This window comes from Arachis ipaensis, chromosome B10 (assembly GCF_059453495.1).
Source record: "Arachis ipaensis isolate K30076 ecotype BB chromosome B10, ASM5945349v1, whole genome shotgun sequence".
Classification (NCBI taxonomy): Eukaryota; Viridiplantae; Streptophyta; class Magnoliopsida; order Fabales; family Fabaceae; genus Arachis; species Arachis ipaensis.
In genome coordinates this window covers 12,950,157-13,057,196 of record NC_142435.1, presented here as the reverse complement: position 1 = coordinate 13,057,196, position 107,040 = coordinate 12,950,157, and the positions used below count along the sequence as shown (strand labels likewise).

The 107,040-nt window shown below is 39.4% G+C and overlaps 1 protein-coding gene, 1 non-coding gene and 2 pseudogenes across 2 annotated transcripts; 3 read left to right on the top strand and 1 right to left on the bottom strand.

Moving 5' to 3' along the window:
* The first annotated feature begins 29,692 nt into the window (after window positions 1–29,692).
* LOC107620146 (U11/U12 small nuclear ribonucleoprotein 59 kDa protein-like) lies at window positions 29,693–72,775 on the top strand (annotated as a pseudogene).
* LOC148579188 (small nucleolar RNA R71) lies at window positions 35,332–35,439 on the bottom strand. Its single transcript, XR_015895767.1, has one exon. It is a non-coding gene; the product is annotated as a small nucleolar RNA R71 (small nucleolar RNA).
* A 14,185-nt stretch (window positions 72,776–86,960) lies between the features above and the next one.
* Window positions 86,961–88,958, top strand: LOC107621895 (U11/U12 small nuclear ribonucleoprotein 59 kDa protein-like). The gene is made up of 5 exons (XM_016323871.3): window positions 86,961–87,127; window positions 87,262–87,604; window positions 87,724–87,807; window positions 88,417–88,482; window positions 88,911–88,958. Exons 1-5 carry the CDS (start codon window positions 86,961–86,963, stop codon window positions 88,956–88,958), a joined length of 708 nt encoding a protein of 235 aa, XP_016179357.2.
* An 11,043-nt stretch (window positions 88,959–100,001) lies between these two features.
* LOC107623242 (dehydrodolichyl diphosphate synthase 6 pseudogene) lies at window positions 100,002–101,534 on the top strand (annotated as a pseudogene).
* Window positions 101,535–107,040: the final 5,506 nt, after the last annotated feature.

The window sequence follows — 107,040 nt, the reverse complement described above, 5'->3', positions numbered from 1 at the left end:
TGGCATGACAGAAAGCTATCTTCTAGAATCTTTGAATCAGGACAAAAGGTTCTGTTGTTTAACTCTAGGCTCAGGCTATTCCCCGGGAAACTGAAGTCCCGATGGAGGGGACCATATGTGATTACAAGTGTATCACCATATGGTTATGTGGAGCTTCAAGACATTGACTCTGATAAGAAGTTCATTGTTAATGGACAGAGAATCAAGCACTATCTTGAAGGCAATGTTGAGCAAGAGTGCTCTAGGCTGAAGCTAGATTAAAAGCTCAGCAAGGTCCAGCTAAAGACAATAAAGAAGCACTTGCTGGGAGGCAACCCAGCCATTGGCATCACTTCCTCTAAGAATTTTGCCCTATTCTTGATTTTATTTGTTTATATAAAGTACATTGATACTAAGGTAAAGAATCAATTGTATAAGTTTACAGGTTTACGGAAGGATTCAGCACACAAAACAGAGAAAAAGAGCTCACTGGCAAAAAAACGCCAGTAAAAGTCTGTTTTGGGCGTTCAACGCCCAAAAGAAGCATCCACTGGGCGTTGAACGCCAGTAAGGATAGCCATCTGGGCGTTAAACGCCAGAAAGAAGCATCTTCTGGGCGTTGAACGCCAGAAAGAAGCTCCTTCTGGGCGTTTAACGCCAGATTTACAGCGTCCTGGGCGTTCAGAAAAACGCCCAGTGACAAAGGAGTTCCTGGCGTTCAACGCCAGAAAGAAGCAACAGCTGGGCGTTGAACGCCCAGGAGAAGCAGCATTTGGGCGTTCAAACGCCAGGATGGTGGGAAGGAGGTAAATTCGTTTTTACTCCATATTTTTCATTTTAATTTTAAATTTTCATGTTTCCATTCATGATTTCTTGCATAAACATGTTACAAACCCTGATTTCTAAAATCCCTAATTTCTAAAAACTCTACTTTAAAAATATCAAATGTATCTTAATCCATAAACACAAATCCCCCTTTTTCAATCCAATTCAACTCTTTTTCAAATTTTCAAAACAAATCTATCTCTTTTCATTCTAAAATCTTTTCAACTAATCAATATCTTTTTCAAATCTCCACATTATCTTTTTCAAAATCCAGATTTATCTTTTTCAAATATCTTTCATACCTTTTCAATTTTAAATTATATCTTTTCTTATCATACTTATTTCTTTTTAAATCATATCTTCTATCTTATCTTTCTCTTTATTTTCGAAAAAAAACACCCCCTCCCTTTTAAAAACACATTCGGCCTCCCTCCTCTCATCCACCATTCGACACTAGCTCTCCTTCTATCCCTCCCCTTTCTTTTCTTTTGCTTGAGGACAAACAAACCTCTAAGTTTGGTGTGGTTATCCGTGATCACTAAACCATACCCACTAAGATCATGGCTCCTAAAGGAAAACAATCCACTCCAAGAGGCAAGAAAGAGAGTGTTCCAAAACCACTTTGGAATCAAGGGAGGTTCTTAACCAAAGAACATTCAGACCATTACTACAAAATAATGGGTCTAAGATCAGTGATCCCGGAAGTCAAGTTCGATCTGAAAGAAGATGAATATCCGGAGATCCAAGAGCAGATTCGAAACAGGAACTGGGAAGTCCTAGCTAATCCTGAAATAAAAGTGGGAAGGAATATGGTTCAAGAATTCTACACTAATCTGTGGCAAACAGACAGGCAAAGAATATCTGGAACTGCCCTCTATGACTATCGAACTTTGGTCAGAGGAAAGATTGTTCACATTCACCCTGACAAAATCAGGGAGATCTTTAAGCTACCTCAGCTGAAAGATGATCCAGACTCCTTCAATAGGAGAATGATGAGAACAAACAAGGGCCTGGATAAGATTCTAGAGGATATATGCATCCCTGGAGCCAGGTGGACCACCAGCAGCAAGGGTGTTCCAAATCAACTCAAGAGAGAAGATCTCAAACCAGTCGCCAGAGGTTGGCTGGACTTCATTGGGCATTCTATATTACCCACAAGCAACCATTCTGAAGTCACTGTTAAAAGAGCAGTAATGATCCATTGCATTATGTTGGGAAAAGAAGTAGAAGTTCATCAACTGATCCCATCTGAATTTTACATACTTGCTAACAAGAACTCCAAGGATGCCAGGTTGGCTTATCCAAGCTTAATCTCTATGCTCTACAAAGATGCTGGAGTAAAGATGGGAATAACAGAGTATATCTCAGTGGAGCAACCAATCACTAAAATCACAATGAAAAAACAACAAATGCAGGATGACCACACCAAGAGGAGGGCGCAAGAATTCCTCCCAGAAGTCCCTTAATTTGAATATTGGGAACAGCTTGAAGCATCTGTTACCAAGTTGCAAGAATCTATGGACCAAATAAAGGAAGAACAGCAAAATCAAAACAGTATGCTCTGCAAACTGCTCAGGGAACAAGAAGAGCAAGGGCGTGACTTAAAGGAACTGAAGCGTCAGAAGTTATCTCTTGAAGGACCAAGCATTCCATAGACTAGAGGAACATCCACATCCCAAACTCAAGGTTGTTGAGCCCTAATCTTAGCCTTAACTCTGTGATAATTGTTCTTATTTGAGTTCTACCTTAGTAGTTATAGTGGTAATTAGTAGTTATTTTATCTCCAATTAAGCTATAATTTATTTTTCTCATCATCACTAAATATGAATAAAATAAAAGATTTTCTTTAGGATAAGGAGGCAATATTTTTCGAGTTTTTAATACAAGAAATTCTGATTAATTACATGTGGTGGCAATGCTTTCTGCCTTCTGAATGAATGCTTGAACAGTGCATATGTCTTTGGAATTTGATGTTCTTGAATGTTAAATATGTTGGCTCTTGAAAGAATGATAAACATGAGACATGTTATTGGTAATCTGAAAAATCATAAAAATGATTCTTGAAGCAAGAAAAAGTAGTGAATACAAAGCTTGCAAAAAAAAAAAAGCAAGCAGAAAAAGCCAATAACCCTTAAAACCAAAAGGCAAGGGTAATAAAAAGGATCCAAGGCTTTAAGCATCAGTAGATAGGAGGGCCTAAGGGAATCAAATCCTGGTCTAAGCGGCTAAACCAAGTTGTCCCTAACCATGTGCTTGTGGCGTGAAGGTGTCAAGTGAAAACTTGAGACTGAGCGGTTAAAGTCAAGGTCCAAAGCAAAAAGAAGAGTGTGCTTAAGAACCCTGGACACCTCTAATTGGGGACTTTAGCAAAGCTGAGTCACAATCTGAAAAGGTTCACCCAATTATGTGTCTGTGGCATTTATGTATCCGGTGGTAATACTGGAAAACAAAGTGCTTAGGGCCACGGCCAAGACTCATAAAAGTAGCTGTGTTCAAGAATCAACATACTGAACTAGGAGAATCAATAACACTATCTGAATTCTAAGTTCCTATAGATGCCAATCATTCTGAGCTTCAATGGATGAAGTGAGATGCCAAAACTGTTCGGAAACAAAAAGCTACTAGTCCCGCTCATTTAATTAGAATCTGAGCTTCACTCAAAAAAACTCTGAGATATTATTGCTTCTTGACTCATTTGTATTCTATTTTATTTTTCTAGTTGCTTGGGGACAAGCAACAGTTTAAGTTTGGTGTTGTGATGAGTGGATATTTTATACGCTTTTTGGGGTTAATTTCATATAGTTTTTAGTATGTTTTAGTTAGTTTTTAGTTTATTTTCATTAGTTTCTAGGCAAAATTCATATTTCTGGACTTTACTATGAGTTTGTGTGTTTTTCTGTAATTTCAGGTATTCTCTGGCTGAAATTGAGGGAGCTGAGCAAAAATCTAATCCAGGCTGAAAAAGAACTGCTGATGCTGTTGGATCCTGACCTCTCTGCACTCGGAATGGAATTTCTGGAGTTACAGAAGTCCAATTGACGCGCGTCCAATTGCGTTGGAAAGTAGACATCCAGGGCTTTCCAACAATATATAATAGTCCATACTTTGCTCAAGGATAGACGACGTAAACTGGCGTTCAACGCCAGTTTCATGTTGCAGTCTGGCGTCCAGCGCCAGAAACACGTTACAAGTTGGAGTTCAACGTCAGAAACAGGTTACAGCCTGGCGTTTAACACCCAAAACAGCCCAGACACGTGAGAAGCTTTAGTCTCAGCCCCAGCACACATCAAGTGGGCCCCAAAAGTGGATTTCTGCACTATCTATCATAGTTTAATCATTTTCTGTAAACCTAGGTTACTAGTTTAGTATTTAAACAACTTTTAGAGATTTATTTTTTATCTAATGACATTCTAGATCTGAACTTTGTACTCTCTGACGGCATGAGTCTCTAAACTCCATTATTGGGGGTGAGGAGCTCTGCTGTGTCTCGATGAATTAATGCAAGTATTTCTATTTTCTATTCAATCACGCTTGTTCCTATCTAAGATGTTCATTCGCGCCTTATTATGATGAATGTGATGATCCGTGACACTCATCACCATTCTCAACTTATGAATGTGTGCCTAACAACCACTTCCGTTCTACATTAGATTGAATGAGTATCTCTTGGATTCCCTAATCAGAATCTCTGTGGTATAACCTAGAATTCATTGGCAGCATCCTTGAGAATCCGGAAAGTCTAAACCTTGTCTGTGGTATTCCGAGTAGGATTCTGGGATTGGATGACTGTGACGAGCTTCAAACTCGCGAGTGTTGGGCATAGTGACAAACGCAAAAGGATAGCAAATCCTATTCCAGTATGATCGAGAACCTACAGATGATTAGCCATGCGGTGACAGCGTATCTGGACCATTTTCACTGAGAGGAAGGATGGTAGCCATTGACAACGGTGATCCACCAACACACAGCTTGCCATAGGAGGGACGTGCGTGCGTGAAGAAGAGGATAGGGAGAAAGCAGAGATTCAAAGGACAAAGCATCTCCAAAACTCCAACATATTCTCCATTACTGCATAACAAGTATTATTTGTGTTCTGCCCTTTTACTTTTTACAATTCAAACTAAAAATTATTATTGATATTATATCCTGACTAAGAGTTACAAGATAACCATAGCTTGCTTCAAGCCAACAATCTCTGTGGGATCGACCCTTACTCACTAAGGTATTACTTGGACGACCCAGTGCACTTGCTGGTTAGTTGTGCGAATTTGTGAAGAATTGTGATTTCCAATTTCGTGCACCAGTCCACATCCGTCCACATGTCGCGCTGCAACTTTTCCACTCTGACCCGATGACACGCGCATTGACCCGACCCGGTCCGCTTGGCTGACCCGCGAGCTTCCTCCTCCAGTTATCCGCTGCCACGTGTTGCTGACGTATTTCCTTCCGACGCTGCCAGGTGTCCCTCTTAGCTGATGTGGCTGCTGACGTGGCCGCTGACGTGGCTACTGACGTGGCAGACAGTGGGACCCTCCATAAGATTTTTTGGTGAGCTCTTTCCGATTCTGCACTCCGATTTTTCCTTTTCTGCTCCGAAATTGCTATTTTTTCTCCTCTCTTTGATCTTTGTGACTACTATCATAGAAAAGCCAGATGTTTTTGCTGCCACAGACAGAAAGGGTAAATTCTGTCGAAATTGTAATCATTTTGGGCACCTCTTCTCTGACTATCCTTCTGTTGAATGTCGCACATGCTACCAGAAAGATCATATTAGCTACCATTGTTCACAGCTGTTCTGCCATTACTGGAAGCTCTCGGGACATTTAATTATTGCCTGTCCTACTCATCCACCACGTCCTGATCCACTCAACCCGTCTCCTGTCTCTCTATCTTATATTACATCTCTTCTTCAGCGTCTTCTCTCTGTTTCTGGTAATACCCCTGCTACTTTTTCGACCCCTTCAGGTAATTCTAAATGGTACTTTGACTCGAGTTGCTTTAATCACATGTCTCCGTTGTGTAATATTTTCTCGTCCTTATCTACCACTACAAATGGACCTTCTGTTAATACTGCAAATGGCTCCCTCCTGCACGCAACACACAAGGGTTCTATATCCCAGTCAACTCTTAATCTTCCTAATACTTATTATATTCCCAAATTAAACTTTAATCTTATTTCTGTTGGTCAACTTGTTGATCTGGGTTTTGAAGTCACTTTTTCCGTTTCTGATTGTCGTGTACAGGATCCTCGAACGGGACAAATCATCGGGACTGGACGTAAGGTCAGAAGGTTGTTTAAACTCGAGAATCTTCATATTCCTCCTGTACCAAATCTCTGTGCTGCTTCTTCTCCCTCCACCCTTCACTTATGGCATCAACGTCTTGCCCACACCTCCTTAGGAAAACTGTGTCCTCTTGTGTCTCAGGGTGTTTTAGGTCAGGTTCCAAATGAGTCTTTTGATTGCATTTCTTGCCAAACTGGCAAACAACCTGCTTTATCTTTTCACAATAATTCATCTTTTGCTTGCTCTCCTTTTAATCTCATTCACTCTGATGTTTGGGGCCCCGCTCCCACTGCCTCTATGGGCTCGATACTTTGTCGTTTTTATTGATGATTATTCTCGTTTTACTTGGGTTTATTTGATGACTAATCGCCATGAGTTACCTCAGATCTATATCAACTTTGCTACTATGATTAAAACTCAGTTTTCCAAGGTAATTAAGGTTTTTCGACGTGATAATGCTATAGAATACCGTGATTCCAAACTTTTAACCTTTCTTGCAGAACAGGGTACTTTGTCTAAGTTTTCTTGTCCTGGTACGTCTCAACAAAATGGTAGAGCTGAACGCAAAAACCGTCACATTCTTGACTTTGTCCGTGCAATACTTCTTTCTTCTTCGTGTCCTAAGCGTACTTGGGGTGAAGCTGTTCTTACTGCTGTTCATGTTATCAATAGACTCCCTTCTTCTGTTCTTGGTAATGTTACTCCCTTTGAGCGTCTTTATCATACCTCCTCAGATTATAGTTCTCTTCGAGTTTTCGGTTGTGTATGTTTTGTTCATCTTCAGCCTCATGAACATAGTAAACTTGAACCTCGGGCTCGTATGTGTTGTTTCCTTGGTTATGGCACTGAACACATGGGTTATCATTGTTGGGATCCTCTCTCTAAACGTATTCGTATATCTCGTCATGTTGTCTTCTAGGAGCATCACATGTTTTCTCGGTTCTCATCCTTTGAGTCCATTCCAACTACTCAGTCACCTTTGTTTACTAACCCCAATGTTGATCTTTTTCCTAGTGATGATTCTACAGATTCTATCTCGAGTGACCCTCCATAGCCTTCTGTTTTTCCGCCTTCTCCATCTCTCGATGATTCCAGACCGAACGATGATCCTGCTCCTACCGTCATGCCTCCTCCTCCCACTCGTTCTTCTAGGGTAAGGAATCCACCTCCTCATCTTCTTGATTATCATTGTTTTTCTACCATCCTTCATCAACATGAACCTAAGTCATTCAGAGAAGCCTCCACAAATCCAAATTGGCAACAAGCAATGCGAGAGGAAATACAGGCACTTGAAAAAGCACACACTTGGGATTTGGTTAATCCTCTTTCTGATCAGAAAGTTGTGGGCAGTAGATGAGTATAAAAGATCAAGACTCGCTCTAATGGCTCTATTGACTATTATAAGGCCCACTTGGTTGCTCAAGGTTGTATGCAAGAGTATGGTATTGATTATGAAGAGACTTTTGCTCCTGTCGCTCGTCTTACGTCTGTTAGAGCTCTTCCTTCCATTGCCGCGGTTAAAAAATGGTCTCTCAGTCAGATGAATATGAAGAATACATTTCTTAATGGGGATTTAAAAAAGAAAGTCTATATGAAACCACCTCCGGGATATCCTTGTCCTTCTAGTAAGGTTTGTCTCCTTTGCAAGGCACTTTATGGACTTAAGCAAGCTCCCCGTAAATGGTTTGACAAGTTCAGCACTACCATATGCAGTCTTGGTTTTACTTCTAGCCCTCATGAGAATGCCCTCTTCATTCGTAAAAGCGAACGTGGAGTTGTTCTTCTACTTTTATATGTTGATGACATGATCATTACTGGAGATGATGTTGATGGTATCTCTGATCTCAAGGCCTCACTTCACCGTACCTTTGAGATGAAAGATCTTGGTTTTCTCAGCTATTTTCTTGGTCTTGAGGTTATTTCCACCGATGATGGCATCTATCTCTCTCAGGCTAAGTATGCTTCAGATCTTCTTGCTCGTGCTGAAATTACAGATAGTCGTACTGAGTCTACTCCTCTTGAGCCTAATGTTCAATTTACCCCTATGGATGGCATTATTTTGGATAATCCGACTCTCTATCGATAGTTAGTTGGAGGTCTCGTCTACTTGACTGTCACCCGACCAGACATCGCCTATCCGGTTCATGTACTTAGCCAGTTCTTGTCAGCTCCTCGTACTACTCACTATGCGGCAGTTCTAAGCATTCTTCGCTACGTCAAAGGCACTCTATTTCATGGCCTTTATTTTTCTGCCCATTCCTCTTTGTCTCTTCAGGCTTACTCCGATGCTGATTGGGCTGGTGATCCCACTGATCGTTGTTCTACTACTGGTTACTGTTTGTTTCTTGGCGACACTCTCATTTCTTGGCATGCTAAGAAGCAAACATTCGCTGCTCGCTCAAGCACAGAAGCTAAATATCGTGCCCTCGCTGACACCACTGCTGAGGTTATCTCGGTTCGTTGGCTTCTCGAAGATCTGGGTGCTCCTCAGTTGTCTCCTACTGATGTTTTTTGTGATAACCGCAGTGCTATTCAGATTGGACATAATGATGTATTTCATGAACGCACCAAACACATTGAAATTGATTGTCATTTTGTTCGGAAACGTATCCTTATTGATGTTGTTCGTCTCATTGCTGTTGGAACACTGGATTAGACTGCTGATATCTTCACGAAAGCTCATCACCCGACTCGTTTCTGGACTTTGTTATCCAAACTCAAGCTGATGTCCTTAGCTCCCACTTGAGTTTGAGGAGGGATGTTAGAGAATCATTAGAATCAATTTAGATCAATTAGTATCGTTTATATTTATATAGCATATCTGTATATTAATTGTAGGATTCTATGCCTTTATTACTTTGATTCATTTAGCACCTATAAATACCCCTTGTATATTGTACTTTTGATCAGACTTAATAACACACAAAATACTTTCTTTAGTTTGGTCTCTTATTTCTAACATTTCAAAGGTTCATCTGTTAGAGTTATTTGTATTTTTGGTTAATTTATATAGGAAGATTGTTTCAAAAGTTGGTGAAGAAAACTCCTCAATTGGCAGTTAGAACAAATATCATATTGATTTGAACATGCCACATAAGGGGATTTAAGCAGAGTCAAATCCTCATGATAATAATGATGGGATGTTGGAAGCGAATTTTGAAAGCCATAATAGTTCTGCGATCAAAGACTCAATGATGGATCCTTACAAACTAAAATTATAATACCTTATAATTTAATTTAGACAAGTAATAAAAAAATTATAAAATTTTCAAAGATGTTAACAAGATAAAAAATTTCTTTCTCTATGGAAATGTGCATATCAAAGATTACGCCACAATCGACAAGACTGTCACCAAAGTTTCATTTCTTTATTTAATTTAGAGAAAGATGTTTTTTGTACTAATATTTATATTTCACTTTCATTAATCTTTAAATAAGCTTTTCATTTATATGAAATATATTTTTCTAGACTTTTATTTTATAATTTATTTGTTTATATGGATATAAGTAAAATTTAAAAGTTATATATTTTTATTTTTGTCGTTTACATATTATATTACCTGTGTTAGATAAAATATTGACGTAACAAAAGTAAATACTAACATGGCAAAACAAATTACATCAACAATTAACCTATTACTTTAATTTAGACGAGTAATAAAAAATTATAAAATTTTTAAGGATGTTGTTCGGACACGAATCTCTTTCTCTATGGGAATGTGCACATCAAAGATTACACCACAGTTGGCAAGGTTATCACTAAAGCTTCATTTTTTTCATTTTTAATTTACGACTATGACCCTATCAACCGCAAAGACAGCCTATCCGAGAACAACGCATTTTCAGCGAGTCCATTTTATTCAGGTAGTGGGTTGATTTGGGATGAACTTTTGACATTTACCTCCGGGTAGGATTAGCGACCATCATCGGACCCGGGTAAGCATGCCATGCTGCTAGATTGCCTAATGCGAATCTCTAACATCTTATGCACGTCATTGATATACACCTGCTAATCGAAGCACGGGTTAGCGTAGCATAGCAAGATCAACTGCTAACACTTTTTCGCTAGGCATTTCGCACACCTCAAACACTGCATTTCTTCTATCAAATCGATGCACAACTATAATTCCTACATGTTGCATATTTGCTTCTATCCGCTGAGTGGCAAATTCAGAGTAAGTAAGTTCAACATGCTTGTGCTGGTGAGGCTCAACACTCCTCCGCGTAAAAAAGCTCATTCAACCGAAAATTTTGGGCACCCTTCAACACTGAATTTATGCTGCACTCGAGTAGGTTCGTCGTCATGTGATCCATCGATGTCCCTCATCAAATGCCAATACCCACTGGGGACGTTTGATGTTGTCACACTACCGGCCATATGTCTCACCTCACTCTTGCAACCTCTTGTAATTGATGATGTACTCCTCCATTGTCCTTAAATAGCCTATGTTGACAACAGGCTTATGCAAGTATGGGACCTTGAATGCCCTTAAAAAATTGCTACCGATGTGCCTAATGTATGTACATCCACCATGCTCTTGGAGGGTACCAATCACTGTTGTATGATTTACTACTGCCCGGATTAACTCATGTCGATCAGAGATTTTTCCCACACCGTCTCATCTAACAATATGCCTTCGTAAATTACTGAGAAAAAAGTACCACACATTATCAGTCTCTCTCTATGATGGCAAAAGCAATCGGCATAATGTTTTGGTTCCTATCTTGTGCAGCTGCAACCAAAAGACAACCTTTGTATTTTTTATAAACGTGTGCACTATCAACCTGAACCAGTGGCTTGCAATGCTAGAAAGCTCTAATGCATGGATTAAAACTCCAGAATATCCGGTGAAGTATGTTGACACCGTCCACCTCTTCACTCCCATTATACAAGGATTGTGTTTCTATTTGTATCATTGAACCAGGCATCTTCTGAACCATTACCGAGAACCACAATGGCAAAGCTTGGTAAGATTCTTCTCAACCACAAAAAATTTTGGCTATCGACTTTTGCTTTGCTAACCAACCTTTCAGTAACTAATAGTGTAGTTGAACTTTGACTGTACTTCCGTAATTATAGATTTCACTTTTATGGATATGTCAGATTCAACTAATGGCCTCATAGCCTTAGCAACCGAGTCCAAGTCCAACTTAGAGTGATCTTGTGAAATCATTCCCATGGAGCACGTGTGCCTCCCATTGTATCTCTCTATCTCCCAACAACCTTTCTTCTGTATCAAGTTGGCTCGGATAAGCCAATCGCATCCATGGCCATACTTCTTGCATTTTGCATATAACGCCTGTGGCTCGGATTGATAAACAACACAATCGACTCCTTTTGAGATAGTATAACTTCAAATTGCTGCAACGATCGACTTTCTAGAACTGTATTCCAATTCGAACCTGAACTTCCTATCCTCAAGATCAACATCCCCTACAGAAAAAACAAATTGTCACTCATCGATCCATCCAAAATATAATATTAAGGAAATGATATTACTCACTTCTCACGTACCTATGTTCGCATATTCGAATAATTTCGGTGCATGCATGGTGTCAAGATCCAAGCTACGCATAAAATGTAGAACGTCCATAGGTTGACTGACTGCGAGTGGAACCACTACGTTTTTTATGACTGCCTCACCTCCTCCATCACCATCGTTGTCCTCGTCACCGGCATTGTAGGTAGCTTCAAAGTCCTCTTCGATATCATAGTTCATTCCTTCGTACACTTCAACTCTATCATCTTCCACATGTGGGTCATGTTGAATCCCATCCGTAGTTATATGTTCAAATTCAACGTACAACTTAATCTTTGAGTGTTGCACCAGAGTTTGCTGGTGAATATAAAACATACGCTAAATACTTGTTTAGGCAAAAATAGACATAATATCTAACTGTATAAGCCGCCAAATACGATAACCGGACTTGTTCATACCCTGGGTCGAGCTATCCGACCTGGGATGATTGGCGACAAAGCGACCGACCTCTTCAGGTCAGGCTACCCGACCTCTTCTCAAAGAGGTCGGCCAAATCGACAGGAAAGCCCAATAAAGGGCCCAAATAGAGGAACACGACCCAAATCCAAAGGCAATCCAAGCCTACAGAGATAAAGGCGGTTCCCTTGAAGATAAGCTGACTTCACTTAAAGTAAGATAAGATAAGATAAGATAACTAACTTATCTTATCAGAAAGGTCAGCCCACACTACTATAAATACACTGGAGCACCCAGGTATAACTCATACTCTGATTCTACATAAAACCTGCTTAATACCCGTGCTAACTTAAGCATCGGAGTCTCTTGCAGGTACACCCCACCTTCCGGTGGCCAAGGATCAGCAGTGCAGCAAGTCCAACAAGTCGAATACAACAGCTCCGGCAGTCATCAGCCAGCCGGACACGTTATCTCCGACCAGTACGGAAGATCTCGTCCGAGATCAACCTCCAGTTTTAGGTAACCCTCGGAACATTGGCGCCGTTGCCGGGGAACCTGGAAGTCATCCCATTACCATGGCGGACAACCATAACAATGACCACGATTCAGGTCTGGAAGAGAGAACGCCGCACAAGAACGCGGATGTCACACTACAAGACACTCCGGAAATCAACAAAGACAACGACTCACTAAATTCAGGGGCAATAGAAGCACTCCTAGATCGCCTAAAACAACTAGAAAAAGAAACTCAACAACAACGGGAAATCGGAAGGGATCTACAAAGAGAGATGCGGTGACGTCAGGAGTTGGAAGAAAAACTACAGCAATTAGAAGCCGATCTCAAATTAAAGGCCCCCCGGGCCAATCTGGAAGAAAATTCACGCAAAGAGCAAGACCCGTTCACCAGGGAAATCATGAAAACCAAAATTCCAAAAGACTTCAAACTCCCGGATATGACCCTCTATGATGGCACCAGGGATCCCAACCACCACCTCAGTAACTTCAGAAGCAGAATGTACCTCACCGACGCCCTAGATGCTGTTCGCTGCAAAGCTTTCCCAACAACTCTCACAAAGACAGCCATTCGATGGTTCGACAACCTACCCCCAAAGTCCATCTCAAGCTTTGATGACCTAGCTAAAAAATTCCTAGCCAGATTCTCCATTCAGAAAGATAAAGCCAAGCACGCCCCCAGTTTACTAGGGATCAAACAAGGAGATCGGGAGAGCCTCCGCAACTATATGGAGAGATTCAACAAAACATGCATGGACATACAAAGTTTACCCACAGAGGCTGCCATCATGGGACTCATCAACGACCTACGAGAAGGACCCTTCAGCCAATCTATATCAAAAAAATACCCGACCTCCTTGGATGAAGTGCAGGAACGAGCCGAAAAATACATCAATATAGAAGAAAATGCTCGGTTAGGAGAGACCTCAAAATCCGGGGCCTCTTACCGAGACAGAGACAAGGAATCCAAGAGGAAAGAAGATCGACAAGGGGAGAAAATCAAAAAGTACCATAATTACACTCCTCTCAAGGCATCCTTGGTCGAGATATACAAAGAAGTGTGCCATACAGAAAAAATCCCCCCAGCACGGCCACTCAAAGGCAAAAAGGGAGGAGGAAACCGGAAAGAATATTGCGAATACCACCGAGTCCGAGGACACTCCACAAACGAATGTTTCGACTTAAAAAATATCATAGAAAAATTAGTGAGAGAAGGAAAGTTAGATCGATTCCTGGCCACCCGAGATGATGATCAAAGAAAGAGACGAAGAGATGAGGATACTGAACGAACAGAACGATCACCTCGGACACCAGAAAGACATGTCCACATGATACATGGCGGATTCACAGTAGGTGGGATCTCCAAATTCTCTCGCAAAAGATATCTCAAAGAAGTATATCATGTCGAAGGAGAGGAAGAAGCACTCAACATCCCAGCAATAACATTCACTAAAGAGGACGCATCCGGCGTCATCGCAGGACACGACGATCCCATGGTCATCACCATCATATTAGCAAACGCCAACCTACACCGCACCTTAATAGACCAAGGGAGTTCTGCCGACATCTTATTCAAAATAGCCTTTGATAAACTCAGCTTGGAAGAAAAAGAACTTCAAGCATATCCAAACAGTCTGTTTGGACTAGGAGATACCCCGGTTCGACCACTAGGATACATACCACTACATACAACCTTCGGAAGAGGGAACCAATCCAGGACCCTCAAAATAGATTACATCGTGATCGACGTAAGTTCAGCTTACAATGCTCTCATAGGTCGGACAACACTCAACGAACTCGGCGTGATAGTTTCGACCCCACACCTATGTATGAAATTCCCAACACCAAAGGGGATAGCCACGATAAAAGCAGATCAAAAAATGGCACGTCGCTGTTACAACGAAAGCCTAAACCTCAGAGGCAAAGGAGAAGAGTTCCGCACAATCGAGCTAGGTGGAGTTCAACGACGAGAAGAACTTCGTCCCCAGCCAGAGGGCGAGATAGAAAAGATTCAGATCGGGGACACCTCGGAAAAAATAACCAATATCGGCACAATCCTAAAAGGAGACTCAAAGGAATTACTAATACAGTTCCTGCGAGATAATGTCGATCTCTTTGCATGGAAAGCCGCAGATATGCCAGGCATAGACCCTAAGCTGATGTGTCATAAGTTGGTGGTCTATCCAGGATCCCGACCGGTACAGCAGAGATGAAGAAAACTTGGGCCAGAATGATCCCAGGCTGTGGAAGAACAAGTACAGGCACTACTGGAAGCAGGATTCATAAGAGAAGTCAAATACCCACTATGGCTAGCCAACGTTGTCTTGGCGAAAAAATCAAATGGGAAGTGGCGAATGTGCACCGATTACACCGATCTCAACAAGGCTTGTCCAAAGGACCCTTATCCACTCCCAAATATCGACGCTCTGGTAGACGCTTCCTCCGGATATAAATATCTCTCGTTTATGGATGCATACTCGGGATACAACCAGATCTCCATGTATCCATCAGATCAAGAAAAGACCTCGTTCCTAACACCGAAAGCAAACTACTGTTACATTGTGATGCCTTTCGGTCTCAAGAACGCAGGAGCTACTTATCAAAGGCTAATGAATAAAGTCTTCTCGGATCACATCGGAAAGATCATGGAAGTCTACGTCAACGACATGTTAATAAAAATACAAAGTGAAGAGACATTATTGTCCGACCTGGCCCAAGTATTCGACACCATAAGGAAGCATGACATGCGACTCAATCCAGCAAAATGCACCTTTGCGGTAGAAGCAGGCAAATTCTTAGGTTTCATGCTCACACAAAGAGGAATTGAAGCAAATCCGGACAAATGTCAGGCCATACTCAATATGAAGAGCCCAACCTGTGTCAAAGAAGTACAGCAACTCAACGGGAGATTGGCAGCCCTATCCCGATTCTTAGCAGGAGCCGCGATAAGATCTCTCCCCTTCTATGCTACTTTAAGAAAGGGAAGGCAGTTCGAGTGGACGACAGAATGTGAGCAAGCCTTCCAAGACTTTAAAAAGTTCTTAGGACAGCCACCTATCCTCTCCCGACCACAAAAAGGAGAACCACTCATATTATATCTCGCAGTAGGAAGCCGGGCAGTAGCGTCAGCACTAGTCAGAGAAGACGAAAACGGACAATAACCCGTCTACTTCATTAGTAAAGCACTACAGGGATCCGAAGCTGAACTACCAGAAAATAGAAAAAATTGCATATACTCTCATTCTAACATCTAGACGACTCCGTCCTTACTTCTAGGCCCACACCATCAAAGTTCGCACCAACCAGCCCTTGAAAGGAATATTGCAGAAAACAGATTTAGCAGGTAGAATTCTACAATGGGCAGTCGAGTTGTCAGAGTTCGACCTCCAATATGAAGCTCAGACGGCCATTAAGTCACAATATCTGGCCGATTTTATCGCAGAATTCACAGATGTCCTGGAAACCCTCACAGAGTGGAATCTCTATGTGGACAGTTCTTCAAATAAAACTGGAAGCGGCGCAGGAGTGATAATAGAAAGCAACCAGGGAACCCAAGTTGAGCTCTCCCTCAAGTTCGGGTTCCCGGCTTCGAATAACCAAGCAGAATACGAAGCACTGCTAGCTGGTTTGAAGCTGGCTGAAGAGGTTGGAGCTCGAAAACTCAACATCTACAGTGATTCGTAAGTTGTCACATCACAAATAACAGGGAGCTACCAAGCCAAAGATCCCACCATGAAAAGGTATTTAGGTAAGACCAAGCAATAGCTCGGACAAATCGGGGAATATAAGATATACCACATACCCCGAGAACAAAATGCCCGAGCTGACGCACTCTCGAAACTAGCCAGCACCAAACCAAGGGGCAACAATAGAAGCCTCATCCAGGAAATGTTACAAAACCCGTCAATCTCGGAAGAGGAAAAAGTCCTAGCCATAACAAGCCAGGACTAAGGATGGATGACTCCCATAATTAACTACCTCAGAGCAGGAACACTCTCCACAGAAGAAAAAGAGGCAAAAAGGCTAAAAAGGGAGGCACAATACTACACCATTATAAACAACATCATGTACAAAAGAGGGATCTCAGTACCATTACTGAAATGCGTACCGACCTCCCACACAAAGGAAGTGTTAGAAGAAGTACACGGCGGCATTTGTGGCAATCATCTCGGAGCACGAGCTCTATCCAAAAAAGTGCTCCGGGCGGGGTTTTATTGGCCAACTCTACAGAAAGAAGCTACAGAATTTGTAAAGACATGCCCACCATGTCAGAAACATGCCAACTTTCACATCGCCCCACCAGAAGAGCTCATCAGCGTAACTTCCCCTTGGCCGTTTGCAAGGTGGGGGCTCGACCTTCTTGGCCCCTTCCCCCAGGGGTCAGGACAAGTTAAATTTCTCATAGTAGGGGTAGACTATTTCACAAAATGGATTTAGGCAGAGCCCCTAGCCAACGCCACCGCTCAAAGAAGCCAGAAATTCCTATATAGAAACATTGTCACAAGGTTTGGGGTTCCACACTCCATCACCACGGACAATGGCACTCAATTCACAGACGCAGGCTTCAGGAGACTAGTAGCCGACTTAAATATAAAGCACCAGTTCACCTCCGTCAAACACCCTCAAGCCAATGGACAGGCCGAAGCCGCCAACAAAGTCATATTGGCTGGGTTGAAACGGAGACTACAAGATGCAAAGGGAGCTTGGGCCGAAGAACTTCCACAAGTCCTATAGGCATATCGAACAACGCCACACTCCACCACAAATGAATCACCATTTCGACTAGCATATGGAGTGGAGGCAATGATCCCAATAGAGATCGAGGAAGGGTCATCCAGAGTAGTCCACTACAATGAAGAAGCCAACTCCCAAATTCAGAGGGAAGAACTCGACCTACTACCTGAAATCCAAGAAAGAGCTCGGATCAGGGAAGAAGCACTAAAACGACGGATGGCTTCCAGATATAATCAAAAGGTAGTGTCGAGAAGTTTTGCAGAGAATGATCTCATCTTAATCCGAAATGATATCGGAACAACTCGACCAGGAGAAGGAAAGTTGGAAGCAAACTGGAAAGGACCCTACCGAGTTGTAGAAGTACTCGGGAAGGGCTATTACAGACTGTCCGAACTCAACGGACGAGAGCTTCCCAGATCATGGCACACTTGCAACCTAAGAAGGTACTACAGTTAGGAAGGTAACAGATCTCATTATTGGATGCACTCTTTTTCCTGAAAAGGTTTTTTAATGAGGCACCAAGTTGAGACCCAGACACTATCCGACTTGAAGGGATGAAAAAATTCCCACATGTATATATTTGCACTTTTACTTTGAATAAAGTTTATTTAGATATTTCTACAAGAATTCAAGATGCATTAATCTGAAGAATTCATCATCCGATTATAAAGCGACAGGTCGACAGAAAGTGAAAAACAATTTCACTGCACGACCACGATAAAGACAAACCGTCCGATAAAGGTGAAAGCGCGATTCACCCAAAGGACGATCTAAAGATGCCAACCACTTTCTACAAATCGGCAAAAATAAACACAGAATAATGTAAGAAGTTATCGAAAGCAATCCAAAAAAGAACCTGACGAGGTCTTACGGATAGCTAAAATAATAACTTAAAGACTGGCCGACGTCCAGAAGTCGGACCAAGTCAACCCAAGTTATAAGTAAACCCTGGAAAGAGGTCTGGCCAACCCTATTAAAGAGGATTACTTTAACTTAGAAGGGCTCTACCTAACAAAGTCAGCCGAAAATAAAAAGGGTTATAAAAGTAATCCCTGAAAGAGACCTGACAAAGGTCCAAGAAAGAGGATTACAAAAATAACCTGGAAAGAGACCGACCTAACGAAGTCGGTCTCCTACAACGAAAAGTTATAAAAGTAATCCCTGAAAGAGAACTGACCAAGGTCCAAGAAAGAGGATTGCGAAATAACTTAGAAGAGATCGACACAAAGAAGTCGGTCTCCTACAACGAAAAGTTATAAAAGTAATCCCTGAAAGAGACCTGACCAAGGTCCAAGAAAGAGGATTGCGAAATAACTTAGGAGAGATCAACACAAAGAAGTCGGTCTCCTACAACAAAAAGTTATAAAAGTAATCCCTGAAAGAGACCTGACCAAGGTCCAAGAAAGAGGATTGCGAAATAACTTAGGAGAGATCGACACAAAGAAGTCGGTCTCCTACAACGAAAAGTTATAAAAGTAATCCCTGAAAGAGACTTGAACAAGGTCCAAGAAAGAGGATTACGAAGTAACTTAGAAGAGATCGACACAAAGAAGTCGGTCTCCTACAACGGAAAGTTATAAAAGTAATCCCTGAAAGAGACCAGACAAAGGTCCAAGAAAGAGAATTACGAAGTAACTTAGAAGAGAACGACATAAAGAAGTCGGTCTCCCACAAATCGGTTATAAAAGTAATCTCTAAAAGAGACCTGACCAAGGTCCAAAAAAGAAGATTACTTTAAATACTTGAAAAAGATTGACACCGGTCAACTACTTGGAAAAAAACAAAGAAGTCGGGCAGGGATTGTTAAATTGGATCCACACATCGACAACAAACCGGTTCAAAGAAGCTAAGCAAACAAGCCCTCAAAGAAGCCAAGACAGGCGCAAGCAAATGTGATGTAAAAGCCTCAGGGTCAGACCCAAAAGCTTAGAAGCTATTCATTGTGTTTTTAAATAATGTTGCTAAACAAGCAACCAGAAAGAGTGTCAACAAAATAAACCAAAGAGTTTTAAAGCCCACAAGCCGGGCCAACTGCAAAAATATCCAACATAAATCAGCTAAAGGTTAGAAGGCTTCTTAGCAGCATCAGTCTGAGGAGAAGGAGGGCGAGCCTGGAGAGGAACAGCATCCACAGTACCATCGTCCCGGTTTAAAATCTGACAGTCAGGATCAAAAGCGGGAGGATCGACCTTGGCAGGAGGAACCGTAGGCACTGACACCTTGGCAGAAGACACAGGGAGGGGATCGACCTCATCATCATCATCAGGGACAATCTTGCCATCCCTGACAATGTTGTCCAAGCTAAAGGGAGTGAGATCGGCCTCGAGAGCAATAACCCGAACTTGCTCCTTCAAGTTCTCGTAAGCAGCAGTCACGCTGCCAACGAGATGACTTTGGAGCTCAGAATAATCTTCCCGGACATTGTCGAGCTCCCCCCTCAGACGCAACATCTCCCGATAGGATGTAACGTAACTATCCTTGTGCATCAGGGTTATGTCCTCAGCCAACCTCAAAGAAGCTGCCAGTGATTGAGAACTCGCCTTCTCGTTCTCTAAGTCCTTCTCCAGCTTGGCTACCTTTATCTCAAGTTCCTCCTTCAACTCCCTCATCCGATCAAACTCTTGTTTTGCCTCCTCCATAAACGCTTTAGTGGCATGGAGAGGGAGATTCTGAGCAGTCCGATATATGGCGGCCGCCATATACGCCATCTTTACGTGATTTCGGGCCATAAATTCCAAGTGATGGAGGATGGACACATCATCCGTAGAGAGGGAGCCGTAGGGACCGATTTGTTGATCCACAAACTCAATGGCATTGAAATCAGGAGCATCGAGGTCAAAGGGCTCGGCTGTTTTTTGTTTTTTATTGGGAGGAGCAACAGATGGAGGGCAGAAGTGGGGTGAGGATCCACCAAATGAACTCGGGGTGTAGGGACCACCTTCTTCACCCCAGGAGAACTCGGCACTGATGGCTTCTCGCGCATTTGGGAGGACCCCTCCCCAGCCGCCTTGGCCGCAATATTCCTGGCAGCGGTCGCCCTCTGCGCCCTCTTAAAAGCTTTCATAGCTTCATTATTCTTCATTGCCTCTGCAAATAAAACAGAAGTTAAGCTACAAGTCGGATAAGTCGGAAAGGCAGCTACAAGCAACATAAACAGATAAACACAAGATACCCAGTTCAGTTTAAAGAAGAGAAAGATTGGTTAGAAATTTCTTTGTGTCGAGATGGGGAGGATGACCCCAGCGATCTTCCAAGACAGTCACGAAGGCTCGTTCAGCCTCATCCAGCATTTTTCACGCATATCTAGAGACCCTCATATCTTTTTGCCATTCCAAGGGAAAAGCAGGTTCGTCATTTTCATCCAGAAAAAAGGGCCGAGCTCCTTCAACAGTTCGGACTTTGAAAAAGTAGTTTTTAAAATCACGGAACGACTCGTCAAACATAGAAAAGACCTTCTTTCCCTGGGTGGAATGGAAGGAGACCCAAGCTGACTTCTTTTTTACCACACCGGGCTTAGTCAAGACAAACAGATAGAAAAAGAGAGATTAGGAAGCAGGAATACCAAAACCATTGCACAACAATTGGAAAATTTTTATGAAACCCCAGGAATTTGGGTGAAGTTGAGAGGGGGCAACATTACAGGACCATAACAGATCGGTTTCAAATGGAGTAAAAGGAAGGGTGATACCCAGCGGACTGAAGAAAAAATCATAAACATAAAAGAAGGGGCGATCATCAACAACCCGAGTAGAAAAGCAGACTCTTTCATCAGAAGAGGGAGGGACAAGCTCATAGTTCTTCTCATCACTAGAATTACTACAAACACTATGAAACTGTCTAAGCTGTGCACAAAATTCAGAATCAACCAGAGAGACACACATAAGAACCATCGAGTCCACCCAATCGGCTATACCCTCAGGAACCCGGGAAGGCATCTATACAACGTTATTTCGGGAAAACATGAGGCCAACTAAACCCTACAAAAGAAAAGAAGAATGTATTACTCAAAAACATCTCGGCGGGCGAATACACAGAAAAAGGAAGCCCCAAGACTCAAACTAAAACTTCTGGGGCATCCTTTGGAGGCAGTAACAAAGCGAGGTATCAAGGAAAATCTACTTACGTCCCGGCATCCCGCAAACAAGAATAGAAGACCTCAAACAGCAAGCATTTTTCATAGGAGAAAGACAAAACACAAACAAAACAGAAAATCATCTTCCTACAGTCTATCAGCAAGAAACAACAGCAAACATACCAAGCAAAAATCACCAAAGATGCAACCTTTTTTTCAGAATCAGACAAAATTATCATTCCAAAGCTTCAAAATCAAAAGCATTTCACAACATGCAAAAACCCTAAAGGTATCAAGCAACAGGAAAAGCAAAAAAGACCATGCAAAAGACGAAGAAATTACGAAACGCACAGTGATCAGGCACAGCAGAAAGTAGAAAGATCCAAACTTTTCCCAACTAAGATAAAAACTTTCTCAAAATAGGCATAAAAATGACATAGGAGGAAAAATCGAACCTGGAAAATAGAAGAAAACCTCGAAAGAAAGCTGAAGAGCAAGAAGCGACAGAGCCACCCTTCGAACGGAAAAAATTCGCCGGAAGAAGACAGAAGGAGAAACCCAAAATCACTCCTTTTCCACAGAAAGCAGTAGAAGAGCAGGCGTCGCAGGAAGAAACTGTGAAACTCTAAGGAAAAACAGAAAATGAGAGAGTAAAGGGAGAAGTTACGAAGAGGAACGAAGAAGAGAAACCGTTTCTGATGGCAAAATTCAAAATAAAACCAAGGGAAACGGGACATTTAAAGTCAATTAATGAGGGTATTAAACCCTCGCACGTTTCCAAAGCGCCGATATAAAAGCGCGCGCTTTTAAAGGAAAACGTTCCACATTCAAAAAGACTCTACAAAGAAAGGAATCGACAAAATGCTTGAGTTCGGCTTCGCCAAAGAAGGACTGAAGTCAAAGACTCGACCTCAGCAAAAAGACCGAGCTCAAGCAGGGGCACTGTTCATACCCTGGGTCGAGCTATCCGACCTGGGATGATTGGCGACAAAGCGACCGACCTCTTCAGGTCAGGCTACTTGACCTCTTCTCAAAGAGGTCGGCTAAATCGACAGAAAAGCCCAATAAAGGGCCCAAATAGAGGAACACGACCCAAATCCAAAGGCAATCCAAGCCTATAGAGATAAAGGCGGTTCCCTTGAAGATAAGCTGACTTCACTTAAAGTAAGATAAGATAAGATAAGATAACTAACTTATCTTATTAGAAAGGTCAACCCACACTACTATAAATACACTGAAGCACCCAGGTATAACTCATACTTTGATTCTATGTAAAACCTGCTTAATACCCGTGCTAACTTAAGCATCGAAGTCTCTTGCAGGTACCCCCCACCTTCCGGTGGCCAAGGATCAGCAGTGCAGCAAGTCCAACAAGTCGAATACAACAGCTCCGGCATTCATCAGCCAGCCGGACACGTTATCTCCGACCAGTACGGAAGATCTCGTCCGAGATCGACCTCCAGTTTCAGGTAACCCTCGGAACAGGACTCCTATAGAGAATATTGCCAACTCTCTTTAAAACATCACTATGCTTTGATAGAGATTGTACTATAGTTCAGCGAACATCACAGTGCATGGAACCACAAACTGTAACACCCTAACTACCAAAGCTCACGCTTCCGGCTGCGCGACTCTGATAGCTCGGACATTACGACGACTTTTATATTATTTAATACTAAAATATGAGCCTGTTTGAAACTTTAAACCGCAATACCGCTCCCAAAAATACTTTCATCCGATAACATACATCCATAGATACCATACAACTTACAAAACTCATAAAGAGTACATCCATATATATATATATATATATCCTATCCCTCTTACAGAATATCTCAAGATAAAGGCGAGGGTACAAATAATAGTCTAAAGCAATACAGAGCATTTCAACAACAACTAAATAAACTCTTCGTGACTTCTGCGCCCATATCCTGAAAGGGGAAAAATGTAGGGGGGTGAGAACATCATCCTCGAAAGGGTTCTCAGTAGAGGGTTTTTGGGAATTACTGTAATAGGATACGTGAAGATAAACCGTACCAGTGATTAATAACCGTTTATGCCTCTTTTCAAAAATCACGGTTTACAATAAAAGAGAAAATCTGAAATCCTTTCTGAAAGAGGAAATTGTTCATTTAAAACAATATTTCGAAAGCCTTTCAAAAGGTTTATCTATGCTAAACCAAAAATAGCCTTTCATACTATTCCAAATCAGAAACACAAAATCGAAACCAACCATCGGTCCGTCTCATTTCAACCACGGCCCTAGGCCCAACAATCCAACAACAACCAATCACCACAATCCAACAGAGTCCCAGTTGCAAACACATATAGGAGGTTCAAGCACAAACAAACAGTTACAGCAAGTAGAGCAAGTAGCAGATAATCTCAAATAGTCACAAAGGCAAACCAAGTACAATATGCACACCCAAATAATGTCACATAAATGCATATGATGCATGCCTGTTCCTAGTGGCTGATGATATCATCTGTCGGTTATAGAGCCAACCCGACAAGTCCTGGTAGCTAACCATTGGACTGTCCCTCTGTCGTGTCTCCCCAACTCAAGTTATACTTAATATAAACTTGATCATAATCATGATCCACATCCATTACCCTCACTGGTGAATATTTATGGGGGTGAGCTCATCCGGGGCTTTCACAGTGCCCGGCCACCCTGACGACATAGGGTAAAAAGAGCTTTGAGCCTCAACCTGGAGCACGTGGTGGCTAGCCACTGCTTTCTCCCAGGGAAACTCTTATCTCTGATAGTGGAAGTGCAACATTCACATTTATCAATGATTCAGCATATACATGCATTCAATCTCATCCATGGATCAACATCCATCTCAGCCATCCGGCTCACGGTTCAGTCCAGAACCAGCCAATATTCATATCGTACACAGCCATTCCGGCTCACGGTTCAATCCAGAACCAACCAATATTTATAATCATACACAGCCATTCCGGCTCACAACAAAACATTACTTCCACATTCAACATCATCAATTCATAAAACCGGCATTTAAGCCATAAATCACTTTTTCCCAAATCATTTCACTTTGAAATCAAGTTTCAACTCTTTTCAGCCTTGGCTTTAAAGATCTCATTTCTCAAATCATCTCAGGCTCATAAGCCACTTTTACTCAAGGTAAATTCCCCTTTTAAAACCATGCCACTCTCGGCATCCTCTTTTCAAAACTTCCATAACCATGGAAAGTTAAAGATTCATTTTGAAACATTCAGAATCATCCATCCAACAATGGGATTTTATAACAAAGTTTCTCGGCAGAGTCCCAAGTCTTTAGGGAAAATTAATATAACTCATTTTCTCAAATTCACTTAAAATCATTAAAACATTGGCTTCCTGATTTGAGTAACAAAATAGGATCTAAGCCATACAGAGTCATAAAGTCAATTACTCTTTTCAAAGCCGTTTCTTTTACTTAAACAAAAATCAACTTCAACCACATGAGGAAATTCTAAAGCGTTTCAACTGCTCAGAAATTGTTTTAGTCTTATAAAAATTCAGAACTCAAGGAGTACTTAAAACCTTTCCCAAAACACTTTAAAATGAGACTTGTCAATAGACGCTCGGGTTCTTTCAAAGCCATTGAAACTTCTTTAATTGAAACCCCCAAGTCAAATCCAAATGCATAAACCCTTTTCACATTCAAGCAGCCTTAAAGCTTAAGTTTCATTTAAATAACTTGTTCACAAGGGAAATGTAATACTTTGCTTAAGAAATAAGACTAAATCACAATTTCCTTTCTAATAATTCATTTCAAAAGCATAAGTCACCCCTTTCTTAATAATTCAGATAAAATAGTAGAAATCTTTAACTCATCATTTTTCCAGAAAATATTTCAATAAATACTCGGATTTCATAGAAATTTCGGCAGCATCTCCCCTAAAACTTGGACTTTGCCACCCAGTTCGGGTCCCAACTAAACCGTTCCACAATCCTTTTCAACAGTCCAGAATCCAAAATCAATTCAAAATCAAACTAAATCCAACAGTCGCCTCATTGGCATATCTCAAAGAAACCGTTTCAAAATCACACCAATATCAACCAAATTAACTCATTACCAAAGCTTTAAAGAAACTGTTCAGCAACAATCATTTATCAAACCAAATCATTTAAAGCAAGCCAGGCTGAATTCAAGAGTGGATTCTATTTTTCACATTCTCAATAAAATTAACTAAAATCAATTCTCAACAGGTTAAACTCGATCTCAAAGCTTTAAAAGAATCAACTTGAAAAGCATTTCGTTTCACAAAACCACACAACAATTCAACCAACAGACGTTCATAACCAACCAAGGCAAATCAAGCCATACATAAGGCCGATACAATCACCAAATACACATTCACTCACATCAGTATCCATATGTAATAATTCCAATATATAAAATATAGTTTTGGAAAGCGCCCCTACCACAAAACGCAATTCCATAACCCAAACGCCTCACAGAGTCCTTTCCGCCTCAACCTGAACTGACAGCAACCAAAACCTCAGCTCCCAGTCACGTTCGCAATAACCATAGCAACACTAATCGCAACATACAATAATCAGGACTCGACCCTACGTTATCAAAACTCATATTCATTAACCGAACATAACAGAATACTAACGCGAGGCTTTTCGAAATACAAATACTTACTGAACTAACAAAACAGCCGCAGCTCCATATCAACCTGGCAACGGCTCCGTCAACCACCTCAAGCGGCAGCGGCAAATGAAAGACTCCGACAACCGCGACTGCACAACAACGTCATGACGATAAAGACCCATGAATAGAAAGGAATGAAGACCAAATGCAAGGACCCTTACCGGCAGGGCTTTTCCGGTGACTAAGCTGCATTCTCCGGCGGCAGAGACGGCGGAGCAGCTCGAAACGTCCAGCAGCAGTGGCGGCGCTAACCCAGCCCCAACATCCACCACCGTTTTCCGGCAACCAGAGGCGCTGTGGGGTTTCATGGCGGCGGAAGCGGCGGTGGCTGGGTGCGGTTCTGCCTCCTCTCCTCTGTACGACCCGGTGGCTTCCCTCTCGACAGCACAACGGCGACATTGCAGCAATTACCCACGACTGCCGCACCTTCACACTCTCTCCGCGGGTCCCTTGGCAGCATCGTTCCCTAGTAATGGTGGCGGTCTCGCACAGCAGTGAGAGACCCAGCGTTGGCGGCGCTATGGCTCGGCAATGGTGGCGCGAACAGCTCGCCTCCTCCCTGGTGTCGCACCACCTATGTCTCTCTCAAACCCAACGTCGTTTCCCCCTGCTCCTTCGAGCTCGACGGCAAGGGATCGACGACGGCGCAGTGGGTCGTGCTCCTCGTGTCTCTGGCCGATGTGCCCTTCCTTCATTGTCGCGCAGTCTCTCTTTCTCGGTGCCAGCAATGACGATGGCTTCAACCCACGTCCTTCTCACTCACAAGTCATACCACTTCTTTGACGTTGGTGGCGAACGGCGAGCAGCTTGGAGGCGATGGCAAGGCCCACCGACGCTGGCTCGCCCCTCCCTCTTCTCTTCCCCTGGCATGACTTAGACTCCCTCTCCCTTTTCTGTTTCTGTTTTCCTTTTCCATCATGGAAAAGAAATGCTGCTGCTGAGTTAGGAAGAAGGGGGTTTTGGCTGCAGCTGGGGCATGGGGAAACAATGGGTTACCGGGTCATAGGTTAGGGTTTTAGGGTTAGGGCTTCATTTTCAAAAATTAGGGTTAAGGGCATGGGCATTTTAGTAATTTCACTTAAAATAGGGATAATATAGTAATGAGAAATAAATTCTAATCCAACAATAATAATGTATAAAAATACCATTTGATCATCAATTTTACACTTTATTTTCAATAAAATGTCCCAACCAAATAATTAGAAATAATATACTTAATTTATTTAATTTCCAAAATAGCAGTATTAATATTCAAAATATTACTTATCTAATCCAAATCATATAAAATATTCATTATTTCACAGCTACCAACTTTATAATTCAAATATAGAAAATAATCCAATAATTATGAAATTGGATAATAATCATAACTCATCTCAAATTCAATAAATCAAAACTTGCCTTAATTATCTTTAATAAAATGATTTCTGAAATTAAGACTATAAATAACTATATGATTTGAGACTTGATCATAATAAGACTTTTCAAAGATTTTGGGTCTTACACAAACAAAAACAGATTCTTATATGCGAATCTTTCTTTCTCATGTGTATTTCGTATAATCTCCCCATTGTGGTACACCAATATATTTGCAAGACCCTCCATCACACCAATAATACACTAAAATACTTTTCTCGTAATAAAGTAAAATAGTAACAAATTTCGATTTTTATAGGCAGAGCACCCACTACGCATGTCACATGTTGGAATCACATCGAATCAATAGCTAACACGTGTCCAACACACCCTTGTGTGTTGGCCCCAATCTGAATACATATCCAGCATGTGCTCTGCGTGCTAACTCAACACGTGACCTGCGTGTTGGGTCTGCTCTACCTACAGCATGCATCGACATGCAATTATACCAAAAAGGCCAATTTCCAACCAAAACACTCAAATTATCTCCATATAGAAAAAATAGTCGTTTTCTACACTAATATTTATGTTCACTTCCATTAATTTTTAAATAAGCTTTTTATTTTATTTTTATAATTTATTTGTTTATATTGATATAAGTAAAATTTAAAAATTATCTATTTTTATTTTTATCATTTATATATTATATTACCTAACATTGTGTTAAATTAAATATTGACGTAACAAATGTAAATACTAGCAACGGAAAACGACTTACATCAACATTTAACATATTACTTTAATTTAGATGAGTAATAAAAAATTATAGAATTCAAAAATGTTGTTAGAGAGGACACGAATCTCTTTCTTTGTAGAAATGTGTCCATAAAAGATTATGCTACAGTCGACAAGATTGTCACCAAAACTTCTCGTTTTCATTTAATTTAGAGAAATGCGCTTTTCTATACTAATGTTTATATTCACTTCCATCAATCTTTAAATAAGTTTTTTATTTATATGAAATATTTTTTTAGATTTTTATTTTTGTAATTTATTTCTTTGTATTGGTCTAAGTAAAATTTAAAAATTATCTATTTTTATATTTGTCATTTATATATTATATTGCCTAACATTGTGTTAGATTAAATATTAACGTAACAAAAATAAATACTAACATGGCAAAAGAAACTACGTCAACATTTAATCTATTACTTTTATTTAGACAAGTAATAAACAAATTTTAGAATTTTCAAGGATGTTGCTAAAAAGGATACAAATTTCTTTCTCTACGAGAATGTGCACGAAAGATTATGCCAAAATCGACAAAGCGGTCAAAAATCTTCATTTTCTTCATTTAATTTATAAAAAAAAAGCTTTTTTATACTAACATTTATATTCATTTCCGTCAATCTTCAAAGAAGTTTATTATTTATATGAAATATATTCTTTTAGATTTTTATTTTATAATTTAATTTTTTATATTATTCTAGGTAAAATTTAAAAATGATCTATTTTTGTTTTTAGCGTTTATATATTATATTACCTAAAGTTGTGTTAGATTAAACATTGACATAAAAAAAGTAAATACTTACATGGCAAAACAAATTACATCAATATTTAACCTACTACTTTAGTTGCTGATAGAGTAAGATAGGCAAGTTTAAAAATTTATATAACCAAATTTTTTTTTTGTAGAAATTATTAAAAAAGTATTTTATAAGAAATTAAATTTTATTTAAACTTACTTTTGGTTATTAACTTAGACTTTATTTGCTTAGACTGTGATTAAAAGTCCAAAGCGTTCATCTTATTATAGTGCGTAGACCCAAATAAAAAAGTCGTTAAAAAGAAAATAAGTCCAATTCGTCTAAAAACACCCCACTACTGCGCAGAAGGCGATCAGCAAACCAGAGAGCTGCCTTAGAACAGCATTGAAGTTAGTTTCCTACTTTGTTCTGCCATTTTTCATTTACAAAACTAGTTCTTCAATATTTATTAGTAATATCCATGCCACATAGATTTACTCAGGTGATTTTAGAATGAACTTATTAGTGTTACACCTATGATTTCATTGTTTTACATGCTTGACGCTGAACCTCTTTATGTGTAACCTGGGAGAAGGAATTTACACTGTTATGAATCTTTGTATTTTGGTAATTTTATGTTTCTATCACTTTGGAATGAAGTTGTTTCAATATTTTATAATTTGATTATGAATATCATGGTTTTTTTTGTTTTATTTGTTGATTTTGTTTCTTCTTTTGGTTATTTATTTATTTAGAGTTAGTCTCTGAATTACAGAGTACGGTATTCTTAAAAGAAATGAATCCATTTCATTTTCAGTTTGTACCATCACCTCATCCTCTTGGATCTCCTCAGTTTCCAATGTTACCTCTTGAACCACCAAATTCAATTCATTTTGGCAAAATCGAAATGTTTGTAAACACCTCAGAGAATTGCAGGATACTCTTAATCTTGCAAAGGCAATATATCTTTTTTTGGCTTTATATATTATTTCACTTTTTTAAACTTAATGTTTCTACAAAATTAATAGCTTTTATGTTGTAAGCTAGTCAATTACATTCTTATCAAAATAATAAACTTGTTGTTTTTCTTACGCAGAAGGAGCTAGAGATGTTAATGATGATCAAAGATGGTAAAGTGTCGTTAGAAGATGTGAAACATGGATCTAACGAAACTTATCTGCCTGGTTTTCAAGAATATTTGCAAGACATAAGGGTTAATATAGAATCCCAATAATCGTTGGCAGTTGAAGCAGAAAATTATTTGATGTCAAAGTTAAGATCTGCGTTGGAGCCATTCAGATATGTTGCGCATGAAGCAAGTCCATGGGAGGAGAAATCTGCGACTACAAGGTTTGCGAATAAAGTGTACAAGTCCAAAAGAAATAAGCACTGGCAGAAGAAGAAAAGGAAGCGTATTGCAGAAATGCTAGCAAAGGTTACTTTCCCTTTGTTTTTGTGAGATGTTTTCATTGCCCTTTATTATAGCCGTTTCTTGAAACTCGTTCTATGTTTGGTTCCATAATCCTTTCTCTGTCAAAAAATAAAAAATATAGGAGCGAGAGGAATTTCATTGCATTGGCCGAGAAGCTGATGAATGGAGAGCAATGTAGATTTCTAAGGATGCTGCAAATTGCAAGGTATTGATGTTTTTGCTTGCTTACTGTTTACTTTGACTGAATTTGCTAGTAAGCTTTTGTTGTTGCTAGGTCAAAGAGGAAAAGCATGTTTGCTGTCTACATGATTAATTTATGTCCAAAATATGAAGTACATGATTCTCAAAATTAGATATACGATTGTAGTCTTTGGTAAATGATGATCGGTTTCTTTGTATGGTTTAGGATTTCACAAATGAAATCTCGTTGCAAGTATAGTTCTAAACCGACAAAGAATCCTCACATGCAAAAATATTGGTTGTCACAAGTACAAATCCCAATAAGAATTAACCGAAGTATTTAAACCTCGAGTCGTCTCACAAGAAATTGCAATGAAGTGGTTAATTATTGGCTATGAAGGTGCAAGGGGGTTTGATTGATAAAAGGGGCAAGAAATTAAATGACAAGAAAAGTAAATCAAGCAAGTAAAGAAAGCAAGTAATGAAGAGAGACATTCATGGCAAGGGTTGAGAATGTAGGCTTTCTATCCTAGTCACTAATAACAATAATTAATAAGAATTTATCTTATTACGTCATCCCTGACGATGGAAGAATGTAACTGATGAGCGGATAATTTATACGCTTTTTGGCATTGTTTTTAGTATGTTTTTAGTAGAATCTAGTTACTTTTAGGGATGTTTTCATTAGTTTTTATGTTAAATTCACATTTCTGGACTTTACTATGATTTTGTGTGTTTTTCTGTGATTTCAGGTATTTTCTGGCTGAAATTGAGGGACTTGAGCAGAAATCAGATTCAGAGGTTGAAGAAGGACTGCTGATGCTGTTGGATTCTGACCTCCCTGCACTCAAAGTGGATTTTCTGGAGCTACATATCTCGAAATGGCGCGCTTCCAATTGCGTTGGAAAGTAGACATCCAGGGCTTTCCAGCAATATATAATAGTCCATACTTTGACCAAGAATTGATGACGTAAACTGGCGTTCAACGCCAGCCTTCTGCCCAAATCTGGCGTCCAGCGCCAGAAAAGGATCCAAAACCAGAGTTGAACGCCCATACTGGCACAGAAACTGGCGTTCAACTCCACAAATGGCCTCTGTACGTGCAACACTCAGGCTCAGCCCAAACACACACCAAGTGGGCCCCGGAAGTGGATTTATGCATCAATTACTTACTCATGTAAACCCTAGTAGCTAGTTTATTATAAATAGGACCTTTTACTATTGTATTAGGCATCTTTTGATCATCTTAGGATCTTAGGATCATCTTTGTACGTCTGGTTCTTAGATCAGAGGGGCTGGCCATCTCGGCCATGCCTGGACCTTTCACTTATGTATTTTCAACGGTAGAGTTTCTACACTCCATAGATTAAGGTGTGGAGCTCTGCTGTTCCTCAAAGATTAATGCAAAGTACTACTGTTTTCTATTCAATTCTTTTTATTTCTCTTCTAAGATATCCATTCGCACTCAAGAACATGATGAAGGTGATGATTATGTGTGACGCTCATCATCCTTCTCCTTTATGAACGCGTGCCTGACAAACACCTCCGTTCTACATGAAATAAAGCTAGAATGAGTATCTCTTAGATCTCCTAACCAGAATCTTCGTGGCGTAAGCTAGAATGATGGCGGCATTCAAGAGAATCCGGAAGGTCTAAACCTTGTTTGTGGTATTCCGAGTAGGATTCAATGATTGAATGACTGTGACGAGCTCCGAACTCGCGATTGCAGGGCGTTAGTGACAGACGCAAAAGGATAGTAAATCCTATTCCAGCATGATCGAGAACCGACAGATGAATAGCCGTGCCGTGACAGGGTGCGTAAGCATATTATTCACTGAGAGGATAAGATGAAGCCATTGACAAGGGTGATGCCTCCAGACGATTAGCCGTGCCGTGACAGGGCATTGGATCATTTTCCCGTGAGATGACCGAAAGTAGCCATTGACAGTGGTGATGTATCACATAAAGCCAGCCATGGAAAGGAGTAAGACTGATTAGATGAAGATAGCAGGAAAGCAGAGGTTCAGAGGAACGAAAAGCATCTCCATTCGCTTATCTGAAATTCCTACCTATGATTTACATAAGTATTTCTATCCTTACTTTATGTTTTAATTACATAATATATTGTAGCCCATATGAGTCAACTTAACTGAGATTTACAAGGTGACCATAGCTTGCTTCATACCAACAATCTCCGTGGGATTCGACCCTTACTCACGTAAGGTATTACTTGGACGACCCAGTGCACTTGCTGGTTAGTTGTACGGAGTTGTGTCCACACATAGTAAAGAGCCATAATAATGATTCCATACAATAACAAAGAGTACTACATTAATGGGATCACAATTTCGTGCACCAAGTTTTTGGCGCCGTTGCCGGGGATTGTTTGAGTTTGGACAACTGACGGTTCATCTTGTTGCTCAGATTAGGTAATTTTCTTTTCGTTTTGTTTTCTTTTCAAAAATTTTTCAAAAATATTTTCAAAAAAATTTTTCATCTGTTTTCGAAAAAAATAAAAATGTTTTCAAAATTTTATTCAAAATTTTTAAGAATGAATTCTAGTGTTTCATGAAGCATGTGAAGCCTGGCCGGCTGTAAAGCCATGTCTAAATTTATTTGGACTGAGGCTTGCAATTTGTTATCAAGAGCAAGCTAGTTATTGCTAATCAACCTGCTGCTGATCCTCAATCACCTGCTGAAGCTTGGCTGGCCATTGGCCATGTCTAGTGTTTTGGACCGGAGCTTTCATTGAAAGCTTGGCTGGCTAGGAGCCATGTCTAATTCCTGGACTGAAGCTTTAGACTAAGAATGCAGGATTCCTGGAATTCATATTAAAAATTTTAGAATCCTTATTTTCCCTTTTCTATTAATTTTCGAAAAATCCAAAAAAAAAAAAATTTAGAAAATCATAAAAATCAAAAATATTTTCTGTTTCTTGTTTGAGTCTTGAGTCACATTATAAGTTTGGTGTCACTTGCATATGCATCTTGCATATTTCGAAAATTCATGCATTCATAGTGTTCTTCATGATCTTCAAGTTGTTCTTGGTAAGTCTTCTTGTTTGATCTTGATGATTTTTTGTTTTGTGTCTTTTCATGTTTATCATATGCATTCTTGAATTCTTAGTGTCTAAGCATTAAAGAATTCTAAGTTTGGTGTCTTGCATGTTTTCTTTGCATTAAAAAATTTTTCAAAAATATGTTCTTGATGTTCTTCATAGTGTTCTTGGTGTTCATCTTGACATTCATAGCATTCATGCATGCATTCATCGTTTTGATCTAAAAATTTCATGCATTGCATCCTTTTAGTATTTTTCTCTTGCATCATAAAAATTCAAAAATCAAAAAATATCTTTCCCTTTTTCTCTCATCAAATTCGAAAATTGAGTTGACTTTTTCAAAAAATTTTAAAAATCAAAGTTGTTCCTTATGAGTCAAATCAAATTTTCAATTTGAAAATCTTATCTTTTTCAAAATCTTTTTCAAAAATCAAATCTTTTTCAAAATTCTTAGTTATTTTCGAAAATTAAAAAAATATTTTTCAAAAATCTTTTTCTTATTTTTATATCAAATTTTCGAAAATAACATAATCAATTAATGTTTTGATTCAAAAATTTGAAGTTTGTTACTTGCTTGTTAAGAAAGATTCAAACTTTAAGTTCTAGAATCATATCTTGTGATTTCTTATGAATCAAGTCATTAATTGTGATTTTAAAAATCAAATCTTTTTCAAAACTAATTTCAATCAAATCTTTTCAAAAATATCTTCTTATCTTATCTTTTTCAAAAATATCTTTTCAAAATATCTTTTCTAACTTCCTAACTTCTTATCTTTTCAAAATTGGTTTTCAAAATTTGTTTCAACTAACTAACTAACTTTTTGTTTGTTTCTTAACTTTTTCAAAACCACCTAACTAACTCTCTCTCTCTCATTTTCGAAAATATCTTCCCCCTTTTTCAAAATTTCTTTTTAATTTATTAATTATTTTATTTTTTTAAATCTTAATTTTCGAAAATCACTAACATTTTTCAAAAACTATTTTCAAAAATCACTAACTCCTTTTCAAAATTAATTTTCGAAAATTCCCTCCTTCTCTCTCATCTCATTCTATTTATTCATTCATATCCTAACATCTCATCTCACCTCTCTTCCATCCTCACAGCTGTGTTTCTTCCATTATATTACATTCTTTGTCTCCCCCTCTTCTTCCACTCACACAGGGATCCCTATACTGGGGTATAAAGGATCTCCATTATTATTATTATTTTTCTGTGCCTTCTTCTTTGTCATATGAGCAGGAGCAAGGATAAGAACATTCTTGTGGAAGCAGATCCAGAACCTGAAAGGACTCTGAAGAGAAAATTAAGAGAAGCTAAAATACAACAATCCAGAGATAACCTTTCAGAAATTTTCGAACAGGAAGAGGAGATGGCAGCCGAAAATAATAATAATGTAAGGAAGATGCTTGGTGACTTTACTGCACCTAATTCTAATTTACATGGAAGAAGCATCTCCATTCCTGCCATTGGAGCAAACAACTTTGAGCTGAAACCTCAGTTAGTTTCTCTGATGCAGCAGAACTGCAAGTTTCATGGACTTCCATCTGAAGATCCTTTTCAGTTCTTAACTGAATTCTTGCAGATATGTGATACTGTTAAGACTAATGGAGTAGATCCTGAAGTCTACAGGCTCATGCTTTTCCCTTTTGCTGTAAGAGACAGAGCTAGATTATGGTTGGATTCTCAACCCAAAGACAGCCTGAACTCTTGGATAAGCTGGTCACGGCTTTCTTAGCCAAGTACTTTCCTCCTCAAAAGCTGAGCAAGCTTAGAGCTGATGTTCAAACCTTCAGACAGAAAGAAGGTGAATCCCTCTATGAAGCTTGGGAAAGATACAAACAGTTGACCAAAAAGTGTCCTTCTGACATGCTTTCAGAATGGACCATCCTGGATATATTCTATGATGGTTTATCTGAGTTATCAAAGATGTCATTGGACACTTCTACAGGTGGATCCATTCACCTAAAGAAAACGCCTGCAGAAGCTCAAGAACTCATTGACATGGTTGCTAATAACCAGTTCATGTACACTTCTGAAAGGAATCCTGTGAGTAATGGGACGCCTATGAAGAAGGGAGTTCTTGAGGTTGATACTCTGAATGCCATATTGGCTCAGAATAAAATATTGACTCAGCAAGTCAATATGATTTCTCAGAGTCTGCATGGAATGCAAGCTGCATCCAACAGTACTCAAGAGGCATCTTCTGAAGAAGAAGCTTATGATCCTGAGAACCCTGCAATAGCAGAGGTAAATTACTTAGGTGAACCTTATGGAAACACCTATAACTCAACATGGAGAAATCATCCAAATTTCTCATGGAAGGATCAAAAGCCCCAACAAGGCTTTAATAATGGTGGAAGAAACAGGTTTAGCAATAGCAAGCCTTTTCCATCATCCACTCAGCAACAGACAGAGAACTCTGAACAAAATGCTTCTAATTTAGCAAATCTAGTCTCTGATCTATCTAAGGCCACTGTAAGTTTCATGAATGAAACAAGGTCTTCAATTAGAAATTTGGAAGCACAAGTGGGCCAGCTGAGTAAAAGGATCACTGAAATCCTTCCTAGTACTCTCCCAAGCAATACAGAAGAGAACCCAAAAGGAGAGTGCAAGGCCATTGACATAAGCGCCATGGCCGAACCTGTGAGGAGAGGAGAGGACGTGAATCCCAAGGAGGAAGACCTCCTGGGACGTCCAGTGATCAATAAGGAGCTTCCCTCTGAGAAACCAAAGGACTCTGAGGCTCATCTAGAGACCATAGAGATTCCATTGAACCTCCTTATGCCCTTCATGAGCTCTGATGAGTATTCCTCTTCTGAAGAGAATGAGGATGTCACTGAAGAGCAAATTGCCAAGTTTCTTGGTGCAATCATGAAGCTGAATGCCAAATTATTTGGCATTGATGCTTGGGAAGTTGAACCTCCCTTGTTCATCAATGAACTAAGTGATCTGGATCAACTGACATTGCCTCAGAAGAGACAGGATCCAGGAAAGTTCATAATCCCTTGTACCATAGGCACCATGATCTTTAAGGCTCTGTGTGACCTTGGTTCAGGGATAAACCTCATGCCCCTCTCTGTAATAGAGAAACTGGGAATCTATGGGGTGCAAGCTGCTAAAATCTCACTGGAGATGGCAGACAGCTCAAGAAAACAGGCTTATGGACAAGTAGAAGATGTATTAGTAAAGGTTGAGGGCCTTTACATACCTACTGATTTCATAGTCCTGGATACTGGAAAGGAAGAGGATGAATCCATCATCCTAGGAAGACCTTTCCTGGCCACAGCAAGAGCTGTGATTGATGTTGACAGAGGTGAAATATTCCTTCAATGGAATGAGAAGTCCCTTGTGTTTAAAACTCAAGGATCTCCCTCTACAACCATGGAGAGGAAGCAGAAAAAGCTTCTCTCCAAGCAGAGTCAACCAGAGCCCCCACAGTCAAACTCTAAGTTTGGTGTTGGGAGGCCACAACCAAACTCTAAGTTTGGTGTTGAACTCCCATATCCAAACTCTAAGTTTGGTGTTGGAGAGTCTCAACAAAGCTCTGCACATCTGTGAGGCTCCATGAGAGCCCACTGTCAAGCTATTGACATTAAAGAAGCGCTTGTTGGGAGGCAACCCAATGTTTATCTAATTCTTATTTTTATTGTTTTTCATGTTTTCTTAGGGTCATGATCATGTGGAGTCACAAAATAAATATAAAAATTGAAAACGGAATCAAAAACAGCAGAAGAAAAATTACACCCTGGAGGAGCATCTGTCTGGCGTTCAGCGCCAGAACAGAGCATGGTTCTGGCGCTGAACGCCCAAAATGGGCAGCTTCTGGGCGCTGAACGCCAGAACAGGCATGGTTCTGGCGTTCAACGCCAGAAATGGCACACAGATGGGCGTTGAACGCCCAAAATGGCCACCAACCTGGCGCTGAACGCCTAGAGTTGGATACAAAGGCATTTTTACATGCCTAATGGGTGCAGGGATGTAAATCCTTGAACACCTCAGGATCTGTGGACCCCATAGGATCCACTCAGGATCTGTGGACCCCACAGGATCCCCACCTACCTCCACTCACTTCTTCTCACCACTCTCTTTCACACAACCCCATAAACACTCTTACCCAAAAACCCTTCACCAATCACCTCAAACTCTCTTCCCCATCACCTCTTCACCACTCACATCCACCCACTCTTCCCAATAAACCTACCTCATAAACTCCACCTACCTTCAAAATTCAAAACCAATTTCCCACCCAAACCCACCCATATGGCCGAACCTTAACCCCCCTCCATTCCCTATATAAAGACCTCCATTCTTCACCAAATTCACACAACACAACCCTCTACACTCTCCTTAGCCGAAACCACATCTCCCTCTCCCTCTCCATATTTCTTCTTCTTCTTCTTCTATTCTTTTGTTTATTGCTCGAGGGCGAGCAATATTCTAAGTTTGGTGTGGTAAAAGCATAGCTTTTTTATTTTTCCATTACCATTAATGGCACCTAAGACCGGAGAATCCTCTAGAAGAGGGAAAGGGAAGATAAAAGCTTCCACATCCGAGTCATGGGAGATGGAAAGGTTCATCTCCAAAGCCCATCAAGACCACTTCTATGATGTTGTGGCCAAGAAGAAGGTGATCCCTGAGGTCCCTTTTAAACTCAAAAGAAATGAGTATCCGGAGATCCGACATGAAATTCAAAGAAGAGGTTGGGAAGTTCTAACAAATCCCATCCAACAAGTCGGTATCCTAATGGTTCAAGAGTTCTATGCCAATGCATGGATCACCAAGAACCATGATCAAAGTAAGAACCCGGATCCAAAGAACTATGTTACAATGGTTCGGGGGAAATACTTAGATTTTAGTCCGGAGAATGTGAGGTTGGCGTTCAACTTGCCATACATGGAAGAAAACGCACGCCCCTACACAAGGAGAGTCAACTTTGATCAAAGGTTGGACCAAGTCCTTATGGACATATGTGTAGAAGGAGCTCAATGGAAGATTGACTCCAAAGGCAAGCCGGTTCAACTAAGAAGATTGGACCTCAAGCCTATTGCTAGAGGATGGTTGGAGTTTATTCAATGCTCAATCATTCCCACTAGCAACCGGTCTGAAGTTACTATAGACCGGGCCATCATGATCCATAGCATCATGATTGGAGAAGAGGTGGAAGTTCATGAGATTATACCTCAAGAACTCTACAAGGTGGCTGACAAGTCCTCCACCATGGCAAGGTTAGCCTTTCCTCACCTCATTTGCCACCTATGCAATTCAGCTGGGATTGACATAGAGGGAGATATCCTCATTAAAGAGGAAAAGCCCATCACTAAGAAAAAGATGGAGCAAGCAAGAGAGCCCAGTCATGGAGCTCAAGAGGTGCAAGAAGCTCCTCACCATGAGATTCCGGAAATGCCTCAAATGCACCTTCCTCCACAAAACTATTGGGAGCACATCAACACCTCCCTAGAAGAATTGAGTTCCAATATGGGACAACTAAGGGTGGAACATCAAGAGCACTCCATCATGCTTCATGAAATAAGAGAAGATCAAAAAGCAATGAGGGAGGAGCAACAAAGACAAGGAAGAGACATAGAAGAGCTCAAGGACATCATTGGTTCCTCAAGAAGGAAACGCCACCATCACTAAGGTGGATTCATTCCTTGTTCTTGCTTTCTCTGTTTTTCGTTTTCTATGTTATGTGCTTATCTATGTTTGTGCCTTCATTACATGATCATTAGTAGTTAGTAACTTTGTCTTAAAGATATGAATGTCCTATGAATCCATCACCTCTCTTAAATGAAAAATGTTTTAATTCAAAAGAACAAGAAGTACATGAGTTTCGAATTTATCCTTGAACTTAGCCTAATTATATTGATGTGGTGACAATGCTTCTTGTTTTCTGAATGTATGCTTGAACAGTGCATATGTCTTTTGAAGTTGTTGTTTAAGAATGTTAAATATGTTGGCTCTTGAAAGAATGATGACTAGGAGACATGTTATTTGATAATCTGAAAAATCATAAAAACGATTCTTGAAGCAAGAAAAAGCAGCAAAGAACAAAGCTTGCAGAAAAAAAAAAGGGCGAAAAAAAAATAGAGAAAAAAAAATAGAAAGAAAAAGAAAAAGCAAGCAGAAAAAGCCAATAACCCTTAAAACCAAAAGGCAAGGGCAAATAAAAAGGATCCCAAGGCTTTGAGCATCAGTGGATAGGAGGGCCTAAAGGAATAAAATCCTGGTCTAAGCGGCTAAACCAAGCTGTCCCTAACCATGTGCTTGTGGCGTGTAGGTGTCAAGTGAAAACTTGAGACTGAGCGGTTAAAGTCAAGGTCCAAAGCAAAAACAAAGAGTGTGCTTAAGAACCCTGGACACCTCTAATTGGGGACTTTAGCAAAGCTGAGTCACAATCTGAAAAGGTTCACCCAATTATGTGTCTGTGGCATTTATGTATCCGGTGGTAATACTGGAAAACAAAGTGCTTAGGGCCACGGCCAAGACTCATAAAGAAGCTGTGTTCAAGAATCATCATACTGAACTAGGAGAGTCAATAACACTATTCGAAATCTGAAGTTCCTATAGATGCCAATCATTCTAAACTTCAATGGATAAAGTGAGATGCCAAAACTATTCAAGAGGCAAAAAGCTATAAGTCCCGCTCATATGATTGAAACTATGTTTCATTGATAGTTTGGAATTTATAGTATATTCTCTTCTTTTTATCCTATTTGATTTTCAGTTGCTTGGGGACAAGCAACAATTTAAGTTTGGTGTTGTGATGAGCGGATAATTTATACGCTTTTTGGCATTGTTTTTAGTATGTTTTTAGTAGAATCTAGTTACTTTTAGGGATGTTTTCATTAGTTTTTATGTTAAATTCACATTTCTGGACTTTACTATGATTTTGTGTGTTTTTCTGTGATTTCAGGTATTTTCTGGCTGAAATTGAGGGACTTGAGCAGAAATCAGATTCAGAGGTTGAAGAAGGACTGCTGATGCTGTTGGATTCTGACCTCCCTGCACTCAAAGTGGATTTTCTGGAGCTACAGAACTCGAAATGGCGCGCTTCCAATTGCGTTGGAAAGTAGACATCCAGGGCTTTCCAGCAATATATAATAGTTCATACTTTGGCCAAGAATTGACGACGTAAACTGGCGTTCAACACCAGCCTTCTGCCCAAATCTGGCGTCCAGCGCCAGAAAAGGATCCAAAACCAGAGTTGAACGCCCATACTGGCACAGAAACTGGCGTTCAACTCCACAAATGGCCTCTGCACGTGCAACACTCAGGCTCAGCCCAAACACACACCAAGTGGGCCCCGGAAGTGGATTTATGCATCAATTACTTACTCATGTAAACCCTAGTAGCTAGTTTATTATAAATAGGACCTTTTACTATTGTATTAGGCATCTTTTGATCATCTTAGGATCTTAGGATCATCTTTGGATGTCTGGTTCTTAGATCAGAGGGGCTGGCCATCTCGGCCATGCCTGGACCTTTCACTTATGTATTTTCAACGGTAGAGTTTCTACACTCCATAGATTAAGGTGTGGAGCTCTGCTGTTCCTCAAAGATTAATGCAAAGTACTACTGTTTTCTATTCAATTCTTTTTATTTCTCTTCTAAGATATCCATTCGCACTCAAGAACATGATGAAGGTGATGATTATGTGTGACGCTCATCATCCTTCTCCTTTATGAACGCGTGCCTGACAAACACCTCCGTTCTACATGAAATAAAGCTAGAATGAGTATCTCTTAGATCTCCTAACCAGAATCTTCGTGGCGTAAGCTAGAATGATGGCGGCATTCAAGAGAATCCGGAAGGTCTAAACCTTGTCTGTGGTATTCCGAGTAGGATTCAATGATTGAATGACTATGACGAGCTCCGAACTCGCGATTGCAGGGCGTTAGTGACAGACGCAAAAGGATAGTAAATCCTATTCCAGCATGATCGAGAACCGACAGATGAATAGCCGTGCCGTGACAGGGTGCGTGAGCATATTATTCACTGAGAGGATAAGATGAAGCCATTGACAAGGGTGATGCCTCCAGACGATTAGCCGTGCCGTGACAGGGCATTGGATCATTTTCCCGTGAGATGACCGAAAGTAGCCATTGACAGTGGTGATGTATCACATAAAGCCAGCCATGGAAAGGAGTAAGACTGATTGGATGAAGATAGCAGGAAAGCAGAGGTTCAGAGGAACGAAAAGCATCTCCATTCGCTTATCTGAAATTCCTACCTATGATTTACATAAGTATTTCTATCCTTACTTTATGTTTTAATTACATAATATATTGTAGCCCATATGAGTCAACTTAACTGAGATTTACAAGGTGACCATAGCTTGCTTCATACCAACAATCTCCGTGGGATTCGACCCTTACTCACGTAAGGTATTACTTGGACGACCCAGTGCACTTGCTGGTTAGTTGTACGGAGTTGTGTCCACACATAGTAAAGAGCCATAATAATGATTCCATACAATAACAAAGAGCACTACATTAATGGGATCACAATTTCGTGCACCAGTAACATATTATCTTCACACTCGGAGAAAGTCTAACAAGACTAGCTAATCTCAATCCAAACGTCCTAATCAACTCACCAATTGAACTAGCAAGAGATTAGAGTCAATGGAAATAATACTAGCTGACAACTCTAGATCACCAATATGGGTTGGGTATCCATGACTCAAGATCACCTAATTTTTTTTCTAAGCCAAGAATGCTCAAAATCTATTCTAACATCCAACCAAGTATTTTGTCAAACACTTGGAAGGCATAAAAGGAAAGCATAATAAATTGCAAGAAATAGTAAAATCTACCAACTACCAATTGCAAGGAAAGTGAGATCACAACTCAAATCAACAATCAAAAGAACATCAAATATTAAATTGCATTAAAGGAGATCCAAATTCAACATGAGTGCATGAATATAAAAAAGACATGAAAGTAAAATTAACAAAAGAAACAAGAAGAATTGAAGTATTAGAACAAGGAATTGTAGAGGAAACAAGATGAAATCAAGTAATCAAATCTAGATCTAAGAGAAATTAACCACATCCTAACCTAATTCTAGAGAGAAGAGGGAGCTTCTCTCTCTAGAAAACTAACTCAAGGCTCATCATGACTAACTAAGTGCTCCCCCTTTGCTCAATCTTCAATTTTGCATGAAATACCCTCAGAAACGAGTTGGATTTGGGCCTGGGTAGCTCAGAAATCGCTCCCAGCGATTTCACTTTAAGTGGGTCACGTGCTGAGTGTCACGCGTGCACGTAAATGACGCGTGCGCGTCGCTGGCCGAAATTCCTACTCACGCGTACGCGTGGATGACGCGTGCACGTGGCTTGAAAATCTTCAATGCACGTGTACGCATGGATGACGCGTGCGCGTGGCCCTCAATTCTCCAAATGCTCATTTCTTCATGAATTCTCCACTTTGCATGCTTTTCTCTTCATTTATTCCATCCAATACTTGCCTTATGAACCTGAAATCACTCAATAAACACATCAAGGCATCGAATGGAATTAAAGTGAATTAAAATCACCTATTTAGGGCCTAAAAAGCATGTTTTTACACTTAAGCACAAATTAAGGGAGAATCACAAAACCATGCTATTTCATTGAATAAATGTGGGAAAAAGGTGATAAAATTTCCTAAATTAAGCACAAGATAAACCACGAAATTAGGGTTTATCAAACCTCTCCACACTTAAACCAAGCATGTCTTCATGCTAAAATCAAGAAAGAAACAAAGGGTATCAACATTTATTCAATGCAAACTACCTACATGCAATCTACCTATATGCAACTATCTAAATGAATGCAATTACTTGGTCAAAATAATTCAATTTCCAAGAATACATATACAAGCACAAGGGCTAAAGCAATAGCAATCAAAGCTAACCCACAATTGAATTGAGTTATTAAAAATAGTTCACAAACTTGCAAGAAAAGATGATCATAGGTGGAAGCATGTAATTGAGCAATCGAACCCTCACCAGATGTGTATCCGCTCTAGTCACTCAAGTGTATGGGGTTGATTCACTCAATTCTCCCCTAATCATGCTTTCTAAGATTTGTTTTTCATCTAACAATCAACAATTATTTCATGCATGCATACAAATATCATGAGGAATTTTCCATAGGTTGTAATGGGGCTAGGGTCATGGTAAGGGCATATATATGGTCAAGTGGACTAGAATTTGAATCTTTGATAAGCTTAAACTTCCCACCTAACCTATATAGCAACCTGTACAATCTCAAAGCTAATTTAACTACCCATTCTTCACTTTTTCACATACTCATGCATTCTCTTTTGATCATCACACATATGCATTGATTTTTATTAAACTTTACTTTGGGGCATTTTGTCCCCTTTTTATTACTTTTTTTTTTCTTTCTTTTTCTATTTTTTTCTTTATATATATATTTTTTTCTTTTTGTTTTTCTCATTTTTTTCTTTTCAAACTAAAATATATACAAGAGCATCAATGCATATAGTTTAACATTCAATGCATGAGTATGTACCCAATTCCCATAATTTTCAACAAAACCAAAAAAATACACTTTTATCTCTACCCAATGTTCCTAACGTTCCCAAAATCAAATGATAAACACTCTCACTAGCCTAAGCTAATCAAAGATCCAAACAAGGGACATTTATTATTTTTCGCTTAGGGCTTGTAATGTACTAAAATTAAGAACAATTGGGTTAAGCATAGGCTCAAAATTGGCTAACAATGGAGGATAAAAGGTAAGGCTATTTGGATAAGTGAGCTAATTGAAATAATGGCCTCAATCATATAAGTGCATTCATAAACAAAATAATGGACATAAAGAATCAAACAAATCAAAGATTGCATTCATAGAAAGAGAATAATACACACAAGAATGAAAATAAGTGGTTGTATGATGTAACTACACAATTAGGCTCAAATCTCACATGCTTGTATTCTTAGCTCAAAAATCATGTTCCACAATGTGGAGTTCAAGCAAGTTCTAAAAAAATTTTTCAATCAATTGGGGTGCCCTATAGATAAATTTCTTGAAAAATCTCATTATTTTGACTAAGCTTATTATGCATATATATGCAAAATAATAAAATACAACTAAAAATCCTAGAAGACCTAAAATTGAAATGCAAAAGTGTTGGGGTTAGAAATTTGTCACCCAAAAAACACCGACTGGTCGGACGACCTCCCCACACTTAAAAGTTTGCACCGTCCTCGGTGCACTCAAAGATGAGCAAGGGGGTATGGCTATTTTTCGAATTGCCACCTTCAGCTGGCGGATCAACCGGTTGCTGCGTGTTCCTTCTCTCACTTCCGTCTTTGCTTATGGTACATCGGTCATGAAAAATAGAAATTAACACCGTAAGATGAGAAAATACAAAAGCAAAGAAGCATGAATTGTTGGAATGAGGTAAATCACTAGAATGAAGTGAGTGAATGAAAGTGATATTAAGAAAGAATAGGTGTGTGAATTCTAAATTAGGTGCCCTTTAGAACACACACACTATCATAGAGAGCTATGTCACAATTACACAAAGAAAGTATGCACGTCACTCATTCTAGTGTGCTTGAGATACTTCAAAGAGAACTTGTAGGTTGAGACAACCAAACAAGCAATAAGGAAGCATAAAAGCATTCAAGCAAAGTCAAGCAATTGTGAATTGGATAATGGATGGACATTGATTGATATACAAGGTAACTTTAATGAACAAGATGGAATGTGAAACTTACACATCAAACAATGACACATATTGAAGTTTATTTGCAACACCTAAGTGACATAGAGGTGGGGTACTACATGGATGCTATGGAACTTAGAAAAAGAAATATAAGAGTTAAGATCAATCACATAGCAAGTATGGTCCACAAAGCTTGAAGAGTTCAAAAATATGTCACTCAGGTAAGCTTTCGATCCAATTTCACAATTCCAAAATCTCAATGCATGAAATAGGTGATGTAAATATGGATCAAGCATAGCAAACATCACCTAAAAAAATGCATTGATAATGTACAATTGCCTAACGATGGATGATGAATGCATGGCGGCCAAAACATGCAATTCAAAAGAGTTAAGATACTTGGAGGCAATGTACAAGTACTTTGTATTCAAAACATTAAGCATTAAGAACTCGAAACCAAGTAACAAAAATGTACCCTCAACAAGGAATCCAACAATGAATATCAAAAACAGTTATGCAAAAATAGCATTCAGTCAATAATAAGCACTTAAGCAGCAATAAACAGTAAACAAGGTTAATAATCCAACACTTATAATGGAATAGAAAAAATAAACATGAAACAAACTAACTAAACAACTAACTAATTAACTAACCAAAAGAAATGGTGTTATATGGTACTTGGTAGTGTTGGGTGATGGTTGAAGGGTGGAAAGAAGAGAAGAGAAGAGAGAAGAAGGAAAGAAATGGAAAGGGGAGAAGAAAAGAAGGTGAATGAAACAAGGCAGCCCGTGCGTACGCGTCAGTGACGCGTGCGCGTGGAGTGGTGAAACGGACACAACACGTACATGTGTATCACGCGTACGCGTGGATGGCTTATTCAAAGAGCGACGCGTATGCGTCCTTCACGCTTACGCGTGGGTTGGCCTGCACGAAAGGCACAGTGTTCGTGTGGTGCAGGCGCAACTCTCAGTTTTTTGGCTGGGAGGTGGAGTTTTGGGATCCACGTGTACACGTGGGTGACGTGTGCGCGTGGATGGTCGAAAATGCTTGGGGCATGCGTACGCGTGGGTTGGTGCTCTGTTTTTCAAAAATTTTCAAGTTTTTGCACCAAACCAAGCATACCAAACCTCCAAACAGCTACCAAAACACTATAAAACCTTATTTAACCTGCTAGACTCCCAAATAAACTCAACAAACTAAACAAAGCATGAAATTAAACTTATTTTACCAATATTTACAAAAGAGAAAAAGGGAAAGATTTTACCATGGTGGGGTGTCTCCCACCTAACACTTTTGTTTATTGTCCTTAAGTTGGACTTATGGGGAGCTTCTCTTCATCAAGGTGGCTTGTGCTTGAATCCATCCTTGAACATCCACTAATGCTTGGACTTCCAATAAGCTCCATCATTCAAAGTTAATAGCTCCAAGCTTTGATGGAGTTCTTCACAGCCCATAGGCTTCCAAAGTTGATCTTCACATTGTAATCCGGGATCCCATACTTTGTTTTCACACCCGTCTCCAAATTGGTTATGATAATTTCCTCTGGGTGGTAAGCAAGCCGAATTCTCATAAAGGCACCAAACTACCCTCCTAGACCCATCCAATTGAGCACTACACCAATCCATGCTCCTCAATTTTGAGCTTCCCACCATAATGAGTCTAGACTTACAACGCCAATCACTAAACATCCTCCTCTTACGCTTAATTCCACAAAGCGCCCTAAGTTGGCCATTTGTTTCAAGCAAACCAAATTCAAGTAGGATATAAAGCTAAGAGTTAGGAGTTTTACCCACTCAAATGAAGTATTAGATGGCAACCTAGGTAGAGGAGTTCCTAACGGTCTTGATAAAGCACATTCCACTCCCGTCCATCCTCTTCTAGAGGCTTCCACCACTTGGCAAGGTTCTTCAAGCTCTACCTCTTGCCAAGCTTCCTCAAGTGCACATTCTTCTTCACCAATCTCTTCAAGATCCTCCCCATCACTCTCATCATAAATAGGGGGTTTAGCTAAGTCTACCCCTTCATTAATTCCAAGCCCAATGGAGAAGGATTTCTCGAGCTCAAAAGGATCGCATGTTGATGCGAAATCATCATAGATAGGGGAGCTTGTTGCTTGGAACACTTCTTCCACTTCTTCACTTACAATATGCCTTGGACGTTGCACGTTCTCCTCAACATCGCCTTCTAGTCCAATGGAAGAAGGCTCAACAAGATTATCAAGGGGATTGATCAATGTGGACAAAAAATCACTAATGATAGAATCTACTTCTTGATCAATTTCCCTCAACTCTCTATCCATATCCTTAACATCACTCTCCTCTTTAACATCCCTTCCAAACTCCATGGAAGAAGGCTCTTCAGCCTGAGATTCCTCTATGTGCTCAACATATCCTAAACACCCAACCACTACTTCCTCTTTTTTAATAATCCCTACCTCCTCCTCTTGTTGTACTTCTTGCTTTAACTTCTCTTCCTCACCTTGGAGCTCCAAATTCACTCCCTCGCTAAGCTCCTTGGGTGCTTCTCCACATTCAATAATGGGAGTGCCTTGATCATGCAAGTTTAGGCGGGATGAGACTATGTTGCTAATGGCTTCTACCATGATAGCCATCTGGGCTTCTAGCTCCTTAAACTCCCTTTCCGTCTCCTCTTGTTGCCTTAGGATATAAGATCTAAGATCTCTTTGTTTTAGCATGAGGGCTTTATTGGAGGGCGATGGTGGAAGAGAGGGTTCATTGTTTGAGGAAAAGGCATTGTAGTTGGAAGGTGGTCCATATTGGTGAAAGTCTTGAGGTGGTGTGTATGGAAATTGTGGTTCTTAGGAGTATTGGTGTTGAAATGGTGGTGGCTCTAGGTATAGTTCATATGGTGGTTGGTAGGGTGGATATGGGTTAGGGTCATATGGGATGAATGGTGGTATGAGGCTTATGAATGAGGTTGTTGGGGACTATGTTGAGGGAAAAGGTCATATGTATGTGGTGGTTGTGGTTGACAATCACAATAGGGGTCATCACACACATTAGATTGGTATGCATTAGGATTTGGATTGTACCCATAAGAATCCGAAGGGTAATCATGTTGGGGTGGCGCTTGAACGGCTTGGATGGAATAAAATGCCTTTTGTTCCTTGCGCATCTTCATGAGGAGAGTAGTTATGTCCCCAAGAACTCTTATCAAACTTGATTCGGGAGGAGATTATTGCCAAGAAGGTTGTCCATAAGCTTGGGGCTCCTCCCACCTTTGATCTCCAAAGCCTTGATACAAATCCTCATTAAAGCTTCCATTTCCTACAACATAGTTTGAACCACACTCATAGCCAAAGTGATGAGAATTCATGGTGACAAGAGAAAACAAAAACAAAACTAACAAGGAACAAAGAAAGCAAAGTCCTACAACTAGCAAAAACTAACAAAGAAGCAAGAGGCAAACATATTCACAATATATACAATAGCCAATAACATAGCATGTAACACCCTAATTAGCCTAAGCCTTACCACGCGTCGTAAAGTAAAGGTTAATCAAAGGTTACGATGGTTCTAAACTTATACATATCATATATAGAAGGAAGAACTAATATCTAGAAGCCCGATGAAGTATCCACATCTACAAGTCCATCAACCTCAATTCATCATCATTTCTCATCTCAAATCACTTCCAATTATCAACTCTCAACATTCCAAGGATATAGTGCCTGGCACACTCTCAGCATCCATCAGGATCATCCATTTCTTTTTTGAGTCCTCAACTCATCACATCCATCATTAATTCATTAGTGTCTCAATTTATTATCTGCAATCACCCCGTTCACTACTCTTCTCCTCTCTCAATCAACTCATCTTCGGTACACCAAAACCTAAGTCTCTGTTTGCTAGCTTTTCAAAATGACATCAACCTAATCTCTAAAGTTCTTTCCCGAGTTCTCATACCCAAAATTAAGCCAAAAGCCTTAAAATGGTGTTATAGAAGCTTACAACCTTGTTGGGGAAGTAGAATAATTGAAAACAAGGCAATATTTGAGAAACAGGGGGTGTGCGTGCGCACGCCCAGGAAAATTTTTAAAAGTGTCCGTACGCACAGGGGTGTGCGTATGCACAGGTGTCAAAACCTAATAGGTCTGTTCACTCACACAACCTGTGCCAGCTCCCCCAACAGACTGGCCTCCCCAACGTGTGCATGCACACAGGTCTGTGCGTCTGCACAAGTTAAAATTCTTCCTTAGATATGTGCGCGCACAAGCTGTGCGAGCACTGCAAACAGAACGTATTTCCCTGCCTGTGCGTGCGCACAGGTGTCTGCATCCGCACAAGTCAAAATTTTTGCAGGGTGTGCGCTCGCACATATCAGAAATAATGAAATTCGGCAACCTTGCAGAATTTCAGATTTTTAACACCAACTTTGAATGATCATAACTTCCTCTACAAAATTCCAATTTTCACAAACTTTATATCGATTTAAAGGGTTTTCAAAGATCTTTATTTCTAAATAAATTTCAATCAATTTCGAAAACTGAGGCAAAAGTTATGATCGAACAAAGTTCACCAAAAATCTAATTTTACCAAACTTCACACTTACCAACATTTCTTACCATACACATTCCAACCTATACCAAACCATTCAAATTTCCACTTTTTATCAAAATCAACCCTTTATGTCATACTACCCTAAAATTACCATATTTTTCCTTCACCTTTCCTCATCCACACATCAACATCAATATATCTCATATATCAAACTTCATTAACAATTTTCCAACTACATTACCAATCGATCAACACCAATATCACATTTATCAACATAATCCACTGCTCAACATCACAAGTCATTCATCCTCATCATATCACTATTAACCAATAATATCAACTCAAAAATCATCATTTCATCAAACATCATCATACAATAACATCCAACAACTCATCAACCATTCAAGTCCAATCCTATCATATAGGTCACTAGCCTAAGTGTCCATGAATATTATATACTACATAGAGGAAACCGAAACCATACCTTGGCCGATTCCCTTTATGAACCAAATGAGCTTTCAACCAAAATCCAAGCTTTCAATTCCACTCCAATAGGCACAATTAAGTTCCAATAGCTCCCAAAGCCATAACAATCAAACTATAGGCATATAAATCACCTCAAATCAACCTAGGGTTTCAAATTAAACATAAAATCACAAGGATTTATTGGCTCTTACCTTTTCCAACAGATTTGGATGTCAAAACCCAATGCTAAGCAAGGATTAGAGTGAACCTAAATATCCAAAATCACAAAAACTCACTTAATCCAAAACCCTAGAAACCAGAAATTTAGAGGAGAGGAACTGGGAAATTTTCAAACTTTACTTACTAGTTTTTTATATGAGTTTTGTAGAGCTCTTCACAAGGAATGTGTAGCCGCTGACGGCACATAAATCGGAGCACCGAAGCTCGAGATATCGCGAAGAGAAGATGATGATGAATAGTGCTCAAGCTCTTCTCTCCTCCCTCTTTCAATTTCTGATGTGAGTATGTGTTTAATGTGTGTTGTGGCTGCATGGGTTCATTAAATGAACCTTATATATGTTGGGCTTGGGCCCAACTTGGGTCCGGTCCAATCCGTTCGCATTTTTAACCCGTTTGGCCCAATTTCGGGCCAAACCTTTAAAATTAACACCCGGTTTTCCATTTCTAATGTTTTTCTAAGATTTTTGACAGTTTTCACTTTTTTGCAGAAAGTAGATTTTCTGACTCAGAAAGATCCACTGAGTCCAAAAATCACCTTTAAATCCTCAAATTCTCACTCTAACATTTTGAAATCTACTTTGGACAATTAATCACTTAATTAACCGATTGATTGATCGCGGTTCTTACATTCTCCCCACCAAATAAGAAATTTTGCCCTCAAAATTTGAATTACCTGAGAAAAGCTCGGGATAATCCTTTCGCATCTCAGACTCCAATTCTCAAGTATGTTCTTCAACTCCTGCTCGCTCCCAAGCAACTTTAACCAACTGAACTTCCTTTCCTCACAACTTCTTTACACTAGTGTCGTCAATCCTCACCGGTGTCACTTGGAAAGTCAAGTTCTCTTTCAACTTGACCGATTCAGGCTCCCACACATGAGCCGCATCTGACATGTACTTACGGAGCTGTGACACGTGGAATACGTCGTGCAAGTTAGAAAGATGAGGTGGCAAAGCAACTTGATACGCCACCGGTCTGAATCGCCTTAAAATCTCAAACGGTCCTACATACCTCGGATTCAACTTCTTATTCTTGATTGCTCTTCCAAACCCAGTTGTCGGTGTAACCCTCAGAAACACATGTTCTCCCACTTCAAATTCCAACGGCTTCCTTCTCTGGTCCACATAACTCTTCTAGCGACTCTGAGCAGTTAGAATCCTTGCACAAATCTTCTTAATGTTCTCAGTAGTCTCCGCTATCAAATCAGGACCCAAAATGCTTGCTTCACCGGATTCATACCAATAAAGTGGAGATTGGCACTTCCGTCCATGCAAGGCCTCATACGGAGCCATCCCAATGCTCGCATGAAAGCTATTGTTGTACGCAAACTCCACCAATGATATGTAACGGTCCCAACTTCTGGGTTGATCCAGAACACATGCTCTCAGCATATCCTCCATGCGATTCCTCCCCACTTCCACTGAGGAATTCCAAGAGACTATAGCATCCCCGAGGGTTTCTGATGCTCTACCTTCATCTTCTGACATGTCAAACACTTGGAAGTGAGCTGATAAACCACTATTTTATGGTTTATCTTGTGCTCAATTGAGTGGTTTCTATCTACTCTTTACCCACTTATTCATACTATTTGCATGGTTTTACATTTGCCTTCCTAATTATGTACTTTGATTGAAAACATGCTTCTTTGATCTTATATTTGCTTATTATTAATCCTCTCTTATTATCATTAGATGCCTTGATATGTGTGTTAAGTGTTTTCAGATATTATAAGGCAGGAATGACTTGGAGGATGGGAAGAAAGCATGCAAAAGTGGAAGGAATGCAAGAAGTTGGAGAAATTGCTAAGCTGTCCAGCCTGACCTCTCTGCACTCAAATGGCTATAACTTTAGCTACAGAGGTCCAAACGATGCGGTTTCAGTTGCGTTGGAAAGCTAACATCCGGGGCTTCGATTTGATATATAATATGCTATAGTTCCCCTGACGCTAGGTGACGCGACCGCGTGATCCATGCGGCCGCGTCGCAGTGACAGAAATCCAGCGTGGCAAAATTCGAAACCAGCGAATTCTGGACTGTTTTTGACCCAGTTTGCGGCCCAGAAAACACAGATTAGAGGCTATAAAGTGAGGGAATGCATCCATTCATAAGAATGCTTTCACATTCACAATTTTAGGAGTAGATGTAGATTTTAGAGAGAGAGGTTCTCTCCTCTCTCTTAGGATTAGGATTTAGGATTTCTCTTAGTTTTGGAGTGACTCTCATTCCCAGGTTCTTTATTTTTATATAATTTATGAACTCTTTCATGTTACATTTGATGTCTTTATTAGAGTTAATTGAGGTATTCCAGACTTATGATTGCTTTCTTTAATTTATTAAAGTTCTCGATTTATCCAAATTATTTTCATTCTAGTAGAATTTCCCCCTTTTGGCTTTGGTTAAATAATTGGTGACTCTTGAGTTATCAAACTCATTGTTGATTGAGAATTGGAATTCTTCAAGAATTAATTCATCCACTTAACTTACCTTCATAGTTAGAGGTTAATAAAGTGGGAGAAAAATCTAATTCTCGTTGAAATTGATAAGGATAACTGGGATAGGACCTCCAGTCTTCATACCTTGCCAAGAGTTTATTTTACAGTTATTTATTAATTTTTATTACTTGAAAATATACCTGTGCACATTGCCCAAACTCCAAATTTCTCAAAACCCCAAATTTACAATCTCCATAACCAATAATAAGAACATACCTCCCTGCAATTCCTTGAGAAGACAACCCGAGGTTTGAATACTCGGTTATCAATTTCAAAGGGGTTTGTTACTTGTGACAACCAAAACGTTTGTACGAAAGGATTTTTGTCGGTTTAGAGACTATATCTACAACGCGATTATTTTTATGACATTCTTTACTGGCAAAAATCCTAACGTCATGAGCCTCCGACAAAAGTCTTGCCTGGATGAAAGAAAACCCACTGATGTGAGCCTCTGACAAAAGTCTTGCCTTAAACTCCCAATATCAGGTATACAAATCCTCCCTCTATATCTCCACAACCCTTCCTCATCCTTAGTGAATTCTTCACGCCTCTTATCCCCAACTGGTTAGAATAATTGCTGAAACTTCTGCTCATCTTGCTGAGCCCTTTGTAAAATAATTGCTTGAGATTTGTAACTGGTTCAAACAAGCCCTTCCGGCAACTTCACCAATGTCCAGCTTAAGATCCACAACTTATCCATTAGCTCTTCTCCCTTGATTCTCATCCAAGCTATTGTCAAGGACTTCCGACTCAAAGCTCCTTCTACCACATTCGCCTTTCCAGGGCGATAACTCACTCGAAATCATAATCCTTAAGCAATTCCATCCACCTCCTCTGGCGCATATTAAGCTCTTTCTGATCAAAGATGTACTTGAGACTCTTATGATCAGAAAAGATGCTAAACTTTACTCCGTACATGTGGTGTCTCCAAATCTTCAATGCAAACACAATTGCCGCTAAGTCCAGGTCATGAGTTGGGTAATTCACCTCATGCAGTCTCAGCTGACGTGATGCGTAAGCCATCACATTCCGATGTTGCATCAACACGCAACCCAACCCTTCAAGGAAGCATCACAGTATACTTCAAATGGTTCATGCGGTTTCGGCAAGATTTAAAACAGGTGCTAAAGTTAACTTCTGCTTCAAAGTTTGAAAACTCTCTCGCCTTCCGCTGCGTTACTCTGATTATCGTTGTTAAGAATCCGAAATTCTTTCCTTTAAACCAAATACCGATTTTGTAATACTGTTCAAAACCTTTAAAACAAGTTCCATATAAATGAGTTCATTTATTAAAACTTTTTCAAAAGAGTCGAAAATCATTTATTTGTAAATCAATCATTTTAAAGCATGATTTTCCTAATTCATTGAAACCCGTAAATCAAAACCTTTCCATTTGAATCCCTTTTTGATAAGTGAAATTACAAACCCAAAATCACAAGTTAACAAAATCATACAACTCACTTTCCCGTTTTAAATCATATCATTTGATCAAAAGTTCCCATACTAGTTTCAAAACCAAATCATTTAAACTAAAGCTCCAAACGAGATTTGAAAATCATTCTAAATCTTAAAACGGCAAAAATCATAGTTAAAAACCGCAAAGGCGTTAGTCGGTATTTCCGTTGCCACTATTGCGGAACCGTACCCATCACCCATACAGGGTACCGACAAGACTTATAGCCATGCCTGGTAACCATTACGGCACGCCCACTCAGATCGTTCATCACCACAAGTCCGAAATCCTCGTCTATCGCCACTAGAATCCTCCTTCCCCATGGTTCACTCCCAACAAAACTCTAAGCTCTGGTAATCCAAACGACGACTTTGGAAAAGATAGAACTAAGCTACTGTTAGGTCCAAGCAATATAATACTCAATGCATACGCTTACCTCTCGTCGGAGGATCCGACCCTGTCGCGTCACGTGCATCCAAGGCAACCACACGGTCTGACTATTGATTCTGACCCATGTTCTGGTTTTTCTTACGAAGACAGGTCTTGGCTAGGTGTCCAGGTAGTCCACAAACATAGCACAGGCGACTCCCTTTCATATAGTGAAACTGAGCACTGTTGTCCCTCCTAGAATTCCCTTGACTTAGCAGATACTGGGGAGCGTGTCCATCTCTCTTGAAGTTCTGTCTCTTTGGTCCAAGGTAATCGACACGTTCCTTACTAGGGTTGCTTCTATAAGTGTCCCTTAACGAGGCTACCATCTTTGCATGTTCTTCAACCACGCTTGCCTTGTTCTCCAGATCGGAGAAAATCTGAATCTCCATAGGAGCCACAACAGTCATGATGTCATCCTTCAAGCCCCTTTGGTACGTGAGGCACTTCCAGCCTTCATAGGCCTCCGAAGCACCTTGACACGCCCTAGAAAACCTACAGAGTTCTTCAAATTTGTTGGTGTAGTCTGCCACAGATAGGGAACCTTGCTTCAGCTGCATCAGTTCCATCTCCTTCGCTTCTCTTGTAGACTCGGGAAAATACTTCTTATAGAAGGCCGTTTGGAACACCTCCCATGGAATGTCGGCGTTTTGAAATTGTAGCAAGCGACACTCTGCTTGCCACCAGGGCTGGGCGTCTCCCGCTAACTGATAAACGGCAAACTCGACATATTGATTGAGGGGAACATGTTGCGCCTGTAAAGCACGCTCCATAGCCTGAAACCAGTGATCCGCTTCAGTAGGATTTGTTGAACCCCTGAAACTGGACGGATGAACCTTGAGAAACGTAGCTAAGGTCATCGGAGCACCTCCCACAGTATCGCCATTTTCTCCCGCATAGTCATTCCCATTTCTTTTGCCATTCCCGTTTCCATTTCTGGCCGGTTGGCCTAACCTCTGCATAGCTTGCGGAGTCGCAGCAGCATTAGCCTCCATGGTATTTGCTAAGTTCGCCATCGCCGCCATGAATTTGGCATGGTTATCAGCCAGTTGCTCGTTCCTACTCTCTCGTGAACGTGTACGACCTCATCCGCGATTAGCCATTTGGATTCCTTTCTACACCAAACAATCGATATCAAGGTGATCAGTCTCAATACCAAAAGTCTAGTGTTTCAATTTTCCCAAACAGGCACTCACAAACAAGCATGCTATGCAATATCAAGTAGATAACCTAATAGCATCAAAGAAAAAGACACACAGAGTATGCAATAAAGCACAGTCGGTCCATCCCTCAGGCTCACGAGGATGAACTGCTCTGATACCACTAAATGTAACACCCTAATTAGCCTAAGCCTTACCACGCATCGTAAAGCAAAGGTTAATTAAAGGTTACGACAGTTCTAAACTTATACATATCATATATAGAAGGAATTAATAATATCTAGAAGCCCGATGAAGAATATAGCTCAAAAACAGGATCTGAAAAACGCAAGACGTACTAGCGAAGCTACTAACTTAAAGCACAGAAACAAATGTAATATAACAAAATATAGTAGTATAATATCATAAGAATCTAGCCACGGCTCGCGAAGTTTAAGCCGGCTAGCCATATATAGATGGTGCACGAATTGTGAATCACACTTTTCACAACGCGTACCACTAACCAGCAAGTGCACTGGGTCGTCCAAGTAATACCTTACGTGAGTAAGGATCGAATCCCACGGAGACTGTTGGTTTGAAGCAATCTATGGTTATCTTGTAAATCTTAGTCAGGAAGTCAATTATGTTTATCAGTTGAATTGCGAATAACCAAGAGAGCATAAATTAAAGGTTACTTGTTGTGCAGTAATGGAGAATATGTTGGAGTTTTGGAGATGCTTTGTCCTCTGAATCTCTGCTTTCCTCTGTCTTCTGATTCACGCACGCACGTCCTCCTATGGCAAGCTGTGTGTTGGTGGATCACCGTTGTCAATGGCTACCTTCCATCCTTCCAGTGAAAACTACGCTCACGCGCTCTGTCACAGCATGGCTAATCACCGGTTGGTTCTCGATCCGGTTGGAATAGGATTTACTATCCTTTTGCGTCTGTCACTAACGCCCAGCCTTCAAGAGTTTGAAGCTCGTCACAGTCATTCAATCATTGAATCCTACTCGGAATACCACAGACAAGGTTTAGACTTTCCGGATTCTCATGAATGCCGCCATCAGTTCTAGCTTATACCACGGAGATTCTGATTAAGGAATCTAAGAGATACTCATTCAATCGGATATAGAACGGAGGTGGTTGTCAGGCACACGTTCATGGTTTGAGGAAGGTGATGAATGTCACGGATCATCACCTTCATCACAGTTAAGCGCGAATGAACATCTTAGATAGGAACAAGCGTGTTTGAATGGAAGACAGAAATACTTGCATTAATTCATTGAGACACAGCAGACCCCCAACAATGGGGTTTAGAGACTCATGCCGTCAGAGAATACAAAGTTAGATCTGAAATATCATGAGATACAAAATAAGTCTCTAAAAGTCGTTTAAATACTAAACCAGTAGCCTAGGGTTACAAAATATGAGTGGACTATGATGGATGATGCAGAGGTCCACTTCTGGGGCCCACTTGGTGTGTGCTGGGGCTGAGATTTGAGTGAGTCACGTGCAGAGGCCATTTGTGGAGTTGAACGCCAGTTTTTATGCCAGTTTGGGCGTTCAACTCCAGTTTTTGATCCTTTTCTGGCGCTGGACGCCAGAATTGGGCAGAGAACTGGCGTTGAACACCAGTTTACGTCGTCTATCCTTGTGCAAAGTATAGACTATTATATATTTCTGGAAAGCCCTGGATGTCTACTTTCCAATGCAATTGGAAGCATGTCATTTCGAGTTCTATAGCTCCAGAAAATCCAATTTGAGTGCAGGGAGGTCAGAATCCAACAGCATTAGCAGTCCTTTTTCAGCCTGAATCAGATTTTTGCTCAGCTCCTTCAATTTCAGCCAGAAAAATACCTGAAATTAAAGAAAAATACACAACTCATAGTAAAGTCCAGAAATATGAATTTTTCCTAAAAAATACTAGAAATAGACTAAAAACTAACTAAAACATACTCTAAACTATATGAAATTATCCTCAAAAAGCGTATAAAATATCCGCTCATCACAACACCAAACTTAAACTGTTGCTTGTCCTCAAGCAACTAGACAAATAAAATAGAAGACTAATAGGTTGAGAAGCAATAATATCTCAGAGTTTTTTGATTGAAGCTCAGATTCTAATTAGATGAGAGGGACTAGTAGCTTTTTGCTTCTGAACAGTTTTGGCATCTCACTTTATCCATTGAAGCTCAGAGTGATTGGCATCTATAGGAACTCAGAATTCAGATAGTGTTATTGATTCTCTTAGTTCAGTGTGATGATTCTTAAACACAGCTTCTTTATGAGTCTTGGCCGTGGCCCTAAGCACTTTGTTTTCCAGTATTACTACCGGATACATAAATGCCACAGACACATAACTGGGTGAACCTTTTCAGATTGTGACTCAGCTTTGCTAAAGTCCCCAATTAGAGGTGTCCAGAGTTCTTAAGCACACTCTTCTTTTTGCTTTGGACCTTGACTTTAACCGCTCAGTCTCAAGTTTTCACTTGACACCTACACGCCACAAGCACATGGTTAGGGACAGCTTGGTTTAGCCGCTTAGACCAGGATTTTAGTCCTTTAGGCCCTCCTATCCACTGATGCTCAAAGCCTTGGGATCCTTTTTAATTGCCCTTGCCTTTTGGTTTTAAGGGGTATTGGCTTTTTCTGCTTGCTTCTTTTTTTTTTTTTTTCTGCAAGCTTTGTTCTTTGCTGCTTTTTCTTGCTTCAAGAATCATTTTTATGATTTTTCAGATTATCAATAACATGTCTCATGTTCATTATTCTTTCAAGAGCCAACATATTTAACAGTCTTAAACAACAAATTCAAAAGATATATGCACTGTTCAAGCATTCATTAAGAAGACAGAAAGCATTGCCACCACATTTAACTAATTAGAATTTCTCTTATTAAAACTCGAAATTTTATTGCTTCTTATTCAAAAGATCTACTATTTTATTCATGTTTGCTGATGATGAGAAAAGTAAACTATAACTTAATTGGGGATAAAATCAAACTAGACACTAATTACTACTAATGATCATGTAATGAAGACACAAATATAGATAAGCACTTAACATAGAGAAAACGAAAAAACAGAGAAAGTAAGAACAAGGAATGAGTCCACCTTAGTGATGATGGCATTTCCTTCTTGAGGCACCAATGATGTTCGTGAGCTCTTTTATGTCTCTTCCTTGCCTTTGTGGCTTGATTCCTAGTGATTTTTGGTATTTCTATCCTCAGTTGCTTCCAATAATTATGTGGGGGGGGGGGGAAGTGCATCCCCTGAGGTATCTCTTGGTTTGCAGCCACATGTTCTACCACTGAGCTATAGATCCTTTACATAATTGTTTTACCACACCAAACTTAGAATGTTGCTCGCCCTCGAGCAAAAGAAGAGGGAATAGATGAAGAAGAAGATGTGGAAAGAAAAAACTAGGATTATGAGGAGGGAAGGTGGGGATCCTGTGGCATCCACAGATCTTGAAATGATCCTGTGAGGTCCACAGATCTTGAGGTGTCAAGGCATTTACATCCCTGCACCAATTTAGGCATGCAAAATGCCCTTGCACACAACTCTGGGCGTTCAGCGCCAGGTTGGTGCCCATTTTGGGCGTTCAACGCCCATTTACTAGCCATTTCTGGCGTTGAACGCCAGAACCATGCCTGTTCTGGGCGTTCAGCGCCAGGATGTCGCCCATTTTGGGCGTTCAGCGCCAGAACCATGCTCTGTTCTGGCGTTGAACGCCAGACAGGTGCTTCCTCCAGGGTGTGATTTTTCTTCTGCTGTTTTTGATTCCGTCTTCAATTTTTAATATTTGTTTTGTGACTCCACATGATCATGAACCTAATAAAACATGAAAAACCATGAAAGTAAATAAAAATTGGGTTGCCTCCCAACAAGCGCTTCTTTAATGTCCTTAGCTGGACCTTGCTTGAGCTTTTAATCTAGCTTCAGCCTTGAGCATTCTTGCTCAATGTTGCCTTCTAGATAATGCTTGATTCTCTGTCCATTGACAATGAACTTCTTATCAGAATCAATATCTTGAAGCTCCACATAACCATATGGTGATACACTTGTAATCACGTATGGTCCCCTCCACCGGGATTTCAGTTTTCCGGGGAATAGCCTGAGTCTAGAGTTAAACAACAGAACCTTCTGTCCTGGTTCAAAGATTCTAGATGACAGCTTTCTGTCATGCCACTTTTTTTATTTTTCTTTATATAGCTTGGCATTTTCGAAAGTTGTGAATCTGAACTCCTCTAGCTCATTTAGCTGGAGCAATCTTTTTTCTCCTGCTAATTTGGCATCAAAGTTTAGGAATCTGGTTGCCCAGTATGCCTTATGTTCCAGTTCCACGGGCAGGTGGCATGCCTTACCATACACAAGTTGGTATGGAGAGGTCCCTATAGGAGTCTTGAATGCTGTTCTGTAAGCCCACAGAGCATCATCCAAGCTCCTTGCCCAATCCTTTCTACGGGTATTTACTGTCCGTTCCAGGATTCTCTTTAATTCTCTGTTAGAGACTTCAGCTTGCCCATTGGTTTGTGGATGATATGGTGTGGCCACTTTGTGGCGAATTCCATACCGAACCATGGCAGAGTAAAGCTGTTTATTGCAGAAGTGAGTGCCCCCATCACTGATTAGTACTCTAGGGACACCAAACCTGCTAAAGATATGTTTCTGGAGGAACTTCAGCACTATTTTAGTATCATTGGTGGGTGTGGCAATAGCCTCAACCCATTTTAATACATAGTCAACTGCCACCAGAATATAAGTGTTTGAGTATGATGGCGGGAAAGGTCCCATGAAGTCAATTCCCCATACATCAAACAACTCTATTTCCAAGATTCCTTGTTGAGGCATGGCGTAACCATGAGGCAAATTACCAGCTCTTTGGCAACTGTCACAATTACGTACAAACTCTCGGGAATCTTTATAGAGTGTGGGCCAATAAAAGCCACATTGGAGGACCTTGGTGGCTGTTCGCTCACCTCCGAAATGGCCTCCATATTGAGATCCATGGCAATGCCATAGGATTCTCTGTGCTTCCTCTCTGGGGACACACCTACGGATAATTCCGTCTGCACATCTCTTAAAGAGATAGGGCTCATCCCACAAGTAGTACTTTGCATCAGTAATTAGTTTCTTTTTTTGTATTCTATTGTACTCCTTGGGTATGAACCTTGCAGCTTTATAGTTTGCAATATCGGCAAACCATGGTGCTTCCTGAATGGCAAATAGATGCTCATCAGGGAACGTCTCAGAGATCTCAAGAAAGGGGAGGGACGTCCCTTTCACTGGCTCTATCCGGGACAGATGATCAGCCACTTGGTTCTCTGTCCCTTTTCTGTCTCTTATTTCTATATCAAACTCTTGCAGAAGCAATACCCATCTGATGAGCCTGGGTTTTGAATCCTGCTTTGTGAGTAGATATTTAAGAGCAGCATGGTCAGTATACACAATCACTTTTGATCCTACTAAGTATGATCTGAACTTGTCAATGGCATAAACCACTGCAAGTAGTTCTTTTTCTGTGGTTGTGTAATTTTTTTGGGCATCATTTAGAACGCGACTGGCATAATAAATGACATGCAGAAGCTTGTCATGCCTCTGTCCCAATACTGCACCAATGGCATGATCACTGGCATCACACATTAACTCAAATGGCAATGTCCAGTCTGGTGCAGAAATGACTGGTGCTGTGACCAGCTTAGCTTTCAGCGTTTCAAACGCCTGCAGGCATGCTGTGTCAAACACAAATGGCGTGTCAGCAGCTAGCAGATTGCTTAGAGGTTTTGCGATTTTTGAAAAATCCTTTATAAACCTCCTATAGAATCCTGCATGCCCCAGAAAGCTTCTGATTGCCTTAACATTGGCAGGTGGTGGTAATTTTTCAATTACCTCTATTTTTGCTTGATCCACCTCTATTCCCTTGTTTGAGATTTTATGCCCAAGAACAATTCCTTCAGTCACCATGAAGTGACACTTTTCCCAGTTTAAAACTAGGTTAGTTTCTTGGCATCTTTTCAGAACAAGTTTCAGGTGATCAAGACAGGAGCTGAATGAGTCTCCATGTACTGAGAAGTCATCCATGAAGACTTCCAGAAATTTTTCCACCATATCAGAGAAAATAGAGAGCATGCATCTCTGGAAGGTTGCAGGTGCATTGCATAGCCCAAAGGGCATCCTTCTATAAGCAAACACTCCGGATGGACATGTGAATGCTGTTTTCTCTTGATCCTGGGGATCTACTGCAATCTGGTTATAGCCTGAGTAGCCATCCAAAAAGCAGTAATAATCATGACCTGCTAGTCTCTCTAGCATCTGGTCTATGAATGGTAAAGGAAAATGATCCTTTCTAGTGGCTGTATTGAGCCTTCTGTAGTCAATACACATGCACCACCCTGTAACTGTTCTTGTAGGAACCAGTTCATTTTTTTCATTATGAATCACTGTCATGCCTCCCTTTTTTGGGACGACTTGAACAGGGCTCACCCAGGGGCTATCAGAAATGGGATAAATAATCCCAGCCTCTAGTAATTTAGTGACCTCTTTCTGCACCACTTCCTTCATGGCTGGATTTAGCCGCCTCTGTGGTTGAACCACTGGTTTGGCATTATCCTCCAATAGGATTTTGTGCATACATCTAGCTGGGCTTATGCCCTTAAGGTCACCTATGGACCACCCAAGAGCTGTCTTGTGTGTCCTTAGCACTTGAATAAGTGCTTCCTCTTCCTGTGAATTTAAAGCAGAGCTTATGATCACTGGAAAAGTGTCACCTTCTCCTAGAAATGTATATTTCAAGGATGGTGGCAGTGGCTTGAGCTCTGGTTTAGGAGGTTTTTCCTCTTTCAGAAGAAAGTTCAGAGGCTCTTTCATGTCCCCTGAATCCTCCAAATCAGGCTGAACATCTTTAAAGATGTTTTCCAACTCTGATTCGAGACTCTCATCCATGTTGATCTCTTCTACCAAAGAGTCAATAAGGTCAACTTTCATGCAGTCTGTTGATGTGTCTGGATGCTGCATGGCTTTGACAGCGTTCAACTTGAACTCGTCATCGTTGACTCTCAGGGTTATTTCCCCCTGCTGGACGTCAATGAAGGATCGTCCAGTTGCTAGGAAGGGTCTTCCTAGAATGAGAGTAGCACTCTTGTGCTCCTCCATTTCCAGCACAACAAAGTCAGTGGGAAAGGCGAATGGCCCAACTCTGACAATCATGTCCTCAATCACGCCTGATGGGTATTTAGTGGAACCATCAGCAAGTTGGAGGCATATCCGGGTTGGTTTAACTTCTTCAGTTAAACCAAGCTTTCTGATAGTGGATGCAGGTATTAGGTTGATACTTGCCCCAAGATCGCATAAAGCTGTCTTGGTGCAGTCACCTTCTAATATGCATGGTATCAGAAAACTCCCAGGGTCTTTAAGCTTTTCAGGAAAGCTTTTCAGAATGACTGCACTGCATTCTTCAATGAGGAGAACTCTTTCTGTTTCTCTCCACTCCTTTTTATGACTTAAGATCTCTTTCATGAACTTGGCATAAGAAGGTATTTGCTCAAGTGCCTCTGCAAATGGAATCTTTATTTCAAGAGTCCTTAGATAATCTGCAAAGCGAGCAAATTGCTTATCCTGCTCCTCTTTCCGGAGTTTTTGAGGATAAGGTATCTTGGCTTTATATTCTTCAACCTTAGTGGTTAAAGAAGCCTTTTTAGAGGGGTTGTTATCAGCACTTGTGTGTGTCTGATCCCTCACTGGCAATTGCGTACCAGAGTTAGAAGCTGGAGTGACGTTAGACGCCAACTCACTGTCTGTTCCTGGCACCTGAACGCCAGAAATGTGCCCCTGTTGGGCGTTCAACGCTGGATGCTGCCCCATTTGGGCGTTCAACGCCAGATTCTTGCCCAGTTCTGGCGTTGAACGCCAATCCTGCCTTGTTTCTGGCGTTGAACGCCAGTTTTGGGCATGGTCTGGGCGTTCAGCGCCAGCCTTCCACCCATTTTCTGGCGTTTTAGTGCCAGAATTATTTTTCCCTGGGCTCTTATTGTCCTCAGGGGAATCTTTGGTGGGTCGCTCATTTCTTGAATTTTTGATGCCTTGAGGTGGGGTATTTAATGTTTTCCCACTTCTTAATTGAACTGCTTGGCATTCTTCTGCTATTTGCTTTGATAGCTGCTGCTTTATTTGCTTAAACTGTTCTTCCATATGTATATTAGCTATCCTTGTCTCCTGTAACCTATCTTTGAATTCAGCTAGCTGCTTTGTTAGAAAATCTAATTGCTGATTGAATTCAGCAGCTTGTTTTACAGTACTGAATTCAGCAGTTACTGTTTTAACCTCTTCATTCATGGAAGGGTTGCTGCTTAGATACAGATGCTGATTCCTGGCAACTGTATCAATGAGCTCTTGAGCTTCTTCAATTGTCTTTCTCATATGGATAGATCCACCAGCTGAGTAATCTAAAGACATCTGAGCTCCTTCTGCAAGCCCATAGTAGAAGATGTCTAACTGAACCCACTCTGAAAACATTTCAGAGGGGCATTTTCGTAGCATCTCTCTGTATCTCTCCCAGGCATCATAAAGAGATTCATTATCTCCTTGTTTAAAGCCTTGGATGTCCAGCCTTAGCTGTGTCATCCTTTTTGGAGGGAAATATTGATTCAGGAATTTTTCTGTCAGCTGTTTCCATGTTCTTATGCTGGCCTTAGGTTGGTTATTTAACCACCTCTTAGCTTGATCTTTTACAGCAAATGGAAACAGTAATAGTCTGTAGACATCCTGATCTATTTCCTTATCATGTACTGTGTCAGCAATTTGTAAAAATTGTGCCAGAAACTCTGTAGGTTCTTCCTGTGGAAGACCGGAATACTGGCAACTTTGCTGCACCATGATAATGAGCTGAGGATTCAACTCAAAGTTACTAACTCCAATGGAGGGTATGCATATGCTACTCCCATACGAAGCAGTAGAGGGGTTAGAATATGACCCCAAAGTCCTCCTGGACTGTCCATCTCCACTTATGTCCATGATGGATCTATGGATATAACTTGGACTGATTTACCTTTTTATTTATTTTATTTTATAAGAAGTAAATACTTAAATAAAATAAAATAACTAAAAAGAATTTGAATTTTGAAATAAAATTTTTTTTCGTAAAAAAAAAAATTAAAAATAATTAGTTAAAAAAAACGAAATTTTTGAAAAGAGGGAAGATATTTTCGAAAATTAGAGAGAGAGAGTTAGTTAGGTAGTTTTGAAAAAGTTAAGAAACAAACAAAAAGTTAGTTAGTTAGTTGAAACAAATTTTGAAAAGATAAGAAGTTAGGAAGTTAGAAGAGATATTTTTGAATTTAGTGAGGAGAGAGAAAAACAATAAGATAGTACAAGATTTAAAATTTTTAGATCTAATGCTCCTTGTTTTCGAAAAATTTGGAGGGAAAACACCAAGGAACACCAAACTTAAAAATTTTAAGATCAAGACACAAGGAAACTCAAGAACACTTTGAAGACTCACAAGAACACAAGAACATGAAGGAAGAACACCAAACTTAAAATTTTTAGAAAACCAAACCAAAATTTTCGAAAATCAAAGGGGAATCAACAAGAAAACACCAAACTTAAAGTTTGGCACAAGATTTAATAGAAAAAAATATTTTTGAAAAAGAAGGTTTTGAAAAGAGTATAAAAGATTCTAACCCAATCAAATTAATGTTCTAGCCAAATGAGTTATGGGACCTTCAAAAATTTTAAGAAAGATTATTTTTGAAAACACCAAACTTAAAGTTTGGCACAGGATTTAATAGAAAAATTATTTTTGAAAAAGGTTTTTAAAAATATGATAGCCAATTATCATGAACATAAACACCACGTTCTAAATAACTGAGCTATAAGTTTAAAGTATTTTAACAAGGGGTAATTAATAAAAGACTCTAAACCAAAAAAAAGAAAGATTTTTCCTAATCTAAGCAACAAAACAATCCGTCAGTTGTTCAAACACGAACAATCCCCGGCAACGGCGCCAAAAACTTGGTGCACGAATTGTGAATCACACTTTTCACAACGCGTACCACTAACCAGCAAGTGCACTGGGTCGTCCAAGTAATACCTTACGTGAGTAAGGGTCGAATCCCACGGAGACTGTTGGTTTGAAGCAATCTATGGTTATCTTGTAAATCTTAGTCAGGAAGTCAATTATGTTTACCAGTTGAATTGCGAATAACCAAGAGAGCATAAATTAAAGGTTACTTGTTGTGCAGTAATGGAGAATATGTTGGAGTTTTGGAGATGCTTTGTCCTCTGAATCTCTGCTTTCCTCTGTCTTCTGATTCACGCACGCACGTCCTCCTATGCCAAGCTGTGTGTTGGTGGATCACCGTTGTCAATGGCTACCTTCCATCCTTCCAGTGAAAACTACGCTCACGCGCTCTGTCACAGCACGGCTAATCACCGGTTGGTTCTCGATCCGGTTGGAATAGGATTTACTATCCTTTTGCGTCTGTCACTAACGCCCAGCCTTCAGGAGTTTGAAGCTCGTCACAGTCATTCAATCATTGAATCCTACTCGGAATACCACAGACAAGGTTTAGACTTTCCGGATTCTCATGAATGCCGCCATCAGTTCTAGCTTATACCACGGAGATTCTGATTAAGGAATCTAAGAGATACTCATTCAATCGGATATAGAACGGAGGTGGTTGTCAGGCACACGTTCATGGTTTGAGGAAGGTGATGAATGTCACGGATCATCACCTTCATCACAGTTAAGCGCGAATGAACATCTTAGATAGGAACAAGCGTGTTTGAATGGAAGACAGAAATACTTGCATTAATTCATTGAGACACAGCAGACCCCCAACAATGGGGTTTAGAGACTCATGCCATCAGAGAATACAAAGTTTAGATCTGAAATGTCATGAGATACAAAATAAGTCTCTAAAAGTCGTTTAAATACTAAACCAGTAGCCTAGGGTTACAAAATATGAGTGGACTATGATGGATGATGCAGAGGTCCACTTCTGGGGCCCACTTGGTGTGTGCTGGGGCTGAGATTTGAGTGAGTCACGTGCAGAGGCCATTTGTGGAGTTGAACGCCAGTTTTTATGCCAGTTTGGGCGTTCAACTCCAGTTTTTGATCCTTTTCTGGCGCTGGACGCCAGAATTGGGCAGAGAACTGGCGTTGAACGCCAGTTTACGTCATCTATCCTTGTGCAAAGTATGGACTATTATATATTTCTGGAAAGCCCTGGATGTCTACTTTCGAATGCAATTGGAAGCATGTCATTTCGAGTTCTGTAGTTCCAGAAAATCCAATTTGAGTGCAGGGAGGTCAGAATCCAACAGCATTAGCAGTCCTTTTTCAGCCTGAATCAGATTTTTGCTCAGCTCCTTCAATTTCAGCCAGAAAAATACCTGAAATTACAGAAAAATACACAACTCATAGTAAAGTCCAGAAATATGAATTTTTCCTAAAAACTACTAGAAATAGACTAAAAACTAACTAAAACATACTCTAAACTATATGAAATTATCCCCAAAAAGCGTATAAAATATCCGCTCATCAGTAGACAATACATCAGACCAAATAGTAAAACAGCTTATACAAGTTTTGTTCTCTCAAATACAAGCCCCTAGGCTAAACAAAATACAAAAGCGAGAGACATACATAATACATCAAAAAGACTCCAAGAGGTATCCAGATCCTCCGCTCCTGTCACTAGTAAAACAACTCACCGTGGTGGGTTGCGACCTGCATCTGAAAACAACAACAGAAATATGGTATGAGAACCGGAGGTTCTCAGTATGGTAACAGTACCCAGTGATGTAGGATATAAGACCCCGGGACGCCAAAGGCAATCCTAGACTCCATATCCATCACAAGAATTCAAGCTTAAAGCATTCTAAACCGAATAAGCATAATATGTAAAACCTTAATAAGATTTAAGTCGTAGAACCAAAAAGGGTAATCTATCATAGGGGATTTCTACTCTAATCAACCACCGCTGTCCCACAGCCTTCACCAACTGATCTGCCATACGATCCCAACGCCACCGCCTTCCGAACCTCCTCAATCCCAGTAAAAGCACAAGTATATATAGTACAAGTAAAACACAAGTAAAAGCATATATAGCAATTAGACATGTTATACAGATAGGGAAAACAATATCAAGTCGGCAAAGCATTCAAACAGATAGTAAATGGACATGATGAATGTCTATCCTATTGGCTCGTGATATCACTTGTCGGTCCATAAATGCCAACCCGACACACCCTTTCGGATGTCGCCTTTTCTGCCACTTCCGAGGATATAGCGCCTGGCACACTCTTGCGGTAGAGAAGGAAAACAACAACAACATATAATTCATCACAAATCATTCCAAGAATATAGTGCCTACCACACTATCATTCCAAGGATATAGTGCCTGGCACACTCTCAGCATCCATCAGGATCATCCATTTCCTTTTTGAGTCCTCAACTCATCACATCCATCATCAATTCATCAGTGTCTCAATTTATTATCTGCAATCACCCTGTTCACTACTCTTCTCCTCTCTCAACCAACTTATCTTTGGTACACCAGAATCTAAGTCTCTGTTTACTAGCTTTTCAAAATGATATCAACCTAATCTCTAAAGTTTTTTCCCGAGTTCTCATACCCAAAATTAAGCCCAAAAGCCTTAAAATGGTGTTATAGAAGCTTACAACCTTGTTGGGGAAGTAGAATAATTGAAAACAAGGCAAAATTTGAGAAACAGGGCGTGTGCGTCCACACAGGGGTGTGCGTGCGCACGCCCAGGAAAATTTTTAAAAGTGTGCGTACGCACAGGTGTCAAAACTTAATAGGTCTGTTTGTTCGCACAACCCGTGCCAGCACCCCCAACAGACTGGCCTCCCCAACGTGTGCGAGCGCACAGGTCTGTGCGTGCGCACAGGTCTGTGCGTCCGCACATGTTGAAATTCTTCCTTAGATATGTGCGTCCACAAGTTCTGCTAGCGCTGCAAACAGAACGCATTTCCTTGCCTGTGCGTGCGAACAAGTGTGTGCGTCTGCACAGGTCAAAATTTTTGCAGGGTGTGTATCCGCACAAGGGTGTGCGCTCGCACATATCAGAAATCATGAAATTCGGCAACCTTGCAGAATTTCAGATTTTTCACACCAACTTTGAATGATCATAACTTCCTATACAAAATTCCAATTTTCACAAACTTTATATCGATTTAAAGGGTTTTCAAAGATCTTTAATTCTAAACAAATTTCAATCAATTTCAAAAACCGAAGCAAAAGTTATAATCGAACAAAGTTCACCAAAAATCTAATTTTACCAAACTTCACACTTACCAACATTTCTTACCATACACATTCCAACCTATACCAAACCATTCAAAACTCCACTTTTCATCAAAATCAACCCTCTATGTCATACTACCCCAAAATTACCACATTTTTCCTTCATCTTTCCTCATCCACACATCAACATCAATATATCTCATATATCAAACTTCATTAACAATTTTCCATCTACATTACCAATCGATCAACACTAATATCACATTTATCAACATAATCCACTACTCAACATCACAAGTCATTCATCCTCATCATATCACTATTAGCCAACAATATTAACTCAAAAATCATCATTTCATCAAACATCATCATACAATAACATCCAACAACTCATCAATTGAATTAGCAAGAGATTAGAGTCAATGGAAATAATACTAGCTGACAACTCTAGATCACCAACATGGGTTGGGTATCCATGACTCAAGATCACCTAATTTCTCTTTCTAAGCCAAGAATGCTCAAAATCTATTCTAACATCCAACCAAGCATTTTGTCAAACACTTGGAAGGCATAAAAGGAAAGCATAATAAATTGCAAGAAATAGTAAAATCTACCAACTACCAATTGCAAGGAAAGTGAGATCACAACTCAAATCAACAATCAAAAGAATATCAAATATTAAATTGCATTAAAGGATATCCAAATCCAACATGAGTGCATGAACATAAAAGAGACATGAAAGTAAAATTAACAAAAGAACCAAGAAGAATTGAAGTATTAGAACAAAGAATTGTAGAGGAAACAAGATGAAATCAAGTAATCAAATCTAGATCTAAGAGAAATTAACCTAATTCTAACCTAATTCTAGAGAGAAGAGAGAACTTCTCTCTCTAGAAAACTAACTCAAGGCTCATCATGACTAACTAAGTGCTCCCCCTTTGCTCAATCTTCAATTCTGCATGAAATACCCTCAGAAACGAGTTGGATTTGGGCCTGGACAGCTCAGAAATTGCCCCCAGCGATTTCACTTTAAGTGGGTCACGTGATGAGCGTCATGCATGCGCGTAAATGACGCGTGCGCATCGCTGGCCAAAACTCCTACTCACGCGTACGCGTGGGTAACACGTGCGCGTGGCCCTCAATTCTCCAAATGCTCATTTCTTCATGAATTCTCTACTTTACATGCTTTTCTCTTCATTTCTTTCATCCAATACTTGCCTTATGAACCTGAAATCACTCAACAAATACATCAAGGTATCGAATGAAATTAAAGTGAATTAAAATCACTAATTTAGGGCCTAAAAAGCATGTTTTTACACTTAAGCACAAATTAAGGGAGAATTACAAAACCATGCTATTTCATTGAATAAATGTGGGAAAAGGTGATAAAATCTCCTAAATTAAGTACAAGATAAACCACGAAATTGGGCATTATCAGTAAAATTCAAGGATTAATCGGTGGCTTGGTGGCTATATATGAATGACTAAAAATTTAACTTCTCAATTTTTTACTTTTTTATTTTTTTTCATGTTTTTTTCAAATTTCATTACACATAATTATAGTCAACATGTTGCTACAATATTGTTTATATACTATATGTTTCTGGATTAAGAGAGCAGCTAATTTGTAAAGCTTTCAGTTCATAATATTTCCAATAACATTTCTGTGTATTGCTTAAAATTATTTACATGCTATATGTTATTGCTACTTTTTTTTTCTTTAATAGTTTCTTAGTGAGATGTGAGAACTGGTGAAATTGAGTAATTGTGTAATCTATTTACACATTTGATTAGTATAGATATATTATCAGTTGCTTCAGTTTGAACTACAATTTATATATGTCTTAGGGATGTCTAAAATATGTCTTTTGCAGGTAGAAAAGATGAAGGAAAATGCTAAGCTTAAAGCCAAAGAAGAGAAGAAGAAATTTAGAGGCCGAGGTAAAATTTCGTTCTATACAATTGACTGGTAAATAATTGTTAAATTGTGGTTTATGTCAACTTTCAAAAAGTAGTCAAATGTTATATAGAATTTACCAATGTTATGTGATGACTTTTATATCTCGTGTCTACTGATTATCTAAGTTATGTGAATCCTTTCCATCATGCTATGCTCCTAAGCAATTTACCATAATGTTTTGTTCTTCTGTCCTGTAGTTCCTTTTCATGTTGTCTTTCTTTACCACAAGCCCATTTTTTTTACGATCGAAAATCATTTGTAGAAATTTTTTCATCTAGCTGTATGTTTATTCTATCAACATAAATAATTTTATTTTTTATCCCACACTATTTAATCCATACTTTTGGGTGTTGATTTTGTTACATTACATCCTGTCACATCATAGCTTGAAATGCTCTTGGTTGTGGAGAAGCTTCAAGAATTACGCTCCATAAGGATTCAAAAGTTGAAAAAACAAAGTATGCTCTTAGTTATTTATTTATTTAGAGTTAGTCTTTGAATAACGAAGTAATGTATGCTGGAAAGAAATGAATCTATTTCATTTTCAGTTTGTACCACTACCTAATCCTCTTGGACCTCCTAAGAACCTGCAACATTGGAACCCTAGTTGTCTCTTTTTTTTATTTAGATCATTCATAAAAGTCTTGACCCAAGAGGGAGAATTACAAAAGAGTTCTTTATGAACCTAACAATCCTGGACAATACCATCAAGAAAAATTATATTACACAAACACTGAATCTAACTCAACACATTCAACATATCTCCCATTCTATCAGTAACACCTACCCACCTAATATTACAAAATAACACAATTTCATGACTCACCAACCATATACATGCATATATTACAAAGCACATTTATCCTTTAATTGTGAATGCACATATCATTTGATTCATGAACTCCACAATTGGATCCATTCTGTCCACCTACTAGCTATGTTCAAAGCAATTTGCTTCCATTGATCCTTGGCCTGAAACTATTTGTCGTCCTTATATACCACTTTCATATGTTGAAATATGTGAATTTTATTCTTTGTTTTGTTTCTCAAGAACCATAACTCCCAGCTAATGTCCTCCATTCCTTCAATCTAGTCAATAATATCTTTGTAATTAACTATCATATTAACCTCTTTAGCTATGACACCAATTTTTTCTAACAAGAACTTAGTTGCATCTTCCAATCCTTAGAGTATAACCTCTGTAGCCATGCTTGCGAAGGCTTAGATAGTAAAGTTGTCAAAAAGAAAAGAAGCCCAATTAGCCCAAACACAGTCCACAAACGAGTTTACATCATCAGTGACAGTGACTGTGAGCTACCCCAATTGGAACGTACTACTGCGCAGAACGCAGGCGACGAGCTAGAGAGCCACCTCAGAACGGTGTCGAGGTTAGTATCCTACTTCGTTCTACCATTTTTCATTTACAAAAATAGTTCTCAATATTTATTAGTAGTATCCATGCAATATAGATTTACAGAGGTGATTTTGGAAACCAACTGATTAGCGTTACTCTTATGGTTTCGTTGTTTTACATGCTTAACACTGAATCACTTTATGGGTAACTTGAGAAAAGGAATTTACAATTTTATAAATCTCAGTGTTTCGTAATTTTATGATTCCATTTGTTTAGAATGAAGTTATTTCAATATTTCCTAGTTTGATTATAAATATCATGGTTTGTTTTGGTTTTATTTGTTGATTCTGTTTCTTCTTTTGGTTAGTTATTTATTTAGAGTTAGTGTCTGAATCACAAAGTAGTGTAGTATTGAAAGAAATAAATCCAATTCATTTTCAATCTGTTTTACCAATTCATCCTCGTGGACCTCCTAAGAAGCTGCAACATTGGAGACTTGGTTGTCTCTTTTTTTTAGATCATTCCTAAAAGTCTTGACGCAAGAGGGAGAATTACAAATGTGTTTTTTTATGAATTTAATAATCCTAGACAATATTATTAAGAAAAATTAGATTACATAAACATTGAATCCAATTCAGCACATTCAACATATTGATAAACCCAAATTTTGTGGTTTATCTTGTGCTTAATTTAGGGGATTTTATCACCTTTTCTCACATTTATTCAATAAAATAGCATGGTTTTGTAATTCTCCCTTAATTTGTGCTTAAGTGTAAAAACATACTTTTTAGGCCCTTAAATTGGTGATTTTAATTCACTTTAATTCCATTCGATGCCTTGATGTGTGTGTTGAGTGATTTCAGGTTCATAAGGCAAGTATTGGATGGAAGGAGTGAAGAGAAAGGCATGCAAGGTGGAGAATTCATAGACAAACAAGGATTTGGAGTGCATACATCGATGCGCACGCGTGACAGACGCGCACGCGTGAAAATGAGGTCGTCCAGGCGATGCGTACGTGATAAATCCCATTTTTAGGGCTTATCATGCATAGAATCTAAGGGTTTTATCAATGATCTTCCACACTTATTCATATAAAACTGCATGATTTCGTGTCTCTTTCCCATTTTACCTCATAGATGAAAATATGCTTCTTTTGCATCAAAATTGAGATATTGTAATCCTTCTCTATTACCATTAGATGCCTTGATCCATTTGTTAAGTGATTTCAGAAGTTATAAGGCAAAAAAATGGCTAAGAAGAATGAAGGAAGCATGCATGAATGGAAGGAGCATCAAACAAATTAAAGAATTGAAGTTTGGACATGCACGCGCACGCGCACAGTGCACGTACGCGTGGATGCGCTCATCCAGAGCCAGCGCAGTGGAGCCGAGCAAGGAGCCGGTGCGCTTATATGGCTGGGCCATATTCCTTATGACGCTCACGCGCACCTTACGCCTACGCACAGATCGCAAAAGACCCCAGGGACGCGTACGCGTGCAGTGCGCATACGCGTCAATGTGCGCACAGGATTTTTTAAATGAAACACGTGCCCAGCTATTTCAAGGGGTTCCCAGGCCCTGTTTTGGAGCAGATTTTGGAGGGAAAAGCTTAAGAAGACCAAGGATTAGGAGTGTTAGGAATTAGTCATAATTCTAGATATTTTAGGGAGTTAGTTACGTTTTATTTTTAGAGAGAGAAACTCCAACTTCTCTCTAGGTTTTCATTTCCTCTATTGCAAGTTTCCTTTGAATTCTTGGTGAGATCTATTGCTAATTGACTTTTTGTTTTGATACAAGTGTAGATCTACTCTTCTTCTACTCTTAATTGATGTTCTTTTGGTTCAATTTCTTATATCTAGATTTGGTTCACTTTGTTACTTTGAATGTGGATTAAAGAATTGTGCAATTTTATTCAATTCCTTAATTGTTGATGATTGTTTGGAGTAGATAGCTTTAATTCAATTCTCTTCTCTCAATTACATCATGTTTTCTATAATTGCCTACCAATTGTTTTTGATAATGACAACCTTAGCTATGGAGTAGGTTTCTCTCACTTGGCTTAGGGGTTGAGTTATTGGAGAAACTTGAATAGTGGATATCAATTGTAGATTATGAATTGAGAATTGCTAATTGACTTGGAGTGCACTAAAGCTAGACTTCCCTAGGGTGAAACTAGGACTTGTGACTCAAGTTAGTTACTCTCACTTGACTTTCCTCCATTGTTAGGGGATTAACTAAGTGAAGCAATAATCAATTCTTATCATAATTGAAGGAAACTATAATGATGGAACTTCCAATGCTTACCCTTAGCCAAGGCTTTTATCTTAATTAATTGTTGATTGCTTTGCTAGCTTGAATTCTTGTACCAACTCTCAAAATCATAAAAGCTTTCCTAATCAATGATGCGCATTCTAAGGCAATTCCTAAGGAGAACGACCTGGGATCAATACTCTCGGTCATAGATTTTAGAATTATTTGATGCGGTATTCGCGTGTTGGTTAGACTATACTCACGATCGGATTAATTACTAGTTTCTAACCGGCATAAGAATATGTCCGTTCATCAGTACGCGTGACATGACGCGTACGCGTGAGAAGAAAAATGCCAGACGACGCGTACGCGTGACCCATGCGTATGCGTCACAGCTCGCACGTGACCTCATTAAAGTGAAAATGCTAGGGGCGATTTCTGAGCTGTCCAGGCCCAAATCTAACTCATTCCTAAGGCTATTTTATGCAGAATTCAAGCTTGGGCAAAGGGGGAGAGCAATTAGTTGTAGCTTAGCATCATGTAGTTTAGTTTCTAGAGAGAGAAGCTCCCTCTTCTCTCTAGAATTAGGTTAGGATTAGGTCAATTTCTCCTAGATCTAGGTTTAATTCCTTGTTTTCATCTTGTCTTCTTTACAATTCCTTGTTGTTACATCTATGTTCTCTTAGTTTTCTTGTCAATTTCCCCTTTGATATATCTTTTATGTTGATGTACTATTGTTGGACCTTTATTTTCTTTAATGCAATTTATGTTTTATATTCCCTTGTTGTTTAATTGAGTTGTTGTTAATTCTTTGCAATTGGGTAGTTGTAGATTTTACTCTTGTTGTCATTTTAGCTTGCTTTCCTTTTATGCCTTTTGACAAAATGTTTGGTAGGATTCTAGAGTAGATTTTGAGCATTCTTGGCTTGGAAAGAGTAATTAGGCAATCTTGAGTCATTAAGACCCAACCTATGTTGGTGATCTAGAGTTGTTAGCTAGTATTGTTTCTATTGATTCTAATCTCTTGCTAATTCAATTAGTGAGTTGATTAGGACTTTTGGATTGAGATTAGCTAGTTGTATTTGACTTTCTCCCTATGTGAAGATAACATTATACCTTCTTCCGTAGTTGGAGATAACGAAATAAGATAAATTCTTGTTAATTATTGTTATTAGTAACTAGGATGGAAAGCTTATATTCTCAATCCTTGCCATGAATGTCTCCCTTATTACTTGCTTTCTTTATTTTCTTGCCATTTATTTCCTTGCCCTTTTTCCAAATCAAACCCCCCTCCCCCCCCCCCCCCGGTATTCCTTCATAGCCAATAATCATTCACTTCATTGCAATTCCTTGCGAGACGACCCGAGGTTTAAATACTTCGGTTAATTCTTATAGGGGTTTGTACTTGTGATAACCAACATATTTAAATTTGATTTGAGGATTGACTATCGGTTTGGGCTATGCTCACAACGAAATTATTTTGCTAATTTCCGAACCGGTACAAATTCTTCTTATCACATATCTCTCATTATATCAGTAACACCTATCCACCTAACATTACAAACCAACACAATTTCATGACTCACCAACCACACACAAATGCATATATTACATGAAGACACCTTATATTACTAAGCACCTTTATCCTTTAATTGTGAATGCACATATAATTTGATTTATGAACTCCACGGTTGGATCTAGTGTGTTTACCTACTAGCTATGTTCAAAGCAATCTGCTCCTATTGATCCTTGGCCTGAAACCATTGGTCGTCCTTGTATACCACTTTCATATATTGAAATATGTGGATTTTATTCTTTGTTACATTTCTCAAGAACCGTAACTCTCACCTAGTATCCTCCATTACTTTAATCTAGTCAACAATATCTTTGTAATTAACTATCACAGTAACCACTTTGGCTATGACACCAACTTCTTTTAACAAGAACTGAGTTGCATCTTCCAAACCTTAGAGTATAACCTCTCTAGCCATGCTTGCGTAGGCCCAAATAGAAAAGTTGTCAAAATGAAAAGAAGCCTAATTGATCAAATACAGATCACAAATGAGTTTACAACATCATTGACAGTGATTGTGAGCTGCCCAATCGGAACGCACTACCGCATAGAATGCGATCGTCGAACTAGAGAGCTGCCTTAGAACAGTGTCGACGTTAGTTTCCTACTTCATTTTGCCATTTTTCATTTACAAAAATAGTTCTTCATTATTTATTAGTAGTATCCATGCAACATAGATTTAAGGAGGTGATTTTGGAACGAACTAATTAGCGTTACTCTTATGGTTTCGTTGTTTTACATGTTTGATGTGAACCTCTTTATGGGTAACTTGAGAGAAAGAATTTAAAATGTTATAAATCTCAGTGTTTTGGTAATTTTATGATTCTATTTGTTTGGAATAAAGTTATTTCAATATTTCCTAGTTTGATTACGAATATCATGGTTTGTTTTGGTTTTATTTGTTGATTTTGTTTCTTCTTTTGGTTATTTATTTATTTAGAATTAGTCTCTGAATCACAAAGTAGTGTATGTTTGAAAGAAATGAATCCAATTCATTTTTAATTTGTTCCTCCACCTCATCCTCTTGGACCTCCTAAGAAGTTGCAACATTGGAACCTGGTTGTCTCTTTTTTTTTTTAGATCATTCGTAAAAGTCTTGACCCAAGATGGAGAATTACAAAAGAGTTCTTTTTGAATCTAATAATCCTGGACAATATTATCAAGAAAAATTATATTACATGGACATTGAATTCAACTCAGCACATTCAATATATCTCTCATTCTACAAGTAACACCTCCCAACCTAACAATACAAACCAGCACAATTTCATGACTCACCAACCCAAACATGCATATATTACACGAAGACACCTTATATTACTAAGCACCTTTATCCTTTAATTATGAATGTTCACATCATTTGATTCATGAACTTCACAGTTGGATCCATTGTGTCCACCTACTAGCTATGTTCAAAGCAATCTGCTCCCATTGATCCTTGGCCTGAAACCATTTGTCGTCCTTGTATACCATTTTCACATGTTGAAAATGTGGATTTTATTTTTTGTTTTGTTTCTCAAGAATGGTAACTCCCAGCTAGTGTACTCTATTCCTTCGATCTAGTCAATAATATCTTTATAATTAATTATCATAGTAACCTCTTTGGCTATGACATTAACTTCTTCTAACAAGAACGGAGTTGCATCTTCCAATCCTTAGAGTATAATCTCTTTAGCCATGCTTGCGTAGGTCCAACTAAAAAATTCGTCAAAAAGAAAAGAAGCCCAATCGGCCCAAACACAGCCCAAAAATGAGTATACAACATCAGTGACAATGACTTTGAGCTGCCCAATTGGAACGCACTACCGCACCGAACGCAGTCGTCGAACTAGAGAGCCACCTTAGAACAGCGTTGAGGTTATTTTCCTACTTCGTTCTACCATTTTTCATTTACAAAAAGAGTTCTTCAATATTTATCAGTAGTATCCATGCAACATAGATTTATAGAGGTGATTTTGGAACTAAATCCTTAGCATTACTCTTATGGTTTCATTGTTTGACATGCTTGACGTTGAACTTCTTTTTGGGTAACTTGAGAGAAGGAATTTATAGTGTTATGAATCTCAGCGTTTTGGTAATTTTAAGATTCTATTTGTGTTTGGAATGAAGTTATTTCAATTTTTTCTAGTTTGATTATGAAAATCATGGTTTGTTTTAGTTTTATTTGTTGATTTTGATTCTTCTTCTGTTATATATTTATTTAGAGTTAGTCTTTGAATCACAAAGTAGTGTATGCCTAAAGGAAATGAATCCATTTTATTTTCAGTCTGTTCCACCACCTCATCCTCATGGACCTCCTAATAAGCTACAACATTGGAGTCCTGGTTGTCTCTTTTTTTTTTTTTTAGATCATTCGTAAAAGTCTTGACCCAAGAGGAAGAATTAAAAAAGAGTTCTTCATGAATATAATGATCCCGAACAATACTATCAAGGAAAATTAAATTACACAGACATTGAATCCAACTTAGCACATTCAACATATCTCAGCACATTCAACATATCTCCAATTCTATTAGTAAGACCTACCCACCTAACATTACAAACTAGCCACAATTTCATGACTCACCAACCACATACATGCATATATTACATGAAGACACTTTATATAACTAATCACCTTTATCCTTTAATTGTGAATGCACATATCATTTGATTTATGAACTTCACGGTTGGATCCACTGTCTTTACCTACTAGCTATGTTCAAAGCAATCTGCTCCCATTGATCCTTGGTCTGAAACCATTGGTCGTCCTTGTATACAACTTTCATATGTTGAAATATGTGGATTTTATTCTTTGTTTCGTTTCTCAAGAACCGTAACTCCCAGCTAGTATCCTCCATTACTTTAATCTAGTCAACAATATCTTTGTAATTAACTATCACAGTAACATCCTTGGCTATGGCACTAACTTCTTCTAACAAGAACTGAGTTGCATCTTCCAATCCTTAGAGTATAACCTCTCTAGCCATGCTTGCGTAGGCCCAAATAGAAAAGTTATCAAAAAGAAAAGAAGCCCAATCAGATCAAATACATCCCCCAAACGAGTTTACAACATCAGTGACAGTGACTGTGACTGTGAGCTACCCAATTAGAACGCACTACCGCACAGAATGCGATCGTCAAACTAGAGAGCCGCCTTAGAATGGTGTCGAGGTTAGTTTCCTACTTCGTTCTGCCATTTTTCATTAACAAAAATAGTTCTTGAGTATTTATTAGTAGTATCCATGCAACATAGATTTACGGAGGTGATTTTGGAACTAAATCGTTAGTGTTACTCTTATGGTTCCATTGTTTTACATGCTTGACACTGAACCTCTTTATGGGTTACTTGAGAGATTGATAAACCACTATTTTATGGTTTATCTTGTGCTCAATTGAGTGGTTTTATCAAGTCCTTTCACACTTATTCATACAATTTGCATGATTTTACAATTTCTTCCTAGTTTTGTTCTATAATTGAAAACTTGCTTCCTGAGCCTTTAAATTGTATATTTTAATTCCCCTTTATACCATTCGATGCCGTGATCTGTGCGTTAAGTGTTTTCAGGCTTTATAGGGCAGGAATGACTTAGAGGGATGGAGAAGAAGCTTGCATAAATGGAAGGAGCAAAAGAAATAAAGGAGATAACCAGCGAGGAGCGATGCGCACGCATGGCTCACACGTGCACGTGAATCGGAGTCTGCATGGCGACGCGTGCGCGTGTGATAAACCCATATTTTATGATATATTTTGTGCTTAATTTGAGTGATTTATTCAATACTTCACCCACTTATTCATATTAATTGCATGGTTTTACTTTTCCTTCCTTATTATGTGATGTATATGAAAAACATGTTTCCTATGCTTTAATATTAATTATTTTAATTACCTTTATTTCTATTCGATGCCGTGATTAGTGTGTTGAGTAGTTTCAGATCTTCTAAGGCAGGAATGACTTAAAGGATGGAAAAGGAAACATACAAAAATGGAAGGAAAGCACAAAACGGAGTTTCTGAAGAAACTGGCATCCACGCGATCGCATGGAGGACGCGATCGCGTGCCAAGAACGAAGAAGCAGCGACACGGCCGCATGACTGACGCGACCACGCATCTTGAGCAAAGCGCATACAACGCGGACGCATGACCGACGCGACCGCGTGACCCACGCGGACGCGTGACAGAGGCCACGCACCAGAAATTACAGAATACGCCCCAGCGATTTTTGAAGCAATTTTGGCCCAGATCCAAGTGCATAACACACAGATTAGAGGCTATAAAGTAGGAAAATGCATCCATTCATGAGAGACCTCGCCAATTTTTACTTTCCATGAATTAGATTTAGTTTTGAGGGAGGTTCTCTCCTCTCTCTTTAGGATTAGGATTTAGATTTAGGATTTTTATTCGCTTTCAGGATTATCTCTTTTGATCAGGTTCAATATTCCTTTTATTTACTTTTGCAAGTTACTTTATGAATTCTTCTATGTTCCAGATTATTTGAATTAATGTTATTTGAGGTATTTCAGTTTAATATTGATTTCTTTTATCTATGCTATTGTTGCTTTTACTCTGAAGACATTTTTATTCCAGTAGATTTTATTTTTCTCCTTTTGGTCTTGGTTAAGAAATTAGTAACTCAGGAGTTATCCAATTCAACAGCATAATTGATAATTGTTATCTTGCCAACTGAATTGAACTTCAATAATCCCAATCTTTTCTTAAGAAATAAATAGGATCCGAAGATCAAATCAATTTGTCCCTTGACCTTCCTTTGCTTTAGTAAGGGTTAACAAAGTGGAATTACAATTCAATTATCATCATCATTGATAAGGATAGCTAGGATAGGACCTCTTGTTTCTCACACCTTGCCAAGAGTCATTTACAGTCATTTATTTATTTTACTTGCTATTTAAATTACTTGTTCTTCATTTACTTTAATTGTCATTTAAATCACTTGCTTCTCATCTTCTAAACCCCAATTTACAATTTCCATAGCCAATAATAAGAACATACTTCCCTGCAGTTCTTTGAGAAGACGACCCGGGGTTTAATTACTCGGTTATCAATTTTAAAGGGGTTTGTTACTTGTGACAACCAAAACGTTTGTAAGAAAGGTTGATTGCTTGGTTTAGTAACTATACTTGCAACGAGAGTTTACTATAACCTCTAAACCATCAATCTTCTGCTCTTCAAAATGGCGCCGTTGCCGGGAAACTGCTAACGTGTGCCTTATTATTGCTTATTATAAATATTTTTCTTTTACTTGTTTATTTATTTCTATTTTTCCTTTTTATTTTTATTTGCTACCATGAACTCTCACCCCTCTCGCTTTGAGTTTGGTTCTAACTTTGTTGAAGGAAATAGAAGTTGCAGCAGGAATATGTATCAAGGTCAGACCAATCAAGGATGGATGGAGCCAAGAAGATCTAATCAACCCTTCAGGCAACAACACCCTCCAAGATATCACGGACAACGACCATTCTACAATGCATACCCAGCTGATAGATATGGTGGACAACCTTGTAACTACCAACAAGCCCCACCCCGTGCCTATAAACCATCCTCTCAACATAACCTCGAACCACCACACTCACAAGCTTCTTTTCACCATTCGCCACCGTATGATCCTTTCCCACCCCAGTTCCAATCCACTCACTCCCAAGCACCACCACTTCCCTATGTTTCATGTCCAAATCCATCACCCCGAGAATCAGAGGTTCGCCTCAAGGAAACAGTAATTAAACTTCAAACAACCATTCGACAACTGGAGCAAGCAGTAATTCAATTAGCTTCTAGACGCGCGAATATTCAAGGACCAACCACAACCCCATGTGGACAATCTAATGAAGAGCGTCGCATGAAGGAAATATTAGAAACTCCAGTGGACAAGACAGAGCATGAATTCATACTAGAACAAATAGAAGAAGCTGTCATTGTACAAGAAGAAGAGTTGGTTGAAGATCTAGGAGATGCTGAACTTCCATGGGAATCCAGAGTTGAGAAGAACTCCGTCAAGGACATTACAGTTGATGCTAAGGAGGATATTGTACAATCCCCAAGGCAAGTTATTTATGAAGAACTAGACAGAATAATCCAAGACACAAATTCCCTTGATGATGAGAGTCACAAGTCTAGCTCTCTTAGTGATGAACTTGCATCCGCAAGTGAATTCTCTGAGATTGAAGAATCTTCCCCAAGTGAATACGAAGATGATGCGGAGGTAGATTTCTCTCAACCTCCAATCTATGACTCAAATGATGAGGAAGACATAGAAGACTTTGACCAGGACTCAGATGCATTTGAAGATTCTTGCAAGGAAGTGGAGGAATTCACAGAAGAGCACAAGGGAGTAGAACTTACAGAACCTCCAGAAACACCTACCCCAAGACCATTACCACCCAATACAAGCTTCAAGTGGGTACAATCCTTAACCTTTAACTTTACTTTTTCACTTGAATATGGTTTGCTTGAAACAGATGGCCAGCTTAGAGCTCTCTGCGGCTTTAAGAGTAAGCGGGAAATGGCTCGTGCTCAGAGCTAGTGCACAAGGTTCAATAAGGTTCCACGCTTCAACTTGAAGTGCACAGATTGGTATCAAGCTCAATTGAATGGATCTCGGAAAACGTTTGGTGTAAGACCCGGTTAATTAACGGCTAATTAACCCATATATGAGAATTTATTCTAGAAAGCCAAAAATGATATTTTTATGGCTTAATATGATAGAGGAAATTGAGACGAGAATTTCGGTACCAATTTTATAGAAATCGGACCAAGATTGGACCGAACGGGCCAAACCGATCCAACCGGACCCAAAGTGGGCCCTTGGCCCAACATAACTAAACCAAAACCCTAGTTTTCAGCACTCTCTCTCCTCACACAACACTAATACACGCTGAAAAAGAGAGGCCATGGAGGGAAGAACACTCTCTCAAGTTCTATCTCTCACTTGATCTTCAAACCACCATAACTTTTGATCTAGAGCTCCGATTGCCGCTCCGTTTGCGGCCACGCGTTCACCGCGGAGAGCTCTACAAAACCCATACAATCAATCTTGAGGTAAGCCACGTTTTACTGTTCGAAATTCCAGCCCTTGATTTCGTGTTTCATGAGCAAAAATGTTGAGATTTTGGGTTCTTTGATGTTATAGGACCCAACTCTCTTGAAGGAGAAGGTTAATCTTGTCTCCTTGGACCTTGGGTGTGGTAAGATTCTCAACCCTAGTGTAATTTATTGATTCTATGATGTTTGGGTATTGAGATGTTGTGTATGGATATGATGATTGTGGCTTAGGTTGTGTATATGTGAATATTGGAGCTTGATTGGTGATTTTGGAAAGCTTGAAAGGGGGTTTTGTGTGATAAAATCTGTTCTTGGAGGTGTTGATACCTTGAGAGCTTGTGGACAAGTGGTTTGGAAGTGCTCCGGTTGAGCTTGGGAAATCGGCTAAGGTATGGTTTCGGTTTCCCGTATCTAATATGTAATGTGGTAGGAAATACTTAGGCTAGAGGCCCTAAGATATGCATTGAATTGATGATGTTGTGGAATGGTTGAGATATATGATGTGATCATATGTGTGATTATGAATATTGATGCCTTGATTGTGTGATATGTGAGAAAATGCATGTTGTGATATATGCTTGATGAATGATTGAGGTTGAATTGATGGGTGGTGCCATATTGTTGGTGAGTATGATGATTATGTATAATGATGGTTGATTGGAAATTGATATTGTTAGAAATTGGGATGAGAAGGATGTATGACATAATATTGTGTTTATCCTTTGGCCTTTTGATTGAGAAGTGTTAAAATGGTTGGAGGTAGTTTTGAGAATTTTGGTAAAATGTCAATGCGTGAGTTGAGGATGCCTTGTTGTTGAATTTGGTACACTTTGATTGATTTCAAAGAAAAGGGATGAAATTGGCATGTTTTAATTGATTTTGAAAAGAGTTGAAAGTGGCTTGTTTTGAAAATGGCACTTTGTGGTTTTGAATGAAAATATGGTTTTTGGGCATACTTTGATGGGACATAACTTGGACTACGGATCTTTGATTTGTGCCAAATCTGTTTAGAAATGAAATTGGATCCGGGATGTCCATGCCGTTCGAAGAACGGGTGAAAAATGATTTAAAATGAGAGAGTTATGACCGTCGGAAGATTGGGGGTTGAATATGTGAATTCTGCAGCTTTTAACTTAGAAAATTTTTAGCAGAATGACCCCTCGCGCGTAGGCGCACTTAGCGCGTATGCGCCGTTCTTCGAGAAAGCATCATCCACGCGTGCGCGTGGAGTGTGCGTACGCGTGGCCCTGTTTTCATCCCAAAGTTGATTTTTGAGTTTTAAAAGCCAAACTTCATACTTCTAAGCCTCCAATCTCACCACTTATGTCTTAAATCATTATGATATGCCTAGCATGAGGAAAAGGGCTAGTGAATGTGGTAACTTGCGAGTGAAGCAAGGGAAAAATGAATGATCCATGAGGATCAAAGATGATTATGTGAGATGTGGAGGATGGCGGTGGAAGTGCTTGTTATGCCATGGGCCGAATGGCCGTAATTGTTAATGAATTGGCTGGTTATAGATTTAACCGTGAGCCGGATGGCTGGATTATGCCGTGTGGCGGCGGAGCCATGTTTATGGCTAAGTATAAATGCATATATGCTGTTGAATGAATTGTGAATGTTGGCACTTCCACCATTGGAGATGAGGGTTTCCCTGGGTAGTAGCAGTGGCTAGCCACCACGTGCTCCAGGTTGAGACTCGAAGCTCTTTTGACCCTATGTCGTAAGTGTGGCCGGGCACTGTGAAAGGCCCGGATGAGCTCGCCCCCGTAAATATTCACCAGTGAGGGTGATGGATATGGATCATGTTTATGATCAAGTTTATGATGAGTATAACTCGAGTTGGGGATGCACGACAGAGGGACAGTCCAATGATTAGCTACCAGGACTTGTCGGGTTGGCTCTATAACCGACAGATGATATCATCAGCCACTAGGGACAGGCATGCATCATAAGCATACTACATGAATTGTTTGAGATTGCCTATTTGACTGCATATTACTTGCTAATTGTCTAAATGCCTTATCTGTTCCTATTTGTAAATCTCTTGTCTGATATAACTGTGTTTGCTATATTATACTCCTGCTGGTGGTTGGGAGGTCTGAAGGAATTGGAAAGGGAAGTATTAGTTAGACTGAAGAATCTTTAGTCAGTTGCCACTTACGGTTTAGCTTGTTTATAAGCTTTGATATTATCTGGAGGAAGCTCTAGGATTGCCTTCGGCTTTCCTCTATTATTATGTATTATATATGTGGAAGCTGTTACTGTGTTGGGGACCTCTGGTTCTCACCCATGCGGATTTTGTGGTTTTCAGATGCAGGACGCGAGGCTTCTCGTTGAGGCATGCTGGAGACTTCTGGATTAGCGAAGATCCTTTGTTCTCGGGACTCTGTTTTGGGTTATATATCTTGTTTAGATACTTTTATCTCCATTAAATAATACAAACTGTGATGACTCCTTCTAGAGGGGATTTTTGGAGAATAGGTTTTCTGTATTTGTGTCCCTTTGGGTTTCCTTTGGGGTTTCTTTATTTTATCATATGTATATATTGCTATGCTCGGACCGGTTCTCTTCGCAGCCGGGTTTTGAGTCTTGATATTCTTGTTTTTGACACTCTTTATATATATGATCTCGCGTTAGCTTATCCCGGTTCGTTACGTTATCGATCGGAGTGTTGCCCGTTCGAGTTACGGTTTTTGTTTACCCCCTTTTTCTACAAAGGCTCCTAGTTATAATCAATTATTCATACTACTATACGTACTAAATTTTTGTTTTAAAGGTCGTAATACCTTGCCATCTCTGAATTATGACTTAAGCATAAGACTTTGTATGGTAGGGTGTTACAGTATGTATATACATATGTACATATATGTATGTATATACATATATACATATATACATATATATATGACATGTATATATATTTGTATATATGTATATACATATATATATAAGCTTTAGGAATAGGACCGCACACCAAGTTTGGAGCTTTAGAAAGCTCGAAACTTGCTAGTCAGTCGCTGTCACCCATCGAAGAAGCTCGTTTCGACATGAATGCATATGAAGAAGCTCGATTAGTTCTAATGTTTTGATGATGGATAAACTCATCTGTTTTGTGATTGTTAGAAACTATCATATCGTGAAAATTCTCATTTTTGGCGTTGCTGTTGTTCTCTTTAACTTATATTTAATTGATAATTAAATAAAATAACCTATCTATAGAAAAAAAATTTTGAACATTAAATTATTTATTTAGAATTTAAGAACAAAAAATTTCTATAGAAAATCATGCATAATGGGATCCCAGTTTGGCAGAAGCTCAATTTAAAAATCTACAGTGTTATGAATCTGTGTTTTTGGTAATTTTATGATTCTATCAGTTTGGACTGAAACAAGTTATTTCAATATTTCTTAGTTTGATTATGAATATCATGGTTTGTTTTGGTTTTATCTGTTGATTTTTTTTTCTTTTTTTGGTTATTTATTTTATTTAGGGTTAGTCTCTGAATCAAGGAGTAGTGCATACTTGAAAGAAATGAATCCATTTCATTTTCAGTCTGTACCACCACCTCATCCTCTTGGACCTCCTCAGTTTCCAATGTTACCTCCTGATCCACCAAATTCAAGTTTATTTTGGCAAAACCGAAATGTTTGTGAACACCTCAGAGAATTGCAGGACATTCTTAATCTTGCAAAGGCAATGTATATTTTTATTTTGGCTTCATATATTACTTTCACTTTTTTAAACTTAATGTTTCTTCAAAATTAATAGCTTTTATGTTGTAAGCTTGTTAATTATATTCTTATCAAAATTATAAACTTACTGTTTTTCTTAGGCAAAAGGAGCTAGAGATGTTGATGATGATCAAAGATGGTAAAGTGTCTTTAGAAGATGTGAAACATGGATCTAATGAACCTTACCTCCCTGGTTTTCTAGAATGTTTGCAAGACAGAAGGGTTAATATAGAATCCCAAGAATCGTTGGCAGTTGAAGCAGCTAATTATTTGATGTCAAAGCTAAGATCTCAGCTGGAGCCATTCAGATATGTTGCGAATGAAGTAAGTCCATGGGAGGAGAAATCTGCGGCTGCAAAGTTTGCGAATAAAGTGTACAAGTCCAAAAGAAATAAGCGCTGGCGGAAGAAGAAAAGGAAGCGTATTGCAGAAATGCTGGCAAAGGTTACTTTCCCTTTGTTTTTGCGAGATATTTTCATTGCCCTTTATTGTAGCCGTTTCTTGAAACCCGTTTCTATGTTTGGCTCCTTAGTCCTTTCTTTATCAAAAAATAAAAAATATAGGAGCGGGAGGAATTTCATTGCATTGACCGAGAAGCTGATGAATGGAGAGCAAGGGAGATTTCAAAGGATGTTGCAAACTGCAAGGTATTGATGTTTTTTCCTGCATACTTTTTACTTTGAATTTGCTAGTGAGCTTTTGCTGTTGCCAGGCTAAAGAGGAAAAGCATGTCTGCTGTCTGCATGAATTAATTTATGTCCAAAATATGAAGCACATGATTCTCAAAAACAGATATATGATTGTGGTCTTTGGCAAAATTCAAGGATTAATCGGTGGCTTGGTGGTTATATAGGAATGGCTATAAATTTAACTTCTCAATTTTTTACTTTTTTAATTTTTTTTATGTTTTTCAAATCCTCATTACACATAATTATAGTCAACATGTTGCTACAATATTGTTTATATGCTATTTTTCTAGATTAAGAGAGCAGCTAAGTCGTAAAGCTTTCAATTCATAATATTTCCAATAACATATTTCTGTGTATTGCTTCAAATTGTTTACATGCTATATGCTATTGCTTCTTTTGCTGCTATTTTTTCTTCATTAGTTTCTTAGTAAGATGTGAGAAATGGTGAAATTAAGTAATTGTGTAATCTGTTTGCACATTTGATTAGTATAGATATATTATTAGTTGCTTCAGTTTGAACTGTAAGTTATACATGTCTTAGGGGTGTCTAAAACATGTCTTTGGCAGGTGGAAAAGATGAAGGAAATTGCTAAGATTAAAGCCAAAGAAGAGAAGAGGAAATTAGAGGCTGAGGTAAACTTCCTTTTTGTACAAATGACTGGTAAATCATTGTTAAATTGTGGTTTATGTTAACTTTGAATAACTTGTCAAATGTTCTATAGAATTTCCTAATGTTATGTGATGACTTTTATATCTCGTGTCTACTGACTACCTAAGTTATGTGAATCTTTTCCATCATGCTATGCTCCTTAGCAGTTAACCATCATGTTCTGTTCTTTTGTCCTGTAGTTCTTTTCCATGTTGTTGTTTTTGTCAAAGGCATCTATTGCCTCTTTCTTTGCCACAAGTCCTTGTTTTTACTATCGAATCTTTTGTAGAAATTTCCGCATCTAGCTGTATGTTTATTCTATCAACATGAATCATTTTATTTTTTATCCCACACTACTTACTTTATACTTTTGGGTGTTGATTTTGTTACATTATATTATTTCACATCACAGCTTGAAATGCTCTTGGTTAGGAGAAGCTTCAAGAATTACGCTCCATAAGGATTCAAAAGTTGAAAAAACAACGTGACTGAAGTGTAATATAAATGTGTGTGTGTATATATATATATAATGTAACATTCAGTTTTTTTCATACTTGACGCGACCTTGGTTCTTTACAAATAATGCAGGCCATTTTCTTCCTGAGGAGGATGACAAGTTTCTTGAAAGAGTTCAGGCCATTTGCTTTGGCTCTCTTATATTCATCAGATTTAAAAATTTGTAATTGAATTAAACTTTGTTTTGTGTTACAATTGTATGATGTTTGGTTTGAGAATTTTTACTATTCAGTAAATAGAAATGATGCTTTTATTTAAAATTGAAAAAATAGACAAAAGTATACCCGAATTTTTACACGGTGGATAGATGTACCCTCAAATTTTTTAATGAGTCATTTGTACACACCAATATAAAATTCCGTTTTCAATTCTACCCTTATGCGGCCTGAGTAATTTTTCCGGCGGTGGTGGAGGCCAGGTGGTACGGTGTTGTGTGATATATATATATATATATATATATATATATATATATATATTATGTCTTGTTCTATCCGTACCTACGCGTTTAGTTATCTTGTGTGAACACTTCGCGTTTCGTAATTCCGCTTTATGCGAATTTAAGCTTTATTCCTTCATCGGGCTTCTAGTTATACATATATACATATATACATATACATCTACATACATATACATATGTATACATATGTATGTATACATACATATATACATATGTATATACATATACATATATATATATATATATACATATGTATGCATACATACATATATACATATATACATATGTATACATGTATATACATATACATATATATATTTACATATACATATATATACATCTACATACATATATATATATATCAAGGTTCTGAAAACCGGACCGGACCGGCCGGTCGAACCGGTTCAACCAGGAACCGGCAGTACAAGCGGTCCGGTCCTCCTTTTATAACCGTTCGATAGAAAATCGGTGGAAAACCGACGAACCGGCCAAGAACCGATCGGTTAGGCCAGACCGGTAACTGGCCGGTTCGGATAAAACGGCACCGTTTTTAAACTTGTAAAAAAAAAGAAATGGATCCACCGATCCAGTGATCCGTCGTGACCCAACTCCCCCCTTCTTTTCCCAATCATTCCTTCATCCATGTTCTGGAGAACTCTAAATGAAAGAAACCCTAGCCGCGTTGCCCTCCGCTAGCCATCCATCGTCGCCGCCTAACCCAGCTCCTCAGCGTCGCCGTCTAATCCAGCTCCTCTTCGGCTCTTCATCTTTGCTGGCTTCTCGGCACGGACCCAGGTTAGTGGCTTCTCTTCTTCATCTTCACTTTGGTCGTCTTCTTCAATTTTTGCTCTATTTCTGATTTTTCTTCAAGTCTGCTTCAATTTTTGTTCAAGTCTGCTTCGGTCTTGGTTCAAGTCTTCTTCAATTTTTGAAGTTTTGTTCAAATCTGTCTTGTATTTGCCGATGGTTTGAAGTTTTGTTCTGAATGTTTGAAGGTTGGTTCTGGATCTGTTGCTGTTGCTGATGGTCCTTGAAGTTTGGTTCTGAATGTTTTGTTACTCTGTTTTCTAATTGCTGTGAATGTTTGAAATTTTGTTACTCTGAAAGTTTGGTTCTGGATCTGTTACTCTGATGGTTTGAAGTTTGCTGTGAATGTTTGAAGTTTTGTTACTCTGATGATTCTTTTAATTTTTCTCTAGTTACTGATGGCTTTGTTTAGTTTCTGAATGCTCGGTTCTTCTTCTTACTTTTAATTTCTGAATTTTTTGTTCAAATAATATTGCTAATGTTCTTCTTCTTCTTCCTTGCTAATGCTCTGTTTAATTTAGTGTCATCACTGTTGAGTCTGTTTCAGTGTTTTGAATGTCCGATACTCTAATTTGTGATTTCTGAATCTGAAATTAATTAAATCATTAATTTTGTGTTGTTGAAATTGTTGATTAAAATGGATTTGTTATGCTGCTGTTGCCATTTTTTAATTTTTAAGTATGATGTTTCTTAATTTTTGTTGAAATAATTGTTGATTTCAGGGTTTAGAGTGATTATTTGTTGGTGGTATTTAACTTTTGTTGCTGCTTCTTTTTTCTTTCTTCTTTTGTTTCTTACTGATTTTCTGTATTGCATTTATGTTTGACATTGTTATTGCTTTAGCTGTTGAGCTTGTATCTTGATAATGTGCTTCTGTTGCTTTAACTCTTTCTAATGCTAACTTATAACAAAGTTTTCTTCTGGCAGGTTTATCTTAGACACTTTGAGTTGCATTGCGGAACACATCCATGTGTAACAGCCCAGACCACCCGCTAGCACGATATTGTCCGCTTTGGCACACAAGGCCTCACGGTTTTGCCTTTGACGATAGGGATGATAGCCGAAGTCCCCCACACTCACTCGTCAAAACGCGTCATGCTAGGGAGAGGTATCCACACCCTTATAAGGCATGCTTCGTTCCCCTCTCCAACCGATGTGGGCTTTACAATCCACCCCCCTAAGGGAGTCCAGCGCCCTCGCTGGCACATCGATCCGGGTTCTGGCTCTGATACCATCTGTAACAGCCCAGACCACCCGCTAGCACGATATTGTCCGCTTTGGCACACAAGGCCTCACGGTTTTGCCTTTGACGATAGGGATGATAGCCTAAGCCCCCCACACTCACTCGTCAAAACGCGTCATGCTAGGGAGAGGTATCCACACCCTTATAAGGCATGCTTCGTTCCCCTCTCCAACCGATGTGGGCCTTACAATCCACCCCCTAAGGGAGTCCAGCGCCCTCGCTGGCACATCGATCCGGGTTCTGGCTCTGATACCATAATGTAACACCCTACCATACAGAGTCTTATGCTTAAGTCATAATTCAGAGATGGCAAGGTCGTACGACCTCTAAAACAAAAATTTAGTACGTATAGTAGTATGAATAATTGATTATAACTAGGAGCCTTTATAGAAAAGGGGGTAAACAAAAAAATCGTAACTCAAAAACGCAACACTCCGATCGATAACGCAACGAGCAAAGGATAAGCGAACGCGAGATAACATATATGCAAAGGAGTGTCAAAAACAGGAATATCAAGACTCAAAATCCGGCCGCGAAGATAACCGGTCCGAGCATAGTAATATATACAAATAATAAAATAAGGAAAACCCCAAAGGAAACCCAAAGGGACACAAATACAGAAAACCTATTCTCCAAAATCCCCTCTAGAAGGAGTCATCACAGTTTGTATTATTTAATGGAGATAAAAGTATCTAAACAAGATATATAAATCAAAATAGAGTCCCGAGAACAAAGGATCTTCGCTAATCCAGAAGTCTCCAGCATACCTCAACGAGAAGCCTCGCGTCCTGCATCTGAAAACCACAAAATCCGCATGGGCGAGAACCAGAGGTCCCCAGCACGGTAACAGCTTCCACATATATAATACATAATAATAGAGGAAAGCCGAAGGCAATCCTAGAACTTCCTCCAGATAATATCAAAGCTTATAAACAAGCTAAACCGTAAGTGGCAACTGACTAAAGATTCTTCAGTCTAACTAATACTTCCCTTTCCAATTCCTTCAGACCTCCCAACCACCAGCAGGAGTATAATATAGCAAACACAGTTATATCAGACAAGAGATTTACAAATAGGAACAGATAAGGCATTTAGGCAATTAGCAAGTAATATGCAGTCAAATAGGCAATCTCAAACAATTCATGTAGTATGCTTATGATGCATGCCTGTCCCTAGTGGCTGATGATATCATCTGTCGGTTATAGAGCCAACCCGACAAGTCCTGGTAGCTAGCCATTGGACTGTCCCTCTGTCGTGCATCCCCAACTCGAGTTATACTCATCATAAACTTGATCATAATCATGATCCATATCCATCACCCTCACTGGTGAATATTTATCCATCACCATCACTGGTGAATATTTATGGGGGCGAGCTCATCCGGGCCTTTCACAGTGCCCGGCCACACTTACGACATTGGGTTAACAGAGCTTCGAGTCTCAACCTGGAGCACATGGTGGCTAGCCATTGCTACTACCCAGGGAAACCCTCATCTCCAATGGTGGAAGTGCCAACATTCACAATTCATTCAACAGCATATATGCATTTATACTTACCCATAAACATGGCTCCGCCGCCACACGGCATAATCCAGCCATCCGGCTCACGGTTAAATCCATAACCAGCCAATTCATTAACAATTACGGCCATTCGGCCCATGGCATAACAAGCACTTCCACCGCCATCCTCCACATCTCACATAATCATCTTTGATCCTCATGGATCATTCATTTTTCCCTTGCTTCACTCGCAAGTTACCACATTCACTAGCCCTTTTTTCTCATGCTAGGCATATCATAATGATTTAAGACATAAGTGGTGAGATTGGAGGCTTAGAAGTATGAAGTTTGGCTTTTAAAACTCAAAAATCAACTTTGGAATGAAAACAGGGCCACGCGTACGCGCACTCCACGCGCACGCGTGGATGATGCTTTCTCGAAGAACAGCGCATACGCGCCAAGTGCGCCTACGCGCGAGGGGTCATTCTGCTAAAAATTTTCTAAGTTAAAAGCTGCAGAATTCACAGATTCAACCCCCAATCTTCCGACGGTCATAACTCTCTCATTTTAAATCATTTTTCACCCGTTCTTCGAACGGCATGGACATCTCGGATCCAATTTCATTTCTAAACAGATTTGGCACAAATCAAAGATCCGTAGTCCAAGTTATGTCCCGTCAAAGTATGCCCAAAAACCATATTTTCATTCAAAACCACAAAGTGCCATTTTCAAAACAAGCCACTTTCAACTCTTTTCAAAATCAATTAAAACATGCCAATTTCATCCCTTTTCTTTGAAATCAATCAAAGTGTACCAAATTCAACAACAAGCCATCCTCAACTCACGCATTGACATTTTACCAAAATTCTCAAAACTACCTCCAACCATTTTAACATTTCTCAATCAAAAGGCCAAAGGATAAACACAATATTATGTCATACATCCTTCTCATCCCAATTTCTAACAATATCAATTTCCAATCAACCATCATTATACATAATCATCATACTCACCAACAATATGGCACCACCCATCAATTCAACCTCAATCATTCATCAAGCATATATCACAACATGCATTTTCTCATATATTACACAATCAAGGCATCAATATTCATAATCACACATATGATCACATCATATATCTCAACCATTCCACAACATCATCAATTCAATGCCTATCTTAGGGCCTCTAGCCTAAGTATTTCCTACCACATTACATATTAGATACGGGAAACCGAAACCATACCTTAGCCGATTTCCCAAGTTCAACCGGAGCACTTCCAAACCACTTGTCCACAAGCTCTCAAGGTATCAACACCTCCAAGAACAGATTTTATCACACAAAACCCTCTTCCAAGCTTTCCAAAATCACCAATCAAGCTCCAATATTCACATATACACAACCTAAGCCACAATCATTGTACCCATACACAACATCTCAATACCCAAACATCATAGAACAATAATTTACACTAGGGTTGAGAATCTTACCACACCCAAGGTCCAAGGAGACAAGATTAACCTTCTCCTTCAAGAGAGTTGGGTCCTATAACATCAAAGAACCCAAAATCTCAACATTTTTACTCATGAAACTCGAAATCAAGGGCTGGAATTTCGAACAGTAAAACGTGGCTTACCTCAAGATTAATTGTATGGGTTTTGTAGAGCTCTCCGCGGTGAACACGTGGCCGCAAACGGAGCGGCAATCGGAGCTCTAGATCAAAAGTTATGGTGGTTTGAAGATCAAGTGAGAGATAGAACTTGAGAGAGTGTTCTTCCCTCCATGGCCTCCATTTCAGCGTGTTTAGTGTCTCAAATGAGGAGAGAGAGTGCTGAAAACTAGGGTTTTGGTTTAGTTTAGTTGGGCCAAGGGCCCACTTTGGGTCCGGTTGGCCCGGTTTGGCCCGTTCGGTCCAATCTTGGTCCGATTTCTATAAAATTGGTACCGAAATTCTCGTCTCAATTTCCTCTATCATATTAAGCCATAAAAATAACATTTTTGGCTTTCTAGAATAAATTCTCATTTATGGGTTAATTAGCCGTTAATTAACCGGATCTTACATTCTACCCACCTAATTGGGAATTTTGCCCACAAAATTCAAATTCAAAGTCAATTACCTGAGAGTAAGTGCGGATAATCCGTTTGCATCTCCGACTCAAGTTCCCAAGTGTGTTCCTCAACACCGCCTCGACTCCAAGCCACTTTGACTAATGAAACCTCTTTTCCACGCAACCGTTTGATACTAGTATCATCAATTCTGACTGGAGCCACTGGAAGCGTCAAATCTTCTCTTAACTGAACCGATTCGGGTTCTAACACATGGCTAGCATCAGGAGTGTACTTTCGAAGCTGTGACACGTGAAATACGTCGTGCAGGTTTGAAAGATGGGGTGGTAGAGCCACCCGATACGCCACCGGCCCAATCCTCTCCAAGATCTGAAATGGACCAATGTATCGAGGATTCAACTTCTTTGCTTTAATCGCTCTACCTACTCCTGTGGTCGGAGTAACTTTCAGGAAAACATGATCTCCTGCCTCAAATTCTAAGGGCTTCCGCCTTTGATCGGCGTAACTCTTTTGACGACTCTGCGCCGTAAGCATCCTATCTCGGATTTTCTTGACTTGTTCAGTGGTCTCAGCTATCATTTCCGGCCCCAACAAGCCTTTCTCTCCAGCTTCATACCAACATAGTGGTGATTGACATTTTCTCCCATACAAAGCCTCATACGGAGCCATTCCGATGCTCGCATGGTAACTATTATTGTATGCAAACTCTACTAACGGCATATACCGATCCCAACTCGCCGGTTGGTCCAAAACACAAGCTCTCAACATATCCTCTAGTGTTTGGATCGTCCTCTCGGATTGACCATCTGTTTGAGGATGGTACGCTGTACTCAAGCTTAATCGAGTTCCAAAAGCTTTCTGAAATGCACCCCAGAACCTCGAAGTGAAACGAGGATCTCTATCAGAGATTATAGTAGCAGGTACACCATGGAGTCTCACAATCTCCTTTATGTATAACCGAGCTAGCTCCTCAAGGGTGTAAGTCATCCGAACGGGTAAAAAGTGAGCTGACTTCGTCAGTCGGTCCACGATCACCCAGATAGCATCAAAACCAGTCCTAGTCCTTGGCAATCCCGACACAAAGTCCATTGCAATACTTTCCCACTTCCATTGCGGAACCTCTAAGGGTTGCAACATCCCGGAAGGTCTTTGATGTTCAATCTTTACCTTTTAACAAGTTAAGCACTTTGAAACATATTCCGCCACATCATTCTTCATACCCGGCCACCAAAACATCGCCTTTAAATCATGGTACATCTTAGTACTTCCCGGGTGAATGGAGAATCCGCTTTTGTGTGCCTCCTTTAAGATATCTTGCCTCAAAGTACCAACATCCGGCACAATGATTCTACCCTTGAATCTCCATAACCCATCTTTTTCTTCCGACACTCTCCACTGTTTTCCTTGCTCGATAGCCGGTAACACCTTCCATAACGCTTCATCATTTTCATGAGCCTTTAGGAGTTCGGACTTAAAGTCACTCGAGATTTCCAATCGGCTCAAACACAAGGTTCCAGATACTTCTCGGGCACCAATTTTTAGACTCTCGAATCCCTTGAGCAACTTCTCCTCTTGAAGCATCATCCAAGACGCATATAACGACTTTCGACTTAACGCATCCGCCACTATATTCGCCTTTCCAGGATGGTAATTTAACTCAAAGTCATAGTCTTTCAACAATTCCATCCACCTCCTTTGCCTCATATTAAGCTCTTTCTGATCAAAGAGGTATTTCAAGCTCTTGTGATCGGAGAAGACTTAGAACTTAACCCCATAGAGATAATGCCTCCACACCTTCAAGGCAAACACAACCGCAGCGAGTTCCAAATCATGCGTAGGATAACTAACTTCGTGAGGTCTCAACTGTCGTGAGGCATACGCCACCACATTATGATGCTGCATCAGCACGCACCCTAGGCCCTTTAACGATGCATCACATTACACCTCAAAAGGCTCGTTCGGCTCAGGTAACACTAACACAGGTGCAGTGGTCAACTTTTTCTTCAATGTCTGAAAGCTCTCCTCGCACTCAGGAGTCCAAACAAACGGAGTGTCTTTGCGAGTTAACTTTGTCAACGGCAAAGCTAATTGCGAAAAGCCTTTGATGAACCTTCGATAATAGCCAGCTAAACCGAGAAAACTCCTTATCTCAGTTACTGTGGTTAGTTGCTTCCAATCCATCACAGCTTCTACCTTAGTTGGATCTACGACTATTCCCTTCTTACTCACCACGTGACCCAAAAACTTCACCTCATCCTTCCAAAACTCACACTTAGACAGTTTCGCATAGAGTTTCTTCTCCTTTAAAATCTGCAACACGGTCCTCAAGTGTTCTGCATGCTCTTCTTCAGTCTTGGAGTAAATCAGTATGTCGTCAATGAAGACAACAACGAATTTATCCAGAAACAGACGGAATACTCTATTCATGTAATCCATGAATACTGCAAGAGCGTTCGTCAACCCAAAGAACATTACAGTATACTCGTAATGACCATAACGAGTCCTGAAAGCGGTCTTAGGGATATCCTCACCCCTCACCCTTATCTGGTGATAACCGGATCGCAAATTGATCTTAGAGAAAACCCCAGCTCCTTGTAACTGGTCGATGAGATCATCAATTCTCGGCAATGGGTATTTATTCTTTATGGTGACCTTGTTCAGCTGCCTGTAGGCCATACAGAGCCGCATACTTCCATCTTTCTTCTTTACCAGTAACACTGGAGCACCCCACAGGGAAACACTTGGTCGGATAAAGTTCTTACCCAACAATTCCTCTAACTGAGACTTTAGCTCGGCCATCTCTAACGGTGACATCCTATAAGGAGCACTTGAGATTGGTCCCGCCCCAGGCACCAACTCAATAGCAAACTCGACCTCTCGGTTAGGTGGAAATTCCTCAATATCATCGGAAAACACTTCCGGAAACTCACACACTACCGGAATCTGATCTAACCTTTGATCATCACCCGAAACACCCGCGGTTAACAACAAAATACCCTGACATTCGATTCCAGAACAGTTCACCATCATCGAATTCAAGTAATAATTATTTACCACGACCGGCCCTTCTGTATCCTCTGGCATAAAGTACACCGACTTGGTAGAACAATCAAGCAGGACATGGTTTTCGGATAACCAGTCCAATCCCAAGATAAGATCAAGACCGATCATCGGTAAGCAGATTAAATTATGGACAAAATCACGCTGCTTGAACCTAAACGAAACTTTCGGGCATCCTAGCCTAGTTACCATGGCTTCATGGGTAGCATTATACACTTTTAAGTCATAACCTAAGGTTACGATCTTCAATCCTAATTCATGGGCTTTCTCAAATGCAATAAATAAATGCGATGCTCCCGAATCAAATAAAGCATTTAAAGTTTGACCAGCTATTTCACAGTTACCTCGAATGAGTGTCTCAGATCCTTCTGCACCCACAGCTGAGGTGGTGAACACCCGACCAGTTTGCTGTGCTTTCCCAGCACCTTGCTTTTGCTTCTCCGGACAACTTGCGGCTTTATGCCCCGCCTTTCCACAATTGTAGCACAAACCCCATCCGGCCTTGCATGGTACTCCTGGATGGTGACTCCCACACCTAGTACAAGCTTGATCATTCTAAGGCTGCTTCCCAAACCTTTTTCCTTGGGAGTAGTTGTTGTTGGGCCTCCTAAAAGAACCTCCCCTCTTGAAAGACGGGCCTCTAGGTGCAAAGCTCTTCCCTCGGTTCTGTGGAAATGACCCTTTGTGACTTCCTTTCTCAGCGGCTGCCCTCTTCACACACTCTTCAGCAACCCTACACTTGTTCACCAACTCAGAGAAAGTCCTAATCTCCATTGGTCCCACTGAACTGAAAATATCGCTCCGGAGTCCTCCTTCGTACTTAACACACTTCCATTCCTCATATTCCACCGGAGTCCCTTGACACATACGAGAGAATCTGAACAGCTCCTCAAACTTGTCAGTATACTCAGATACGGACATAGTACCCTGCTTCAGCTGTAACAATTCAATTTTCTTGGCCGTCCTAGCAGAAGTCGGAAAGTACTTCTTATAGAACTCCTCTTGGAAGATATCCCAGGTAATATAATCATCACCCTGCTGCAGGAGACGTCGGATACCTTGCTACCAATACGACGCTTCGCCAGTGAGCAAATAGGTAGCAAACTCAACACGCTGTCCTTCAGGCACCACCTGCGCTTGCAGTGCTTATTCCATGGCCTGAAACCATGTATCGGCCTCAGTCGGGCTAGTAGTTCCCTTGAACTTTGGGGAATTAACCTTCAAAAAATTCGCCAGTGTCATCGGGCCCTGAACTCCACCTCCGTCATTACCATGGTTGTTCATCTGTTGACCAAGAGCCTCAACAGTGGCTTGCATAGCAGCAACCATGTTCTCCAACGCAGTCATAAAGTTTACCGGGTCATTAGGGTTATTCACCGGCGCACGAGTATTCGTATGACCTCTCCAACGGCCTCTACCGCGTCCACGAGGCGCCATCTGGTTCCTATACACACCAACCAATCGATATTAAGTTGATCAGTCTCAATATCGGAAGTTTAGTGCTTCAAAGTCCCAAATGCATGCTCATGAACGTTTATGCTAACTATATCAAGTAGATATACTAACAGCACATAACACACATTCAGAGAATGCACAGAAGCATAGTCAGTCCATTCCTCAGGCTCTACAGGAACGAACTGCTCTGATACCATCTGTAACAGCCCAGACCACCCGCTAGCACGATATTGTCCGCTTTGGCACACAAGGCCTCACGGTTTTGCCTTTGACGATAGGGATGATAGCCGAAGCCCCCCACACTCACTCGTCAAAACGCGTCATGCTAGGGAGAGGTATCCACACCCTTATAAGGCATGCTTCATTCCCCTCTCCAACCGATGTGGGCTTTACACCATGCACAAAGATACTGGAGGTATTACAAGCAACCTGCTTGGAGGTTTATCCAACTGTCTTAGGAGATGCATATTTGGCATATTATCTATGGGTCCTGTGCCACATCATATTGCTTTTATCATGGATGGGAATCGAAGGTTTGCAAAGAAGAGTAACTTGGCTGAAGGGATTGGTCATAAGGCTGGATTTTCCATCACTCATTTCCATGCTTAGGTATTGTTATGAATTAGGAGTGAAGTATGTAACTGTCTATGCATTCAGCATCGATAACTTCAAAAGAAAGCCCAAAGAGGTGCAATCCTTGATGGAATTGATGTGAGAAAAGATTGAGGAGTTACTTCAAGATGAAAGCGTTATCAATGAATACGGTGTTAAACTACATTTTATTGGAAACTTGCAGTTATTGGCTGAACCTGTGAGGATTTCAATGGAAAAGGCAATAAAGGTCACTGCCCACAACAAACAGAGAGTATTGTTAGTTTGTGTAGCCTTCACTACCTCATTTTTTGGTGCCATTCCTTTTATACTATTTAACTTGAGTTTGTATATTAATAAGATTATATGAATTTGATTGATGACGTTTAATGTAGTTTTTTAAATTTGAAAACTATTTTAATATTTATATTATACTATAATTATATTTTAGGATGTTTATTTATAATTTATTTATTATTTTATTTTAAAACAGTTTTCCGATTGAACCATCGGTTAGACCGGTTGGACTAATAAACCAGTAAACCAGTAGTTAGAACAGTTTGATGACCGGTCCGGTTTTCCGAACCTTGATATATATACATATGTATACATATGTATGTATATGTATATATATGTATATGTATGTGTATATATACATATATGTGTATATATACATATATGTGTATATATGTATATATGCATATGTATATATATATATATATATATATATATATATATATATATATATAAGCTTTAGAACTATCGTGGCACTTTGTTATTCTTTGCTTTACGGCTAGAGGTAAGGCTTAGGTTAACGGGCTGTTACAAAACCGAACTGCAATTTAATTAAACGATTGGATCAGATGACTTTTTTCCTAAAAAACTGAACTAAATCGTACTGCGAACACCCCCTAGTGCACACGACCTCTCTCACTTCTCCCTCACGCCCAAATGACAAAAACTGCTCTGTGCTTTCTCACTCACAGTCACAGTCTCATAGCTGCACCCTCCTCTTTCAGTCACAGACTCATAGTCCTCTACTTTTTTCTATCGTCGGCGTCCAGCCGTCCAGTAACCCTATTTTCGTCTGCGTCTGTCGATGCATCTTTTCGAAGCGTTATCGTCTTCCGAGTTTGATTTGTTGTCGTCTTCTCAGTTTGTATCACTGCCACAGCGTTGTTGTCTTCTGAGTTTGATTTGTCGTCGTCTTCTCAGTTCGTATCACTGCCGCCTTCTCAAATTGCAACGCCTTCTTCTTCTCACTTTGCAGTTCACAGCGTCGTTGTCTTCATAGTTCGCAGTGCCTCGTCTTCATATCTCTGTGATTTGAAGTTCTAAATTATTTTTTGGATTTAATTCTTCTTCTTCTCGGTTCACTCTTCTCCCTTTGCAGTTCACAGGGTCGTTGTCTTCATAGTTCGCAGCGCCTCGTCTTTGCATATCAATGATTTGAAGTTCTAAATTATTTTTTGGATTTGATTCTTCTTTGTTCACTCTTCTCACTTTGTAGTTCACAACGTCGTTGTCTTGATAGTTTGCAGCGCCTCGGCTTCGTATATCTATGATTTGAAGTTCTAAATTATTTTTTGGATTTGGTTATTTGTTGTTAGTTTTTTTTTGTTCTAATCTGATATTTGTTTATGTTCTGATTTGTTATTTTGATTTTTGGTTATGATTATTTGTTTTTGGTCATGATTTTTGTTTAGCATTTTGGATCTCATGATTTCTTCTTAATTCTAATTGTATCTTGTATTATGATTTTTTATTAAAATTGTTTTTATGATTATTTGTTTTGTGTTTTTGTTTTTTATTTAGGGTTTTATTTTGTTTTTATTTTTTTGTTCTAATTTGTGATTTTAGCATGGTTCTGAAAATTGAACCGAATTGACCGGTTCAATCGAAAATCGGTCACTTGACCAATTCGGTTCAAACAAAAAATTATTGACAAAAAATCGGTGAAAGAATCGGTTAAATTGACGGTTAATCAGTGAACTAATTGAACCGTCCGATTTTTTAAAAGATTTCCGGTTTTTAAAATTGTATATAAAAAAACAAAAGCCCCCCTTCTCACTTCCCAAACTGCACCGTACCCCTTGCTAAACCCTATCAGAGACAACGGCTCCAGCCACCATCACCAGTTGCCACTCGCCCTCTTCTTGCCGTGGAATTTCTGTTCAGACATATCGCACGTCGCTCGCGTCGCCCACCTCACCTTCGCACGTCGCTTATCTTGTCGCTCGCCTCTTCTGTCACCTCGCCGTTGCTCACCTCAACGGTAAGCACTCCTCGGCTCCTCCCTCACTAGCGACTGCTTGCTGCTTGCTTTCTTCAGTGCTTCATTAGTTTTATTTTTAAAAATTTTATTGATTTATTCTTCAATCTTCGATGCCTCTTCAGTGCTTCTTCTCTCGGTTGTTTGTCACGCAACCAGCGTAGGTCACCTCACCCGCGTCCCTCTCCTTGATACTTCACGGTTCGTCTACTTTGTCTCTGTCGCCGGTTCGCCGCCCAAATCGCCTCTCTGCTCGCCTCTCAGTTCTTCGCCGCGAGTGATAATGTGTTGCCGTTTGCTTCTTCGTGGTCGTCGACGGTAAGCTCCTCGCCTCCAACCTTTCGTTCTTCCCTGACTCCCTATATCATCGCCGTGGGTTCTTCAGTTACTGTTAAATTAATTTTGGGTTCATCTTTTTTTTTCCCATTAATTTTAAGATTGTGAGCTGAGTTTGTGTTCTGAGTTTGGAATTGGATTATTTATTTAATTTGTTGAATGCTGGTGTGATTCTGAATTCAATTTAATTTGAATTCGGAGTTTGGAATTGGATTCAATTTAGTTTTTGTTGCTGATATGTTTTCAGTTTAATTTGGAGTCAAATGTTAGAAAATGTTGCTGATTAATGGATTTGAATCCCCAAAACTAAATATGAATATATGCTTTGGCTCTCTTATATTTAGCAGATTTAGAAATTTGTAATTGAATTAAACTTTGTTTTGTGTTACAACTGTATGATGTTTGGTTTGAGGATTTTTACTATTCAGTAAATAGAAATGATGCTCTTATTAAAAGTTGGAAAAATAGACAAAAGTATACCCGAATTTTCACACGGTGGATAGATGTACCCTCAAATTTTTTAATGAGTCATTTGTACACACCAATATAAAATTCCGTTGTTAATTCTACCCTTATGTGGCCTGGGTAATTTTTCCGGCGGTGGTGGAGGCCAGGTGGTAAGGTATTGTGTGATGTGGCCATTTTAAGTGACATAGTGGAAAATAAAATTGTTACATTATTAAATTTGGTAGAAATAAATATAAGAGAAGGATATAATGGAACCATTGTTCATTCTCTTTCTTCTCCAATTCCTTCGAACCCTAAGAATCCTAAACAGAGGTGGAAAAAAATTGGGGCTTCATTCTCTTTATTTTCCTCTGTAGATCTTATCCCTAAGCAAACATACTTATCAACCCTTGATTAATCCTATCAATTGTCTGCAACATCTTCTTCATTTCTTCTTCTACCTTTCAGTTGCTTTCTTCTGCAGACCTCCATTTTCTTTCTTCACTTTGCTCTTGAATCCCACAATCTTTTCCAGTATCAACAACTTCATCAGCCCAAATAAAATAATCACACCTCAATTCAACCTTCTTGCATCAAGAATCCGACGACAATTTCAACCATTTCACATAAGATTCACAGCATTTGTCATCATAAACAAAATCAGAATTTACATACCTCCCATAACGAACAACGAAGAAACAATCTTCCAGGGTTCCACTCTGTAGCAGACTCAAGCATCATTGCGTCAAATCCATGTAGACACTTGCTGTTGTTGTAGTCGAACTTTTTTTTCTTCCTATTCTTTGGCGCAGAAGACGAGCCACCACAACCACTGGCACAAGCATGAGGTATATCTTCCTTCGATGAGAGTGACATTTTGATACATTAGAGTTTACAAATCCCTAATACGATAGACAGGAAAATGATCTACAGAGGAAAATGAAGAAAATGAAGCCCCAATTTTTTTCACCCTCTGTTAGGGTTCTTAGGGTTCGAAGGAGTTGGAGAAGAAAGAGGATAAATAGTGGTTCCATTATGCCCTTTTCATATATTTATTTCAACAAAATTTAATAATGTAATAATTCTATTTTTCATTGTGTCACCCAAAATGGCCACATCACACAGTACCGTGCCACCTGGCCTCCACCATCGCCTGAAAAATTACTCAGGTCATGGAAGAGTAGAATTGACAACGGAGTTTTATATTGGTGTGTACAAATGACTCATTAAAAAATTGGGGGTACATCTGTCCACCGTGTGAAGATCCGGGTGTACTTTTGTCTATTTTTCTTTAAAAGTTTTTGAATACTTGATTATTAGAAGTTATTGTTAAATTTTTTGTTCTGAATTTTTGTCACTGATGTGGTGAGTATTATTGCTAACTACTTGATTTGAACTTAGAAATCAATTAGAAATTTTTTTATTTTGTAAATTTTTAGTGATAAATTATGAACATTATGAAATTTTGAAATTAGAAATTATTGAATTTGAATATCTGAAATTATATATTGAATTTTTAATAATTTTATTGTATATTTAATTAAACCGGATCAATCATGATTCGACCCCCGGTTAGATCATTGAACTTGTCACCTGACGGTTCAATGACCGGTTTGGTTCTTGCAACCTTGGATTTTAGCACACTTAGATACGATTAGATGATTAAAACAAGATAATTTTTTGAATTAATTGAAAAACTGAAAAAACCAAATTAGTTTGGTTTGGTTTGGTTTGACTCGGTAAAAAAACTAAACCAAACTGAACCGAAGAATTAATATGAAATTGTATTGGATGCATAGTTATCAAATCTGGCTCGACCCGACCGGTTTGACCGGAAATCCGGTCACCTGGCCGGACCGAACCACCAGTTGAACCGTCCATGCAACAGACCCAGTCGAACCAGGTTCGACCCAACGGGTTTAGTGCAAACCCAGTGACCTGGCCGGTTAATCCAACCCGGTCCGGGTAATCATAGTTGTAAAAACCGGACCGGACCGGCCCGACCAGAAAACCGATGAACCGAACCCTATACCGGTCAGGTCCAGTATTTGAACCGCACAAAGAATTGAACTGGTCAACTCGGTGTGAACCGGTGAGGTGGTCTGACCGAACCGCTTAGAAGAAAATATTTCCAAAATGCTTGAGGTAGAGTTCGAACCCCTGCCCTCAAGGAAACCAAAAGGCTCCACAACCACTAGGCCACTATGTTTTCTATTAAGATATATGCAAATTATAATACATATAGATATCTTCTATCAAATAGTTTACTTTTATTTAATTTATTTTAATTTTAATTATAAACTCACTCATTCTTAAATTAATTATATTTTTATTTAACAATAATTATAAACTCACTTATTTTTTTATAATTATATAATATCTATTAATATTATTTTTTAATAAATACTTGTAGTATATAATAGTATAAAAGATATAAACTAATTAATAAATTATTAAAATTTAAAAATAATAGTTATTTTAATATAAAAACAAAATAAAAATATTTATGATAGAGTAAAAATAATAAAATATTTATTGTTCATGTTCTATATTATTTTAAAATAACTTGATATTTTAAAATGTTAGTAAAAATATGTATTTTAAATTTTAATTTTAAACTTTTGACTATTTTTTATTTTTTATTTACATAGGACCGAGTTAACTAGTTCAACCAGTAACCCAACGGTTGAACCAATGACCCAGTGACCCAGTGACTTGACCGGTTCGATCACCGGTTCGGTTTTGACAACTATGCGGGGTAATGTTTATTAATTTTTTTTAATTTTATTTCCACTGAAACGGCGTCGTTTCAGACCCCACCCCCACCCCCTCTTTGAAACCCATGGTTCTGAAAATCGAACCGGACCGGCCGGTTCAACCGGAATAACCGGGAACCGGTCATCTAGCCGGTCCGGATAAGGCCAGAAACCGTTTGGTAAAAAACCGGTAAAAAAACCGGTCAAACCGACGGTTAACCGGTGAACCGATTGAACCGTCCGGTTTTTTTACGGTTTTTCGGTTTGAAACCCCTTTCAAAACAGCGCCGTTTTTGGCCTTAAAAAAAAAAAAAAAAGCCTAAATCATCTACCCGAAGCCCAGACGCCCTCCCCTCCCACCAAAAGTCCAACACTCCCACTCATCTCCTCTCATCTCCTCGCACCGTGGAAGCTCCGTCGCCGTCGCAGGAGCTGTGTCGCCGTCGTAGGAAGCTCCGTCACCGTCCTAGGAAGCTGTGTCGCCGTTGTAGGAAGCTCCCTCGCCGTTGCGTGGAAGCTCTGTGGCCGTCACCGTCTCCCCTGTTCAAGCGCTCTCTCTCTCTCTGTGTTCGCCGGTGTGGCCGTCTCCTTTGTCGTCGCCGTCACTCCCCTTCCTCCTCGCTGCCGGGAAGCAGTAAGCACTCTGACTCTCTGAGTGTTGATGCAGGTCCCAATCTTCATATTTGCAAATCCTTCACTCGAAAGCTTTTATGAAAATTTTAAGACAAATATGATTACATTTGGCATCAAAATTTTCATTATTTCTAAAATTGTGAATGAGTACATAGTCTCTTATTTTATGAAACTGGAATAATCCTGTTGATTGTTGATTTATGATTCTAGAATGATTTTCTAAAATGATGATGATATTGTTACTGATATGTTGTTGGCTTCTTGTTGATTTTCCGATGATTACTGATTAGTGATGATTAGTGGCTTTGTTTAATTCTGAATTGGAGTTGGATTTAGTTGAGTTACTGGATTTAATTCTGAGTTGCTGAGTTAATAATATTGATTTTGTTGATGTTTTCTT

What these genes read in the sequence shown, in the direction of transcription:
- LOC107621895 (XM_016323871.3), top strand. Translation starts at nt 86,961, where the DNA reads ATGAATCCATTTCATTTTCAGTCTGTACCACCACCTCATCCTCTTGGA. An exon ending in CTTAATCTTGCAAAGGCAAT is followed by an intron (nt 87,128 to 87,261) that starts GTATATTTTTAT and finishes TGTTTTTCTTAG; the next exon opens with GCAAAAGGAGCTAGAGATGT. An exon ending in AGGATGTTGCAAACTGCAAG is followed by an intron (nt 87,808 to 88,416) that starts GTATTGATGTTT and finishes TGTCTTTGGCAG; the next exon opens with GTGGAAAAGATGAAGGAAAT.